This window comes from Mobula birostris, chromosome 29 (assembly GCF_030028105.1).
Source record: "Mobula birostris isolate sMobBir1 chromosome 29, sMobBir1.hap1, whole genome shotgun sequence".
In the NCBI taxonomy this organism is placed as follows: Eukaryota; Metazoa; Chordata; class Chondrichthyes; order Myliobatiformes; family Myliobatidae; genus Mobula; species Mobula birostris.
In genome coordinates this window covers 17923761-18045656 of record NC_092398.1, presented here as the reverse complement: position 1 = coordinate 18045656, position 121896 = coordinate 17923761, and the positions used below count along the sequence as shown (strand labels likewise).

Below are 121896 nucleotides of genomic sequence, written 5' to 3'. Positions count from 1 at the left end.
ATCAAGTTCCCTCTCAGTGGTAAATACCAAAAGAAGTATTCATTGAGGACCTCGCTCACTTCCACAGCCTCCAGGCACATCTTCCCACCTTTATCTCTAATCGGTCCTACCTTCACTCCTGTAATCCTTCTGTTCTTCACATAATTGAAGAATGCCTTGGGGTTTTCCTTTACCCTACACCCCAAAGCCTTTTCATGCCCCCTTCTTGCTCTTCTCAGCCCCTTCTTAAGCTCCCTTCTTGCTTCCCTATATTCCTCAATAGACCCATCTGATCCTTGCTTCCTAAACCGCATGTATGCTGCCATCTTCCACCTGACTAGATTTTCCACCTCACTTGTCACCCATGGTTCATTCACCCTACCATTCTTTATCTTCCTCACCGGGACAAATTTATCCCTAACATCCTGCAAGAGATCTCTAAACATCGACCACATGTCCATAGTACATTTCCCTGCAAAAACATCCTCCCAATTCACACCCGCAAGTTCTAGCCTTATAGCCTCATAATTTGCACTTCCCCAATTAAAAATGTTCCTGTACTCTCTGATTCTATTATTTTCCATGATTATGCTAAAGGCCAGGGAGTGGTGGTCACTGCCCCCCAGATGCTCACCCACTGAGAGATCTGAGACTTGATCCGGTTCATTACCTAGTACAAGATCTAGTATGGCACTCCCCCTAGTCGGCCTGTCCACATACTGTGACAGGAATCCGTCCTGGACGCACTTAACAAACTCTGCCCCATCTAAACCCTTGGAACTGATCAGGTGCCAGTCAATATTAGGGAAATTAAAGTTACCCATGATAACAACCCTGATATTTTTGCACCTTTCCAAAATCTGCCTCCCAATCTGCTCCTCTGTATCTCTACTGCTACCAGGGTTCCTATAGAATATCCCCAATAGAGTAACTGTTCTCTTCCTGTTCCTGACTTCCACCCATACTGACTCAAAAGAGGATCCTGCTACATTACCCACCCTTTCTGTAGCTGTAATAGTATCCCTGACCAGTAATGCCACTCCTGCTCCCCCTTTTCCGCCCTCTCCATCCCTTTTAAAGCACTGAAATCCAGGAGTATTGAGAATTCATTCCTGCCCTGGTGCCAGCCAAGTCTCTGTAATGCCCACTACATCATAATTCCATGTATGTATCCAAGCTCTCAGTTCATCACTTTTGTTCCTGATGCTTCTTGCATTGACGTACACACATTTCAGCCCTTCTACCTTACTACCTTTACACTCTTTATTCTGCTTCTCTTTCCTCAAAGCCTCTCTATATGTTAGATCTCGCTTTACTCCATGCACTTCTTTCACTGCTGTATCGCTCTGGGTCCCATCCCTCTTGCAAATTAGTTTAAACCCTCCCGAACTATGCTCGCAAACCTACCTGCAAGGATATTGCTCCCCCTCGAGTTCAGGTACAACCCATCCAATCTGTACCGTCCCACCTTCCCCAGAAGAGATCCCAATGATCCAAAAATCTAAAACCCTGATTTCTGCACCAATTCCTCAGCCACGCATTTCCTCCAATTCTTACCATGACTGTCACATAGTGCTGGCAGCAATCGTGAGAACTCCACCCTTGAGGTCCTGTTCTTCAGCCCTCTGCCTTGTTCCCGAAACTCACACTTCAGGACCTAATCCCACTTCCTGCCTATGTCGTTGGTCCCAACATGTATCACGATTTCTGGTTGCTTTCCTACTCGTACCAGGATGTCATGCACCCGGTCAGAGACATCCCGGACGCTGGCACCCGTGAGGCAACAAACCATGTGGGTGTTCTACTCACGTCCACAGAATCTCCTGTCTGCTCCCTTGACTAGAGAGTCTCCAATGACGACAGCTCTACTCTTCTCCGTCCCACGCTTCTGCACCACCGGGTCAGAGTCAGAGCCGGAGGCCCTGCCATCGTGACTCACACCTGGTCGGTCATCCCTGCCAACAGTATCCAGGACGGTAAACTTATTATTCATGGGAATGGCTACGGGGGTGCTCACCTTCGCTTTCCCCCTCTGATTATCACTCAACGACCTGCTTCCGACAGCCTAGGTGTGACTACCTCCCTGTAGCTCTCGTCTATGGCTGCCTCATTCTCCCTCATGAGCCGAAGGGCATCCAACTGCTGTTTCAGATTCCTTACACGGTCTTCCAGATGGCCCAGCCGTATGCACTTCTGGCAGATGTGACTCTGCGGGAGAGGGGAGTTCCCCAAGACTGCCACATCTCATATGAGAGGCACATCACTGTCTCAGGAGTCATTGTAAAGACTAACTGCGAGCAAGCTTGTCCTCCGCCTCTTCTTGTCGAAGCCTCTCCTGTCCAGTAGCAACCCTGCTTCTTCAACATTACCTGCCGCTCCACCGTTTCTTCCCCAGGATGGCCGAAAAGCCATCATTTCCGCCATCCAAATCATTGAGATCTCACGTACAAGGAAGTGGTCCAAACACTGACTTCTGTGGAACACCATAAGTCACTGGCAGCTAATCAGAAAAGGCTCCCTGTATTCCTACACTTTGTCTCTGTCATTCAGCTAATCCTCTATGCATGCCAGCGTATTTTCTGTAATAGATCAAAGATAGAAAATAAAACCACAATAATAGGGTCTTATTATATATCACTGAACATCTGGAATCGCATCTCCACCCATTATTGCTATGCACTGGGAACCTTTCCTCTTCCTTTTCATTCCACATGTCAATTCCACATGTGCAACTATCATGTCCACAGCTGCTATTTGACGTGCTGAGGTAATTGAAACTGTTTTCTCTAAAAGAAGGCTGTTGCTCGTCTTCAGTCAAAAACTTTTGAGCTACGAAAATTATGCATCATCATACATTTAAAAGGAATTCAAAAGGATCGCTGTATTCAACAACTTTTTTTACCGAGTGGGATATACAACGGAATCAGTCATTCATAATGCATAACAATGTTTCCTGAATTAGCACCCGAGTAATCTCGAATAACCTCATTGCCCTCCCCTACATGATGTCAGGGCAGACAGTCAGTTTCTTTCTCCAATCTTTGTGGGATTACCCAGCAGTCTTTTGCATATAAGAGTAACACGGGTAAATAAATACAATTGAAAATTGTTCTGTGAAAAGGAGGAGATTCTGAATTAGTTCTCTGAAGGATTCTGGAATGCTTACTAATAATAATGGTGTGTGTAGAATTTCAGTTTTTTTTATGGTGGCAAGCAATGTTATTCTTGAAGTGGGTGGTCAAATATTTAATGGAATATAGATGACTGGTAATTTAATTGTCTCCATTTAACTCGCCATTCCAAAATGAATTTTGTTTTATACAAGTGTCGCCGTAAATTTCTCTCTCCTTCACATCGAAAGGCGGCACGTTGCAGATGCCACTTGATATAAAATCTGTGGAATTCATTGCCTAGACGGCTGAGGAGACCAAATGTTTGAGTATATTTAAAACGTATGTGGCTGGGTCCCTAGTTCGTAGGAACGTTGATGATTACGGAAGGAAAGCATAAGGATGAGAGCTAAGGAGACATTAAAGTAAATATTGAGTCGGATAATGAATTGGCCATAATTAAGTGACTAAGTAAATTTTATAGGCCGAATAGCAAAATTCGGTTCCTATGTTTTATCGGTAATACATATGTCTCCGATCCGCGAGTGGAAATTGGATCACCTGCGAGACAGTCACGCGGTCACAAAGGGAAAGGATAATCTCTGGACAGATAATATCTGAAGGCTGAGCCCGATTCCATGTCATTGCGAGCTTGATAGACTCCAGGTCAAGGACTCTAGGGCATGCATGGTGGGTGGTGGGAATTCATATTTTGCAGGAGCAAGTGCCGGACGGGGAGGGTTGATATTTTTGCTATTTACTTGTACGTATGATGATGAAGGGGTGACTTTGGGCATCCAACGTTTTCTCTCAATAACTCTTTGTGTTTTTTTCTTATTTCGTGGATGTCTGCGAACAGTGTGTATTTCAGGCTGTATATTATATACATTCTGTGATATTAAACTGAACAACTGAAACATTGAACTATTGAACCAGTGAACCATTGATCGGTTTATCATTTTAAAAACTCAGCAAAGGTACATGAACAGTCCGAAAAATGGAAATTCAAATCATGCTAATGGAAAACGCTCCGTAATTTTTTTCAGTGAAGTCAAATGATAACAAATTATTTTCAAGTATTTGTAGCGTGCTCTTCTGCTATCCATCGTGTGCAGCATACTCCGGCTTTCATCAGCTATGCTTGCTTGCGTGAAGAGCTCGTTTATCAGGATTGTTAGTAGCATAAAATAAAAATAATCAAAGCAGTTGTGTGGAAGCATATCACTAGAAATTAAGCCTTGATGTTATTGAGTGAAAAAAAATGGTTGTTTACACCGCCTTTGTACAACTGCGGTTCACTTCTATGAATTTAAATAGCAATACCATTCCTTGTATGCTAATTATGAAACTTGTAGCTAGTCCCAGCATTCGGTGACTAAAATGAAGGTTCCTCATCTATGGCCTCTATATGGGTAACATCGTCAAGCAATCGCTCTCGGACGTAAATTCTGTATTCTGCGGATCAAAATAAAATGCAAACACATTAATTGAAACCTTTCATATCACTTAAATCGTGTCACAATTCAGATCTGCAGCAAAAATAGTCCTTCATGAAGGCGAATCTACTTAATTAATCTATAGATTGCGTACTGACAAGAGAGTTGCCACAGTGCTTTTATGAAACACACGTCGATAACACACACTGTAGAAGCGGAATTCAGCCATTCGGCCATCAAATCTTCCGCCATTCCGACATGGCTCATTTAATCGGCCTCCAAGCCAGTTCACCTGCCTTCTGCCCAAAATCTTTGATGCCTTTACTAATCAAAAATCAATCAACCCCCACTTTACATATACCCAATGGTTTGACTACCACCGCTGTCCGCGGCAATGAATTACACATATTCACATAACTAACTAAAGGAATTCCTTCTGATATCCGTTCTAAAGGGAGCTCCTTCATTTGTGAGGGTATGCACTATGTAATAAGTATTGTGGTTTTGGGGAAATTGAAACAGTAATACATCGGTTCCGGAATATAACACAGGACATCTGCTATGTAAAAGTAAGATTTAGCTGCTGCGATTTTATAAATATTGTCAGACTGCATTTGGAATATCGTGTGCAACTTTAGGCCCGATACGTAAAGCTGGATAACTCGTCCAGAAGAGGGTCCAGCGATACTAGCATGGATAAAGCATTGGTTGATTGACAAGAAGTAAAGTTTTGAATAAATTAGGGCTATTCAAGTTGGCCTCCGGTAAACAGTGGTGTTCCCCACGGGTCTCCGTTGGGACCCCTTCTTTTTTCGTTATACATCAATGACTTGGATGACGGAATTAAAGGTTTTGTGTCCAGTAGTCTCTTAAATCTCACTAGTGCATCTGCCTCCACCACTTCCTCAGGCTGCACATTCCTCTTACCAACCACTCTCTGAGTAAAACACCTTCCTCTAATATGCCCCTTGAACTTCTCACCCCTTACCTTAAAACCATGTCCTCTTGTATTGAGCAGTGGTGCCCTGGGGAAGAGGTGCTGGTTGTCCACTCTATCTATTCCTCTTTATATCTTGTATACCTCTATTATGTCTCCTCTCATTTTCCTTCTCTCCAAGGAGTAAAGCCCTAGCTCTCTTAATCTCTGATCATAATGCACACTCTCTAACCCAGGCAACATCCTGGTAAATCTCCTCTGTACCCTTTCCAATGCTTCCACATCCTTCCTATATTGAGGCGAACAGAACTGGACACAGTACTCCAAGTGTGGCCTAACAGGAGTTTTATAGAGCTGCATCATTACCCCGCGACTCTTAGACTCTGTCCCTCGACTTATGAAACCTAACATTCCATAAGCTTTCTTAACTACCCTATCTACCTGTGAGGCAACTTTCAGGGATCTGTGGACATGTACCCCCAGGTTCCTCTGCTCCTTCAAACTACCAAATATCCTGCCATTTACTTTGTACTCTGCCTCGGAGTTTCTTCTTCCGAAGTGCAGCACCATACACGTCTCCGGTCTGAACTTCATCTGCTACTTCTCATCCCACTTCTGCATCCTATCAATGCCTCTCTGCAATCTTCGACAATCCTCTACACTATCTACAACAACGCCAACCTTTGTGTCGTCTGCAAAGTTGCCAACCCACTCTTCTATCCCACATCCAAGTTGTTAATAATAATCACGAAAAGTAGAGGTCCCAGAACCGATCCTTGTGGGACACCACTAGTCACAACCCTCCAATCCGAATGTACTCCCTCCACCACTACCCACTGCCATCTGCAGGCAAGGCAATTCTGAATTCACCTGGCCAACCTTCCCGGAATCCCATACCTTTTGACTTTCTGAATAAGCCTACCGTGTGGACCCTTGTCAAATGCCTTACTAAAATCCATCTACATCACATCCACTGCACTACGCTCATCTATTTGCCTGGTCACCTCCTCAAAGAACTCTATCAAGCTTGTTAGACACGAACGGCCCTTCACAAAGCCATGCTGACTGTCCCTGATCAGACCATGATTCTCTAAATGCCGAGAGATCCTATCTCTAAGAATCTTTTCCAACAGCTTTCCCACCACAGACGTAATGCTCATCGGTCTATAATTACCCGGACCATCCCGACTATCGTTTTTAAACAAGGGGACAACATTCGCCTTCTACAATCCTCGGGAACCATTCCCGTGGACAAGGAGGACATAAATATCCTAGCCAGAGGCTCACCAATCTCTTCCCTCACCTCGTGGAGAAGCCTGGGGAATATTCCGTCAGGCCCCGGGGACTTATCCGTCCGAATGTATTTTAACAACTCTAACACCTCCTCTCCCTTCATATCAACATGCTCCAGAACATCAACCTCACTCAGATTGCCCTCACCGTCATCAAGTTCCCTCTTATTGGTGAATACCGAAGAGAAGTATTCATTGAGGACCTCGCTCATTTCCACAGCCTCCAGGCACATCTTCCTAATCTTTATCTCTAATTGGTCCTATCTTCACTCCTGTCCTCCTTTTGTTCTTCACATTATTGAAGAATGCCTTGGGGTTTTCTGTTGCCCTACTCGCCAAGGTCTCCTTATGCCCCCTTCTTGCTCTCCTCAGCCCCTTCTTAAGCTCCTTTTTTGCTACCCTATATTCCTCAATAGACCTATCTGATCCTTGCTTCCTAAACCTCATGTATGCTGCTTTCTTCCACCTGACTAGATTCTCCACCTCACTTTTCACCCATGGTTCCTTCACCCTACCATTCTTTACCTTCCTCACCGGGACAAATTTATCCCTAATATACTGCAAGAGATGCTTAAACATCGACCTCATGTCCATAGCAAATTTCCCTGCAAGAAAAACATCATCCCAATTCACACCAGCAAGTTCTAGCCTCATAATTTGTCCTTCCCCAATTAAAACATTTCCTGTCCTCTCTGATTCTATCCTTCTCCATGATAATGTTAAAGGCTAGGGAACGATGGTCACTGTCGCACAGATCCTCAGCCATTGAGAGATCTGTGACCTGATCCGGTTCGTTACCTATTATTGGATCAGGTATGGCATTTCACCCTATTCGGCCTGTCAACATACTGTGACAGGAATCCGTCCTGGACACACTTAACAAACTCGGCCCCGTCCAAGCCCTTGGAACTAATCAGGTGCCAATCAACATTAGGGAAGTTAAAGTACCCATGATAACAACTCTGTTATTTTTGCACCTTCCCAAAATCTGCCTCCCAATCTGCTCCTCGGTAACTCTGCTGCTTCCAGGGGGCCTACAGTGTACTCCTAATATAGTAACTGCTCCCTTCCTGTTCCTGATTTCCACACATACTGACTCAAAAGAGGATCCTGCTACATTACCCACCCTTTCTGTGGCTGTAATATCATCCCTGCCCAGTAATGCCACCCCTCCTCACCTTTTTACCGCCTCTCTATCCCTTTTAAAGCACTGAAATCCAGGAATATTGAGAATCCATTCTGTCCTGGTGCCAGCCAAGTCTCTGTAATGGCCACTACATCATAATTCCATGTATGTATCCAAGCTCTCAGTTCATCACTTTTGTTCCTGATGCTTCTTGCATTGAAATACACACACTTTAGCCATTCTACCTTTCTACCTTTACACCCGTTAATCTGTTTCTCTTTCCTCAAAGCCTCTTTATATGTTAGATCTGGTTTACTCCATGCACTATACTTGCAGTTCTTGCATGACATTTATCCTCCTCCACCTCACTATCTGCTCTAACACTCTGGTTCCACTTCCCCTGCAAATCTTGTTTAAACCCCCGAGCAGCACTAGCAAACTTTCCCGCAAGGATGTTAGTCCCCCTCCAGTTCAGGTGCAACCCGTCTATTTAGAACAGGTCCCATCTTCACTGGAACAAGGCCCAACATGAAGCCCTCCTTCCTTCACCAACTCCTTAGCCACGTATTTAGCTGCATTATCTTCCTATTTCGAGCCTCTATAGCACGCGGTACAGGTAGCAATGCTGAGATTGCAACCCTGGAGGCCCTGTCCTTCAACTTTACACCTAACTCCCTAAATTCTCTTTGCAGAACCTCCTCCTTATTCCTATCCACGTCATCGGTTCCTACATGGACCACGACATCTGGCTTCTCACCCTCCCTCGAGAAAACTGCGAACCTGATTGGAGATATCGCTGACCCTGGCACCAGGAAAGCAACATACCATCCGGGATTCTCGAACTTTTCCACAGAAACTCTTATGTGTCCCCATAGCTATCGAATCCCCTATCTCTACTGCTCTCATCTTTTCCTTCCTTCCCTTCTGAGCTGAGGGTCCAGTCTCGGTGCCAGAGAAGCACCCACTGCAATTTGTCCCTTGTAGGTCGTCCGCACCAACAGTTTCCAAAATGGTATACTTATTATTGATGAGAACGGCCACAGGTGTGCTCCGCTCATTCTGTCTATTCCTCTTCCTTCTTCTGACAGTCACCCAGTTACCTGTCTCCTGACTTTTAAACGTGACTATCTGCCTGTAACTCCTGTCTATTTCTGCCTCTGCCTCACGAAGGATCGGAAGTTCATCCAGCTCCAGCTTCAGTTCCCTAACTCTGTTTGTCAGGAGCTGCAGCTGGATGCACCTTTTACAGATGTAGTCATCAGCGACAATAGAGTGGATGTGGAGGGATGCTTCCCGTGGTGGGGAGTCCAACACTAGAGAACACAGCCTTAGAATGGGGGGATGTCCTCTTTGAGCGAAGATGAGGAAGAAATTATTCAGCCAGAGTGGTGAATCTGTGTAATTCCCTGCCACAGGCGGCTGTGGGGTACAGGTTATTATGGATATTTAAAACAGGGGTTTATATATTATAGATTAGACTGGCATGAAAGGATACGGTGAGAACACAGGAGGTTATTGTCGAGAGAAAATAGTGCAGGGTTCAGATTGGAAAGGGAGCTGGAAAAGGCACGTAATAAAGGTAATGACACAATTATAGTGGGAGACATCAATATGCAAGGGGATTGGGAAAATAATGTTGGTGTAGGCTCTCAAGAGAGGGAATTATTTGAATGCCTACGAGTTGGCAGCTTGGTCTTGAGCCTACTCGGAGAAAGGCTATATTAGATAGGGATTTCTGTAATAATCCAGATCTTATTCGGATGCTTAATGTAAAGGAACCCTTAAGAGGCAGTGACGATAAAATCATTGAACTCAGACTGTAATTTGAGAAGGAGAAGCATAAAGCACATGCATCAGTATCGAAATGGAATAAAGGAAATTGAAGAGGCATCAGATAGGAGCTTGCCCTGGTAGGTTTAGAGAATAGACAATAGACAATAGGTGCAGGAGTAGGCCATTCGGCCCTTCGATCCAGCACCGTCATTCACTGTGATCATGGTTGATCATTCACAATCAGTATCCAGTTCCTGTCTTATCCCCATAAACTTTGATTCCGCTATCTTTAAGAGCTCTATCCGTCTGTTTCTTGAAAGCATCCAGAGACTTGGCCTCCACAGTCTTCTGGGGCAGAGCATTCCATATATCCACCACTCGCTTGGTGAAAAAGTTTTTCCTCAACTCAGTTCTAAATGGCCTACCCCTTCTTCTTAAACTGTGGCCTCTGGTTCTGGACTCACCCATCAGCGGGAACACGTCTCCTGCCTCCAGCGTGTCCAATCCCTTAATAATCTTATATGTTTCAATAAGATCCTCTCGCAGCCTTCTAAATTCCAGAGTATACAAGCCCAGTCGCTCCAATCTTTCGACATATGACAGTCCCGTCATCCCGGGAATTAACCTCGTGAACCTACGCTGCACTCCTTCAATAGCAAGAATGTCCTTAATCAAATTTGGAGACCAAAACTGCACACAGTACTCCAGGTGTGGTCTCACCAGGGGCCTGTACAACTGCAGAAGGACCTCTTTGCTCTTATACTCAATTCCCCTTGTTATGAAGGCCAGCATGCCATTAGCTTTCTTCACAGCCTGCTGTACTTGCATGTTTGCTTTCAGTGACTGATGTACAAGAACACCTAGATTTCGTTGTACTTCACCTTTTCCTAACTTGACTCCATTTAGATAATAATCTGCCTTCCTGTTCTTACCACAAAAGTGGATAACCTCCCATTTATCCACATTAAACTACATCTGCCATGCATCTGCCCACTCGCCCAGCCCCTGTCCCAGTCACCCTGCATTCTCGTAACATCCTCCTCACATTTCACACTGCCACCCAGCTTTGTGTCATCTGCAAATTTTCTAATGTCATTTTTAATTCCCTCATCTAAATCATTAATATATATTGTAAACAGCTGCGGTCCCAGCACTGAACCCTGCGGTACCCCACTGACCACCGCCTGCTATCCCGAAAGAGACCCATTAATCGCTACTCTTTGTTTTCTGTCAGTCAGCCAACTTTCAATCCATGTCAGTACTCCGACCCCAATACCATGTGCCCTAATTTTGCCCACTAATCTCCTATGCTGCACTGTATCAAAGGCTTTCTGAAAGTTCAGGTACACTACATCTACTGGCTCTCCCTTGTCCATTTTCATAGTTACATCCTCAAAAAATTCCAGAAGGTTAGTCAAGCACGACTTCCCCTTCGTAAATCCTGTTACTGCCATCCAAATGTGTCGTAATTTCATCTTTTATAATTGACTCCAGCATCTTTCCCACCACTGACGTCAGGCTAACCGGTCTATAGTTCCCTGTTTTCTCTCTCCCTCCTTTCTTGAAAAGTGGGAGAACATTAGCCACCCTCCAATCCACAGGAACTGATCCTGAATCTATAGAACTTTGGAAAATGATTACCTATGCGTCCACGATTTCTAAAGCCACGTCCTTAAGTACCCTGGGATGCAGACCATCAGGTCCCGGGGACTTATCAGCCTTCAGGCCGAACAGTCTATCCAATAGCATTTCCTGCCTAATATAAATCGAATCGTCCAAATCCTAATATAAATCAGATCGTCGAAAACGACAATCTCGTAATGTCTGTGCAAGGGAATCCTAATATAAATCAGATCGTCGAAACAAACAAGCACGTAATTTCTATGCAAAAGAAAGAGTCCGTATTTAAGCAGCGTACTTTCAGAACGACAAATAAACTTTCTGTCGTGGGACAGGATATCATCGTGGATTCATGCAACAGACTTTAACAAAATGCAGACTTCCATAAAACATAGAACAGGATTCAGAAACTGTATTCTGTGCATTATGGAACGCCCCACCCTTAATGATTCAAGGTTGGAAAAATAAACCAGAATAATGTGAAATGTTATTCGTACCGCGTTTGTTACTGGAAGTGTTCGTCTTCCGGAAGTAATATACAGTAACCAAGAGAGCCAGCAACGCGATCAGAACAGCGAGGAACCAACCAATAACTGACTTGACGTTGGATGAGCCTGAAACGAGAGAATAGTAAATTTTGTTTTCGTTCTTGTAATAACTTTTTTTTTCAGAGATACAGCACGGATACAGCAATGGGCCGTGCCACCCAGCAACCCAGCTATTTAACCCAAGATGATTCACAGGGCTGCTTACAATGGCAAATTAACCTACTAACTGGTATGTCTTTGGTTTGTGAGAGAAAAGCAGAGCATGTTGTGGAAACCCAAGGATCATGGGGCGAATGTACACTTTTCTTACAAACGGCGTGGGAGCTGAACTCCGAAATCCGATACCCCAAGCTGTCAGAGCATCGCGCTACATGCTACGCTAGAGCTGAGCCCTAAAACTTTAAGACCAACACTTAGTTAAAAAACTAAAACGTAAATTATATGTGATAGCTTGATTTTAACTAACAAATACGTATGGTAGCTTTTTGAAGTGCTGCATTTTCTATGTTTATCAATGGGTTCGATATGTATATCAGTCAATTTACTGTATGTGTCCAGGAGTGTGGGCACGTGGCCAAGTGCTTAAGGCGTTCGACTATCGATCTGAAGGTCGTGGGTTCGAGCCCCAGCCGAGGCAGCGTGTTGTGTCCTTGAGCAAGGCACTTAATCACACAGTGCTCTGCGACGACATTGCTGCCAAGCTGTCTGGGTCCTAATGCCCTTCCCTTGGACAACATCAGTGTCGTGGAGAGGGGAGATTTACAGCATGGGCAACTGCCGGTCTTCCATACAACATTGCCCAGGCCTGCCCCCTGCAGAGTAACGACTTTCCAGGCGCAGATCCATGGTCTCGCAAGACTAACGGATGCCTTAATGTATCCAGGAATACAAACGCAGGAATACTTTATTTTATTTAATTAGCCGTCCAAGTCGTGGACAACATTTCAACTGAATCGATATTCTATTGTTGGTCGAGGAATATTGAGAAATCTGCATTAAAACAATTGGGTTGAGCAACTTCTGTCGGGAGAGAGTGGAGGAATTGCCATATTTCAGGTCAACGCCCTGCATCAGGACTAAGAGAAATTAGCAAGTATGAAGAGGGACTGAGGAGTCTTGAGGTAATTGATAGACTGTGGACGGGGAAGGTGTCAGAGTGGCAAGGTGTCAATAAGGATGATGGGCAGATCGAGCCAGATAGGAGAAAATGATGGGTTTGGTTTGGAGACATGATCATAAGAAGATAAAACGGCAAGGAAACCTATGCAATGCTAATATTTTAAATGACTAATTCCAAAGTATTCTATTTAAAAGAAAATATGTTTCTAATGTGAATTGGAAATGCATGTATAACTAATGTGTAAAATTCTCTACCGGTTTTCAGTTTGCTTTGAAGAGACGAAAGGTCCAAACATACAAACATGTACAACACAAATAATCTTTAAACATACATTTGTTGCCCCGTATCGTGTTTGTTTCTACATATTTCATGAATACTGACAATTAAAAATAGCAGAGCAATTTATTTATAGTGCATTCCGGTTTTGGGTCATTGGTTGATTGGTGCAGCCGCTTATTTGGGACAACCTTGAAAGAACAAAAACTTATCGAGGATATAGTTGGGATGTCCTTCAGTTATTTGGGACTCTGCGCTATCACTCTTTATTGATACAGGATAATGTTGTTGAGCAGTTTCCAACCAGCATCTCACATGTGCACTTGTTTTGGTTGTTAAGGATTACACCGTACTTAGAGCGAACAGTTTCAAAATACCAGCAGTTGCGTGTGCTTGTGTTCAAGCAGCAGTGAATTTGTTTTTCACTGGTACGAGAAAATCTGTAGATGCTTGAAATCCAAACAATACGGGTAAAATGCTGGAGAAACTCAGCAGACTAAGCGGCATCTTTAGAAAAGATTAAACAGTCGAAGTTCTGTGCTGAAACCCATCATCGGGACTGGGAAAAAAGATGAGAAGTTAGAACTTGAAATTGGGGGAGTGGTGGAAGAATTACAAGGCGGTAGGTGACGAGTGTAACAGGGAGAGGGGGAGTGGTAAAGTTAGGAGCTGGGAAATTGGTGAAAGAGATAAAAGGCTGGAAAAGAGGGTATCTGTAAGGAGAGGGTAGATATCCATGGAAGAAAAGAAAGGGGGCACCTTCACTATTGCCCATTCCAGTTTGCTTTTCCTACCTCCTTATCAACCCACCACCTCGCTCTGGTGCTCCTTCCCCTTCGTCGATAACTATTGGGAGCTAATACAGTTTTATACTGCTGTTAGTAGCATTGGTAATGTTCTAAATTGCTCTGTATTTCCTTCAAAAATACGTAATTTGTTACTCAGTTAAATGGTAGTTGTAGTGGCAAAAGCTAATCCAAAACCAAAGCAATTGCCGCCAGCCTGCGACCGATTCGAGCTTGTTATTCTTGAATGGCACACCCTTGACTCCAATGATTCATTGTTCCAAAGAGTCGAATTACTTATTTCGATCCTTTATTAGCAATTAGCAAACATGCAATCTTGAAGTGATATTAGGTTTCAGGGGTCAGCAAAGGTATGACCTCCGCCGGCCTCCAGCTACAAACTGCCAGAAAATAAGCATGAATAAATAATTTATTCCTTTCGCTTTGACCACGCCCCAAATAATAGCTACCATAATAGGTTTAATAAAGGCGCAACACGGGATACAAATCAATTAGAGTATAGGGGGCATGGGATCCAAGGGGACGTTGCTTTGTGTATGCAGTATTGGCTTGCCCACAGAAGGCAAACTGTGGTTGTAGACGGGTCATATTCTGCTTGGAGGTCGGTGACCAGTAGTGTGCCTCAGGGATCTATCCTGGGACCCCTTCTCTTCGTGATTTTTATAAATGACCTAGATGAGGAAGTGACGGATGGGTTAGTAAGTTTGCTGATGACACAAGGGTTGGAGTGTTGTGGATAGTGCGTAGAGCTGTCAGAGGTTACAGCAGGACATTGATAGGATGCAAAACTGAGCTGAGAAGTGACAGCTGGAGATCAACCCACATAAGCGTGGGGTGGTTCATTTTGGTAGGTCAGTATGATGGCAGAATATAGTATTAATGGTAAGACTGTTGGCAGTGTGAAGGATCAAAGGGATCTTTGGGTCCGAGTCCATAGGACACTCAAAGGTGCTGCGCATGTTGACTGTATCGTTAAGAAGGCTTACGGTGCATTAGCCTTCATCAATCGTGGGATTGAGTTTATGAGCCGAGAGATATTGCTACAGCTCTATAGGTCTGTACGTACAGCGGAGATGTCAGGGTAAGATTTTTTACGCAGAGTGGTGAGTGCGTGGTACATAGGGCTTAGAAAAATAGAGGGCTATGGGTAACCCTAGGTAATTTGTAAAGTAAGCACATGTTCGGCACAGCATGCTAGGCCGAAGGGCCTGTATTGTGTTATAATTTTTCTATGTTTCTATGTTTCTACACGGCCACTACCGTAATTTTGTCTCTCTTCATTCTTCTGTTATTCTTCATATGGAACTTCAGCTGAATAAGCTTAAATACACTGCTCCCGATGTGTGCCAATAAACCGGAATTCACCGTTTGTAGCAGCTCCTGTATTTTCAGTAAAGACCTAGCTTTTGCACAAATATTTAAAAGGTAATATTGCTTAGCTATTGATATAATGATAACTTTACGACGAGTTGCCTTGTTTTATAAATAAATACAGCTGTAGACTGCTTTTGTGGGTGGGCTAAACAGTTGACCTCTGTGAGTTCGCATCCGCTTCTCATCTAAGTCTGTTTCACGCGATTCCTTGAAACAGTGATGTGTCTTATTAAGTCGTAATATTTGCATTTCGAGCTTATATCTATGTTAGAACTTGATGTGAATATCCCCTATAAACTTCACTCAGAATGAGACTTGCTGCAAAACTTATGAAAAGCCGAGGTTTTGTTGAGGTAAATTCTGAGACAACAAATCAATGTATCACAAAAAGGGCTTTACGGTAGCCGAGTGGTTTGCACAACACTTAACAGTACCAGCGACTCGGGTTCAATCCCCACCGCTGCCGTAAAGGACTAGAATATAAAAACAAGGATGCAATGCGGAGGCTTTGTAAGGCATTGGTCGTTCCGCACTTGGAGCACTGTGAGCAGTTTTGGAGCTGTTATCTCAGAGAAGGTGTGATAGCATCGGAGATGGCCCAGATGAGGTACGCGGGAATGATTCTGGGAAGAAAGGGTTAATGAGCAAGGAGTGTTTGATAGCTCTGCTCCTGTACTCACTGGAATTTAGGAGAATGAGGGGGTTCTTATTGCACCCTAGATAGAATGGATGTGGACGGTATGTTTCATTTAGTGGGGGAATCGAGGACCAGGAGGTACAAACTCCAGTGAGTACACGCCGAGGACATAACAAAGACCCTTACAGATATTTCAATATTTTTGAATTGCAAACAGCACAACTTTTTTGCAGTACGGATAGCCGGGTTCAATTGCTCGTGGCCGCTTGGGTTTCCCTCTCACTGTCCAAAACCGTACCGGCTGATAGTTTAATTAGTCATAGTAAATTGTTCCGTGATTAGGCTGTGGAGAAATCAGCGGATTTCTGGTCGTTGAGGCCCGAAGGGCCGGAAGGGCCTGTTCCACACCTTATCCAACTATATCAATGAATAAAATTCATTCAGTTTTTTGTTCAAAATCATATAGCATCCTAGACTTCATAAACGGAGGCTAAGACTATCGTGGCAGGGAACTTCATGAAGCCTCATTCAAAGAATTGTGTTCAACTATTGTCTCTGCATTTGGGGAAGGAATAGAAGACACATGAAAATAATACCAGAATGAGGACTTTTTTGTTATCTGGATAGACTGGTAAACTTGCAGCTCTTCTAGAGACAATAGCAATTGCTTAATTAGTTGATGGGGACCTTTAAAATCCTGCAGGGTGTACGTACTGTGAAATTGCTCCTATTAAACAAGAAGTTAAGACCTTTCTTCTTTTTTTGCGGGTTGGGGTGTTGTCATAGAATGTAGCTGATTAACAAAGAAACCAAAGGTGAGGCGAATACTTCCAGAGTGTTTAGGCTATAATTTACAGGGAACAGTGCATACAGCTTCAATTATAGTTATCGGGAAGCGGCTGTATAAGAATTTGCAAGGCTGTGGGGGAGAGTTAAAGGAGAGAGACCAGCTAGTTCTTCTTGGAGCAACTGGGGTAAGCCAACTGACTTTCTTCTTTCTGTGGCTGTCTGTGGCATTTTAGCAGACCTCACTTTATAATTTTAAAGGATCATTTATTGCTTCTGAAATCCTATTTTATGGGTTCATTGACGTATCTTCAAGCTTATATTGGTGGAGATAAAAAGCAAGGTTCATAGAAACATAGATAACCTACAGCACAATCCAGACTTTTCGGCCCACAATGCCGTGCCGAACATGTACTTACTTTAGAAATTACCTAGGGTTACGCATAAACCCTACTTTTCTAAGCTCCGTGTACCTATCCAGGAGTATCTTAAAATACCCTATCGCATCTGCCTCCACCACTGATGCCGACAGCCCTTTCCACACAATCACTACTCTCTACGTAAAAAGCGTACTCTTGGCATCTCCTCTGTACCTACTTTCAAGCACCTTAAAACTGTGCACTCTCGTGTTAGCCATTTTAGCTCTGGAATAACGCTTCTGACTATCCGCACAATCAATGCCTCTCATCATGTTATACACCTCTATCAGGTCATCCTCTCATCCTTCCCCCGCTCCAAGGAGAAAACGCCGAATTCACTCAACCTATTCTCATAAGGCAGGCACCCCAATCCGGGCAACAGCCTTATAAATCTGCACTGCACCATTTTTATTGTGTCCACATCCTTCCTGCAGTTAGGTGACCAGTTCTGAGCGCAGTACTCGAATTAGAGTTTCACCAGGGTCCTATAAAGCTGTAACATTACCTCTCGGCTCTTACACTCAATCCCACGGTTGATGAGAGCCAATGCACCGAATCCCTTAGCCACAGAGTCAACTTGCGCAGCGGCTTTGTGTGTCCTCTGGATTCGGACCCCAAGATCCCTCTGATCCTCCTCTCTGCCAAGAGTCTGAGCACTAATACTATACTCTGCCATCATATTTGACCTACCAAAATGAACCATCTCACACTTATCTGGATTGAACTCCATCTGCCACTTCTAAGCTCAGTTTTGTATCCTATCGATGTCCCGCTGTAACCTCTGACAGCCCTCCACACTATCCACAACATACCCAGTCTTTGTATCATCAGCAAATTTACTAACCCATCCCTCCATTTCCTCATCCAGGTCATTTATAAATATCACGAAGAGAGGAGATCCCAGAACAGATCCCTGAGGCATACCCCTGGTCACCGACCTCCATGCAAAATATGAGGCATCTGCAAACACTCTTTGTCTTATGTAAGCAAGCCAATTCTGGATCGACAAAGCAAGATCCCCTTAGAATCCTTCCTGCTAGCCTTACAATATTCTAGATCTCTTTCATTACCTAGTTCTTCGAACTTTTCCTAAGTCTTTCTTTTCTTCTTCACTAGATTTTCAACAGCCTTTGTACACCAGGCTTCCTGTACCCTACCATCTTTTCCCTATCTCATTGGAACCTAGCTATGCAGAACACCACGCAAATATTCGTTGAACATTTGCCTTATTTCTGCAGTACATTTCCCTCAGAAACTCTGATCCAAATTTATACTTCCAAGTTCTTGCCTGATAGCTTCATGTTTCGCCTTACTCCAATTTAACGCTTTCCTAACTTGTCTGCTCCTGTCCTTCTCCAAAGCTATGGTAGAGTAGATAGAATTGTGATCACTATCTCAAAAATGCTCCCTCCTCGAGACACCTGACACCTGACCAGGTTCATTTCCCAATACCTGTAGGCTTATCTGCATATTGTACTGCCTCTCCTCTTGTAGGCTTATCTGCATATTGTATCAGGAAACCTTCCTGAACACACCTAACAAACTCCACCCTATCTACACCCCTTGTTCTAGGCAGATGCCAATCAATATTTGGGAAATTAAAATCTCCAACCATGGCAACAGTGTTAATATGACACTTTTCCGGAATCTGTCTCCCTATCTGCTCCTCGATGTTCCTGTTACTACTGGGCTGTCTATAAAACACACCCAGTAGTGTTATTGAACATTTCCTGTCTCTAACTTCCACCCACAGAGATTCAGTAGACAATCCCTCCATGACTTCCTCCTTTTCTGCAGCCGTTGCTCTATCTCTGATCAGTAGTGCCACGCCCTCACCTCTTTTGCTTCCCTCCCTGTCCTCCAGGAAACATCTAAAGCCTTTCACTCGAAGTAACCATTCCTGCTGCTGAGCCATTCAAGTCTCAGTAATGGCCGCAACCTCATAGCTCCAAGTAATGATCCATGCTATAAGCTCATCTGCTTTGGAAATGATGCTTCTTCCATTAAAATAGACACATCTCAAACCATTGGTTTAAGGGCATCATTTCCCTATCACCTGCCTATCCGCCCTCTCGCACAGCCTCCAAGTTTTCTCTGTTTGTTAGTCAATAGCCTCTTCCTCCGTCTCTTCAGTTCTGTTCCCACCTCCCAGCAATTCTGGTTTAAACTCTCCCCAATAGCAAATCTCCCTGCCAGGATATTGGTCCCCGTCGGATTCAAGTGCAACCCATCCTTTTTGTAGAAGTTACGCCTGCCCCAAAAGAGGTCCCAATGATCCAAAAATCTGAATCGCTGCCCCCTGCTTCAATCACTCCGCCATGCAATTATCCTCCACTTCACTCAATTCCTATACTCACTGTCGCGTGGCACAGGCAGTAATTCCGAGATTACTACCTTTGAAGTCCTGCTTCTCAACTTCGTTCCTAACTCCCTATAGTTTGTTTTCAGGACGTCCTCCCTTTTCCTACCTATTCATACAGCATGGAAAGAGACCACATGGTCCATTATGTCATGCTGACAGTGGAACATATATTTCTATCGTCCGGTACCAGTACATAGACTCTGGCCCTAATTCATTCAGGAACTCATCATGACGCTTACCAAATGGCAATTGTTGGCAATTTTTTTTCATTAATCTCCGACTGTGTACTCTGTGTACCAGCTACCTTCCGCATGGAAAGGCTCAACCTAGCCAATAATAATAAAGAGGATACCAAAAGCTTCTGAAGATAGATGAAGTGTAAAAGAGAAGCGGGAGTGGATATCAGACCCCTGGAAAACAACTTTGGCGGAGGAGTAACGGGGACAATCAAATGGCAGATGAACTAAATAGGTATTTTGCATCACTCTTCACTATGGAGGACACTAGTAGTATGATGGATGTTCTGGATATCCGCGGTCATGAAGCATGTGGCGTTACCATTGCGAGCGAGAAGGTCTTACCATTGCTAAGGACAATGAGAGGTCTGAAGGCAGGTAACACCAAATGGTGTACATCGCAGGATCCTGAATTAGGTGGTTGAATAGATTGTGGAGGCATTAGTAATGCTCCTTCAAGAATCACAAGATTCTGGAATGGTTCCAGTAGTCTGGAAAATAGTAGGTGTTTCTACATTCTTCAAGAAACGAGAGGGGCAGTAGAAAAAAAAATTAGGCCAGTGAGTTTCACCTCAGTGGTCAGAACGATGCTGGAGTCGATTGTTAAAGATGTGGTTTCGGAGTACCTGGAGGCACTTGGTAAAATAGGAGGTCGTCGGCATACTTTCCTGAAGGGAAAATCTTGCCTGACAGATCTGTTGGAATTCTTTGAAAAAAAGTAACAAGCAGGATAGACACAGGAGAATCGCTTGATGTTGTTTATTTGGATTTTCAGAAGCCCTTTGACAAGATGCCATACATGAGGCAGCGTAACAACGTAAGAACCCATGGTATGACAGAGAGGACTCTAGAATGGATAAAACAGTAGCTGACTAGCAGGGGTCAAGAGTGGGAATAAAGGGAGCCTTTTCTGGTTGGCTGCTGGTGACTAATGGTGTTCCACGGAGATCTGTGTTGGGACCGATGCTTTTCACTTTACATCTTAATAATTTGGACAATGCAATTGATCGTTTTGGTGCAAGGTTTGCAGACGATGCAAAAATAGATTGAAAGGCAGGTAGTTTTGGGGACGTAGAGTAGATACAGAAGGACAAAAAACAGATTGGCTGAATGGGGAAAGAAATGGTAGATACAATACAGCGTCAGGAATGGTATTGCCATGCACTTTGATAGAAGAAATCAAACGGTTGACTGTTTTCTGGGTAGAGAGAAAATACAAAGAAACTGAGACACAAAAGGATTTGGGAGTCCTTGTGGAGTATTTCCTAAAGATTAATTTACTGTTGGAGTCAGTGGTAAGGAAGTCAAATGCAATGTTAACACTCAATTCAAAAAGAATGGAATATAAAAGCAGAAGAGAATCAGGATATAATATTGAGAATTTATAAGGCAATGATGAGGCCTCAGCTGTACTATTGTGAACGGTTTGGGGCCCCTTATCTTAGAAAAGATGTGTTGAAACTGCACAATGTTCAAAGGAGGTTCACGAAAATTATTCCAGATTTGAATGGCTTTCATATGAAGGTAGTCTGATAGCTCTGGGCCTGTATTCACTAGTATTCAGAAGAATGAGGGGTGTCCTCGTTGAAATCTATAGAATGATGAAAGGCCGTGATAGAGATCATGTGGAGAGAACGGTTCCTATGGTGGAGAGCCTAAGACCTGAGAATACAACCTCAGAATAGAGGGGCGTGTTTTATCGAGAAAGTGAAGAAGAATTCATTTCACCAGGCAGTGGTGAATCGCTGGAACTTGTTGCCACAGGAAACTGTGGAGTCCAAGTCTGTATGTATATTCAAGGTAGAAATTGAGAGTTTCTTGATTGGTCAGGACATGAAAGGAAACAGTGAGAAGGCAGAAGACTGGAAATGAGTGTAAAATAGATCAGCCATAATGAAATAACAGAGCAGACGCGATGGGCCAAATAGCCTAATTTTGTTCCTTTATCTTATTGTCTTGTAGAACATTATTGTTTCCTCTATCAAATGTACGCTATCCTGGTGGACTCGGAACAGAAGTTGCCTTCTGTTCAGCAACTCAGAGTCATAAAGCCACATATACCACATGGTGTGGCATTTCGGCTCCTTCATGCAATCCCGACCTGCCTACAAATCCACAATAATCCCATTTTCTCACATTATGGCTGGAACCTTCTATGCCTAAATACGTTCTTAAACGTGGTCATCGTTTCTCAGTTCACTGCCTTTTCTCATTGCAAGCTCAACTATCCATCACACTGTGTATATAAAAGCTTTTTTATTCTGTGTGCTTTCAATCTAATAGCTATCACTTCAAATGTTGCTCTCGTCTTGATCCTCTATTCATCTCTTAATCGTGTCTGTCTCAATCGGGTGTCATCTCAGCTTCCTTCCCTAAAGGCATAGAGAATTACAGCACAGAATCAGACCCTTCGAATCATTTAGTCCGTGTCGAAGAATTTAAACTGATTACTCCCATCGAACTTCACCCGTGCCATAGTCCTCAATACCTCTGCAATCCACTTCGTACTCCAAACATCACTTTAACGCTTTGGACCAGTGGAAATGGTCCAGAAGGGTTATATGGAAACTATTATTACCACTTTTCTTAACAACTAATTCCATTACTTAGCCTAATAGGTTAGATTTACCACAGTACATAATTATCTATTTAAATGTTTATTTTCCTTTTATATCATCTCAATGTGTACTTAAGAATGTATTAATAATTGTAGTTTTATACATATAAAAAATGGTAAAGGTTATATGTGTGAAAAAAGTACCTGATATTTGTGAATTCCTTATCCAAATAAAAATAAAATTAAAAAAAAAAAAAAAAAGAAACTGGGCTCGCATGCACCACTTGTGCTGTCTGCTCATATCACACTCTCACTCCCCTCTGAAGCATTTTCTCTTCAGGGGCTCCCTAAACTCTTCACCATTCACCCTTAAATCATGAGCTCTGGTTGTAGTCACGCCCAGCCTCACCGGAAAAAAGCCTGTTTGCATTTACGTTATCTATACCTCTCATAATTTTGTATATATCTATCAAATATCCTCTCATCTTCTACATTCTACAGTCCTAACCAGTTTAATCTTTCCCTATAACTCAGGTCCCCAGAGCTGGCAACATCTTGCTTACTTTCTCTGGCCACTTACAATCTTACTTACATTTTTCCTGTAGGCAGTGACGAAAACAGCACGAAATACTCCAGATTAGGCCTCACGGTTTCTACAACTTCAACATAGCATTCAATCTCCTGTTCTCAATACATTCATTTATGGAGGACAACTTTCCAAAAGTTTTCTTTACAACCATATCTACTGCAGATACCACATTCAACGAATTATGGAGTTGTGTTCCCAGATCCTCTTGTTCTACCACACTCCTCAGTGCTCTACCGTTCACTGTGTAAGATTTACAGTGGGTGGTCTTACTGAAGTGCAACACCTTGCAGTTGTCCTCCAAGTACCTCGGGAGTTGCGTGGTCCGTATCATCGCCCTATTAACGTGATCAACCCTTATTTATTTTTTAGCTCCACCGATATTGCTTCAATAGACGAATTCTTCAGTCTGTCCTGATGGAGCTTTGCCGTGGCATTTTCCCTGAATGGTAACGTCACCGCTCCTCCTTTAACCCGTCTCACCCCATCACGTCTAAAACAACGGAACCCCAGAGTATTGAGCTGCCAATCATTCCCCTCCTGCAACCAAGACTCACTAATGGCTACAATAACAACGTTTTATCCATGCACTCAGCTCATCCACCTTACTTATGATATTTCTTGCATTGTACGTTACGCAGCTCAGGGCACTAGTCGCACCTTTTCATTCCTGACTTTGTCTGAGGTCTTACCAACATCTGTCTCCACAACATGTCTGCTAACTATTGTGGCTGTCTGGTTCCCATCCCTCTGCAACTCTAGTTTGCAAACGATTGATGCAAACAAAACTACTCTATCCAATCTCTCGCTATAAATAAAGTCCTGTATTCCAGCTGGCACCCTGGCGAATGTCCTCTGCATTTTCTCCCACGCAAAAATATCCTTCCTTTACTGCGGGAATCTGAGCTCAATAGTGCTTTGTTCGTGAATGGTGTGTACAATCTTAACACGAATAGTCTAGCGAACACACTCCTACATGATAGCTCCCCTATTTCATGCAAGTCTTTCAAAATATATTTTTCTATTTCTTTAGCTTGACATTCGACCAGTTTTATTCACTGAAGGTGGCTGCATATATATTGCTCTAATGTATTTGCATATGACTGATTAGAATTGAAATATAGAACAGTATAACAGTGGAACAGGTCGCTCAGCCCTCCATATTGTATAAGGCAAATTGATCAAACGATGCCTAGTTCAACTATTCACATCCGCCTGCTCATGGGCATTGTAACCCATTTTCTAAATATTCGCATGGTTTTCTAACTACCTTCGGAATACCTTCGTCGAATCTGTCTTCAGCACTAACCCTGACAAAGGATTCCAGACAGCCATCAAACTTTATGTAAAATAATTTGACCCACCCATTTTCTTGACCAATCTTCTCGCGTTAAATATGTGCCCACTGGCATTAGTCATTTCGTGTCATCTAGAATTATGCATTTCAACCCTGCGGAGAAAATACAGGCTACAGTCCCTACTGTAAATATGCCTATCATAATGTTATAAACTTCTGTCATGTCGCTTCTCATCCTCGACAATTCCGATGTTCCTATTTCATTCCACGCCTCAATGACGTACAGGATGCTATTTTGTATTAACTTCTCCGGACTAGGATGGAGGCATGAAAATTGTGAGTGGACCTTTTTGTTGAACAACAGGCTGCAGAACAGTAAACTGAGGATGAGAAAGATAGGAATGCTCTGGAGAATGGACATTGGTGAGAACGGTCTCTTTCTATGACTTGGGAAGTACGGTAGGCTGTGTATCTGTTGGAGAAGTTGATCTCAATAGCGATTTCAAACTAAGAAGGGTTGTTAGCTCCCGTATAAATACTGCGATCCAGATCTCCATTCGCTTTGCATGCTCCGTTGAAACCTATTCCATTTAAACACTGTAGAAGATCTCTTTGGCTAACACCAGACGTATTACAATGCTGTCTATGCTACCAGATTGGTTCAAATGGTGGTAGGGGTGTTGAACGAATTAAAGTAACAAACTGATGATAGATATTATGAAAGATACAAATCAGGTTGATGGGTTTAACTGACTGGGGTTCATTTAAGAAGAACAATGTGTAATTACTTTATTTGATTAAATGGATGTAACATTTCCAAACCGGGGGTAATGGAAGTCTTGTGATTTGTAATGGAATGGAAGGAGATAATTTCTCCATAGTGCGTACAATTTTCAGGGAGCTCCATTAATATTATACTGTACATCTACTTTTGTTGCATTTAACATATCCTTTCTAATAAGTCTGTCAGCTAAGCGTCCATTTTTTTCTATCAATTTACATGGTGTCAGGACGTACTCATCGAAGTCAAGTCTATCGAATTGCTGCCTTTCCAGTGAACAGCTAGCCTGACAGTAGAATGTCGACTGAATTTGGAGAAGTCAGCAAGCCAATGCGGATAACAAAGATAACTCGAAATATCCACGCAAGTCTCAAACGGAGTGAAACTCGAACGCTGATCGTAGAAGCTATGCAACGATGGAGCTGACGTGCAGTTTCGATGTCACAATATCAGCATATCAGATATAATACCCAGGGAAGTCAATGTATGCCGATTGAATTAGACAGTTCAGAGTGGATGACTTGAGTAATGGTAGTCGCATAGCTAGTATGGACAAATTAATCTAACCTGTCTTATTCTACTTGGAGATTCAAGTTAATTCTATATCATCCCATATTAGGTAAATCTCACTGCATCTGCTTACGGGTACAATAGACTGGTGACCTACCTCTTGCCAGTATCAGAGAGCTTCAAACGTTTGACTCACCTGGAACAGGTAATTGAACAGATTCAGTATACGTTGAGTTGAGCGGTCTTCCATTTACAACGACTTGGTACAAACAAACATAGCGAACTTCAACACCGTCTTCGGTCTCGTTCAAAGGGAAGGTCGACGTGGAATTCGACATTTGCATCTGCTGCACTTGCCTGGCACCGTTTTCCCTTAATTCTAGTAAATACATCGTACTGTTTCTCAAGATGTTTGTAACTGTGCAGTTTATAAGCTTCTGCCCTCCAATCGTCACTATGTCAATTTTCGGTTTTTGTAGAGCATCTGTAAAGGCGTACAACAGGTTAGGTGGTCGTTCATAGCGTGCATTGAAGATGTGTGTTTAGAATAATTGGAACTCGTTCAGTTTTCGGCTGCATATGCCGAAATGCTGGACGAACTCTAGAGGTCAGGTCACATTTATGAGAGGAAAAGGTCGAGTGCGTTCGTAAGTACTGAAGGCAGTAAACGGAAGCCAGAATTGGAATGAATGTTCGAAGGGGAAGAAATAAAAGCAGGTGATAGGTGAGCTCCATGTCAGATGGAAGGAAGGTAGGTGGGGCGGAGTAGAAAAGGGATTGATGTGAAAATCTGGGAAGGGATAGGTGGAATAAGTGATGGTCTGAAGAAAATTGTGATGGTAGAAAACTGTAGAACACGGAATGAAGGGGGACAAGAAAAAAATCAAGGTCATATTACAAGGGCGGAAGAAGGCAAGGGTAACACGCTTTTCCAACTTTCTGTTTGAATTTCCAGTCCAGGTAGTTCAATTTTACTCACTAATTTCTTTAGGTTCGATATTTTCAATCATATTCAGAAAACATAAGTTAATTGCCTCGGCTGACTCATCTGATTTATTCTAACAGTTATATCTGTCAGCGACCAATTAACCGACCAGCCTACGTCGTTGGAGTGTGGGAAGATGCCATGATACCTGTGGAAATCCATATAATCACAGGGGGAGCGTGCAGAATCCACAGAGTAGCAACGGGGTTTAAGTCGGAACTAGTATCGGTGAAGTTGTAAGGCAACTAGCAGTCTGATCTGTCTTCTCTATCATTTTCCCTTTCTTTCTCCTTTCGTTCTTACTTCCTTCCTTTGCTTCTCCTTTTTCGTTCCTTCTTTCATTCTTTTCGTATTTCCACATCTCTTTCTTTATCATTTTTGTTTTCTTGTGTTCTCTCTGACCCTACTTTTTGCAATTTATTTTCCATTCATCTTTCCTTTCTCCCTTTCTCATATCCTTTCTCCCTTCCTTATATCTTTTCTTTCATTACTTTGCCCTTTTCTTATCTCCATAGTTTATTTCCTCCTTCCTCATTCATTCCTTCTTTTTCACATTTGAGGCCCTCTATTTTATCTGAAGTTTTTTTTTTTTTACCTGCCTATTTGGACTACTTTATTTCGAGGCGCCCATAGAAAACATGTATCGTCTCCTCACCTGTAACGGCTATGTACACTGGAGTACTCAGCGAAGAATTGACTGTGGACCCCGCAACTTCATTTCGAAACATACAGGTGTAATTCCCCACGTCCTGTGCGGTTAGATTGACCACCTGAATAACGGCAGATTTATCACCTTCTCTGAGCTCTCGATGTGCCAGGTAAAAATCGTTCTTGTAAAAATCAACTCCTCGGGTTGAGTTGCGGTTCCCTATTATGCATTTAACCGTAACCGACTCTCCTTTCACAAATATGCTGAAATTTGGTTCCAATCTGATTGTTGGCTTTAGCCCTGAATAGAAATAAAAGAATGCTGATAACGTTAAACGAAAATTATTGTCAACATTCCTTCCTGTTTCTCCAGAGGACGCCTGCAGCCTAGCTCACAATGTTCATCATAATGAACAATGCTCTGTCCCTACACGCCTCACCTTTCACATAATCAAGGATGAAAATTCAATTCAAATGTGAAAAAGTTGTATTGTTTACAGGCTAACCTTCCCGCTGGGTAATCCCATTATGTCCTGACTCCCACCGACGAAGGGAATGTTCTTTCAGAATTTAATTTGATCCACAATTTCAATATAACCAAGTGCAATATCAGGAAAGAGGAGTGTGAACTTGCCAATATTGGGGAGAACGCGCATAGGAAACCGAAAGGTCTGAAGTTAACTAAGTCACCTGGACCACTTGATCTACTCAACAGGGTTTCCTAAGAGGTGGCTAAAGAGACTATATTTTTCAAGAGTCAATGAATTCGGGCATGTATCTAGAGGACTGGAAATTTGCAAATGTCGCTCAGTCTTCAAGACGAGAGAGAGGCAAAAGAAAGGAAACTATGGTCCAGTTAGTCTGAACTGATTGGTTGGGAAGGTGTTGGAGTCGATTGATAGGGATGTGGTTTCTGGGTACTTAGCAGAACATGAGGAAGTATGCCGTAGACAGTCTGGTTTCCTTAAGGGAAAATTTTCCCTGATACCTGTTGGAATTATTTGAAGAAATACCAAGCAGGATAGACAAAGACAGATGTGTAGGTGGAATTTCAGAAGGTCTTTGAGAAGGTGCTTAACAATGTAAGATCCTGTGTTATTAGAGGAAAGATACTATCATGGATAGAGCATTGTCTGATAGGCAGGATGCAAAGAGTGGGAATAATGGGAGCTTTTTCTGGTTGTCTTCCAGTGACTAGTGGTGTTCCACAGAAGTCTCTGTAGGGGCACGTCTTTTTACGTTATACGTCAATGATTTGGATGACGAAATTGGTGGCTTTTTGGTCAGGTTTGTGGAAGAGACGAACATGGGTGAAGGAGCATGTAGTTTTGAGGGAGCACGGAAGCTACAGAAGAACTTAGATAAAATCGGATAATATAAAAACACTAAGATCATGACGTGTGCAGTCCTTGAAAATCCATATGTTGTCGTATCAGTTCAGAGTTGGGGGAATGATTCAGGAACTTGATGACTGATGGGTAAAAACTGTCCCGCAATCTGGTGGTGTGGAGCCTAAATCCCCCATAAACAATGTTAAAGTTGTAGAAGCTGAACTCTTACAAATCCTAAATATATTTAGACTGTTATATGGATACGAAAGGATTGGATCGATACGCCCTGAAGGCGCAGAAACGAGGTTAGATCACAGAACCAATTTGTCGCTATGGACAAATTTGGTCGTAAATCGTATTTATGTGCTTCATAACTTCATGAGAAGCGTCTTTGAGATGGACTTACCAGAACAGATAGCACTTGCATCTTCTCCATGGTGGCAGTTATGCTGGCCCCAGAACCTGCTGCTGCAATGCCATAGGGCAGACTCATTCCCGCGACAGGCAACGTCATCTAACCATATGGGTCCTGGGCCCCTTCCAAAACGAGCGTGCGTCGGAGCCGAAATTGCATACCCACATCCCATGGCTCTGCAGATGACCTGGGCGTCGAGTAATCCCCAATGGTCGTCGCAGATAGTCCCCCACTCCTCACCGAAATAAATCTCGACCCTTCCGGCACAACGATTGCTGCCATTCACCAGACGCTGCTGCATATTTTCTGAATGAAACAAGTGACACACTACGTGATTACACCATCAAAGCGAAATGCAGCGAAATGCTCTGCAAATACTCGGCGCCTGCTTTCAAGAGCAGAACACGTAATGCAGGCGGCGTGAGACCAGCAGATATAGTAGAAGCGTTTGGTCTTTCGTACTGCCGCCATTTCATGGTGGCTGGTGTACTTTCTGTTACATGTTTTCAACACTATTCTCCCGCGTTCTCCCCATTAACCATACTCCCCCATTCAGTCAAGATATTATCAATCTGCGTTTAATATACCCAATCTGCGCAGCCATCTGTAGCAATACGTTTCACAAATTATTCATTCCTGAATATAATGATATCCCTCCCCATCTCAGTTAAAATGGGACGTCCCTTTTCTCTGAGTTTGTGCTCTAGAATCCTTTACTCTTCCAACGGAAAATTCCTCCCTAAGCCCACTTTATCCTACCTACGGAGGGTTTTACAGTTCATCAACAGGGGCAGAGTAATACGATTTACTGTTTAGAAGTAATGGCATTTATCTAATCTAATTGTCACGAGCTATAACTCTCTTTATCTATGTTCATTCTTTGATTCCATGTTGATTCTGAAAGATTCATTCTGTCCCTGTCACCACAGGCTCTGATTGAACGTGTCGATTTCCTGAAACGAGGTACCAGGGGAGGTGATGGCAGCAGATGAAATTTTTCTATGCAGTTCGAATTAGTATCATCGCTCACATAGATAGGGTGGCTAGAAGGAAAAGTTCCAGCGTCGAAATGTTCGATTCTCCAACGATATAACCTGGTACTGAGTCATTGCAAAAAAACAAGTGCGCACTTGGTTCCAAGACTCGGAAAAAATAATCAAAAATTGGTGGCATGGAGATCTTTTCGGTAGAATTTGAATTTTTTCTGGTCATGGTAAGAATATGGTTGATGTAGTCAACTTGGACTTCAGTAAATATTTCAAGTTTTGTACACACGGAACACCAAACTAAAAGGTTAGACGCCATTGAATTGCAGGCAATTTATCAAATTAGATCCCATATTGCCTTGGTGTCAGGAGGGGTAAAGGTTAAGGTCGTGACGCTTTCTGCACGACAGATATCGGTGTTGGGATGTTGAAGCCTGAACGTATGGATATGAAGGTCGGAAGTTTGTAGAGGATATGAGAAGTTCTGGTACTGTTGATTGTTAAGAGGGTCATATAATAGTAGTTCAAATGGGAAGCGGAGTCGAAGTCTAAACTCAGTTTTAAAACTTAAGTGATCTGACGGAATATATGAGGAATAATAAAATAAGATATAGACAATGTCTGCAGGTGACAAGAAAATACCGATGAAAAGGTGAAATTGGTCTGCATTCCTAAGGGTACTCAGTGAGAGTGGAGACAATGCCAGCATGAATTCCTGGCGGAGAGACCTACAACCAGGAGTCATTGAATAGATGTGTAGTGATGACGGGTTATCTAACAAATTTGAGAAAGGAATTAAAATATGCATGAATGTTTTAAGTGGGAATTTAGGCTATGCGACAAGTGCTGGACATTGAATTTATGTATCTAGGAATTTTGAGGAAATACTGAATATTTGTATGTGAATAAAATACAATTCTATGATTCTTCGACATTGGACATGAAAAATTACAGCACAGTTCACCCACAGTGTTAGTGCCGACCATGATATGAATCCACATTATTCCTATCTGCTTATACATTGTCATACCCCTCTCTTCTCTGCCTACTCCGGCGTCTGTATGAATTCTCCATTAAAATGCTGCTAACGCAACTGCTTTTCTCATCTCCAGTCTATCATCCCCGGTGTTCAAAGACTCCCTCAACTGATAACAGATTCAGGCTTATTATCACTACCACACACAGAAAACACTGGTTGGACGCAGCAGGCCAGGCAGCATCTATAGGAAGAAGGGCAGTCGACGCTTCTCGACCCGAAACGTCATTTGTGCTTCATCCTATAGATGCTGCCTGGCCTGCTGCGTACCACGAGCATTTTGTGTGTGCTGCTTGAATTTCCAGCATCTGCAGATTTTCTCGTGTTTGCGTTATTATCACTGCCAACTGGCCTTAATTATTATTTTGTAGCCGCATTACAACAGTGGAAAACATGTAAATCACTACACGTCATGGAACTAAGTAAATAGATGAATAGATAGGTAGATGGATAGACGCTTACACCATCCAACTAGAAGTCATGTCACTATGGGACTTAGGCTACATATTTTTGTGACCGTATGTTTTACTGCTGTCGTAATTATATGTGCCATATGTGACCTGTTCTGAGTGTGCTGTGAGTGCTGGTACTGTATTTTACACTTTGGCCTCAGAGGAACGTTGTTTCGTTTGGTTGTATTAATGTACAGTATATTGTTGAACAACAATTAATTTTGAAAATTAAAGCTAACGTGAGTTTTTTTTTTAATTCGGCAGCAGTACCTAACAGCTCCACAAGTCACTACTACAGGTCATAAAAAATAAATAGCGCAAAAAAAGACGGCAGTGTTTAGATATAACGGACGTTAAGAAGTATGTACAATATGTTGAAATATTACTGTGAAGTCTTTAGAGTTACTTTCACTTTTCGGAAGTCAAAAAAATTGTATGGTTTACTCATGATTTCGGGGCTGATCGTGAGTGGTTGAGGCTTGGAAATTGACTGGGCCCTGTTTTCATCATTCAGGTCTCTACACCTGGAAAAAGATTGATTCCCTAAAAGGGCATTTGATCTACCTTGTTCTCTACAAAACTAACGAATTATTTTTCTTCTAATCAAATAACGCTACTTAGATGTAACGTAACGGCCGGTAGATCACGCAATTTACGTCGGAGATCATAATAGTGTTTTGATAATGCAGAGCAAAATTTATATTGCTGTACATACCTGCAATGGATAGCGTAAGCGCGTCGCTGAGCTTCGAGTTGTAAGGTCGATTTCCCACACTGGTCTGGTACGAACAGAAATATTCGCCTTGGTCCGCCATGCTTGTATTCAAGATGGCAAACTCGGCATAGGCACCACGTAGTGTCACTCTGGTAATTGCCACTGTTTGTCCTTTATATAATTGAAAATCTCTCGGAGTGTATTGCTTTGGTGCAGTGCACACAATGGTGAGCTGCTGACCTTGAGGATAAACTGAAAACGGATTCTTCACTGATATGCTGGGTTTCTCGGTCACACCTGAAAGTTAACATAGAGGTGATTAATATCATTACCAACATAGTATTTGAAATAATCGTTGCACTTTCATAGAGGTATAGAGCACCGAACCTCACCTTGCTCCTCAGCTCAAGCCGGCCAGTTGTCTACGAAACTCTGCCTATATCGGTCTAACTTTTCTTACCCGTGTACCAGCCTAAATGTCCTTTAAGCGTTGCAGTTCTTCTTGTCTCTATTAACTCTAGAGGCCCTTTCCGAATGCACGACACAGTCCACGTGAAACTGTGTCCCTCCGATGCATTTTTCCCTCTTACCATGAACTTATACTCCCTAGTGTTAGCTTTTTGTAACTTGATAATATCCATCGTTTCCATGCTCCTCTTAATTTTATAAACCTCTATAGGGACACCACTATGTCTCCGATGTTGCAGGCAGAACAATCCCAGTCTCTCCAATCACTTCTACTGCTCAAGCTCTCCAGTCCCGGTAACATATTTGTCTGTTACCAGTTGTATCCTGTGTTCCATGACGACGTACCGATCTGTCTGTGTGGATGTCCTAGCCCTCCTGTAACTTACTGTATCCCAAATAGCTGCTGACAGTTTTGACTGCTTCAAATTAAGCTGCATGAATATACAGTAAGTAGCAATACAACGTAAAAGTAGAGGGATGTCGGGGTCGGGAAATTGAGAAAGAATATGTTACAGAGGTGCCGCGGAATTTGACAATGGGGGTGGAGGACGTGGACCTGATGAGTTAAATAATTTCTTTTCCTTTGCGACACATAAAGACGAACGTATGAAAGACGGGTCGATAGCGCTGTTTTATTTCAGTCCAGCTTTTTATATGTCGGATTAAAAGTCCCAGCAAAACCCGGGAAGAAATGTGATCTAAGTGACTGTAACTGTCAAAAGATTGTTGGTTTCAACATCTCAGAAGCTGGTGATCTCCTGGGATTTTCACGCACAGAGGTCTGTAATGTTTACAAAAAAAATTGTGTAAATCAAAAAAAACAGAAACAGTGAGCGGCAGTTCTGTAACTGAGGGTGGTCAGAGTAGAATGGCCATAGTGGTTCAATCACGCTTTACAACATTGGTGTGCAAAACAGTATCTTCAAACGCACAACATTTCGAACCTTGAAGTGGATGGGCCACCGCAGCAGAAGATCACAAGCATGCACACAGTTTGAAACTGTATTAGGTACAGGAGTTTCCTAATAATGTTGGCACTGGGAGTAACCCAGGACTTCCAGAATTAGCAACAACACTCTTAACACGTCGAATGAATATAGAAGGTCATTAAAAGAATGAGAAATTTCCACTTAGCTAACAACAAGGAAGCAGCTAAGCAGTCTCATATGCAGCACCTTGTCAAAGAACTTACTAAAATCTAAGTACACAACATCCACCGATTCTCCTTTGTCTGTCCTGCTTGCTACCTCCACAAAGAATTCCAAAAGAATTGTTAACATGTGAAAGCAGTAATAAAAATAATTTAACCAGATACTCACTTGATACAGATATCTTCACCCGATCGCTATGCGTTGACGAGTAGAGCCGGCTACCAGCTGAAACTTTGAACATGCAGGTAAAGAAGGACTCTTGAAAACTGGTTAGATTTTCAACGTTTAGTATCGCGTTGGAAGCTGCAGACGGCCCTACTGAGGCGATGGGCCCAGATTCGCCGACTTTGTAGAGGTAAAACGTTATGTCTGAGAACATGCTGGAGGCAGAACAGCGGAATTTCACGTCCTCACCGGGCACGAATTCGGTGGACACTCTCAGCACAGAAATAGACGGTCGCTGCAGTTCCTCTACATTGAAGAGAAATCAGTGATTTATCGATTCAATTAAGTCGCCAATCTCCATTTCGCCTAGTACTGCCCCCTGACGTATCAGTAACAGCAGTAGTTTAAGAAGTCGTAGTGAGACCACACTTACCCGCTTAATCAATTACTTTGACACGAATGAATATTGGACTATTGGCATGGCCCTGTTGTAAGTTCCCTTGTGTATGTTATTTCTTCGGGCAATGTTACCACACATACAATTTCGCTGTGCCTTAACATCTCTGCCATTAACTCCCGCTCATCAACCATCCTTTCAGTTCTGATTTACACTTGCACTTGTCTTAAACGGTACCTTGATATAAACTGTTGCTCCTACGTAGCAGAGTCTCTACAACAACCCTAATCCTCCAGGAGAGTATTTCCCGTGAATTTACAACCTTACAAGGATTCAGCTTGTTGTAAAATCTGAACGTAAATGACTCCGCTCTGGGATTGCGCGTCCTCACTTGATTATGTCTTAATTCTGAAAACTCATCCTTTATCGCTTGCTTGTCGTCAGTACATTAAAAGAACACCGGTTCTCATGTTTAACATTTCCTTATGTGGTTCTATCTCGGTATTCTCTTAGGAATTATCTTCCACTCTTGTGCAGTTGGAATTAGACGATCCTATAGAAATGCTGCTGTAATTTGTCATTTTTATCCCCGGTCTCTTAGAGAAAAATCCACGTTAATATATTCTCTTGACAATATTAAATTCGTGAGAGAAATATTTTGTTTTTATTTTCATTCCTGGTCTATTACTTACTGAGAAGTCGCTAACAGAATTGATCGTTATGCAGTCCGGTATTTTTCCACAGATTCATAGGGCAATTCAACACAGATACAGGCCGTCCTGCCAAACCAATCTTTGGACATCTTAGCGTACATCTAGCTAATGACCATTCCTGCTTTCCACCATATCCCTCTGAACTCCGGCCCATATCCACCTACACAACTGCTTCTTCATTGATACTATTGTACCTGTTTCAGCCACTATCTGCGGTAGCTTCTTCAATGCATTCACCACCTCTACGTGAAAAGTATCATGTCAGTTTCCTTTCAAATCTTTCCAGTCTCAACTTACATCAATGCTCCCTCGATTTATCCTCCCCCACCCTGGAGTAAATACTTCTATCATCGCTTTTATCTATGTACTACATAATTTTGAACACCTCTCTAACGTCGCCACTAATTCTCCGACCTGCCTAGGAAAAAAATATTCAGTCTAGCCATCCTCCCCCTCCAACTATGATAGCCCTATTAACATCCATTTAAATATTTTCGGCACCACGAGGAAACCTGAAGATGCTGGAAATTCAAGCAACACACTCAAAAAATGCTGGTGAACGCAGCAGGCCAGGCAGCATCTATAGGAAGAGGTGGAGTCGATGTTTCGGGCCGAGACCCTTCGTCATGACTAACTTAAAGAAGAGATAGTAAGAGATTTAGAAGTGGGAGGGGGAGGGGGAGATCTGAAATGATAGGAGAAGACAGGAGGGGGAGGGATGGAGCTAAGAGCTGCAAAGTTGATTGGCAAAGGGGATACGAGGCTGGAGAAGGGAGAGGATCATGGGACGGGAGGCCTAGGTAGAAAGAAAGGGGGAGGGAATTCCAGCGGATGGACAAGGAGTATAGTGAGGGAGACAGAGGGAGAAAAGAGAGAGAGAGAAATATTTTCGGCACTCTTGTTTATCCGCGTGTTTTCTATAACACCGTGACCAAAACTGTGCATAGTAATGCAGGTGTGGCTTCGCCAGTGTCAAATCTCAAGTCCTACACTCAATACCCTGACAGGAAAAGGCCAGTGTGCAAAACACAAGTTTCACCTCCGTGTATCTCCGTGACACCGCCCACAAGAGTGCATTTGGTTGATCGAGTATATGCCGCCTGTCCAGCAATCCTATCGCCTTCCGCTGTGTATTTTAGCATGATTCTCCACCCGGCGAAAAAACAATGCACTCCAGGGATACAAGGAGAATGGTTACAATTTCCACTAGAAGGTAGCAGAGCTAATAATCGATCCCAGGTCACTGGAGCTGAGAAGCGTTAATTAATTGAAACACCGCCCATCCTAAAGCGATCAACATATCCACGGGCTCCAAGGGTCTATCCGATAACTGCGAAAGGAAGCTAATTTACATACCTGTCACTGTCACAGACACTGGGTCACTCTTCGTTGAGTTGTATAGTTTTCCCGATCTTTTCAGCTGGTATGAGCAGGTATAGTTTCCGTCGTCCGCCTGAGTGACGTTAGAGACTGAAAACGTCACAGAGAAACCCGCCGCAGGCTTGGAAATCACCGGTTGGTTTCTGCCGACCTTCCACAGCAGGAATATTGCCCCCATGAAATTGGGAGAGGCCGTACATCGAACGCTAACGGATTCCCCGTGTGAATATTGGGTGGGCTCTCGGAACAACTGAATACTCGGTTTATTTGGTTTTTCTGCGGTATTTGCAACATTTCAAAAAATGAAAGGAACGAGATATAAGTAATCAAGAAACTATGTCAAATCAATACAGCTTTACAATACAACGGCATACGTACAATTTCCCCTGGTGCGCCGCGAGCAGAACTTTCTCAGCAAGCTAAATAATGTTTCGGTTCCATCACCAAGTTTACTTTTCTTGTATGTTTTTAAACCATTTTGAGCTCTTTATGACTCGATTTACTTTCCAATTTAAAAACGATGTGCTTAAGATTCTTCTTAAAAGGTGTTATTCTGGTGTCTTCGAATGTGTCCCGCCAAGAGAGAAATATTTAAGATTGGGATGTGTCTGAAGCCGTGTGTTTAGTTCAGGCATCGAACAGAAATTTTGCTTTTCTTAGGTCCTAAATGAAGGAATTCCTTCTAGTTTGTCATGAGCGCCTTGATTCAAAATTCTATGTAAATGAAGATCTCGTGGTTTTACTGCAAGACACTTAAAGCATGTTCAAGTGTAGGGTGTTTAGTATTGGAGTGCGACACTCTCTGTGTCCGACAGAGTGATCAGCAACACTGGGGCTCCACAGGGGACTGTCTTGTCTCCCTTTCTCTTCACCATTTACACCTCGGACTTCAACTATTGCACAGAGTCTGTCATCTTCAGAAGTTTTCGGATGACTCTGCCATAGTTGGATGCATCAGTAAGGGAGATGAGGCTGAGTACAGGGCTACGGTACGAAACTTTGTCACATGGTGTTAGCAGAATTATCTGCAGCTTAATGTGAAAAAGACTGAGGAGCTGGTTGTAGATCTGAGGAGAGCTAAGGTACCGGTGACCCCTGTTTCCATCCAGGGGGTCAGTGTGGACATGGTGGAGGTTTACCTGGGGACACGAATTGACAATAAACTGGACTGGTCAAAGAACCCTGAGGCTGTCTACAAGAAGGGTCAGAGCCGTCTCTATTTCCTGAGGAGACTGAGGTCCTTTAACATCTGTCGGACGATGCTGAAGATGTTCTACGAGACTGTGGTGGCCAGTGCTATCATGTTTAATGTTGTGTGCTGGGGCAGCAGGCTGAGGGTAGCAGACACCAATAGAATCAACAATCTCATTCGTAAGGCCAGTGATGTTGTGGGGATGGAACTGGACTCTTTCACGGTGGTGTCTGAAAACAGGATGCTGTCCAAGTTGCATGCCATCATGGAGAATGTCTCCCATCCACTACATAATGTACTGGGTGGGCACAGGAGTACGTTCAGCCAGAGACTCATTCCACCGAGATGCAACACAGAGCGGCTAGGGAAGTCATTCCTGCCTGTGGTCATCAAACTTTACAACTCCTCTCTTGGAGGGTTAGACACCCTGAGCCAATAAGCTGGTCCTGGACTTATTTCATAATTTACTGGCATAATTTGCATATTACTATTTAACTATTTATGGTTTTTTACTATTTATTATTTATGATGCAACTGTAACGAAAACCAATTTTCCCCGGGATCAATAAAGTATGACTATGACTATGAGAATTGAATTCCCTATAAGACCATTTCTGCTAATGTAACATGGTAATATAAACAACAGTAGTCACAATATTGCAACTAGCAGTTTGGTTGCCGCTTAGAGCGACAGAAGTTCAATCCCGACCAGCTGTACCATCTGTGTCGAATTCAACGTTCTACCTATGAACGCACGGTTAAAACTCTCTCATAATGCCTGGCTGTTTGTTCTCGTCTACAATGATAGCACCAGTGGTCAACATTGAAAGCGATTCATTCACAGAAGCACATATGTGCACTAACTTGCAATGAATGATTAGAAAGATTGGCCCCTGCTGATGCGAACTTGAGTTGTCACTTACCAATCACGGTAACCTTGAGTCTGTCGCTCACCGTGGAATTGTACCACTTCCCACTTCTCTGTAATTGGTACATGCAAGTATAGTATCCGGCCTGAGTCATATTTATATCTTCCACAGAGAAGGTAACATTCGCATACTCTGCGTCCGAAACCATGGAAAGCAACCATTCAGGTTCGCCGACTTTTTGTAGGTGAAACGTTCCCCCTTTAAGGTATGTAGGCGAAGCGCATTGAATTTTTACCGCCTCTCCTTGCGCAAAAACGTTGGATGGTCGTAAGAGATCAATTTCCGGACGCTGTGGATTATCTGGTACGAAGGGAAAATGAAGTATAAAACTGCATCTATATAAAGTTCCTTTGAGATATTGTGTGCGGTTCTCGCTGATTGCTTTACAGGAAAGATGTTGTGCTTTTGGAGCTGGTGCACCAAGACATTCACAAACATGCTGTCTGGATTGAGCAGTAGTATCTAAAAGGGGAGGTTAAACAAAGTATGATTCTTTTCTCTGCCACACAGGGAACTGCGGTGAGACCTGGTAAAATATTATGAGATTCACAGACAGGGTAGGTAGTCAGAGCCGATTTCTCGGGGTAGAAACGTAAAGTACTGGCGGGCATAGTGTTAAGACCAGATGGGAGAAGAATTAAAAGGAATTAGACGGGTATGTGTTTATCTTACACAGGAATTGGTAGGAGTCTGGATTATGCTGGCATTGGCGGAGTTGGAAGCAGCCGCATTTAAGAAATGCTTAGGCGGATGTGCTAACATGCATGGATGTGAACCAATGCAGGTAATCAGGTTTAGTTTAATCTGGCGTCATGGTCGAAACGGACAAGTGAGGCCTAAGAGTATATTCCTATGCTGTGCTACTCTATGTTTTATTGTGACTGGGACCGAATTCAGATCAAATATCACACACAAGATGCTGGAAAAGAGGATAGTCGATGTTTCAGAATGAGACCCTTCATCAGACTCTGGATGAAAGCCACATCCTGCTGCAAATTTCCTAATTACGTACATATTTAAGTTCAATTTAAAACTGTAGCGGCATCTGTTTCGAACACCTCCTGTGCAGCTCATTTCAGATATTAAGCTCTCTTCGACAAAAGAACAACCGGTCAGTTCTCCGACTCGCTGTAAAAAATGTGTTCCTCAGATCGTACTTTAATTCTTCGATTCTCTCCTTAAACATGTGCAGGCTTGGAACTCCCTCATCGGCCCTTCAAAAAAAAAAGACAGACTATCTGGCCTACATATGCCTCTTAGAGTGTGATAAACCATTGTACCTTGGAGCTTAAATGGCCACTTCGTGACAACGATATTCCCTTTGTTCAACCAAATGCCCCCTCCCAATATCTCTCCTGCTAACACTAGTTTGGCTTCTTTCTTTCACTGTCCCCAAGAAGGGTCTCTGAGAAGGAAACCTAAAGTTTCCTTTTTCATAGATGCCACCTAGTCTGCTGAATTCTATTTTTATTTTTATTATCCAGCACTTTCTGCTTTATTTCCAGATTTTCAGCATTCCTGTTGTCATATTTATCTCAAAGTATGAATCGTTCTGTACTTCGGCCTCTATGGGTCAGGCATCTATCACTGTACAAACCCTGGGGCAAACCAGCAAATCGCAGCAGGGCGACAGAACGCAGTGGCCACTTTATTAGGTATACCTGCTCGTTAATGCAAAAATATAATCATCCAATCAAGTAGCAGCAACTCAATCCCCAAAGAAATGCAGGCATAGTCAAGAGTTTCAGTTGTTGTTCAGACCAAACATCAGAATGGGGAAGAAATATGTCCTAATTATCATTGAACATGAAGTGATTGTAGGTGCCAGTCGGGGTGGTTCGATTATCTCAGAAGCTGCTGATCAGAATCAGAATCAGGATCAGAATCAGGTTTATTATCAACGGCATGCGACGTGAAATTTGTTAACTTAGCAGCAGCAATTCAATGCAATACATAATCCAGCAGAGAGAGAATAATAATAATAAATAACATGAAACATAATAAGAAATAAACAAGTAAATCAATTACGTAGATTGAATAGATTTTAAAATGTGCAAAAAAAGAAATACTGTATATTAAAACAGTGAAGTAGTGTCTAAAGCTTCACTGCCCATTTAGGAATCCAATGGCAGAGGGGAAGAAGCTGTTCCTGAATCACTGAGTGTGTGCCTTCAGGTATCTCCTACCTGATGGTAACAGTGAGAAAAGTGCATGGCCTGGGTGCTGGAGGTCCTTAATAATGGACGCTGCCTTTCTGAGACACCGCTCCCGAAAGATGTCCTGGGTACTTTGTAGGCTAGGGCCCAAAATGGAGCTGACGAGATTTACAAACTTCTGTAGTTTCTTTCAGGCCTATGCAGTAGTCCATCCATACCAGACAGTGATGCAGCCTGTCATAATGCTCTGCACGGTGCAACAATTAAAGTTTTTGAGTGTATTTGTTGGCAGACCAAATCTCTTCAAGCTCCTGATAAAGTACAGCCGCTGTCTTATCTTCTTTATAACTATGTGCATCGATATGTTGGGACCAGGATAAATCCTCAGAGATCTAGACACCCAGGACCTTGAAGATGCTCACTCTCTCTACTTCTGATCCCTCTATGAAGATTAGTATGTGCTCCTTCGTCTTACCCTTCCTGAAGTCCACAATCAGCTCTTTCGTCTTAATGACGTTGAGTGGCAGGTTGCTGCTGCGGCACCACTCCATCAGTTAGCAGTTCTCACTCCTGTACGCCCTCTCGTCACCACCTGAGATTCTACCAACAATGGTTGCATCGTCATAAAATTTATAGATGATATTTGAGCTATGCCTAGCCACGCAGTAATGTGTATACAGAGAGTAGAGCAGTGGGCTCGTCAGCGAGGAGGATGTGTTATCACCAATCCACACAGAATGTGGTCTTCCGGTTAGGAAGTCGAGGATACAATTGCAGAGGGAGGTACACAGGCCCAGGTTCTGCAACTTCTCAATCTGGATTGTGGGAATTATGGTATTAAATGCTGAGCTATACTCGATGAACAGCATCCTGACGCAGGTGTTTGTGTTGTCCAGGTGATCTAAAACCGTGTGGTGAGCCATTGAGATTGCATCTGCTATTGACCGATTGTGCTGATAAGCAAATTACAATGGGTCCAGGTCCTTGCTGAGGCAGGAGTTCAGTCTACTCATAACCAACATGTTGGTACCAACGACATAGGCAGGAAGAGGGATGAGGTCCTGAAGTGTGAGTTTCGAGAACTAGGCAGAAGGCTGAAGAACAGGACCTCAAGGGTGGCGTTCTCAGGACTGCTGCCAGTGCTACGTAACAGTGATGGTAAGAATTGGAGGAGATGGCAGTTGAATGCGTGGCTGAGGAGTTGGTGCAGGGAGCAGGGTTTTAGATTTTTGGATCATTGGGATCTTTTCTGGGGAAGGTGCGACCTGTACAGATTGGATGGGTTGCACCTGAACTCGAGGGGGAGCAATATCCTTGCAGGTAGGTTTGCTAGCATGGTTCGGGAGGGTTTGAACTAATTTGCAAGGAGGATGGAACCGGGCGCGAAAGAGCAGAGAAAGAAGTGCATGGAGTAAAGCCAGATCTAACATATAGAGAGGCTTTGAGGAAAGAGAAGCAGAATAAACGGTCTAAAGGTAGTAAGGTAGAAGGGGCTGAAGTACATGTACCTCAAAGCAAGAAGCATCAGGAACGAAGGTGATGAACTGAGAGCTTGGGTACATACATGGAATTATGATGTAGTGACCATTACAGAGACTTGACTGGGTTCAGGTCAGGAAAGGATGCTCAATATTCCTGGATTTCACTGCTTTAAAAGGGATAGAGGGCGGGGGGAGGGAATCAGGGGTGGCATTACTGGTCAGGGATACTATTACAGCTACAGAAAGGGTGGGTAACGCAGTAGGATCCTCTTTTGAGTCAGTATGGGTGGAAGTCAGGAACAGGAAGGGAGCAGTTACTCTATTGGGGGTATTCTATAGGCCCCCTGGCAGCAGCAGAGATACAGAGGAGCAGATTGGGAGACAGATTTTAGAAAGGTGCAAAAATAACAGGGTTGTTATCATGGGTTACTTTAACTTCCCTAATATTGATTAGCACCTGATTAGTTCCAAGGGCTAAGATGTGGCAGAGTTTGCAAAGTGTGTCCAGGACGGATTCCTGTCACAGTATGTGGTCAGGCCGACCAGGGGGAATGCCATACTAGATCTAGTACTAGGTAATGAACCGGATCAGGTCACAGATCTTTCAGTGGGTGAGCATCTGGGGGGCAGTAACCACCGCTCCCTGGCCTTTAGCAATTTCATAGAAAAGATAGAAACAGAGAGGACAGAAAAGTTTTTAATTGGGGAAGGGCAGATTATGAGGCTATAACGCTAGAACCTGCAGGTGTGAATTGGGATGATGTTTTTGCAGGGAAATGTGCTATGGACATGTGGTCGATGTTTATGGAGATCTCTTGCAGGATGTTAGGGATAAATTTGTCCCGGTGAGGAAGATAAAGAATGGTAGGGTGAAGGAACCATGGGTGACAAGTGAGGTGGAAAATCTAGTCAAGTGGAAGAAGGCAGCATACATGAGGTTTAGGAAGCAAGGATCAGATGGGTCTGTTGAGGATTATAGGGAAGCAAGAAAGGAGCTTAAAAAGGGGCTGAGAAGAGCATGAAGGGGGCATGAGAAGGCCTTGGCGAGAAGGGTAAAGGAAACCCCCAAGGCATTCTTCAATTATGTGAAGAACAAAAGGATGACAGGAGTGAAGGTAGGACCGATTAGAGATAAAGATGGGAAGATGCGCCTGGAGGCTGTGGAAGTGATTGAGATCCTCAATGAATATTTCTCTTCGGTATTCACCAATGAGAGGGAACTTGATGATGGTGAGGACAATATGAGTGAGGTTGATGTTCTGGAGCACGTTGATATTAAGGGAGAGGAGATGTTGGAGTTGTTAAAATACATTAGGACGGATAAGTCCCCGGGGCCTGACAGAATATTCCCCAGGCTGCTCCATGAGGCGAAGGAACAGATTGCAGAGCCTCTGGCTAGGATCTTTATGTCCTCGTTGCCAACGGGAATAGTATCGGAGGATTGGAGGGAGGTGAATGTTGTTCCCTTGTTCAAAAAGGTAGTAGGGATAGTCCGAGTAATTATAGACCACTGAGCATTACGTCTGTAGTGGGAAAGCTGTTGGAAAAGATTCTTAGAGATAGGATCTATGGGCATTTAGAGAATCATGGTCTGATCAGAGACATTCAGCATCGCTTTGTGAAGCGTAGACCGTGTCTAACAAGCCTGATTGAGTTCTTTGAGGAGGTGACCAGGCATATAGATGAGGGTAGTGCAGTGGATGTGATCTATTTGGATTTTAGTAATGCATTTGACTGGGTTTCACACGGTAGGCTTATTCAGAAAGTCAGAGGGCATGGGATCCAGAGAAGTTTGGCCAGGTGGATTCAGAATTGGTTTGCCTGCCGAAGGCAGAGGTTCGTGGTGGAGGGAGTACATTCGGATTGGAGTATTGTGACTAGTGGTGTCCCACAAGGAACTGTTCTGGGACATCTACTTTTCGTGATTTTTATTAACGACCTGGATGTGTTGGTAGAAGGGTGGGTTGGCAAGTTTGAAGACGGCACAAAGGTTAGTTGTGTTGTAGGTAGTGTAGAGGATTGTCGAAGATTGCAGGGAGACATTGATAGGATGCAGAAGTGTGCTGAGAAGTGGCAAATGGAGTTCAACCTTGAGAAATGTGAGGTGGTACACTTTGGAAATACAAACTCCAAGGCAGAGTACAAAGTAAATGGCACGATACTTGCTAGTATGGATGAGCAGAGGGATCTGGGGGTATATGTCCCTGAAAGTTGCCTCTCAGGTAGATAGGATAGTTAAGAAAGCTTATGGGGTGTTATCTTTGATAAGTCGAGGGATAGAGTTTGAGAGTCGCGATGTAATGATGCAGCTCTATAAAACTCTGGTTGGGCCATACTTGGAGTACTGTGTCCAGTTCTAGTCGCTTCACTATAGGAAGGATGTGGAAGCATTGGAAAGGGTACACAGGAGATTTACCGGGATGCTGCCTGGTTTAGAGAGTATGCATTATGGTCAGAGATTAACGGAGCTAGAACTTTACTCTTTAGAGAGAAGGAGGATGAGAGGAGACATGATAGAGGTGTACAAGATAATAAGAGGAATAGATAGAGTGGATAGCCAGCGCCTCTTCCCCAGTGTACCACTGCTCAATACAGGAGGACATGGCTTTAAGGTAAGGGGTGGGAAGTTCAAGGGGCATTTTAGAGGAAGGTTTATTTTACTCAAGGAGTGGTCGGTGCGTGGAATGCACTGCCTGAGTCAGTGGTGGAGGTAGATACACTCGTGACGTTTAAGAGACTACTAAACAGGTATATGGAGGAATTTAAGGTGGGAGATTATATGAGAGGCAGGGTTTGAGGGTCGGCACAACTTTGTGGGCCGAAATGCCTGTAATGTGCTGTACTATTCTATGTTCTATGTTCTATGTTCAACCTCTCAAAGCATTTCGTCACTGTCGATGTGAGTACTACCGGGCGATAGTCATTAAGGCAGCCCACATTAATCTTCTTTGGCACTGGTATAACTGTTGCCTTTTTGATGCAAGTAGGAAATTCTGCCCGTAGCAGTGAGTGGTTGAAAATGTCCTTGCATACTCCCGCTAGTTGGATGGAACAGGTTTTCAGACCCTTATCGGGTACTCCATTGAGACCTTCTGCCTTGCTGGGGTTCACTCCCTTTAAAGACAGTCTTGCATCGGCCACTGAGACGGAGATCACAGGTTCCTCAGGTGCAACAGGGATCTTCGCAATTGTAGTTGTGTTCTCCTTTCAAAGCGTGCATAGAAGGTTTTGAGTTCATCTGGTAGTGAGGCATCGCTGCCATTCATACTATTGGATTTCGCTTTGTAGGAATTAATGTCTTGCAGACGCTGGCGGAGTTGTCGTGCGTCTGATATCGCCTCCAACCTCATTCGAAATTGTCTCATCAGCCTTGAAATTGCCCGCCGCAAATCATACCTGGTTTTCTGGTACAGACCTGGGCTGCCAGACATGAATGCCACAGATCTAGCCTTCAGCAGACGACGTACTTCCTGGTTCATACACGGCTTTTGGTTTGGGAATATACGATAAGTCTTTGATTCACATAGGCTTTAATGAAGTCGATAACAACTGCAGCATACTCAGCCAAATTCAAAGATAAATCCCTGAATACAGTCCAGCCCACCGATTCAAAGCAGTCCTCTCGGCACTCCTGTGCTTCGCTTGTCCCAACCTTCTTGGTCCTCACTGCTGGTGCTGCTGTCTTCGGACTCTGCCTATACTCGGGAGTAGAAGTACAGCTAGGTGATCAGACTTCCCGAAGTGAGGGCGTGGAATAGCACGGTTGGATGGTGGTGTAGCAATGGTCCAGTGTGTTGTTTTCTATGGTATTGCAAGTAATCTGTTGACGGTAACAGCTTAGTGACTTTTTTTTCAGACCAGCCTTGTTAAAACCTCCCAAAACGATGGTGAAGGCGTTAGGGTGCGCTGCTTCGTGCATGTTGATCTCATTTCTCACAGCATCTAAAGCCTGATTGACATTGGCCTGAGGTGAAATGTAAACTGCTACCAGAATGACCCCAGAGAACTCCCCTAGTAGGTAAAAAGGACGATACTTTACTGATAGATATTCACTGCTAGGTCTCCTACAATTTTCCCGCTCAAAGGTTTTAGAGTTTACAGAGATCGGTGCAAAGTTAAAAAAAAAAACAGTGATCGGCAATTCTGTGAGCAAAAGCGCCTTGCTAATGAGAGAACTTAGAGGAGAATGACCAGGCTAGTCAAGCTCTCAGGAAGGCCAATCTAACTTAAATAAGCAATCGTTACAACAGTGCGTGCAGTGGAGCATCTCTCATCTATCCAATCTTGAAGTGGATGGGCTACAGCAGAAGACCGTGAACATACACTCAGTGGCTACCTTATTTGCAACAGGCGGTACCTAATAAAACGGCCAATGACTTTATATTCCCACTTGGACATGTCCAGAAGACGACTGAATCTCCGCCGCTTGACAGTGTCTATCAAGGTGTAAGACATGTATTCATATAAAATTGCTTACTCCTCCCCGTCCATGTGTCACTTAATGTTCTAGTTGTTCAAGCCACCTCCGCATTTTTCTGCAAACAATAGGAATTCTGCAGCTGCTGGAAATTCAAGCAACACACATCAAAGTTGCTGGTGAACGCAGCAGGTCAGGCAGCATCTCTAGGAAGAGGTACAGTCGACGTTTCAGGCCGATACCCCTCGTCAGGACTAACTGAAGGAAGAGTTAGTAAGAGATCTCTTACTAACTCTTCCTTCAGTTAGTCTTGACGAGGGGTCTCGGTCTGAAACGTCGACTGTACCTTTTCCTAGAGATGCTGCCTGACCTGCTGCGTTCACCAGCAACTTTGATGTGTGTTGCTCCGCATTTTTCTGGGTTTGTTCTACATAAGAACCACGTTTTTCGTCAGCGAGGTCTCCGAATCTTTCCGCTCTCCCCTTAGACTAACACCACCCACACCCTGATTCTGTAAACCTGATGTAAAAAAAAGTGCTTAGTGCATTCACCCTCAAGGTTTTATACACCAATAAATGGCATCTCCTCAGCTTTCTACGCTCTCACTATTTGTTCTGGCCTGCACCAAGGAAAATCGCGTGAGTGGCCGTTATTCATTCTCTCCAATCACTTTCTGCAGTATGGGGGTCTGCACACCTTTCGAAGCTCCTCACGGCTGAGCCAACCCTCGACCTTTGCATCTGGGGTTGGAACTTGGAGCGAGGGTGTCCTATAAGTACAGTAATAAGTAAGTAATTTGGAAAGTCCCTTATGAGTATTTTGAATGGCTGAATGCCAAATTAGATCATCGTGTGATAACTTAGTCTATAACTTGCTAGTATGGACTCCTATCCATAGTTTCAAACACAGGGGCGTCTCCTGCCACCCAGATATTTAGGAAACCAGTTCACGCGAATGATATCTAAAACTGGCCAATGAATTCCTGGAAAGTTCAGTGAAATTAACATTGCAATTCTCACCAATACCGTTCCAAGATTTTCCACGAATTCAATCCAAATGTTAAAAAAAAAATTAAGATTTTCAGTTATCTTCAAACCTTTGTATGTTTTGGACTTGACACGTATGCGCCATAATTACCTGAACAAAAAACACCAGCATCGTTTTGCTCACGACAAATTCTAGGATTGATCGATTGCACCGGACACGACCACAGATATGACTCCGATCCGGTGCAGCGCACTTGATCGAATATAATTGGCCCACTCCCTTCTCCAAAATGGCCAGCGTCGGCGACTGACCGGCTGAATCCACATCCAAGCTGTTGGCAAACAACATTTGCGTCGAGGATGTCCCAACCCGAAGCACAGATAGCTCCCCACGAGCTGTTGAAGTAAACTTCCACTCTCCCAGAACATGAATTGGGTCCACCAACCAGACGAAGTTTCGCATTTTCTGTGAAAAAGAGTTCAAATAAAAACTCTCTGAATAAACTTTGGCAGTTGCTGTTGGCCGGACCTCAGAACTATACAGTTTCCCCATGACAATTTCCATTGTAATTAGATAGAAGTTTTTAAGATTATAAGAGAGATAGACAGAGGAAACAATGGTTATATTTGCCAACAGTCGGAATGTCTATTACGAAATTGCATGCATTTTAAGTTCAGAGGAGATTTGCAGGCAAAGATTGCTTTCTTTTTATACAGTCTGTAAGTCGAAGAAAGGAATACTAGGTTTCGTACTGGAGGCAAATACATTAGAGGATTTCAAGAGGATCGGCAGGTACATGAACATGTTTAGAATGGGGGGATATGTGCATTGTGTGGCCAGAAGGGATTGACAGAGTTAGACGTTTAATTGTTAGCTTAATTGGTTCCAGACAGAGTCGTGGTTCGAATGGCTTATTCGAGGGATATACTGTTACATAGAAACATAGAAAAATTACAGCACAATACCGGTCCTTCGGCCCACCATGCTTGCCGAACAATACCTGTACTTACTTGAGAAATTACCTAAGGTTACCCATAGTCCTCTATTTTTTTTAAGTTGTACCTATCCAGGAGTCTCTTAAAAGTGTTACAAGGAGGCGGCTGGAGCGACTGGAGGCGGACCCAAGTGCAGGACACAGGCAGGTCGACAGACTTGGACTTGACTTGGGACTCGAAACCAGGACCTGGACTTGACTTGGACTCGGACAAGGCGCCGGGACTCTCACTTGAACTCGGACAAGGAGCCAGGACTCGGACTCCGACAAGGTTCCGGGTCTCCCACTTGGACTCGGACACGGAGCCGGGACTCCCACTTGGACTCGGACAAGGAGACTGTACTTGGATTTGGACTCGGACACGGAACAACAGATCAACGACAGTCCATTCGACCAGCGGCAAACTGCCTGCCGACACAGCTGGATACGAGACGACGAAATCCAAACCACGACAGTCCATTCAAATCTTGGCTTGGAGTAGTGGCAACGGCCAGCAAATCTCAGCTGGACATGGAAACGGCAGAATTCGTACCTTTTGCTCGGAGTGGCGACAAATGGCCGGCAACTCAGCTGGACATGAAAACGACCGATTCCACAAAGCACCCCGGGCACCGAAGCCACTTAGAGTCCCCAATGAACGGGGACCCGAATCGGGTACGACTGCACTTGCTCAGGTGACGGTCCAGCACCGAGTAGCTGTAAGCGGGTGCTTTCATGCTGCCGGCTCAGATGGGAAACAGGTGCCTTAATCAAGGTACTCGATGGAGCACGGGGAAAAGATGATAACTTGAATGAGGAGCAATAGACCGGACCATGAGGAACAGACCCTATCGTATCGGCATCTACCACCATCGCCGGCAGTCCATTCCACGCACTCAACACTCTTTGCATAAAAAAACATACCCCTGACATCCCCTCTGTACCTACTTCCCAGCACCTTAAAACAGTGCCCTCCCGTGATAGCAATTTCTGCCCTGGGAAGAAGCCTCTGACTATTCACAAGATTAATGTCTCTCTTCATCTTATACACCTCTATCAAGTCGCCTCTCACATTCCGTTGCTCCAAGGAAAAAAGGCCAAGTTCACTCAACCTGCTCTCGGAAGGCATGCTCCCCAATCCAGGCAACAGCCTTGTAAATCTCCTCTGCACCCTTTCTACAGTTTCCACATCCTTCCTGTAGTGAGGTGACCAGAAATGAGCAGAGTACGCGAATTTGGGTCTGAACAGGGTCCTATATAGCTGTAATATTACCTCCCGGCTCTTAAACTCAACCCACGGTTGATGAAGGCCAATGCATCTCATGCCTTCTTAACCACAGAGTCAACCTGCGCAGCAACTTTGAGTGTCCTATGGACCTTGACCCCAAGATCCTTCTGATCCTCCGCTCTGCCAAGAGTCTTACTATTAATACTATATTCCGCCATCATATTTGACCTACCAAAATGAACCACCTCACACTTATCTGGGTTGAACTACATCTGCCACTTCTGAGCCCAGTTTTCCATCCTATCGATGTCCCGCTGTAAGGTCTGACAGCCCACCACACTAAACAGAACACCCCCTAGCCATTGTGTCATCAGCAAATTTACTAACCCATCCTTCCATTTCCTCATCCAATTCACTTATAAAAATAATGTTCTATCTGTTGTTTTCTAATCTATTCTCGCATATAAGCCCAGAGGGTTAAGTTGGAATGATCAATGATTGAGCAGGTCAGTGAAATACGTGAGGAATACGGAGCGTGTGGGAGAAATGCATGTGGACGCAAGGCCAACGTGCAAGCTCCAAACCGCTCTGCCATGGATGTTGCCTTGCGGTTTTTTGAGCGGGAATTGGAACGGAAAATTCATTTGGTTATCGTATATACCAGCTACGATTTTACTAAACTCCGGGACCATCATTTAAGAAGCACTTGGATAGGTACATAGTGGGACTGATACGTGCACTTGGGATTCGATGGGCGGATGCCATGATCTGCACAGACTCGATGAACTAAAGATCCCGTATTCGTGCTCTATTGCTCTGTCAAAGAGGAACATGAACAGGCAGGCAATATAATGACATAGACCAAGTGCAGGTGGATGTGATTGCATTCGATTCACATTATGTCTGCGCGGGTGTCATTGACCAAAGATCTGTTTTTTGTGCCCTACTGCTTCGTGTTATGTGATCTAAAAACATATAAGTCAATGATGGTTGTATCGTTAATAAATATTTAAAATTCCTCCGGAAAAAATCAAACAGAAAGAATCTTGGAAAAATATCTATGTTCATAGATTAATCAGTCGAGTGGCATATGTGAATACTTCTTTTCCGTGATGAAAACATTTAACACTTGCAGCGTAAAGACTATCGGTTCTGGACAACATTGAGGGTCACGTGTTCTCTTTCTGTGGTGCACTGCTCGAGGTCAAATGTCCTCTACAGAATGCGCATCTTATCATCCTTTGATCAGAGTGTTTCATTTTCATATTTCCTACTCTAAGATATAATTGATGAGTCGATATTGTTTTAAGGATTAACATTGGCAAGGACCTGATAGTAGTCATGAAATGTGTAGACCAAAAAGTCTGCTTCAGAGTTGCAAGACTGATGACTCTCTGACCCTATAATTCTTTCCCACCTGCTCCCCAGATGCATCTGAAGACAACTCGTATTGCTCGACTAAAATATTCAGCCTCTTCTACATCACCCACAGTAGCAGCCGTGAACGAAATGAAAGGAAGAAAACTTGCAAAGAGATACTTAGATACACTGATGACAAAGAAGCCAATGCAATTCTGAAACAGGATGGGGAGGGGAATTGAGCTGCATTGCCAGTATGCCTTACCCATAACGGTAATCTCCCTTGGTGTGCTGTTCGCGGACTGGAAGACGATCTCTGACACTTCTATTTGATAGTTACACCAATAGGTACCTTCATGGGTCTTGTTAACATTGGAGATATTAAAAGTCACCACATTAAGTCTGTCGGTAATCTGCCTGGACAGGATCGGAGCTTCTTCTCCCTTCTTGTAGAGAAATGCTTTGACATCTTTATAGAGATAGTGAACGCTGCATACAAGCTCAATGGTGTCGCCTTTGAAGAAAACACCATTTTCCCTTACGGTAAAGTTCGGTTGTGGCGGTTCCGCTGTAAATTGAAGAATTAAAAATTAGTTTACCAGAGAAAAACAAAATCAACGGCAGTGCCGGTAATAAAACATAAAACAACCCATAGGCCTGTTCCTCTCTATGGCAAGTACAGAGTTGCAAACGCGGATTTTGACACGAAGAGCTCGTTCTACCCTGTCTAGCCATTCTTGACTCTACGAATCAAACATAGTTATTATAAGATCTTGACACGATTTAAGGCCGCGAATGTGGCGAAACGGGAGGGTGCTGCAGATGCATTCGATTTCAAATGAAAGGTGTACGCAATTCTTTTAATAGCATATTAAACAATGCGGTCAAGAAAACAAACCGCAGATAATGCTGAAGGCACTCAGCCGGTCAGGCCCGAAACATCGACTCTTTGTTCCTTTTTATTGATGTTTTCTGACCTGATGAATTCGTCCGGCATGATGTGCGTGTTACTTGGGTGATCTATGGGCGTCATTCCTATATTGGGGGGGGGGGGCATGACTGAGCAAATCTGCAATATAACTTTCCGACTCTCAACTTCAATGATTTAAATACACGCACCTCACGGCGTTTCCTCAAAGCGCAATCACCCTGGGAAGATTCTTTCGCTCAGCTGTAGACTTGCACCTCAATATCCCCCTGCAGATCAACTCTAAGCGTCTTGTCCCTACGCATTCATTCCCCAAAGTGCAACACTTCATATTTTGCTGGATTGGGTTTAATTTCCCATTTTGCATCCCATATGCGCAACAGATATACATACTGCTCTAGCTTTGTCAATATTTTGCAATATTCCCAACAAAGTCATTCATTGTATCGTCTCATAACTCACGTACTCGTCCATCTACGTTTTCATCCAGGTCACAGTGACAGGTCACCGTGGATTCTTCCCATCTTAGTTTTCTTGATGAGATTCCCATAAAGGACCATACGAAATGACTTACTAAAATCCATATAGACAACAGTCACAGCTCCACCTTCATCAGTTGCCTCCCCCACCATGTCCACAAAAATAAATGAGGCAGTAAGACAGGATTTGCCCACACGAAGCTATTTTAGTTTGCCCACGATTTATTAAATTCTCATTTATTTTAATCCATAGAATCCTGTCCGGTAGCATCCTTAGCAGTGTTATCGGACTCACTGGTCTATAGTTTCCAGGTTTATCTCTATTTCCCTTCCAGAATAATTGAACAATATTAACTACTCGCTAGTTCTCCCGGGCTGGGACACGTAGCTAAATAGACACGAAAATCTTTGTCAAATCCCCACGTATCTCAACATTTGCCTGTTTCAAAACTCCTGTGATATATCCCATCTGGCTCTAGGAACTTATGGAAACCACTTCTATCTCTTTCTCAATTTCAAAGTACCCTAGTATATTAGAACTTTCCAAATGGATCCCCCTGTCCTCTGCATTTTTCTCCTTGACTAAGCATCCATATTATTTCGGAACTCATGCATGTCGTCCACCTACAAGCACGGTTCCTTAATTAGCTGCTGTGTTCAGACGCTCTCCCTAATTATTGGCTTGTTCTTGAATGCCATAGTGATCACTTTTAAGAATGTTTATGTTTCCTATGCTCTTGAGTTTCATCTTAGTTTCTTAATAATCCTCAAGAGCTTCGTTACCTGGTACCTTCCAAAACCTTCAATACGTTTCCCTTTTCATGGACAAAATTCTCGATGCATCTTGTCATCCACGGTTCTGCTGCCTTGCCACCATTGCCCTTCCTTACTGGAAAATACTTGTGAACTATTCCGTGCAATTGGTCTTTAAACACCCTTTACATGTGTATTTGCCCAAAGAAAAGGCTATTCCTAATTAATATTTGCTAATTCCTAGTTGATGCTCCAGTAATTGGCACTACTCTAATTTAATACTATCAAGCAAGGCCCATATATATCCTTATCTATAATCGTTCAACGAGATAAGCCTAAGGATATCGCTAAGAAATGCACGAGGCACTGTGGGCGATAGCGTTTAATCTGGGCAACCGTGATGTGTTGCATGCTGGGAGGTCAGTTCCAGTAAGCCTTTGTCATTCGAGAACAGTGCTACTGCCCTGGAAGTTTCTATGGGTACCCTCTGCAGACGCGCGCGAATCCTCTGGACATTCTACTGTCCTCCTATATGACAACCTCATGTAGTTCTGTGCTCTAATTAGTCCCTAGTGTATAGGTGAGTGATAGAATCTGAACGGAGTTGATGTGGTAGTGTGGAAATGAAACAGGATAATGTAGCATAATTCCACAGTTAATGACGGCGTGAAATCGGGAGGGTGGGGGGTTGGGGAAGTACCTGTTTATTCTTTGTGTTAAATGAATGCATGACCTAATCGCACTTCCAAGGTTTACGTAGATTTACATATTACGCTACGAAGCGAAATCATTCCGCCCATTATATACATACAGAGACCTGTTTATTAGATACAACAGTACATCTGCTCGTGAATGCAAACGCCTATCCAGCCAATCAATGGCAACAACGCAATGCATAAAAAAACATGCAGTCATGGTCACCACGTTCTGTTCATTTCAGTCCAAGCTTCAAAATGGGGGAGGAATATGATCTTAGGGACTTTGACAGTAGAATGATTGTTAGTGCCAAATGGGGTTGTTAGAGTATCTGAGAAACTGCTGATCTGGAATGTTCAGGTATAACAGTCTCTAGTGCTTGCAGAGAATGGAGCGAAAATCAAAAGGCATAAGCAGCAGACAAGGTCAGGATTGGCCTTCAAGTCTGAAGTCGTGAAGTGGATATACTCTTTAAAACACCGTTACTGTGCGTCGATCACCGCAAGATACCATTCTAACTGAGGCAATATATGTGGAGTCTTACCTAAACAGGCGACACTTGCGCTTCCCGCTCTTCCGCAGGTAATGCCTTTACTCCATGCTCTTGCCGGACAAACCCATAGATGTTTTTCGGCGCCACCACACCTCACAACATTCATGAATATAGGTTCAGTGACTTCACCAACATACGTATTCGTTTTTTTGTTGGGAAATCCGCAGCCCAGTTGCCGGCAGACTACCTGCGCATCTATAATATCCCAATTGTCGGCACAAACTGAACCCCATGTGTCGTTATGATAGACCTGGACTTTGCCCGAACAGTCGTTTTCACCATCAATCAATCGTATCCGTACGTCGTCTGTAAAGAAAATCACAACCACAAGTCACACTGGCGAATTAAATAATTATATTGTGCTGTAGCCATAAAGATTGGTCTGCAGCCAAAAGGTCGGATAATCATGAGTCTACTGTAACTTCCCACGTGTGGGCACGTGGCCAAGTGGTTAAGGCACTGGACTAGCTACCTGAAGGTCGAGAGTTCGAGCTCCAGCACTTAATTACAGATTGCTCTGCGACGACACCGGTGCCAAGCTATATGGGTCCCAATGCCCTTCCCTTTGGTGTCGTGGAGAGGGGAGACTTGCAGCATGGGCAACTGCTGGTCTTCCATACAACCTTGCCCAGGCCTGTGCCCCGGAGAGTGAAGACTTTCCAGGCGCAGGTCCATGGTCTCGCAAGACTAACGGATGCCTTTACTTTACTTTACTCTAACTTCCAGTTCTCGGTTTAATTTTGTATGTAATATCCAATATTTGCCCATTTCAGTGGTTAGTAATCTGTAGGGTACAAGACTATGTCATGATGTTCGTCAAACCGACGCGATAAGGCTGTTCCTGAAAACAACCATTCTCCATAACCACACCACACCACGTTCTATCTTCTTCTCAGTGAAAATTGCTCTATTTGATTCATTGATGCATCGAGAACTGACAATGAATATCACAGAGCCGTCGGTAAATAAGTGTATTTGCAATACAACAGGAAAATGAGAGAAGAAGTAGAATAATTGGCCTTTGATGTCTGTCTCGCCATGCAATATGATTAAGGCTAACCTGCCCCGGTCTCAAATCCTTTAAAGCGTTACTTTCTTGTGTTGCTCGGGTTCCTGACCGTTCAAATAACATATATTCCCATATTAAATATCCAAATAATGCAGCTTTCAGATTGATCTGGACTTACAGAATTTTAGAGATTCGCCACCTACTGGGACAGACTCCTACGCCTCTCAATTTCAAATGAAAGCCACATTATTTTGTGAGAATATTCTCTCGTTCAATGCTCTCCACCGAGGAAAACGCTGTAACCTTTGTCTAGTCATGACCCACTAAGGTCACAGATGTTTCATGAAGATTATCTTCCGCCTTCCAAACTTCAAATAACTCAACTCATCTTTCTCACTTTGGATCCCATTGCCCAATCAATAGACAATAGGTGCAGGAGTAGGCCATTCGGTCCTTCGAGCCAGCACCGCCATTCACTGTGATCATGGCTGATCATCCACTATCAGTATCCAGTTCCTGCCTTATCCCCATAACCTTTGATTTCACTATCTTTAAGAGCTCTATCCATCTCTTATTTGAAAGCATCCAGAGACTTGGCCTCCACTGCCTTCTGGGGCAGAACATTCCATATATCCACCACTCTCTAGGTGAAAAAGTTTTTCCTCAACTCCGTTCTAAATGGCCTACCCCAAATTCTTAAACTGTGGCCTCTGGCTCTGGACTCACCCATCGGCGGGAGCATACTTCCTGCTTCAAGCGTGTCCAATCCCTTAATAATCTTATATGTTTCAATAAGATCCCCTCTCAGCCTTCTAAATTCCAGAGTATACAAGCCCAGTCGCTCCAATCTTTCGACATATGACAGTCCCACCATACCGGGAATTAACCTTGTGAACCTACGCTGCACTCCCTCAATAACAAAAATGTCCTTCCTCAAACTTGGAGACTAAAACTGCACACAGTACTCCAGGTGTGGTCTCACCAGGGGCCTGTACAGCTGCAGAAGGACCTCTTTTCTCTTATACTCAATTCCCCTTGTTATGAAGGCTAGTATGCCATTTGCTTTCTTCACTGCCTCCTGTACTTGCATGCTTGCTTTCAGTGACTGATGTACAAGAACACCTGTATCTCGCCGTGCTTCCCCTTTTCCTAACTTGACTCCATTTAGATAATAATCTGTCTTCCCGTTCTTTCCACCAAAGTGGATAACCTCACATTTATCCACATTAAACTGCATCTGCCATGCATCTGCCCGCTCACCCAGCCTGACCAAGTCACCCGGCATTCTCATAACATCCTCCTCACATTTCACACTGCCACCCAGCTTTGTGTCATCGGCACTTGCTCTTGCTAGTCACCTCTATCGCCCTAGGAGTTAACTGATGGCTCTCCTCCGGATTTGTTTCCAATAAATTTTCTTAAGGAAGGAAAAGGCAATTTTAGCTTTCATATCAAAAACACTAGAATATAAAAGCAAAGGTATAAAGCTGGGGCATTATAAGATATTGGTCAGACCTCATTAGGAGTATTGAGGGTATTGAAATCTATTCAATATTGAAGGTGGAGGTGGAGGTGATATTCCCTATAGTGGGGAAAGCTAGAACCAGAGGGCACAGCCTCAGAATGGGAGGACGTCACTTTAGAACAGAGACGAGGAGGAATTTCTTTAGCCAGCTGAGGGTGAACCTGTGGAAGTGATTGCCACAGAGGGCTGTGGAAGACAAGTGACTAGGTATATTTAAAGTGGAGGTTGATAGGTTCTTAATAAATAAGGATGTCAAGGGGAATGGGAAGAAGGATGGAGCGTAGGTTGGAGAGGGATAATAAATCAGCCACGATGGAATGGCGGAGGAGATTCAAGGGGAGGGGGGGGAGCTAGTTCTCCTCATGTACCTTATGATCTTCTGTTCTTAAAAACGTGAAGTAAAATCGTTCATGACATTCGAAGCGTAACCTGGATAAAACCACGTACATTGTAACAATGCGTCCTGGGGTCGAACTGAAACCCTTTTGCAAGAGATGTGAAACTGTTATTTACACCACTTCTTAATTCCGGAAAGTGTTTCTCCTTGGCGGTTCCTTTGCGGTCATTTCACAAAGGCATATAAGGGCACACGACTCATTTGCAAATGTTTCTGTTTTAATACTCGGCTACCTCTTGATTCCTCCTATGACTACACACGCCTTTACTTTTTCGAATTCAATCCATTTTTGAAAATACATCATTCAGTCACGAAACCTACTTATAACTGTCGTTGAAGTTCCTCATCTCGACACACAAGGACAATTCGTTATTCTCACTGTCGAATACTCTACAACTGCATTAACGGAGCAAACGCTTTTCTGGGAAAGAAATTAACGCTAACATGAGGAAATCTGCAGATGCTGGAATTTCAAGCAACACACATAAAAGTTGCTGGTGAATGCAGAAGGCCAGGCAGCATCAACGCAGCAGGCTTCAACTTTTATGTGTGTTGCAAGAAATTAACGCTTTTGGGATGAAATACTGAATTCAGAGGGTCACGAGGGAATGAAGATGCTGGCATCTGAACCCACAAACAATCTGCTGGATGGTCCCATCTACCCTGAGATTAATTTCCTTGCGGGTCTTCAGAGCAGAATAACGAAATACAAATAGACTGGAAAACTACACACAAACCTAATGGATAAAGATCCGGCCGTGGTAACAGATCGAAGCTCTGCATTATGTTTGAGACTGGATGGCCACTATAAAAAAGAGAGGGGAAGTAGTAAGGCATATATCGGAGGTCACCCCTGCTCATTCCACCTATCAAATGGGACCCCTGCCACACTATTCCATCTCTCCCTTTAATACTGACCGTCTCTCCTTTCCACTCTCAATCCTGACGCATGTGTTCCACCCGGAACGTCGACAATTCAGGGACCCCACATTGACTTATTTACTTATTCATTATTTGAAGCCCTCCGCTGGTCGGGCTCGATGATGTATGTTGCTACCCAGCTGACTCGATGATACGCAAGTTAGGGCAGTACGGTATTGAGGACAAGATGTTGCACATGTGGCAGGCTTCCCCTGCCCATGCAACTGATGAACCCAAAGGAACGCCAGAGACCAATACAGTTTGGCGCCAATGCCGTCGCAGGAAATTCCAGTCAGTGCTGAACTCCACTTAGGACTGCCTTACTGACTCTATCTGCGGATTTTTACTCGGGATCTTTCTCGCAGATTTCCTCGTGAACGGATATATTCACAAGGCAGCGGACGTTTAAGCTCAGTTTTCCTTCTCCTAAATGAGCTGTCAACCGCGGATGACGAGCCCTATCTGTCCTAAGCGATTGATTTTAAGGTACCGGTAGCCCGACGTTTACCGCCTCTCTTATCAGTAGAAGTAGGTCCATAGGGCTTAGTAGTTAAGCCATACGTAAAGGCCAGGAGTTGGAATTAGTTGTCAGAAACTATTTTCGAGGCAAAATACTGATAGCATTTAATAGATATTAGCAGCTTATCCCCACTATCACCCCAGCAACAACAACCATAAGGGACTGAAAATAATAACAACAACAATAATAATAATAATAATTTTCTCAGCTCAAGCTGGTACTGACATAGAGAAGCACGCTAATTCATCAATTGCTATGAACTTGCGGAATATCCTAATGGTGTTTAGTATTTTGTGGTTTTCTGGAGATTTCCATAAATAATAATGTCTCGGTCTACTCATTAAATAGTATCGTTCACAGACTTTGGGATGATGCCAGTTGTAGATACTAATGTTTGGACAATGCATATACTGTTCATGTACCTCATTGTTTCAAGTTCTTCTTTTATTCAACATGTTTCTGGAGTTTCCACTTATTGATTTCCTTTGGTTATGTGTGTTTGGAATGGCTATATCTTCTAACGACCTTTTCTTTGGCTTGTTTATCCCATAATATCATATCTGACCGCTTATTATCGGTTCTCCTACTCGAAATAATGCGTTGGTCGTAATATCACTTATAGGACTGTAACTCTAATACTGGATCAGGCTTGTATTTATGCTAACAAATGTTCACTTTTTATGAGTTTGTACTTTAAATCAAGATTTTGTTAAATGATGTTTGCCGCTTGATTATGCCTGTGTAAGTAATCAGATTGAATTAAGATGTTGCAGGATTCTGCAATGTGTTAGATTGTTTCTAGCTTCTCTTGGCATTTCTGCATTATCGTTTCGAATTTCTTTGTCTTTTATTGTGTATTTTGGTATTTTTGTGTGTGATCCGCACTGTCCTGTATTGCCATAAGGAAACCTTCTGTGTCTGGAAAGAAATCTGTGACTCTGAGCCAGGAGTTCGTCGGTTCCAGGTCAACATCTAGTCTGCTGAGATCGTGCTGGTGTCTTCCATGGAGGATAATGTTGTCCCATTATTGAGCTTTTTTCTTCAATAGTGATAATTTCTTCGTTTTTCTGGGTTGTGCATTCATTTAAGCTTAATGTGGTGCATGTCTTATCAGAATTGAAAATGTTCGTATCTAGTGCTGAATCCTATTTTCGTTGATGAAAATGTAATCTTGGATGTTTTTCAGACTATAGTGTTATTTTTTACAACTATGATTTCTCTTCCTCCTTCTGTCCTACGTAGTGTCTATCAAAGTGCGTTCAAGCCTACTGTGCATAGCCTTTCCTAAAATTTGTCATTGCAGTTCTATTTTTCTTTACAAATTTTCCAGATCACTTTCTGACCAAGATATCATGCCAAAAGTGTACCTTAATATGGGTGTAGCGAAAGTGTTTAGGGCCCTTGTTGTATCTTTACTACTGAGCTCTGCTTGACAGATTTTTTTAAACCTTGAACTAGATTCTGTCGAACATTTTCGCTTTATCACACAACGATCTACTTTCTTTGCTTATTGATGTACGAGATACATAAATGTTTCATATTCATACACCGGTTGCGGTTCTGTTGGCATTCTATTACTTCTATTATTATTTTTTTTTCTCAGCTCAGGCTGGCAAAACCTAAGGTATGGACGTAACCAAGCATGCCCATTTGTCAATTGCTAGAAACTTTCGAACTATTCTAGTGGTGTGGTTTTCTGAAGATTTAGATAGACATTAGTTGTTTAATGCTATTGTGTAATGCCTTTGGGATGACACCAGTTGTAAATATTACTATCCAGACAATATATACTTTGTTCATGCTCCAACGTCTTTCAATGTGCTCTTTTAATTCAGCATTATTTCTTGCGTTTTTCACCTATTCAGTAAGTTATGTGTGTTTTGAATGGCTCTATCTATTAAATAAGTTGGTCTTGCTTGTTCATCCTAGAAACATAGAAACATAGAAAATCTACAGCACAATACAGGGCCTTTGGCCCACAAAGTTGTACCGAACATGTCCCTACCTTAGAAATTACTAGCGTTACCCACAGCCCTCTATTTTTCTAAGCTCCATGTACCTAGCCAAAGGCCTCTTAAAAGCCTCTGACGTATCCGCCTCCACCACGGCTTCCGGTAGCCTATTCCACACACTCAATAGACAATAGACAACATACAATAGACAATAGGTGCAGGAGTAGGCCATTCAGCCCTTCGAACCAGCACCACCATTCACTGTGATCACGGCTGATTATCCACAATAAGTACCTTTTTCCTGCCTTCTCCCCATATCCCTTCACACCGCTATCTTTAAGAGCTCTATTTAACTCTTTTTTGAAAGAATCCAGAGAATTGGCCTCCACTGCCTTCTGAGGCAGAGCATTCCACTCACCATTCTCTGCGTAGAAAACCTGCCCCTGACATCGCCCCTGTACCTACTCCCAAGCACTTTAAAATTGTGCCCTCTTGTGGCAGCCATTTCAGCCCTGCAAGCAGAGCAGAGAAGGAGATGTCTTCCTTTTTTAAAGAAAGAGGCTTCCCTTCCTCCACCATCTACTCTTCACCGCGTCTGCTCTCAGGATGAGGTTTTTCATTCCAGGACGGAGATGTCTTCCTTTTTTAAAGAAAGGGGCTTCCCTTCCTCCACCATCTACTCTGCCGCATCTGCTCTTAGGATGAGGCTTTTCATTCCAGGACAAAGGAGATGTCTTCCTTTTTTTAAAGAAAGGGGCTTCCCTCTCTCCACCATCTACGCATATCTCCCAATTCACGCACATCTGCTCTCACCCCATCCTCCCACCACCTCAGTAGGGATAGGGTTCCCCTTGTCCTCACCTACCACCCCACCAGCCTCTAGGTCCAACATATAATTCTCCGTAACTTCCACCACCTCCAACAGGATCCCACCACCAAGCACATCTTTCCCAACCCCTCCCTTTCTGCTTTCCGCAGGGATCACTCCCTACGTGACTCCCTAGTTCATTCGGCCCCCTCCCATCCCTTTCCACCGATCTCCCGCCTGGCACTTCACCTTGTAAGCGGAACAAGTGCTACACCCGCCCTTACACTTCCTCCCTCATCACCATTCAGGTCCCCAGACAGTCCTTCCAGGTGAGAAGATACTTCACCTGTGAGTCGGCTGGAGTGATATATTGCGTCCGGAGCTCCCGGTGCGGCCTTCTATATATTGGTGAGACCCAACGCAGACTGCAGACCAGTTCACTGAACACCTACGCTCTGTCCGCCAGAGAAAGCGGGATCTCCCAGTGGCCACACAGTCTAGTTCCACGTCCCATTCCCATTCTGATGTGTCAATCCATGGTCTCCTCTACGGTCAAGATGAAGCCACACTCAGCTTGGAGGAACAATAGCTTATATTCCGTCTGGGTACCCTCCAACATGATGGCATGAACATTGATTTCTGCAGCTTCCTTTAATGCCCCTCCTCCCCTTCTTAGCCCCATCTTTTATTTATTTATTTATTCCCTCTCTCTCTCCCCCCCCCCTCTCTCTCTCTCTCTGTCCCTCTTACAATAACTCATTGCATGCTGTCCATCTTCCTTTGGTTCTCCCCTCCCTCTTTCTTTCTCCCTACGCCTTCCGTCCCGTTATCCTCTCCCTTCGCCAGCCTTGTATCCCTTTTGCCAACCAACTTTCCATCTGTTAGCTTTATCCCTCCCCCTCCTGTCTTCTCCTACCATTTCGGATCTCCCCTCCCCCTCCCACTTTCAAATCTCTTACTATCTCTTCTTTCAGTTAGTCCTGACGAAGGGTCTCGGGCGAAACGTCGACTGTACTTCATCCTATAGATGCTCCGTTCCACCAGCATTTTGTGTGTGTTGCTCAGTATTCCTTTGTTCACCAGCACATCAAGCGCCTATCAACCATTGCCTTAAATAAACCAATGAGATGGATACCACAGCCGCCTGTAGCAAAAACAATCCGCAGATTCACCACCCTCTGGATGAACAAATGTTCCTTATCTGCATTCTAAATCGACGTCGCTCTGTTATGATGCTCTGCCCTCTGTTCTTAAATTCTTTCGCCATAGGAAACATCCACTGCCTTCCTCCTATCTTTGTATCGTCCACACACTTTCCAACAAAGCCATCAATTCGGTCATCTAAGTAATTGATATATAACATTTAATGGATCTGTCCCAACACAGACGGCCTATGAAATATTAAGTCACTGGCACAGTGAACCAGGAGGAGCTACATTTATTCCCACTCTTTGCATCGTGCCCATCAGTTAATCTTCTATCCTTCTAGAGTCTTTCCTATAACACCATGGGCTCTTATCCTGTTAAGCAAGCTCATGTCAAGGGCCTTCTGGAAATTCAAGTACATAATAGCCACCGATTCTCCTTTGTCTATCCTGCCTGTTATTTCTTCAAAGAATACCAACAGATTTGTCAGGCAATATTTTCTATTACAGAAGCCATACTGACTTCGGCCGACTTTATCATGTCCCTCTATGTACTCCGAAACCAGATCGCTAAGAATCTACTCCAACATCATCTCAACTACTAAGGTCAGACCAACTGGCCGATAATTTCCTTTTTTCTGCCTTTCGCCTTTGTGGAGGAGTGGAGTGATATTTGCAATGTTGCACTCCTCCGGTACCATGCCGGAATAACACTAATGACTTCACGATACCTTATCTATCTTTTTCAAAATCCTGGGGTGTACACCATCTGGTCCTGGTGACCTAGTTACTTCAGACCTTTTAATTTCCTAAACACCCTGTCTTTATTAATGGCAATTTCACTCACTTCTGCCCCCTGATGCTCTCGAACTTCTGGCACACAGTTTGTGTCTTCCACAGTTAAAACTGAAGCAAATTGGTTACTCAGTTCGTCAGTCATTTTCCTGTACCCCATTACTACCTCTCCAGCATCACTTTCCTGTGGTCCGATATCTAATCTCGTCTCTCTTTTGCACTTTATTTATCTGAAAAAAAAAAGTTCTGGTACTCTCTTTGATATCATTGGCTAGCTTAACTTCGCTTTCCATCTTTTCCTTCTTTGTGCGTTCTCAGTTCCCATCCGCTGGTTTTTAAAGGCTTCCCAAACCTCTAAAATCCCACTACTTTTGCTGTATTATATATTTGAATTTTATATCGGCCTTGACTGCTCTTATCGCCATGGCTGCATCATCATGCCTTTAAGCATTTAATTTTCCTTGGGTTTCGTCTGTCCTGTGCTTTCCGAATTGCACCCAGAAAGTCCAACCCTTGTCATCCCTGCTAGTGTTTCCTTCCAATCAATTTTTCCAGCTCCTCTCCTATGTCCCTCTAATTCCCCTAACTCCACTGTAATACTGGTACATCTGACTTTAGCTTCTCCTTCTCAAATTTCGGGATGAATTATGTCATATTATGATTACTGCTCTGAATGTGTTTATTTACATTAAGCTTTCTAATCAATTCCGGTTCGTTCCACAGCACCCAATCCAGAATACCTAATCCTCTGGTGTGCTCTTCCACAAGCTGCTCCAAAAAGCCACATCGCAAGCATTCCATAAACTGCCCTTCCTGGGATCCACCACTAACTTGACTTTCACAATCTATCTGTGTATTGAAATCCCTCTTGACTATCGTTTGATCTTTTGTCACCTCTTTCTGATGACTTGATTTTGGTTTTCCCCAACTGAGCAGCCCCGCCCCCTCTGACTACACGCCTGTCCGTTTGATACAATATGTATCACTGGACTTCAAGCTACGAGCGATAATCTTTTTTTTTCAGCCACGGTTCATGCATGCCTATCTGTAACTGTGCTACAAGTTCGTCGTCATCTTTCATATTCCGTATACTACGTGCATTTATATACAACACCTTCAGTCCTATAGTCATTATCCTTTTTGGTTTTGCCCCCATTTACATTACAACTCATCCCGTTTACTGCAATTTTACCCAACCATCAGTCTTTCCTTACTAGCAATCTCACTTCACACCATCTCTGTTTGTAAGCCAACTAACCCACCTCAGCCCTCTCAGTCCGATTCCCACTTTCCTGCCAAATTCGTTTAAAGCCTACCGAACAACTCTAGCAAAGCTAGTTCAGGTGTAACGCTTGCCATTTGCACAGGTCGTATCTTTGCATTCTCAAAAACTCGTCTCTATTCCTCTAATTAGTCTTTTATTGATAACATTGTAGTTCTTTATTCTATTGTGAGTGTCTTCAAGAAAATAAATTTCCGTGTAGTATATGATAACATGTAAGTGCTTTGATAATAAAATTATACTACTTTATTATGTTATAACAATTTTCTTGAGCAATCGATGTTGATTGGATACTATGTTTAGGATATTGTTGTCAATTAAAGTCTTAACATCTCACCAATTACTTCAACTGTTATGTCCGTGCTGCGGGTCGAGTTGAAGAGTCGTCCTGAGATCTCTGCCTGGTATTCGCAAGAGTAGTGCCCTTCCTCTGATTTAGTGATATCCGGAATTTGGAAGCTGACTCTGGGCGTCCGATAGGAGGCAATTTGGGACCTGATGAAATTGTCTTCTCCGTGTTTGTACAGGTAGAACCGGTTTCCTGTGAAGTAATACGGCCCTTCACACGTAATCTCAAGAAGCTGTCCTTTCATCAGCACGTTGGACTGCACGATCAATCTTATCTGTGGGCTCACCAGATGGTCTAAAGAAGGATTAAAGAACATCAAACTGTATTACTTAGTTGGAAACTAGACAGGTTAGAAAATGTAACCGAGGTAATGGGAATCAAGGTTGTGCTCACTGACATAACGAAAGAAAATTAGTTCAAATCTTCAGAGTTTGTGCATTAAACGCATCCGATTGAAAGCACATTCAGTGGCCACTTTATTACTTCAGTACACTTACTCGTTGATGAAGATATCCAATCGACTAATCATGTGGCAGCAACTCAATATATAAAAGCATGCAGACATGGTTACAAGATTCAGTTGCTGTTCACACCAACCAGCAAATTAGGAACGAAATGTGATCTAAGTGACTTTGACTGTGGAATAGTTGTCGGTACTAAACAGGGTGTTTACGGTATCTCAAAAAATGCTGGTCTCTTACGATTTTCATGCGTTATATTCTCTAGAGTTTACAGAGACTGGTGCAATAACAAAAAACAACTAAAACAACCAAGGAGCATCAGTTCTGTGGGCGAAAACTTTTTTTATGTAAATGAGAGAGATTAGAGAAGAAACGCATCGAACCGTTAAGTGGTCATTGGAGAGCAGCAGAAGACCATGTCCATGCACTCAGTGTACAAATTAACGTGGCCACTAAGTACAGAATCGTACAGTGAAGAATATGAAAGTATGTTCTTTGACCTATGCCGAGCAATTTTCTCACATAAGCTGGACCCTGTGCCTGCATTTGATCCATATAGCTTTAAAAATTCCATATCCTTGCATTTATCCAAACGATTTTTCATTCCATTCTTTTATCCGCACCAGCTACTTCCTCCGGTAGCTCGTCAAGCTGTGTGTAGAAATTGCTCCCCAAAACTCCTTTAAGTCTCGCCCTTTTTAATCTTCCCCTCTAACCTTGAATGTATGTCTTATAAATTTACGTTCCACTTCCCCGGCGAAATGATTACATTCATTATTTACGTGCAGAATACCTACAGCCTCCTATATTCAATTCCTCGAGCATAAAAGTAGGCATGCAATAAACCTTTTAACAGACGAAGTAGTGGTAAAGGTATGGCTGGGCTCACCTTTGACAACAATAGTGACCTTGTCACTTTTCTCCGACTTGTAGGCCCTCCCAGAAAGTTCAACGTCATAGCTACAGGTGTAGTTCCCTTCATGTCCAGCGTTGACATTCGAGAACATAAATGCAGCTGAATTTCCTCTCGAGGAAGGGGCTTTCGATGCAATGTGCATGTTCTGATAGTTCTTGAACAGATAAAACACTGCAGTAGTGTAAAAGCCATAAGAGGAGCAGTGAATAATTACATCCTCTCCTTTGACAAAGATATCGGGAGATCTGTTGATTGATATTCTGGGTTTCGGTGGTTTATCTGAAAGAGAAATTAAGACTGTGTTATGTATGCGCGGGTCAGGAACAACAACGGAGTAGTACAATTAAACTTCTGCAAGGAGACACATTTCCCAGCATCTGCTAGACAGCATTTATTACCCTCAAAATAGACCTAACACGTCGAGTACTCGAAACATCTAAAAAGGTTCTATAGATGTACAGTAAAATGTAGCTATTGCAGCAGTTAAGAAACACGGTGAGCACTTTGACCACTTTTCAATAAAAGGCTTTGTTTTCCCCCCAATGCATTTTCTCAGCAAAATTGTGCATAACATATGTCGGAATATAAGGCTTCTTGTGAACGCTGCTAAATTGACTCGTGTTTGTGATGCCGCCGTAAATACGCACTTCTTTTGTTGTGCAGATGAGGTCTGCTGTGTTCCTCTAGCATTTTGTGTGAGTTGTTCACGATATTCACCATTTGCAGATCATCCCGTGTTCCTGATAAACTAGGTTTTGACTGGGACGGGTTCCTTCTTATGGGTAACCAGTTGCATAGAAAAAGAATCAAGTCTAAATGGGATTTTTAATGACTAAAAGGCTCCATTCCAGTTAGTAGCCTATGAACTCATTCTAGTTGGGAGCCAGGTGCTTCCCAACGCATAACGACCTGGACAACAAAAATGCTCCCAATAAAACACAGCCATTCTTTATATAATTGTACCGTAAACTGAATCCCTCGCCTTTGCATCTTGGAACTCTTTGTCGGCAATCGCCTCTGACACCATACTTGATATTTTCCTTTTCTATATATCTCAAATACCAGCAGCAATCCTGCTCATCTTAACAATTTGTTGATACCATTTGTGGACAAACAACTGGGCTTCATTTATCCTGCATTTGAGCAACTCGAAATGTAGCTTTCACTTTCAAGTTCTTTACAGTTCTTCTGTGGGGAGGAGGGAAACTTTTCGATGCTTAACTCTGGTACAAGAAGAGAGAAATGCCAACAATACTTTGGACAGGAAATTCAATAAAAGAAATTGTCGATATGCATGTGGAGTAGTGGTCATGTGGTTCTTCATCATCAGCTGCAGTTCTTCTCGTGCCCTGAAGTCAACATCAATTAGCCATTGGTTGCAGAAGGAGAAGCACTGACAGCTCAGTATTCCGGGGTTGTTTTCTAAGTGGCGAAAGAGAGGGGGGGCGGAATTAAAGGAAGAGGGGTGGCGTTACTAGTAAGGGAAAATGTCACGATATTGCTCGGTCAGAACAGACTGGATAATTCGTCTCGTGAGGCGTTCCAGATGGAACTGCGGAAAATGAAAGGAATTACCACGTTAATGGGATATATTACAGAGCATCCGACAGTCCAAGGGAGTTAGAGGAATACATTTGTCGAGAGATCGCAGGCTGTTGCAAGCAACATAAGGTTGTTATAGTAGACGATTTCAACTTTCCACATATTAACCGGGATATTAACTCTAATATTGTAAAAGAACTAGATGGAGCAGAGTGTATAAAACTTGTTCAGGAACTTTTCCTGAATCAGTACACACGAGAGAGTGTGTGATATTTAATCTGCTAATAGGAAATTAGGCAGAGTAAGTTATAGAAATATGTGTAAGGAAAGATTTTGCATCGTGTGATCACAATGCTATTAGCTTTAAAGTAAATATGAAAGAATGTAGGTCTAGTCCTCGGAGTGAGAATCTAAATTGGATAACGGTCAATAGCAGACAACTTGAAGGATAATCCTAAAGGATTCTACAGATATGTTAAAAGCAAAAGGATTGCAAGAAACAAAATCGCTTCTCTGAAAGATCAGGATGAAATCCATGCATGCAGCTCAAATTAGACAGGGGAGATCTTAAAGAACATTTTTTTCATCTGTCTTTATTCAGGAGACTTACACAGAATCCGAAGAAATGAGACAAATCGGCATCAATTTCATGAACCCTATTCAGATAACAGAGAAGGAGATGCTTGCTGTCTTGAGGCAAAGTAGGGTGGATAAATCTCCATGGCCTTATAAGGTGTTCTCTCGGACCCTGTTGGAGGTAAGTGCAGAAATTACCCGGGCACTACCGGAGATGTTGAAATTATCATTGGCGACAAATGAGGTAAGGGAGGATTGGAGGATAGGCAAAGTCTTTCCGCTGTTTACCAAAGTCTCGAAAAGTAAGCGAGAATGTTATAGGAAGGTGAACCTGACATTAGCAGTGGAAGGTTTATTGGATTGTATGCTAAGGGGCGGATATATGCGTATTTAGATATGATTAGCGACTGATTAGGGATAGTCAGCATGGCTTTGTGGGTTGTAGGCCGTTTCTAACCAATCTTATAGAGGTTTTCGAGGAAGTTGCCGGAAGATTGATGAAGACAAGGCGGTGGATGGTGTCTAAATGGACTTTAGCAAGGACTTTGACAAGGTCACGAATGGAAGATTGGACAAGAAGTTTCAGTCGCTCGGCATTCAAGAGTAGGTAGGTAAATGAGATTAGACATTAGTGGAAGAACCCAGACAGTGGGTGGCAGATGATTGCCTCACTGACTTGCGTCCTGTCATTAGAGAAATGCAGTCGGATTCGGGCTGGGTCCGTCGTTGTGTGTTCAATCATCTGGATGATAATGCAGTTCATGGGATCCGCAAATTTGCGTTTGACGCTAAGATTGGGGGTTTAGTGGAGAGCGAAGAAATCTATCTAGAAACATAGGCTGAAAGGAGGAAGATTGAATTTAATGCAGACAAGTGTGAGGTGTTGTTTCTCGCTAGCACCTCGATAGGTCTCACACAGTGAATGGTAGGTCACTGAAGAGAGCTGTGGAATGAAGGGATCTGAGAATACGGGTTGATAATTTACTGAAAGTGACCTCACAAGTAGATATCGCCGTAAATGAATGTATTAGCACATTGGCCTTCATAAATCACAGTACTGAGTTTAGGAGATGGGATATTAAGTTGAAGCTGTGTAAGGCGTGAGCGAAGCATACTTCGTAGCATTGTGTGGCGTTCTCGCCACCTACGTAAAAGAAAGTTATAAATAAGGTTGAAGGAGTAGTGAGAAAGTTTGCAAGGATATTGCGGGACTGGATGACCTGAGTTATAAGGAAAGATTGAGTAGGTTACTATTTATTCTTTGGTACGAAGAAGGCTGAGGTGATATTTGATAGACGTATACAAAATTATGGGAGGTAGAGATAGGGTAAGTGCAAGCGCGCTTTCCACTGGTTTAAGGGTGAGTGGAGAAGCGTTTAACGAGAGCATGAGGGAACCTTCTGCACTTGGAATGCTGTGAGAGTGTGGAACGAGCTACCGGAGCAAGTGCTGGATGCGAGCTCGATTTCAAAGTCGAAGAAGACTTTGGTTAGTTACATAAATGTTACGGTTATTGAGACCGATGCTCCTGTTGCAGGTCGATGGGAGCAGGAGGTTTAAATTCTTCGGCACCGACTAGATGCGCCAAGGCGCTGTACTTTTCTCTGACTCTGTGACTCTGTCAAGGGGAGTTGAAGTTGACCACAACCCGTTCCTGCAATAGCCGTGTAAACAATAGGGATGTAGAAGGGAGTCAAGTTACGGAATCCTGCAAAAATGTGTACTTTCTAAACCCATAAAAAACTCATATGTGATGGAAATCTCAACACTTGTATGAATGCATGAGGCTCCTACAACATGCAATGGGCTTCAAAATGGCACTGATTCTGTCTATGAGATAGTGGGGTTTCTTTTCTCCTGATTCTTCGTGTATCCACAAAACTTACGGTTTTGTAAGTTGAATGGTCTATGTAACTTGCCTCGAATGTGAAGGCATGCTGTGAAATCTAGGAGGAGAGGGAGACGATTTGAGGAATATAAAATCATTTAATGTCCGATTATTCGAAATTAATGGTTGACGTAGTCTTGGGAGATGCATGCTTTTCTCCGTAATGTGGAGCTCCCATGACTGTCCTCAACACTTTCTACGGTAGACCATTCAGTAAATTCCTACTGCATCCATTCCTCGAGAATCTGCTCAACATTTTTTTGTAATTCCCAGTTTTCGAAACTGCGAATGCATTGCAGTGTACTCCATAGTCAAAGAATTATATTTTCCCCTTGTGTGGCACGGCGTTGCCACTTGGAAATTTATCGCTGCGCCTGCATCATCAACATTGGGTCTACATCAAGGAAATGCACATTAATCAACATTGCAAGAGCACTTTTGCCAGAAGGATAGCATCGGTTCTGGAAGTCAGCTCACTGCGAAATGTTTCACGCAGATCTTTTGGGATGAGTAAGGGCCGCTGGGATTCACAGGTCCCAAAGAAATCGAATTCCGGATATTAGGTAAATAAATAAGTGTGTTTCGGAAAATACAGTTGACATATATGCATGAAATTTACAAATTACAATGCGTTTCGTAGATGTATAAGGTAGATGGATGTATAGATAGATGAACAAATATACACAGATAGATAAAAACTTAGATACACTGATTAGATAGATAGTCGGAGAAATTGGCATTGATTGATATTTAGATGAACTAAGAAAGATATTTGTGGAATAATAGATGAATTGACAGACGGATTGCTGGTCGGCTGGATGGCCTGTTGGGTGGATGGGACTATAAACGGATAGCGGATGGACTGATGTTTGGTTTGAAGATTTGATGCATAAATGGATGAAGGAAGGAATAATCCGCGGTTCTATGAATGCATGTTCGGGCATTTCGACAAATGTATGCCAGGTTGGATGGGTTAGGAAAGACCAGGTTACAGACTGATAGATTTCTAACATAGTTTCTACGGATATTTGCATGACTGACCTTGGATGCAGACTGCTCCAGCGTCCTCTCTGTGATTACAGTTATGTCTCCCCAGCGGGTGCGTCGTGCATTCTCCTAAAGAATCTTCGGACCCGATGCATTTCACATCATCTAGCCAGATGCTCTGTGAACCTTGTCCAAACTTTGCAGATCCATGTGCTTCTCCAGCGAAGCCGCAATTTAGTTGCCGGCAAACGACGACAACATCCGCAAGATCCCAGTAGTCATCGCAAATTGTTCCCCATGTGTTGTTGTGGAGTACTTCCACTCTACCAGAGCAGGGAGTGCTTCCATTCACCAGTCTGATCATCAGAACATCTAATGAGAAATTTGAACAATGTTAAGTACTTTTTGCCCGATGTGTTGGGCCTAAATAAGAGGAGCAATACTTACATAAGACCATAAACCCATAAGATATAGGGGAAAAATGCTGCGCCATTTTATCATGTCTGTTCCATTCCCCTCTCATCCCCAATTTCATGCCATGATTTATCAAGAATCTATCAAACTCTGCCTTAAATATAGTCAATGACAGTCCTCACAGCCGCCTGCAGGAACAAATTCCACAGATTCGCTGCTCTCTCACTAAAGAAATTCCTCATCATCTCATTTTTAAAAGGACACCACTCTACTCTGAAGTTATGTCCTCTGATCTTAGACTTACACCCCAAAGGAAACATCCTCTCCAATTCTACTCTACTGGGCCTTTACACATTCGATAGGTTTCAATGAGATTTACACCGTTGCGTGATAAATAAACCCCTTGAAGAACTTAACTGGTAGGGAATCGTATCTAGAGGCAAAAGACTAGTTGTCCTTTGAGGTTGAGACACTGGAGGAGAGGAACCATGGACTGGCAAATAAATTGGACCTGGAGAGAGAGACCGGTCGACGATATGTATAAAGATAACAGGAGATAAATTAGCCCGTAGACCAAAGTAAATGAGTAGATGCTGAACTGTAGAGTTCGAATATGGTGAGGTACTAAAAAACACGATGGCACGTTAAAAACCAGGTGAGGTGTGGATATGAAAGGTAAACCGAATAAGAATAAATATGAACCTCAGCTTCAAGGGTCAATGTGACATCACCGTGTGATGGACAGAGGGACCAGATGCGATAGAGTCACCAGTCCGGACAACGGGGGGTTTTGGGGATGAGAAAGGCGAAGTATGAGGAAATGAAGCTGGTTGCAAATGCGCACTCGGAGAGTACGTTACCTAAAACTGGTATATATAGTGTTATTGGGTTGCGTGCAACGAAGGTGGTAAGGCACTCTCAGACCTGATATGAGATCTCGATTTTTCCTTTAGCTGCACAGGGCACATTTGATCATCTGAGCTCTTTCAATTGTTTGGCTGTTTCTTCTTGAACCAAATACTTGCAGTGGCATATGCTTCTGTTTATTTCTCCTGGGTCGTTCTCAAATTGACATTATATCAAAGGCGAATCCAACATGAGTGACGATCACATTTCTCATTCACCTTGCAGTTGCGTGCAGCAAATTTTGCCAGAAAGAGCGTTTTATGAAGTATTTGGTGTCCACCTTCTGTGGCATTAACAGAAGGCATTTCCTATAAATTTTCTGTTCCACACTTCAAAGTTATTCATCAAACGTATTAATTTGAAGGAAGCTGATGATAGAAAATTCATCTAATCTCCAATCATGAATTGAGAATAAGACTGAAACTGTAAATGCTAGGATTCTTAAGTAAGTAAAATTTCCTCCCCAAATAAAACGTATCCTGGAAAATGTATGTAATTTGCGCCCCTTTCGGACCCTCATTTGAACATTAAGATAGTTTATTCTGTTTTATTTTATCTTACTTCCAGTCCTGAGGAAGGATTTCTACTTACATCGTTAACTGAGTTTCTCTTTCAACAAAAGATTTTTTTTTCTTTTTGTGAGTTATGACGTATTTATGGATTTGTACCATCATAGATTAAAGTGGTCTAAGCGGTCTAAAGAGCAAGGTGGTGGCCACTCAGAAACAGTTATTATAAACTAGAAAACTCTTTTCGGTACTGATGGAAATATAACTTAATAAACTGCCTTTATTTCAACGATCGGAGGTGTCAATAAAAGCATTGAAGTAGAAATTTTGGAAGGACAGGCTTTGGACAGTTGATAAAAAAAATAACGGAGATGAAGCAACAACCAGCGAGAAAGGTGAAGAAAGGGTAAATGGCGGGGCGGGGGAGACATATGGAAACAGGGAAACAAAACAGAGAAACAAGCGAATGAGAATGAAAGCGGAAGGAAGAAAGGAAGGGTAGGGGCGGGACTGGAAGAATGAATTGAATATGGAAGGAAGCAATAAAGGGAAGGAAGTAGGTTAAGGAGGGTATAGTAAAAGGATCAGTGATGGAGGATGGGATTGCGTGAGGGAATAATGCATGAATGAGGAGCGGGAATGACGCAACGAATCAAGAGGCGCGTGGAAATGCAGGAAAGTGAAATCGGAAAAAGCGGACGCAGAAATGAAGGAAGGATAAATAGATTAGAAGATAGATATGCAGACAGAGATGGCAGATAGAGGGAAGAAGAAAAGACAGAAAGAAAGAAAGAAAGAAAGAGAAGGAAAGAAAGAAAGATAGAAAGAAAGAAAGAAGGGAGGAAGGAAGAAAAGATGAAAAGACAGAATTAAAGAAAGAAGGAAGGAAAGAAGAAATATAGGTAATGGTGTGGACGACTTTATGAACAACCGTTGATATAACATACTCACATTCAGGAAGATTTAATTTCATTTGTTCACGGAAACCGTATGTGTGAAAACTCTGAGCTAAATTATTGGGGAAGTACTCATCTTTAGAAGTAGTAGTGCACCCTTGTTTTATAGTTTTCTGCAAAATGTTCCCTTCCCAGTACCAAAGCTGGATGCACTTTGCTTTGAAAATGTGCCTTTGATCTTATGTGCAAGTATAATATATTTACAAATATTTCGTAATGTTGCTGAAGACAAACCTGCAGATGTCAATCCTTTGTCCACACTGAGAGCAGCTGCAGGAAATGAAATTGAACAATTATTAACGTATTGGAGGTTACTTTTATACATAACTTAATATCTGCCATTAGAGGATAAGGAACAAATTCTGGGTAGGGAGGACGGAGATAATGCTCATGTATGATGAACTGATTACAGAAAACCGGAATCAGAATCGAAATCCGTTTGGCGACGTGCAGTTCATTGCTGTGCAGCGGCAGTACCCTGCAAAGACATAAACGTCTATGTATTCATAATAAACAAATAAATAAAATTAAATGCAGCGAAAACGATTAATAATTTTCTAGACCCATGCTGCCAATTACAAAGGTAAAAGAACATACACGCACAGTGGGTGACATAACCCCGCCCTATCTCCACACCACCTGTGTCCATTAGCCATCACTTGACTTTCACTGCCAACCCTTCCTCGCCCTCAGCTCTTTATATTGGCTAGCCTTTCTAACCCTCACTCTCTATGCGGGTTCATGACGTTAAACGTCAACTGTTCTGATGCCTCCGCAGCTGCGGCCCAAAACAATGGCACTGTATTTTTGTTTGTAATGCATATGTTACGTAGTTACTACCCTCACTCTAGTACAGATAAGATGTTTTGAAAGATTTTTTTTTTTTTGTGGAGACTGAATGTTGGGCCAAGACATTTGAAATCATCCATTTAAATATTTCAAGTTACGAATTAAAAATGCGAAAGGAACTCGGCAGTTCAAGCACCATCTATGGAGCGGAATAAACAGCCGACGGTTCGAGCACAGTCCCTTCGTAGACTCTACAGTACATGGATGTTGTCTGAATGCTGAGTTGTTCCAGTATTCTGTGTATGTTACTCCGTAGCTCGCATACTATACAACTTTTAGAAGCAGTCTTGCATTAACAGAGAGAACATACAATAAATGAGCCATCGCGCAGTAATATCGTTCTATCTCTGGTGGTAGACTGCCTCTCCCATGATGAACTATTTTCCCGGAAACACTCAGAATTGAACGGTACGGTAGCCTTGCAGTTTGAGTAACTGGGTTCAATTTATGCCGCTCTCTGTAAGGAGTTTGCCCGTTCTCCCGAGACCACGTGATTCTGGGAGCTCCTGTTTCCCCCCTCATTCCATAGATGTACTAGTAGTAAATTAATCCGGGTGTTCCGGTTTCCTCCCACATCCCAAAAAAAACATACAGGTTAGTAGGATAATTGGCCACATGGACGTAATTGGACGTCGTAGGCCGGAAAATGTCTGTTGCCATGTTGTATCTCCAAATAAAGACACCTCTGTGTGACTCCCAAAAAATCGGCATATTTACCACAGGTATATCCTTGATGATTTTTATTATAATTATACACACCAAACGTCAGCAACACCATCCATATCATCTTCGAATGACCTCGCCTAGTGCACAGCGATGAAAAAGGGCCGTTCCTTTCTGGTGGCGGTTTGCAATCTGAAAAAGAGAGCATAATGTAACGCAGAGGTGCTGCGGTTCTGCTCAGTATTTTGCCGGCTTAGTTTTGAATAAAGAGATCAACATTCACCGAGTAACTCCATCGCACGAATCCAGTCAAATATATCTGTGAACAAAGATATCCAGGCACGAAACCTAAGGTTGTTTGTGGGTAGGGGGGAATTTTCTAAACGTTCCTGCTAAAGTAAAAGGCAAAGCAGATGGGAGCTGGAAAACATGAATATCAAGGGATAATAGAACTCTCGTCAAGACAAAGAAAGCTCCAGGTCAGATACCGGCAGTTAGGATCAAAAGTATCACTACAGTTATGCAGAGAATACTCAGGAAGGAACTAGGAGGACCGGAGACGGGCACTCTAGAGCTCTCGCAGAGAATTTTGAGAAGGAACCTAATAAAACAATTCAAGTTTGTCGAGCCTCTTTTTGTAGTACATGACCTCTAAACCAGACAATATTACGGTATACCTCATATGCTCCCCACCCCGCCTCCCCAAGCCTCAACATCCTTCCTGTAACAGAGAAAGTAGAGTTCAAAGCAATGCTTCAGATGCGACGTCAATGGAGTTTTATAAACATACAATTACTGACCCTTAAACCTAATGTTTAACTAATAAATTAAATCACACCATGCTTGTGTCCACAATGCACTTGTCGGAATTAAATTATATCTACCAACATTTTCGTAGACATTTTCGGCCGTAAGTGCAGGTTCTCCTCTGGTCCTACGCAAGCATCTTCGCTATCTACAATACACCACTGTTCGTGCAATCTTCAAACTTCAACCAATATTTTCTACATTCAGATCAAAGACGTTATATGCATATATTGGGATGGTTGGAGACAGATCAATTTAGCAAGATAAAATTCCCCTGCGAAAAGCCACGGTAGTATTTCCTGGCCAGCTTCTGCCTTTCTAAATATACTTCTTCCAATTGAAGTTGACAGAAAGGCCGCAGGCAATCCGTGCTCAGGCCGCGGATATTTACCCTGATGACATATCGCTGCACTGCTAGATCCAGTTGAGACCAAATTATCAGCTTCTTTCATGACACAACATTGGTTGGTCTCATCAACAACTATGATGGTTTGGTGTACGGCGAGGAGGAAGAGCGGATGGTAGAATGGTGCATGCACAACAACTTAAGTCTCAGCATGCACAAGACCAAAGAATTCAATGTGGATCTAAGGAAGGTAGAGGCTCTTCACTCCTCACTGCACATACACGGCACCTCTGTGGAGTGAGTTAATAGCACCAGGTTTTTGTGACAGCACATAATGGACGATCTCACCTAGAGAGAGTGAGGCAAGTGCGAACAACATGCCCCACCCCAACTCCTCCTATTTTAAGAAATCTTCACAGGAGCACCATACAGAGTGTCTTGAACAACTGCATTGTTATCTCGTACGGTAGCTACAAGGCATCTGAACGAAAGTCCGACAAAGGATTGCGAGAACTTCCGAGAGGATCATCGGGGTCCTACTTCCATTCTTCAGAGTATTTTTCAGGAAGGCTACGTACGCAGAGCCCTGAGCATTGACAGTGATTCCCAACCCCCCCCCCAACCCACGTCATTCCAACCATCTCCTACCGTCGGGCAGGACATAACGTGACATTAGGACAAGAACAATTAAGATGGAAAACAGCTTCCTCCCCAGGCCATAAGACTACTGATCTCCCTACCATCACACACACCTCATCACTTATGAAGATCCAGGAACGTTATACTGTTTATTTATTAACTTGTATCGTACGTGTATTATTTGTTAGTTTATTTGTGGTTATGTTCCTTTATGTATTATGTATGAGATATATGTACTGTGTTGTTCACTTTGTTCTGGCGGAAAGTTGTCTGGTTTGGCGGTAAAGATATGTTCAATGGAATAACAAAAGCTTGACCACACGGTTGAACTTGAAAAACTGTTCCGTCGGGTAGACTTCAAAATCCCCCTTAGTAGTGAAGTAATGCCGTGCTTTGGAGTGAAGGTAGAATCGATTAGAGATAAAGGTGGTAAGATGTGCCTGGAAGCTGTGGAAGTGAGCGAGGTACTCAATGAATACTTATCTTCGGTATTCACCAATGAGAGGGAACTCGATGACGGTCAGGACAATATGTGCGATGTTCTGGAGCATGTTGATATTAAGGGAGAGGAGGTGTTGGAGTTGTTAAAACACATTAGGGCCGATAAGTCCGCGGAGACTGACGGAATATCCCCAGGCTGCTCCACGAGGCGAGCGAAGAGATTGCTGAGCCTCTGGCTAGTATCTTCATCTCCGGAGGACTGGAGGGAGGCGAATGGTGACCCTTTGTTCAAAAAAGGTAGTAGGGATAGTCCGGGTAATTATAAACCAGTGAGTCTTACGTCTGTGGTGGGAAAACTGATGGAAAAGATTCTTAGAGATAGGATCTATGGGCATTTAGAGAATCATGGTCTGATCAGGGACAGTCAGCATGGCTTTGTGAAGGGCAGATCGTGTCTAACAAGCCTGATAGAGTTCTTTTAAGGAGGTGACCAGGTATATAGATGACGCTAGTGCAGTGGATCTGATCTACATGGATTTTAGTAAGGTATTTGACAAGATTCCACACGATAGGCTTATTCAGAAAATCAGAGGGCATGGGATCCAGGGATGTTTGGCCAGGCGGATTTAGAATTGGCTTGCCTGCAGAAGGCAGAGGGTGGTGGTGGAGGGAGTACATTCCGATTGGACGGTTGTGACTAGTGGTGTCCCACAAGGATCTGTTCTGGGACCTCTACTTTTCGTGATTTTTATTAACGACCTGGATGTGGGGGTCGAAGGGTGGATTAGCAAGTTTTCAGACGACACAAAGGTTGCTGGTGTTATAAATAGTGTAGAGGATTGTCGAAGATACTTTATACTTTACTCTTTATACTTTATTAACGCCAAACAATTGATACTACAACGTACAATCATCACAGCGATATTTGATACTTCGCTTCCCGCTCCCTGGATTACAAATATCAGTATTAAAAATAGTAAAAATTAGTAAATATTAAAAATTTAAATTATAAATAATAAATAGAAAATAGAAAAATGGAAAGTAAGGTAATGTAAAAAAAAACGAGAGACAGGTCCGGATATTTGAAGGGTACGGCCCAGATCCGGGTCAGGATCCGTTCAGCAGCCTTATCACAGTTGGAAAGAAGCTGTTTCCAAATCTGGCCGTACAAGTCTTCAAGCTCCTGAACCTTGTCCCGGGAGGGAAGAGGGGCGAAAAGTGTGTTGGCTGAGTGGGTCGTTTCCTTGATTATCCTGGCAGCACTGCTCCGACAGCGTGCGGTGTAAAGTGAGTCCGAGGACGGAAGATTGGTTTGTGTGATGTGCTGCGCCGTGTTCACAATCTTCTGAAGCTTCTTTCGGTTTGGAGAGGACAACATCCATACCAGGTTGTGATTGCCCTAGAAGAATGATTTCTATGGTGCATCTATAAAAATTAGTGAGAGTTTTAGGGGACAGGCCAAATTTCTTTAGTTTTCTCAGGAAGTAAAGGCGCTGGTGGGCCTTCTTGGCAGTGAACTCTGTTTGGTTGGACCAAGTCAGGTCATTTGTGATATTGACCCCGAGGAACTTAAAGCTTTTGACCTGTTCCACTTGCGCACCATCGATGGAAATTGGGTCGTGCGGTCCACTACTCCTTCTGAAGTCAACAACCAATTCCTTCGTCTTGCTGACGTTGAGGGATAAGTTATTGTCTTCGCACCATGCCACCAGGTTCTTAATTTCCTCTCTGTACTCAATCTCATCATTACCCGAGATACGGCCTACAATTGTTGTGTCATCAGCAAACTTATATATTGCGTTTGATAGAAACTTGGCTACACAATCGTGGGTGTACAGTGAGCACAGCAGGGGGCTGAGTACACAGACTTGTGGGGCACCGATGCTCAGAGTGATTGTGAAGGAGAACTTATCCCCTATTTGTACAGCCTGGGTCCTGTCTGTGAGGAAGTTGAAGATCCAGCTGCAGATCTGAGTGCTCAGGCCCAGGTTCTGGAGCTTGGGAATCAGTTTATTTGGAATGATGGTATTAAAGGCAGAGCTGCAGTCAATTGTAGATTGCAGAGAGACATTGATAGGATGCAAAAGTGGGCTGAGAAGTGGAAGATGGAGTTCAACCCGGAGAAGTATGAGGTGGTACACTTTGGAAGGACAAACTCCAAGGCAGAGTATAAAGTAAATGGCAGGATACTTGGTAGTGTGGAGGAGCAGAGGGATCTGGGGGTACATGTCCACAGATCCCTGAGAGTTGCCTCACAGGTAGATAGGATAGTTAAGAAAGCTTCTGGGGTGTTAGCTTTCATAAGTCGAGGAATAGAGTTTAAGCGTCGCGAGGTAATGATGCAGATCTATAAAACTCTGGTTAGGCCACGCTTGAAGTACTGTGTCCAGTTCTGGTCGCCTCACTATATGAAGGATGTGGAAGCATTGGAAAGGGTACAGAGAAGATTTCCCAGGATGCCTCCTGGTGTAGAGAGTATGGATTATGATCAGAGATTAAGGGAGCTAAGGCTTTACTCTTTGGAGAGAAGGAGAATGAGTGTAGACATGATAGAGGTGTACAAGGTATTAAGAGGAATAGATAGAGTGGATAGCCAGCTCCTCTTCCCCAGGGCACCATTGCTCAATACAAGAGGACATGGCTTTAAGGTAAGGGGTGAAAAGTTCAAGAGGGATATTAGAGGAAGGTTTTTTACTCAGAGTGGTTGGTGCGTGGAATAAACTGCCTGAGTCAGTGGTGGAGGCAGATACACTAGTGAAATTTAAGAGACTACTAGACAGGTATATGGAGGAATTTAAGGTGGGGGTTATATGGGAGGCAGGATTTGAGCGTCGGCACAACATTGTGGGCCAAAGGGCCTGTACTGTGCTGTACTATTCTATGTTTATGTTTTCGTCTCGATAACTCTCTGATTTATTTTTTTTTCTTGCTGTCGTCTTACTGGAAAACTAACAGTCATCTCATGCTTAAGCAGAAGTAGCCGGAGAAATATAGGAAGAAGATGGTAACCACTCAGGGCTAGGATTCGTCAGGAGTCGCTGGAGAGCTGAAGTAATATAACTGTTGTCCCTGTCTTTCCCTTAAGAAGGATTATAAATTGCGTTCGTATTTACGTTTCACGAGGTAATTTTAATGCTTGAATACGTGAAGATCATAAGAAAAGTGAAGTAAAGCACTATCGTTAATACACTACAAAGGCAATGCCAAGCAAAGCATTTCGGCTGGTAACAATACAGTAAGTCCATAGTGCAATCGATTAATTGCACATCAACCTTCGAATTACATTGCGACAGAAAAAGCTTGGCAAGCATTTTAAAGGCATATACAAAACATTAAGATTCTCCGATAAGTAGCGATGGAGGTGGACATGTAACCTAGAAAAGAAGTGCAAAATGGGCGGGTGTTTAGGTTTGGAATTCTCTGTTTTAATGAAAGGTGGGCGTAGATTCAACAGGGAATCAAGAGATATAACAAATGTTTCAAAGGAGAAAGTAAGAAGGAGACCAAAGTCTGGAAATAAAATTTGGAGTGTGCTCCTCTGTGTCTTATCATCCCACCATGTATCATTATAAAAACTGAAGAGCGAGCTGAGTCATCGATTATCCAAAAAACTAATGGCGAAATCCACTTTGCCTTGTTTGTTTTGAAGACGCCACTATCGATCTTAGTAAACATCAAGGACTGTGAGCTGACAGTAACTGGAACGGTGAGAAGGCGCCCACAACTAGCACCCCCCCCCCCCATCACATTATTTCTGAGAAATGTCAGTGTTTCCACTCCTATTTCTAGTCTGTTTACTAAGGACACTGCTGGGTGACGTTAATGCTGTGAAAGCTCGAAAGAATAATCATTCACTAAATATGCTGATATTTAAGGGCCCAAGTGGGGCTTACGAAAATGATCCTAGTAATGAAAGGATTAACGTATGAGGAGAGTTTGATGTTTCAGGGACTGCACTCGCTGGAGTTCATAAATATGAGTGGCAATCTCTTTGAAACCTACCGACCATTGAAAGGGATAGATAGGGTGACCATGGCGAAGATGCTTCCTATAGTGAGGGGGTCTAGGATCAGAGAGCGCAGCCTTAGAATAGAACAACGTCCCTTTAGAACAGAGATGAGAAGGAATTTATCTCGCAGGGGATGAAAAGTCTGTGACGTTTGTTGCCACAGAAGTCTGTAGAAGCCAAATTATTGGGTCTATTTAAACCAAAGATAAATCGGTTTTTTGATTAGTTAATCCGTCAAAGGATATGGGGAGAAGGCAGGGGAATGTGGTTAGGAGAGATAATAAATCAACCATGGTGGAATGGCGGAACAATCTCAATGGGCCGAATTGCTTTATTCTACTCTTAGACTACAGAACATGCAATTTTGCGGAACAGGATCAGGCCTTTCTGTCCATAATGTTCTGTCGAAATAATTGAATTATTAAACAAATTCCCAACTAATCTAATCCCTTCGGCTTTGATAGGCACATGACTATGCAGTAAATGGCGGTATATACTACCATTTACATCACAGCCATATATATGCTTACCTAAGAACCTCTTGAGTGCTTCTGTCGTATTTGCCGCCAGGGCCATCATAGGCAGCGCATTCTAGATGCCCGCCACTCTCTTTGTGCAATAGAAACTTGTCCCGCAAGTTGTAATTCGAATTTACCCCTTTAACTCTCAATGTATGCCCTCTAGAATTAGATATGTCAACCTAGGAAAAAGATACCGGCCATCTTCTCTACCTCTCTTATCATTTTAAAAATCCCTGCCACGACTCAACTCAGCCTCGGACGCTCCGGAGAAACAACACAAGTTTGTCTAAACTATCTTTGTCCTCATGCCCTCTCATCCAGGCACTATCCTAATGAACGTCTTCTGCACACTCTCCAAAGCGTGCCCACACTTCCTCCAATGAGGTGACTAAATCTGAATGCAATTCTCCAACCGCGGCCTGAGTAGAGTTTTACAAACTTCCTGACTGTTCAGCTTAATGCCTTACCTAATAAAGGCGAGCATACCGTACCCTTATTTACCCTCTTCGCATGTGTTAATTGAGGTACGGCCCTGCATCTATAAAAGGCAAGCTGGATAATAACGTGCTGCTAAGTTCAGTGCCGGTGCTACTGCAATGTTGCATTCAGTTTTGGTCGCCCTGTTATAGGAAGAATGTCGAGACACTGGCCGGTGTGCAGAGGCGGTTCACCAGGATGTGTCATGGTCCGGTCCGTGAAGTCCGTATTCCGGTTTACGATCCGGTCCAGCGATCCTTGATCCAGGTTTTCCTGCCTACCTTGTTTCTGTTCCTATTAAGCACTAATTAAGGCAGCTGATGCCTGTTGGGGCTGGCTTCATAAGTACCTCCAGAGACCAGGGCGTGGCTGCTGTATTGTTCTTGTCCTTGTTCCTTCTATCCCTTGCTCTGCCTTCTGTTTCCTCGCCTGAAGCCCTGCCCTGCCCTGCCTTGTCTTGCCGGTAACTCTCGCCTCATCTCGCCTGCAGTCTTGTCCTGGAGCCACCCTGTACCTAGCTCCCTTCCTGTTCCTTGCCTCCGCCCAGGTAAGCCAGGCCGTCTTGCCGTTACCTGGGGTTGGTTCTGTCCCTTCCTGTCCCTTGCCACTGTCGGGTAGTGATCCGCGCACTGCCCAGAAGGAGTCTGCCAAGCCTCGCCTCAAGTCTCCTGCCTCCTAGCCTCCAACCTCGCTCGCCTCAAGTCTGCTGCCTCCAGCCTCCAGCCTCACCTCGCCTTGTGTCCTGCCTCCAGCCTCCAGCCTCGCCTCGTCTCCTGCCTCCAGCCTCCAACCTCGCCTCGCCTCGTCTCCTACCTCCAGACCCCAGCCTCGCCTCGCCTCGTCTCAAGCCTCCAGCCTCCTGCCAAGCCTCAAGCCTGAAGACTCCATCCTCTAGCCTCTAGCCTCTTGCCAAGCCAAGCCAAGTCTCTAGCCTCCAGCCTCTTGCCAAGCCAAGTCTCTAGCCTCTAGCCTCTTGCCAAGCCAAGCCAAGTCTCTAGCCTGTAGCCTCAAGCCTGAAGACTCCAGCCTCCTGCCTCCTGCCAAGCCAAGTCTCTAGTCTCTAGCCTCTAGCCTCAAGCCTGAAGATCCCAGCCTAGTCCTGCCTGCCTGCCAAGCCTTGTCCTTGCCTAGTTCTGGCGTCCGAGCCAGAGGCAAGACCCAGGTACCGGGTCCTTGTCCAGTCTCCGGCTGGGAGTCCAAGCCCGGGCTCCTACCTCTCTTGTCCAGTCCTGTTCCAGGTTCCTGGTTTTCCTGTCCATGTCCTTGCCATCGCCCTGTATCCTAGTCCTGTCCCTAGTACTTCAGTGTCTGCGTCTTGCACTTGGGTCCGTTCCCAGCCACCGCTGGATGACAGGATATTGCCTCGCTTCGAAGGTGTGATCTACAAAGAGTGGTTGGAAAAGCCTGGGTTGTTTCCTCTGGAATGGTGATGTCTGGAGGAAAACTTGATAGAAGTTTATGAGATTATCAGGAACATAAAAGGGTAGATGGGCAGATATTTTCCCCAAAGTACAACCATAAGGTTTTAGAGGACATGCTTTGAAGGTGAGGGGGCCGTTGTGCAAAAGAGATACAAAGAGCAAGTATTTTACACAGATAACGGTAGATTCTTGAAATGGGATATAAGAGGGAGTGAAGGAAACGGGTACCATGGAGGGGTTGTAGAGTCTGTTAGATAGACGCAGACATAAAGAAAGACTGGAGGAATATTTATTATGTACAGACAGAGGAAACTGATTTAATTCGCGTCATTTTCGCCGCACACATTACGGAGTGAGCGGGCTTGCCACTGGTACTATATAATATTTTATTATGACATAGCGGTCAACCTGGACATCTTGGCTGGGCTTCATAAAATTCCCATCATCCTGAATATGCTCTCTCTCTCTCTCTCTCTCTCTCTCTCTCTCTCTCTCTCACACACACACACACACACACACACACACACACACACACACGTGCGCGCGCGCACGTCCCCCCTGAAAAAAAAGTCTTTCAAGCAATTGCCCGTTTATTCTCCTCCGATTCCTGAGACACCACCCGCGCAGTGGATAATCCAACTGCTAAGCTTTAACTCAGCAGTTCGTCTCTGGTGCCTCGCGAGAAAATCAAATGATAAACCGCTATCTCGTGTAAACAGCACAGAGACACGGTCCAAAGGGGCAGTAATAAAAAAAAGTAACCGTTCAATATGAACATGAATGTCAATATGAGCCACTGCATTCACCACATCATTCTTTGCATTTTCCGGCAATCAACGCTGACCCGATCTTGCAGCTGCCTTAAAAAGGATAGAGATCCTCTCGTCCTTACCTACTACCCCATGAGTCTCGGAATCCAATGCATCATTCTCCGCAACTATATCCATGTTCAGCCGGATTCTCGCACCAAATACATCTTTACGTTCCCCACTCCTCCGTGATAGCCTTGTCAATTCGTCCTTCTCACGAACCTCCCTGGCAGATATCCCTGCAAGCCACAGAAATGCTGCACTTGCTATTCACTTTCCTCTCTTACTTACATTCAGAGCCCCAAACTGTCTTTCCAGGTGAGGCAACGCTTCTTCTGCTAATCGGTTGGGGTCGTCTATTGCATCTGGTGTTCCCAGTGCGGTCTCCTCTACATTGGTGAGACCCGACGTTAATGGTGGGACTACTTTGGCGAGCACCTCCGCTCCATCCAGCAAAAGCGGAATTTCCCAATGGCTAACATTTTATTTCCTATCCCCAATCCTGTTACGACATGTCGGTCCATACCTCCTTTTTACCTCGATGAGGCCACTCTTAGGGTGGAGGATCAACACTTCATATTCTATCTAGGTAGCCTCCGACCTGATGGTATGAACATCGATTTTACCTTCCGGTAACTCTTTCCTCCCCCATCCACCTTCCATTATTCCCCGCTCTATCCTCTTACCTCTTCTCTCACCTGTCTATCACCTCATCCTGGAAACCCTCTTTCTTCCATTTCTCCGATGATCCACTCTCCTCTCTTAGCATATTCCTTCTTCTCTATTCCTATACCTTTGCTACCCATATAGCTTCGGCAATCACCTTCTAGATAGTCTTAATTCTCTCCCCTCCACCACCTTTATTATTCTGGAGCCTTCCTCCTTCATTTTCAGTGCTGAAGAAAGGTCTCAGCTAAACGTTAACTCTCTATTCATTTCCATAGCTGCTGCTGATCTTACGTTTGTGTTCTTCTGGATTTTCAGCATCTGCAGATTCTCCTGTATTTGCGACCATATTGAATACTTTGCATAAGTAAAAGTGAATTCGGCGTAAAGGATGTGTTTCCCCCACATTTGCGGATATATTCGACACTGCAAAATGCTTATTAAATATGTACACTTTACAAGGGTAATACAGAAGTTTTAATAAACAATGTACGGAGGTGTTTTCAAATCTCTTACTAACTCTTCCTTCAGTTAGCCCTGACGAAGGGTCTCGGCCTGAAACGTCGACACTACCTCTTACTAGAGATGCTGCCTGGCCTGCTGCGTTCACCAGCAACTTTGATTGGTGTTGCACGGAGGTGTTCATTTAATTGCAGAAAATGTTTCGATGTTTCAGCAGTAGCCCTATTTATGCAATACATTTTTTCATGGATGCTACGTCATCCTAAAATACTGTAAAATACTGTTTCTGTTATTAGTAACTCGTATTATGAACTATTCGCGCTGAATTTCTCTGAAAGGCGTGTTATATTCAAATGTTTGAATTCAGCCGCGACCTAGTAGTTAGTGGGATTAAACCAACACTTTTTTGGTGTTTTTCTAGGAAAAATGAATCTTTATTCTATAAGTAGTTACGTTCACGCATTTAACTGCAAGTGGATACTGCCTATAAGAAACTCACCTGCACTGTCACCTTCTTCTGGCAACGAGCGACTTTGCCAAAGCGTCCGTCATCCGAAAATGATCGCACACAATTGTATAAATTAGTATCAGTATCAATTAAAGAACTACGATTGAATTACTTTCAAAATAATAACAGAAAAGAAATGCTGAAAGTTACTAACCCTTAAGTAACAGATTTCAGAGGCCGTTTCAAAATGACGCTATGTAAACAGAGCTGCGCTGTTCAAAGTGGGCGGCTCTGTGCTTTGTGAATCCCAGGAGGAACCCGGATGCTGGTAACTCGGAACTGATATCAATAGGAACCGAAATAAAACCCGCTGATATATATATATATTGGATCAATGCATACATGCAGACATTCATTGATACATAGATGCATCTGTATATCTCTATTTATCTCTATATCTATATATAAATATATCAAATACCCTATCCACCTCTGTCTATATCTGCAACTATTCTATATCATGTTCTTTGCTTTGCCAGCCTTCTAAGCTATCCATAACGCATATGCATAAATGTGTACATATATTTTCATCTATATATACATATACACTATATATATAAGCAAGTTTCTCTCCTTCTCTCTCAATCTGCCTATCTCTCCAGATCATGGGTTCCCAACCTGGGATCGAACGATCTATCTATTAATGGTAACGCTTCATAACGTAAAAAATATTGAAAGCCCCTGATCTGGATAGATAGATAAGCAGATAGACAGTCAGACCTCCTGCCAAAAGAAGACACTTCATCCCAGCGACCACTGCCCTCTGCCTTCTCTTTCACCACTCACCCCACCTTTCACCATAATTCTCCACCAGATAATCTACACACGGGATTCACTTTCCTGTTCTGCTTATTCCTGTAAAAGGACCTCGTTTCCCCAAAGGGAGAAGAAAAGGATGTTTGAATCTTTTAAGGCAGAGAAAGTTGATGAACAAAGAGAGGAATTCGGTTGGTGATTAGCAAGCGTGAGCTATTCTGGTTGCGCACTTTTCAATGTAAGCGGGGGAACGGTTTCCAACTTCGTATGCAACTTCCAAAGTACACATAACTGTACCCTCGGTGCTTGAAGTAAAGGACTTTAATCAGTCCTGTGTGATAGTGCTGTTTATTGACCACAAAACGACGGCTGAAAAAGTAAACAGCGGCGCGCTCTGAAGAGGCTAAACCCATGCCTGGCCCCATTTCGACCTTCATGACGATGAGTTGCAGAGCAGAGTAATGTTTAAGAGGTAACTTGAGCAATGCTCTAATTGAGCGTCAGCAGATCCAGTTAAGAAAGGAAGCAGGGTGTAGTTGGGAGTAATGGTGTGACTGATTCACGAATCGAATAATAACTCTTAAACCTGGCCACTGCCTTTCCTCTCGACCTCCATACGTGAAGGAAGCGTACACCACACGCCCCTTATTGGTCATCGAATCAAACAGGATCTGTCTTTTTGAAATGCCGATATATTGACATCCGATTCCAAGTGTCTATCACACGTTTTCTCCCCTTTCCTGCTTTATTCTCTTCACTCAATACTCCTTTATGTCTCTCTACCTTATCCTCACACAGGGCTAAATTGTGGCTAAATTGGAGTACTGCGTGCAGCTTTGGTCACCTACCTACAGAAAGGATGTAAGAAAGATTTCAAGAGTACCGAAAACTATTTCAATCTCTGGCGACATTTAATTGAGGTATACAAAATTGGGATGGCGGTATGGAGATGCGTTTCCACCAAAGGAGGTGGAAGATGCCCCTTCCCTCCACAAGCTTGCAGGCCGCCATTGGGCAAGATGTATCACCTGCTTAGCCACTCGATCACGGTCACTTGAAGCAATGGGAACAGGTGGATGGTGGCTCGAGCAGCTGGTGTATTTCACAAGTTCTTGTTATGCGACCACTGAAAACAGGCAGACAATCTCTGAAGAGTATTGATAATGGATAGAGTCAACCGTCTTGCCAAGAGAATGCCCAGAAGAAAGCAAAGGCAAACCAGATCCATGATCGCCTACGCCATACGACACGGAAATAATGATAATGATGGTGCAAAGTTATGGAGGATATAGATAGGGAAAATGCGAGCAGTCTTTTTCCAAAGAGGTTGGGTTAGAATACAAATACAGGTAATGAGTTATGGACAAAATGCTTAAGGGAAACATGAGGGGAATCTCCTTCACTTAGACAGTGAAAGTGAAAGTGTGGAAGTGTGGAACGAGCTGGCAGTGTAAGTAAACACAAACACAACCTACCAGCCTTCTCCTTCCCACCCTCCCCGCACCTTCTATATAGGGCCTCTGCCCCTTCCCCCTACAGTCCTGACGAAGGGTTCCGGGCCGAAACGTCGACTCATCGTATCCACGGATGCTGCCCGACCTGCTGAGTTCCTCCAGCGTGTTGTGAGTATTGCACTGGGAGTGTAAGTGTTGGATTCCATCACTGGCTGCATCAACTTCTCTGTGGACACTCCAATATCATTAAGGACTGTTCACCGCTTCACTAAAAACAAACCATGGGTCGCCAGTGATCTAAAGGCTCTTCTCAAACGCCTTTGGATCAAGGGACAGGGAGGATCTGAATTGTGCAGCGGGAACTAAAGGAGAAGATCAAAGTGGCTACAGAGGAATACAAGAGAGAGATGGAGAACACGGCTGGGCAGAATAGCACGCGGGAGGTGTGGAAAGGCATGAAAAACATCATTGGGTTCGGTCAGCCCAGCGTAGAGCCCCGGAATGCAGACGTGAATAAGCGAATGAATTAAATCAATTCTTCATTGGGTTTGACCGTTGCAGTCCTGTTCTTACCCCCTCAGCACACCAGTCTAGGTTCCGAAGCACCCAATGCGCCCTCAGCACCAACATTTTCCCTCCTCCCTCCTCCCCACTCCGTTCAACACGTGGATGAACAACACAGGCTACCACTGACTACATCTCCTCCTTGCCCTGCAGCTACCATCCACGTTTCCACATGCTAACTGCTAACGTCCCGAACTTCACCTTACCCCAGCCCCCATCTTCCAACAACTCCCAAGTCATCATGAACTCAGTTTCACTTCTGAGCAGGTGAGAAGGGCTCTGGAAAAGCTCAGACACGGCAAAACATTCAGGTCGGATGGTGTGAACCCCAAGGCTCTGAAGGAGTGTGCTCAGCAGCTGTGTGCACTTCTCCAGCGTATTTTCAATCTTAATCAGCTTCGACAGGTCTTAACTGCGTGAAAAACATCACATGGTCCCAATACCGAAGAAGGACAAACTGAAAGTCTTCAATGACCACTGTCCTGTGGCCCTGGCCTCACACATCATGAAGACCCAACATAGACTGCTCCTGGCTCACCTTTGACCCATGGACAGATCAGCCGTCGATTCCTTGCAGTTCGCCTTCCAAAAGCATATTGGAGTCGATGATGCTGTCATCTACCTGCTGAACAGAGCCTGCTCCCATTTGGATAAGTGGGGTAGGGCTATGAGAATCATGTTTTTTGATTTCGCAAGTGCATTCAAAACCAAACAGCCCTCATTGCTGGAGGAAAAGCTCCGTTCAGTACAGGCTGACATTTCCATTGTATCCTGGATAATGGACGACCTGACTGACAGACCACTGTTTGTGACTGCTTCAGAGCTATGTGTCAGACATGGCTATAAGCAGCACTGGCGCGCCACAGGAGACTGCATTGGCTGTCTTCCTATTAACCCTGTATACCTCGAACTTCAGATATACCACTGAGTCACTCAGCAATAGTTAGGAGTATAACAAGAGGCTGGGAGGATGAATTCAGGGCCTAGGTGGAGGAACTTGTCAAATCGTGCTAGATGAATCATCTTCAGCTCAACATCAGTAAGAGAAAAGAGATAGTTATGGACTTTAGGAAGTCTACGCCTTCACTACTGCCTGTTACTATTGATGGTGAGGAGGTGGATGTGGTGAGGACATACAGGTATCTGGGGATGCACCTGGATGTCAGGTTTCAGTGGGGCGCTAGCACAGAGGCTGTATACAAGAAGGGCCAGAGTCGCCTCTGCTTGCTGAGGAGACTAAGGTCCTTTGGAGTATTCAGACCTCTCCATGACATGTTCTACCACTCTGTTGTCGCCCGTACAATCTTCTATGCGATGGTGTACAGGGGCAATACCATCAATATGGATGATGCCAACAGGCTGAATTATCTCATTAGAAAAGCTGGGTCTGTTATTGGATTCAAACTGGAGGCTGTATTAGAACAAAGGAACCTATGAAATATCTTGCCAATTCTGGGCAATGCTTCTTTCCCTCTGCTTGCCACTTTGGCTGAACTGGGGAGCACTTTTAGTAATGGACGAAGACAACTGCTCTGCTCCAAAGAGCGTAAATTGAGGTCATGCTTACCTTTGGTCATTAGGCTCTATAATGAGTCAACCTGTAGCCGGGGGAGTGCTCCCTTCCTGTTAGACTGTTTGTGGTAACTTTTTTTTATTATTCTTTATTACTTATCTTCTAATTTGTACATCTGTGGTAGTTTCCTTTGGGATTAATCTATCTACACTATTTAACTATCTACATGGACCTCAACAAGGCATTTGGCATGGTACTGCAATGGAAGTTAGTCAAGAAGGTTCAGTCGCTTGGCATTCAAGATGAGGCAATACATTAGATTGGACATTGGCTTTGCGGAAGAAGCTAGAGAGTGGTAGTCGATGGCTGACTCACTGACTGGAAGTCTCTGCCCAGTGGAGTGCCGCCAAAGTGGCTGCTGGGTCCGTTGTGCTATTATATTAACACTCTAGATGTTAATGTAGTTGTCCCGATCACCGAATCGGAGAATGACAGCAAGATTTGGGGTGTAGTTGACAGCGAGGAAGGCCGCGAGATCTGGACCAGATGCAACTATGGGTTGAAAAATGACAGATGGACTTTAATGCGGACAAGTACGGCGTGTTGCACTTCGGTAGGCCCAATCAGGATATGCCGTACACAGTGAACGGCAGGGCACAGAGGAGTGCGGTAGGACAAAGGAATATGAGAATCAGGTCCATAATTCGTTGACAGTGGCGTCAGTGGTCGTAAAGAAACCCTTTGCGACATTGGCCTTCATAAATCAATGTGCTGAATAAAAGAGATGGGGTGTTTGTTGGAGTTTTTAAGACATTGGTAAGGTCTACCTTGGAGTATGGTGTGCAGTTTTGTCCGGGTATAAACAGGAAAGGTATAAAAAAGGTTGTGAGATCACTGAGAAATTTTACAAGCATATTGCCGGATGTGGAGGACTTGTTGTATAAGGAAGGACTGAATAGTTTACAACTGTATTCCTCAGAACGTAGAATATTGAGAAGTAATATGATACATGTATCCAAAATTCTGAGGGGTATTGATAGGATAAATGCAAGCAGACGTTTTCCACCGAAGATGGGTGGGAATACAACGAGAGGTCATAGGTTAATGGTGAAGGATGAAATGTTTAAGGGAACCTGAGGGGAAACTCCTTGAAGTAGAGGGTCGTGAGAATGTGCAACAAGCGGCCAGCATTAAGTGGTGCATGCGAGCTCGATTTCAACTTTTAAGAGAAGCTTGGATAGGTAAATGAATGGTAGACGTATGTTCGGCTATGGTCCCAGTGCAGGTCGTTAGGAATATGCAGTTTAAATGGTTCGACACCGATTAGATGGGTCGATGGGCCTGTTTCTGCACTGTTCTCCTCCCTGTCAAAATTTTCTCCATATTCGTTTCAACATCTATTATTGTGGGTGAATTTTCCTGCTTGTTATGAAGCAACGCTCTATTATTTGGACTGTTAAGTCAATATTTGTCGCTATTACCCGTGTAATGGGGATTGTGTAATCTCCGTGTCTTCTTCGTTATTGTTCAAATACACAATCATTTTCTTGTTTTCGTGTCTTTACTGCTCTGCCAGCTTTGTACAGTGCAGATCAGAGGGTGAGGATAAGGAATGGCTTTCGATTCTGTCTACGTTGAGAAGTACCCAACAATCTTGGTTCATTTTCACTGGAAAGTTTGAGGCTGAAAGTTCAACCAATTCCTATCCATAAAATTATAAATGGCAACAACATTGCACATAATCATTCTGTTCCCTCTTGGTGATAATTATAAATATTGAAGAGATTAGTTTGTGTTGGGGAAGGGAGCGGAAGTTCAAAGGAGGCATACTTGGCACTTTTTTGCGCAGCGTGTACAACTTTGCCTGGAATGCAATGCCAGGAAATGTTATAAAAGCAGATACTATAGCAGCATACAGAAGACAATTAGAGCGGCACATGAACTTGGAGATGTAAACACCATTCAGGTAGATGTGCAGATTACATTGGTATAATTGGTAGAGGCATAGTGGGCTGAATAATCTGTTCCATAAGATATTGCTGTATCTTCTAAATATTGGGTTAGGTCGATTTTATGTATCTCGTTCTGTGTACTGGCAATTATTGCCCTTTTTCTGAGACGTGGACCTCATATTTGTTTACATTTCTGTAATTCGAGGAGCGCTCAGGCTGGATAATTCGAGATATTTTAGGCACAGAACGATAAAATCGAGAATTGGGCGCGATTGTAAACGGCCACAAAAGATGAGCAAAGGATCAGCTGTGGCCATATTGAATGCTGGGCAGGCCTGAGTGAATAGGTCTGGGTGTATAATATGTGCATTCTTCTTCGTGTCGTTTCAGATAAGGGACAAAGCTGAAATCCAAGGGCTCCCACGTAATCACAGGGAGAATGCATAAAGCTGACATGCAAAAATTTAGAAGGCAGAGCCGCTGGGTCGTGAGTTAGCAGCGCGAAATGCTCGCCATGGTAACATACAAATGCAGGGAAACAACGAATAAAATTCAAGACCATGGATTATTTCGCTGATACCTTAAAACAACTACAGATTGTGAAATCAGCATGTCATGTAGATGTATCTGCAGCCAATAGCAATGCCGTATCTATCCCATCCATAGGCATGAATTGCAGCAGATGGCGTCGCTTTTCACTTGTCATGTGTTTAGAGCCTTAAGCTCTGTTGATCAAACAGGGATTAAGAGAAAATTCTTGATTGCATGCCATGTGCTTGCACGAACAACTTAAGTCCGGCGAACAACCCTAGATGCTCAGTTACAGAGGAAAATAGTGGACTGGAGACGAGATGGAAGCAATTTACCAAGAATAAAACATCGGACACTAGATAAAGTAATTGACCAAGATGTTGCAATTAGGACGAAAGATTGGGCCAAAAGGTAGGTGGTGTGAAGCTTTCCAGTGCGGCCCGCTGCGTAGGCACACTAACCATAACCATACCTTCACTATACTGAAGCAACAGATTGTGTTGTCTACAAAACGGACTGCACGGATCGATAAACAACACCGTCAAAATCTGCCATTTCTACCACTGAGAAGACGAAGCGGTAACGTAGCGATTAGCATAAAGCTATTTCAGCACCAGCAACACAAGTTCCATTCCCACTGCTGTCTGTAAGGAGTCTGCCCTGTGACGTCGTGGTTTTCTTCCGACTGCTGTGGTTTTCACCCTCATTCCAGAGTCGTGCGTAACTGTAGACTAAATGGTCACATGTGTGTAATTGGGTTGGAAGGGCTTGTTACAATGCTGCATTTCTGAATAAAAATAAAACAAATAAGCCTATAATATGTTGGAAACACCGCCATCTAGAAATTACACTGTATACACATACCATCCTTACTTCTAAATATATTCCCCTTCCTTCCCTGCGGCAATATCTAATTTTAAAATCTCTCCCTAACCACTTTGCTCTCATATAAAAAAAACAAAGCCTTTTTAAATCTCCCTTGATATTTTCCCTTTCTCACCAGAAAGGTATGCCCTCGAGTATTTGAGATTTCTACCTTGGGAATAACTATCCAGCATATATAACATGGCACCACATGCTGTCTATGTAGATACTGCGTGTTCTCACTGTCACCGTGTGGGTTTCTTCCGAGTTCGGGCATCTCTCTGCCAGCTACTACTCAAGATGCTCAAGTGATACAAACTTCCAAAATAAATTGATTATCAAAACACGTAAATATCTCCATAAACTACCCTGACATTCGTTTTCTTGCAGGCATGGGTGTATTGTCCTTGACAGTGAGTCCACTAGTGTGGAGACAGTTTAGTGTGGTGGTGAGTGACGTTATCCATGCCTGTTCATCAGATTGATGGCTGAAAGGTGATATCTGTTCCTCAACCAATGTGCATGGGCCCTAAAGCTTTTGCACCTCTTTCCCGACAGCAACAGCGAGAGAAGAGCACCGTCTGGATGGTGGATTCCTAGATAATGGATACGCGCCTCGTAGATGTGCCTATCTTAAGTAGGCGTTGACAAATGGTTCAGAAAATTAAGAAGGCATAAGTTGAGTGGAAGAAAATTGAAAAGGGTTCCTTGAGGTAATTTTCTATTCAAAATGCGTTCAGTTAGCGGCGAATCAGATTCCATCATTACTTTAAAGAAATTTTTTCAATGGTTACTTGAGCACGGCAGATACATCCCAAAGGAGATGAAATTTTCTCAAGGTAGTATGCCACAACCATAACTGACGCAGGAAGTCAAAGCCAGCAGAAAAGCAAGGCATGACATAGAGCAAACATTAGTGGGAATTTGGGGGATTTGGAAGCTTTTAAAACCAAGAGAAGACGGTTTAAAAAGCCTTAAGGAGCGAAAAGATAAAATAGAATGCTAGTCAATGATATCAATAAGAACAACATAACATGACACTCAAAGCTGCTACGGAGGTTGACTCTGTGGTTGAGGTGGCATACGGGGCATTAGCCTTCATCAATCGTGGGACGTAATTTTGCAGCTATATAGGACCCTGGTCAGACCCCACTTGGAGTACTGTGCTCAGTACTAGTCGATTCACTATAGGAAGGACGTGGAAACCATAGAAAGGGTGCAGAGGAGATTTACAAGGATGTTTCCTGGATTGGGGAGCATGCCTTATGAGAATAGGTTAAGTGAACACGGCTTTTTCTCCTTGGACCGACGGAGGATGAGAGGTGAATTGATAGAGGTGTAAAAGATAATAGAGGCATTGATCGTGTGGATAGACGGAGGCTTTTCCCCAGGGTTGAAATGGCTAGCACAAGAGGGCATAGTTTTAAGGTGCTTGGAAGTAAGTACAGAGAAGATGTCGGGGTAAGTTTTTTACGCAGGGAGTGATGAGTGCGTGGAATGGGCTGCCGGCAGAGGTGGTAGAGGCGGAAACTATAGGGTCTTTTAAGAGACTCCTGGATGGCTACATGGAGCTTAGGAAAATAGAGGGCTATGGATAAAATTCTAAGATAGGGATGTGTTCGGCACAGCTTCGTGGGCAGAAGGGCCTGTATTGTGCTGTATGTTTTCTATGCTTCTATGTATTTTTATATATATAAAGAGTAATAGAGAGGTGAGAGTAGATATTGCAACGCTGGAAATGATTTCGGACAGGTAGCAAACTACGGCAAGGAAATGGCGGAGGAACTGAATAAATATTTTGCATTTGTCTTCTCTGTGGAAGGCACTAGCAGTATGCCGGATGTTTGATAGTGTACGGAGACAGAAGTGAGTGCAGTTACTATTACAATGGTGACTATTCTTGGGAGGCTGAAAGGTCTGAAGATAGATGCGGCACCTGGACCAGATGGATTACGTTTGAGGGTTCTGAAAGATGTAGCTGAAGAGATTGTGGACATATTAGTTATGCTCATTCAGGAATCAGTAGATTCTTTCATGGTTCTGAAGGACTGGGAAGTTGCATATGTTACTCAACTCTTCATGAAGGGAAGGTGGCAGAAGAAAGGCCAGTTAGGTCAGTTAGCCTCACCTCAGTAGTTGGAAAGATGTTGGACTCCATTATTAAGGATGAGGTTTCGGGATACTTAAAGACATAATAAAATGGGTCAAATTCAATATAGTTTTCTGTGGGAAAATCTTGGCAGACAAAACTGTTCAATTCTCTGAGGAAATAACAAGCAGGCTCGACAAAGGAGAATCGGTGGATGTTGTATATTTGGATTTTGACATGTGCCATATTTGGGCCAAGTTCAGCAGGTTTCGAGCCCATGGTACTGAGGAAAGATATCAAAAGGCATAGTGCATTGGCTAATTGGCAGAAGGCAGAAATTGGGAATAAAGTGGACTTTTTCTGGTTGGCTACGGGTGACTAATACAGTTCTGCAGAGGTCAGTATAGGGACAGCTTCATTTCACGTGATATATCAATGATTTGGATGACGGAATTGTGAATTGCGCAAGATTCTCTGAAAGTTAAATTGCCGGTTGAGTCGGTGGTGAGGAAGGCAAATGTAATGTTGCAATTCATTCCCAGAGGCTAGACGATAAAAACAAAGGTTCAAAGGTTCAATTTAATGTCAGAGAAGTGTACTCAATATACATCCTGAATTTTTTTTTCGCAAAACATCGACGAAAACAGAGAAGTACCCCGAAGAATGAACGACAGTTTAACTTGAGAACCCCAAAGTCCCCCCACTCCCACCCCCAACTCCGCGCGTAAGCGGTGGCCAGCGATAATCCCCCTCTTCTCCGCCCCCCCCCCCAACCCCACCGGCAAAACAAAAAGCACACCCTCTACCGAGTACAAGCGTGAACTAAGCGATAGTGATAACCTTGCAGTTACCCCAAAGACTATCGCAATTCATCTGGCATTCGGCAACCCACGGGTTCTCTCTCTCTCTCCCTAATAAGGGAGAGGGAGGTGTCCCCCATTTTTACATCGAGCGGGAGACATAACAGCAACCCGCTGGTTTCCCACGTTAAAAAGCCCCTTTCGGCGCTTTTTGCACGAGTTCTGTGCCCGAAGATCGCGAAGATCTCGGGTCCTGGGGCCAACACCGAAAAATTTTCCGGCCTCCCCAACGACACACGAGTCTCGTGCCGTGACACCGACCATAGATCCGCCCGTCTCCAGAGATTTTAGGCTTCCGAACACTAGGTCGCCTCTCAGGCCCAACCCTTGGCGTGCCGAACATCGGCCGGTCCTGAAACCCCGAGAACTGGTCTGATTACCGCAAAGAACCGAAGTCAGCGTGCAATTCCAGGTCAGCGTCTTCAAAAGAACCCTGAAAGGGAAAAATAAAGATATTAAAGATGGAAATAGAGCGGTTTCCGAAGATGCAAATAAAGGAGTGGCTGTTTAGCGTCATCATCACTCGGCCTCCATCTTCCGTGGGATGTAATAGAACATAGAACATAGAATAGTACAGCACATTACAGGCCCTTCGGCCCACAATGTTGTGCCGACCCTCAAACCCTACCTCTCATATAACCCCCCACCTTAAATTCCTCCATATACCTGTCTAGTAGTCTCTTAAATTTCACTAGTGTATCTGCCTCCACCACTGACTCGGGCAGTGCATTCCACGCACCAACCACTCTCTGAGTAAAAAAACTTCCTCTAATATCCCCCTTGAACCTCCCACCCTTTACCTTCAAGCCATATCCTCCTGTATTGAACAGTGATGCCCTGGGGAAGAGGCGCTGGCTATCCACTCTATCTATTCCTCATATTATCTTGTACACCTCTATCATGTCTCCTCTCATACTCCTTCTCTCCAAAGAGTAAATCCCTAGCTCCTTTAATCTCTGATCATAATGCATACTTTCTAAACCAGGCAGCATCCTGGTAAATCTCCTCTGTACCCTTTCCAATGCTTCCACATCCTTCCTATAGTGAGGTGACCAGAACTGGACACAGTACTCCTAGTGTGGCCTAACCAGAGTTTTATAGAGCTGCATCATTACATCGCGACTCTTAAACTCTATCCCTTGACTTATGAAAGCTAACACCCATAGCGTTCTTAACCACGCCATCTACCCGTGAGAAAACTGTCAGGGATCTGTGGACATGTACCCCCAGATCCCTCCGCTCCACCACACTACCAAATACCCCGCCATTTACTTTGTACTCTGCCTTGAAGTTTGTCCTTGCAAAGTGTACCACCTCACACTTCTCCGGGTTGAACTCCGTCTGCCACTTCTCAGCCCACTTCTGCATGTTATCAATGTCTCTCTGCAATCTTCGACAATCCTCTACACTATCTACAACACTAGCAACCTTTGAGTCGTCTGCTAACTTGCCAACCCACCCTTCGACCCCCACATCCAGGTCGTTAACAAATATCACGAAAAGTAGAGGTCCCAGATTAGATCCTTGTGGGACACCACTAGTCACAGTCCTCCAATCTGAATGTACTCCCTCCACCACCACCCTCTGCCTTCTGCAGGCAAGCCAATTCTGAATTCACCTGCCCAAACTTCCCTGGATCCCATGCCTTCTGACTTTCTGCATAAGCCTACCGTGTGGAACCCTGTCAAATGCCTTACTAAAATCCATATAGATCACATCCACTGCACTACCATCATCTATATGCCTGGTCACCTCCTCAAAGAACTCTATCAGGCTTGTTAGACACGATCTGCCCTTCACAAAGCCATGCTGACTGTCCCTGATCAGACCATGATTCTCTAAATGCCCATAAATCCTATCTCTAAGAATCTTTTCCAACAGCTTTCCCACCACAGACGTAAGGCTCACTGGTCTATAATTACCCGCGCCAACCCTACTACTTCTTTTGAACAAGGGGACAACATTCGCCTCCCTCCAATCCTCCGGCACCATTCCCATGGACAACCTGAAGACCCTGATGGCAGTTATTTATAGGCCTCCAAACAGCTGCAGGGATGTGGACTACAAATTACAACTGGAAATAGAAAAGGCTTGTCAGAAGGGCAGTGTTATGATAATTGTGGAGGATTTTAACATGCGAGTAGATTGGAAAAATCAGGTCGGCACTGGATCTCAAGAGAGAGAATTTGTAGAATGTCTGCGAGATGGCTTTTTAGAACAGCTTGTTGTTGAGCCCACTAGGAGATCGGCTGTACTGGATTGGGTATTGTGTAATGAACCGGAGGTGATTGGAGAGATTGAGGTGAAGGAACCCTTAGGAGGCAGTGATCATAACATGCTTGAGTTCACTGTGAAATTAGAAAAAGAGAAGCCGAAATCTGATGTGTCGGTGTTTCAGTGGAGTAAAGGAAATTACAGTGGCATGAGAGAGGAACTGGCCAAAGTTGACTGGAAAGAGACACTGGCGGGAAAGACGGCAGAGCAGCAGTGGCTGGAGTTTATGCGAAAAATGAGGAATGTGCAAGACAGGTATTTTCCAAAAAAGAAGAAATTTTCGAGTGGAAAAAGGATGCAACCAAGGTTGACAAGAGAAGTCAAAGCCAAAGTTAAAGCAAAGGAGAGGGCATACAAGGAAGCAAAAATTAGTGTGAAGACAGAGGATTGGGAAGTTTTTAAAACCGTACAAAAGGAAACCAAGAAGGACATTAAGACAGAAAAGATTAACTATGAAAGGAAACTAGCAAATAATATCAAAGAGGATACTAAAAGCTTTTTCAAGTATATAAAGAGTAAAAGACAGGTGAGAGTAGATATAGGACCGATAGAAAATGATACTGGAGAAATTGTAATGGGAGATGAGGAGATGGCAGAGGAACTGAACAAGTATTTTGCATCAGTCTTCACTGAGGAAGACAGCAGGATACCGGACACTCAAGGGTGGCAGGGAAGAGAAGTGTGTGCAGTCACAATTACGACAGAGAAAGTACTCAGGAAGCTGAATAGGCTAAAGGTCGATAAATCTCCTGGACCAGATGGAATGCATCCTCGTGTTCTGAAGGAAGTAGCTGTGGAGATTGCGCAGGCATTAGCGATGATCTTTCAAAAGTCGATAGATTCTGGCATGGTTCCGGAAGACTGGAAGATTGCAAATGTCACTCCGCTATTTAAGAAGGGGTCAAGGTAGCAAAAAGGAAATTATAGACCTGTTAGCTTGACGTCGGTGGTTGGGAAGTTGTTGGAGTCGATTGTCAGGGATGAGGTTACAGAGTACCTGGAGGCATATGACAGGATAGGCAGAACTCAGCATGGATTCCTTAAAGGAAAATCTTGCCTGACAAACCTATTACAATTTTTTGAGGAAATTACAATTAAGCTAGACAGGGGAGATGCAATGGATGTTGTATATTTGGATTTTCAGAAGGCGTTTGACAAGGTGCCACACATGAGGTTACTTAACAAGATAAGAGCCCATGGAATTACGGGAAAGTTACATACGTGGATAGAGCGATTGCTGATTGGCAGGAAACAGAGAGTGGGAATAAAGGGATCCTAGTGGCTGCCGGTTACCAGTGGTGTTCCACAGGGATCAGTGTTGGGGCCGCTTCTTTTTACATTGTACATCAACGATCTGGATTATGGAATAGATGGCTTTGTGGCTAAGTTTGCTGACGATACGAAGATAGGTGGAGGGGCCGGTAGTGCTGAGGAAACGGAGAGTCTGCAGAGAGACTTGGATAGATTGGAAGAATGGGCAGAGAAGTGGCAAATGAAGTACAATGTTGGAAACTGTATGGTTATGCACTTTGGCAGAAAAAATAAACGGGCAGACTATTATTTAAATGGGGAAAGAATTCAAAGTTCTGAGATGCAACGGGACTTGGGAGTCCTCGTACAGGATTCCCTTAAAGTTAACCTCCAGGTTGAGTCAGTAGTGAAGAAGGCGAATGCAATGTTGGCATTCATTTCTAGAGAAATAGAGTATAGGAGCAGAGATGTGATGTTGAGGCTCTATAAGGCGCTGGTGAGACCTCACTTGGAGTACTGTGGGCAGTTTTGGTCTCCTTATTTAAGAAAGGATGTGCTGACGTTGGAGAGGGTACAGAGAAGAATCACGAGAATGATTCCGGGAATGAGAGGGTTAACATATGAGGAACGTTTGTCCGCTCTTGGACTGTATTCCTTGGAGTTTAGAAGAATGAGGGGAGACCTCATAGAAACATTTCGAATGTTAAAAGGCATGGACAGAGTGGATGTGGCAAAGTTGTTTCCCATGATGGGGGAGTCTAGTACGAGAGGGCATGACTTCAGGATTGAAGGGCGCCCTTTCAGAACAGAAATGCGAAGAAATTTTTTCAGTCAGAGGGTGGTGAATCTATGGAATTTGTTGCCACGGGCAGCAGTGGAGGCCAAGTCATTGGGCGTATTTAAGGCAGAGATTGATAGGTATCTGAGTAGCCAGGGCATCAAAAGTTATGGTGAGAAGGCGGGGCAGTGGAACTAAATAGGATAAAATGGATCAGCTCATGATAAAATGGAGGAGCAGACTCGATGGGCCGAATGGCCTACTTCTGCTCCTTTGTCTTATGGTCTTATGGTCTTATGGTCTTATGGACAACGAGGACATAAAGATCCTAGCCAGAGGTTCAGCAATCTCTTCCCTCTCCTTGTGGAGCAGCCTGGGGAATATTACGTCAAGCCCCGGGGACTTATCCGTCCTAATGTCTTTAACAACCCTAACACCTCCTCTCCCTTAATAACAACATGCTCCAGAACATCAACCTCACTCATATTGTCCTCACCATCAACAAGTTCCCTCTCATTGGTGAATACCGAAGAGAAGTATTCATTGAGGACCTCGCTCACTTCCACAGCCTCCAGGCACATCTTCCCACCTTTATCTCTAATCGGTCCTACCTTCACTTCTGTCATCTTTTTTTTCACATAATTGAAGAATGCTGAGGTCTTAAAAGGATGTAACGGTGAGGCGTCACTTGGCGTATTGTAAACTGTTTTGGGCCCTTTATCTAATATATTTTAATGCATTTATAATGTTTCCGAAAACAAAGATCAAGGCAATACTGATACCCCATCTCCCTTCAGATATTAGCTCTTTTTTAAGTTACTGAGTCCTTCGGAGGCGACTCGGCCAAAGGCCCGACTGTTTATACTTTTCCATTGGTGCTGTCGGTCCTGCTAGCATTTTGTGCACGTTGTTCTGGATTTCCAGCATCTGCGTAATATCTTGTGTTTATCATCTAGGTAAGTTCATCTATTGGAGTGTTTTAGAAGGCAATGGGTCAAACGCAGGCAGACCGAACTAGCTCGCTGGGCAACACAGGCAGGATGGACGAGTTGGGCCGAACGGCCTGCTTCTGAGTTGCATGACCCTATGTGCCAAAAGAAAAGCTTTCGTTTTACTTGCCTTTGTAATAGATCATAAGGAACAGTTAGTACCTCAAGGGAGTAAAAGGGGGGAAGAAATTTGGTGCTGCTCGCCGTATTATGGGAAGAATATGCATGGTTTAGTGAGGGTGCAGAGGAGATTTCTCCGAGATGCTGCCTGGATTAGAGAAGAGATGTCTTATGAGGAGATGTTGGGCAAACCAGGCTTTTTTCTTTGGAGCGAACAAGAATGCGAGTTGACGATAGCGATCTACAAGATAATAAGAGGCTTGGATCGAATGAATCGTCAGAGACTTTTTCCCAAGGCGGCAGCTTCTAATCTGAATGGATATAATTGTAGAGGGGAGTCAGGTAGCTTTTTTTATGCAGAGTGATATGTCCATCGAAAGGCCTGCCAGGTGTGCTGATAGAGTCTGATACATTGGGGATACATAAAGACTATTAGATAGGGTTTAGATAAATAGAAGGTTATGACTGAGGAAAGGGTTAGACAGACCTTGGAACAGGTTAAAAGGTCGGAAATGCACCGTGGACCGAAGGGCCTATATTGTTCTGAGTTGTTCTATACCGATAACAGAATTCAGTTTATATTGTATGGAGAAATATAACCCTCACACTCCTCCTTTACACTTCCCTCCTCTATTACCAGCACTGGAGAGCTTGAGTTATAAGAGGCTGGATAGGCTGGGACTGTCCGTGGAGCGAAGAAGATAGAGCGGTGATCTTTATAAAACGATGAGGGGTATAAATAAGGTGGGTACTCACACATTCTTTTTCGCTCCGGGGTAAAGGAGTGTAAAACTAGAGATTCACAGTGAGTCAGCGGAATTTAAAGCGTGCAGAGGGCAAATGTTCCATACAGAGGGAAGTGGGTTTATGGAACAAGCTGCCAGTGGAAGTGCCAGAGGCGGGTACAATTATTGCATTTAACACGCACTTGGACTGGTATATGGATATGAAAGTTATAAAGGAATAGGGGACAAACGTGGGTAAGTGGTACTATCTCAGGTAGACAACTTGGGCCGAACCTCCTGGTTCCAAGATGTATGACCCTATGCCTTTGCCCGCTGCCCTGGGAAGAGGACTGACCATCTAGCTTATCTGTGCCCCTCGCGATTTTACAAGCCTGCCAACATTCACCCTCCCCTATGGTTCTCCAAATCCAGTCCAGTCTAGCCTCTGCACTCAGTGGCCACTTTATTAGGTACACCTTTACACCAACCGTCAATGCAAATATCTAATCAGCCAAACACGTTGGAGCAACTCAATGCATACAAGCATTCAGGCATGCCTAGCAGTTTCAGTTACTGTTCGGAACAAATATTAGAATGGAAAGAAGTGCCTTCTAAGTCACTATGAGCGTGGAATGATTGTTGGCGCATGAAGGGGTGGTTTGAGTATCTTAAAGAATGTTGATCTCTTGGGATATTCATGCTAAACAGTCTCTAGACTTCACCGAGAATGTTGCGACAAAAGAAAACAAAAGTAAAGCTCCAGTGTGCGGCAGTTTTGTGGATTTCAACGATTTGTTAATGACAGCCGTCAGAGGGGAATGGCCAGACAGGTTCAAGCTGACAGGAAAAGAACAGTAGCTCTGTTGCGTACGTGGCCTGATTACACAACAATGCTATTAATGAAAACACTGGAGACGGGGGCTAAGTTTCATGGTATTTTACTGGCAGAATACGAACTCGGCACACACGTACAGATCAATACGCGCCTAATAGCGCATGCTCAATGGGCACCTAATATCGCATTCAGCGACGTGTTACTAAAACATAAAGTAGTCCCTTATTATACTGTAGGTTGTACGGTACAGTCCTCCTCTTTTACTTTAATAGTGTAACAACTGTTTTTTTTTTAACTGGGGCACCATTTTAATCAAATATGTTTACCCTTAACATACAAACGCCTACCATTGGTTTACTTAGTAACTTAATAATATCAAATTATAACAAGCCTTTTTTTTCTACTTTTGGTCTAAGACCCATTTATAGCTCAAATCTCTGAGGGGGTCTTCTCTGCCTCTCCGGTTAACGTCTGTCAATAAACTTGCTTGTTTTAATACAGATTTCATGGAAAGTTGACCTCTGAGCAGAGGGAGCTAAGAAGATATGCGCCTCCAACATGCTAAGAGATCTAGGCAGCATATCGCCTCCGTATAATGAAGACTCCCCTGTGCAGCTGTCCTAGATATATACGTATCTTTGTGCTATCACTTGTCTTCCTTACCCATATCTCATTTGTTCCAACTGAGCTAATTACACAGTCAATCTTAGTACTCTCCTTAGATTCCAAATAGATAGCCTGATCTTTATGATGCCGTCTCTTATCGTAATATAAATTTCCATCTTCTATTCGTGCTTCATACCTTTGTGCTGGTGATTCAGCAGGAGTGCTGGGAAGATGCTCAGGAGAAGATGGATATGCTGATCTTTTCGGAGATTTAAGCTCATTGAGAGTTCACAGATCTTCCATTATATGTTCATCTGTTAGCACTAATTTAACTGCGCAGGTGCGGGTTTTGTCCTTTGTCTGCAATTGGAACAGGGTCATTAGGTCTCCTCCTTAGCTTCCTAGTCATTATTGTCTCTACCTCCATAGAATCTCCTGGGAGTTCCATTGCTAGCCTTTCATTCTCAATCATCTTTTTCTTTTCTTCTAACTCAATCTTTTCATCTTCAAATCCCTTCACTGCTGCTTTCTTCTCTTTAATATAATGCGTTTCTACTTGTTCTGTCTCCAGTTGCAGAAAAAGCTCTGCATTTCGTATTCTTTCCTTGTATTGTTGATCTAGTTTCTTCATCCTTTTCTGATACTCCTGCAAAGTGCCTTCTTGTAACTGCTGTAGCTGTCTTTTAAGAGATGTCAATTTCTTCTGGTACATCTGCTCTTTTACTTCCAGGTAGTCTTCATCATCCTGCTTATTGGCAATATCTGTCTCCTTTGCATCCGCTGTATCTTCATCCGAGTCACAGCCACGGATACTGAGTTCGTCCTCATTGTCGACGCTGTCTAGCTCCTTCTCGTCAGTGTAATAGTTGGCAATGGGTGAGAGGAGAGCTGTGGATATCTTCCGCGCCGAGCTGACCTCCTTTGTTGACACATCTAATTCCTTGATGATACGCCAATTCAACCGGATTTTCCTGAGCCATTCACGTCCTAGTAATGGTGGTCCTCCATTTTTCAGTACATAGAGGTTCAGCTGTTGTGTTTTGTCTCCGTAGGTCACTGTCACTTTAATTTTACCTTTGGGGCGCCCTTTCTGTCCTGTGTAAGTCTTCAGCAGTAGTTTAGTTCGTTTCAGAGGTATGTGAGAAAACAGTCGTTTGTAGTCGTGTACAGAGATCACTGTTAAAGCTGAGCCTGGGTCCAACTCCATTTTCAGTTTCACGCCTGCCATTTGTGAATTGATCCTTATTACTCTTCGATCATCTGTCTCTTTCATGCTGTGAGGTTGCAGACAAGACAATCCATTTTCGTCTGAGTCATTTTCATCAGAACTGCCTTCTTCCATTTTGTGTACATTGTTGTTTTCCTTTCTGGGGTTTCTTGTTTCTCTGTGTTTTGTCCTTTTTCTGCTGTTTACTAGTTTTGCATACTCTGCCAGTGTGGCCCTGTTTGCCACAGTTTCTGCACTTTTTCTCTTTGAACCAATAGTCGTCAGGGTCATGTAACATGTTCCCATAACGGTAACGTTGTTCACTAGCTTTGCATACTCTGTCAGTGTGACCCTGTTTGCTACAGTTTCTGCATTCCTTGTCTTTAAACCAAAGTCACCAGGGTCATGTGACATGTTCCCACAACGGTAACATTTCTTTCCTTCATTTCTGTTCAATGACATTTTATTCGTAGCATATTTCAGAGATTTTTGTTGTATCTCTGAAGCACCCAGTGCTGTTATTTCCGTTGATATTGCAGTTTTCAGTGCCTTCTCTAATGTAAGGTCTTTTTCACCCAAGAGCTTCTTCTGTGTGGTTTCACAGTGCATGCCACACATTAACCTGTCCCTCAATGCGTCCGAAAGACCAGCTCCAAATTGACAATGTTCTGATAACTTGCGCAATTCAGCACAATATTCAGAAATGCTTTCGTTTTTGCTCTGATTCCGTTTGTGAAATTTAAATCTTTCAGCAATGACCAGTGGTTTGGGGTTTAACTGCTGTTGGAGAGTGTCTACTATTTGCTTGAACGCTTTGTCAGCTGGATTTTCAGGAGCTAACAAGCTCCGTAGCAGCCCGTATGTTTTTGCTCCCTTAATACTGAGTAAGACGCTGACTTTCTTTTCATCATTAACACCGTTAGCCTCACAATATAACTCCACTCTCTCGATGTAAGTTGCCCAGTCTTCAGTGCCGCTATCAAATGCTGTAATGGTTCCAATCATCGCCATCTTTGTTATGTTAATTTAACTACGTTTTCCCCATGTTTTCTTTTTGACTCACGTGTCCTTTTTGCTAGCGACACGAGCAAGCTCCGTCTAGATGTGTGTGTCGCTCCCTTTTATCTCACTTCTGGGGCAGGCAGACCCTCAGCCCCTTGGGGTCTGCGCCGGCTCTAGTCTCGCCTGGACGTGCTGCGGCTCCGATTGTGTCTCTTGGTCTCCCCGGCTGTGCTCCCGTTTCCTTTCGGACTCGCGGCCCCGCTCTGCCTCCTTCTCCCGCTTCTTGGCTCGTTCCTTGCCCTCTTCCTCCGAGTGTCGTTATCAACTAAAAACCGGGCGTTCCGATAACCTCGTCACCAATTTGTTGTGTATGTGGCCTGGTTACACAACAATGCTATTAATAAAAATGCTGGAGAAGAGAGTTAAGTTTCGTGGTTTTTTTAATGGCTGAATCCGAACTCGGCTACAGATCAATACGCGCCTAATAGCGCATGCTCAATATGCGCCTCATAGCACATTCAGCGACGTGTTACTAGAACATAAAGTAGTCCCTTATTATACTGTAGGCTCTACGGTATAAACTCAGATCACCAAGAATTACAACGGTGGTTTGCAGAAGTGCATCTCTGAACACTTCCATGAATCATATACACGAGAATACCTGCAGATTCTGGAAATTCAAAGCAACACACACACAATGCTGAAGGAACTCAGCAGCTCAGGCAGCGTCTTTGTAAATAAAAAACAGATCACATTTCCTGCCGAGACCCTCCTTCGGGACTGAATCCTTCCTGCATCCTCCCTAGTTTATTTGAATCCCTCTTGGGCGACAAGCGCTCCACATAATGCTCTCAAGTACAGTCTCACAGAGAATCGACAAACACTACAGGTATATAGGCTGCATCCATGTCCGTGCCGATACATCTTTCACTTAATCTCTTTTTACTCTCCCTGTGTTACCATAAAATTTCCCCCCACACTTACGCGATAGGCAACTTCTGATTTACCCATGGTTATCAGACGATCTTTGGAGGATAGCCCCACGTGGTTACGGGCTCTATCCTGAGCGCATGTTATTGATGTAATTACGAAGAAGGCACGACAGCGGCCACCCTTCGAGAAGAGTTTGAAAAGACCTGGCCCGTCACTAATGACTTCAGCAAATTTTCTACAGATGTTTTCTGGAGAGGGAGAGCAATCTAACTGATTGTATCGCTGTCTGGTGAAGGTACCACTGCACAGGATTAGAAAAAGCTACAGAAAAATTGTAAATTCAGGCAGCTTCATTGTGCGCAGTAGCCTCCTCAGCACTGAGGACGCCAAAAGGTGATACCTCAAAAATGCTACATCCATCACTAAGGACCCGCATCGTGCCCTAGGACACGCCCTCTTCCCATTGCTGCCATCCAGAAAGAGATACAGACACCTGAAGACACGCGCTCATCGTTTTAAGAACGCCTTCTTCCTTTCCCCCACCAGATTTCTGACTGGACAATTAAACCATGTACACAAACTCACTATTTTTTTAGTTCCATGTATAATATCATAATTTGCAGCTTGCTGTATTTTTCTTGCACTGTACTCCTGCGGTAAACAACAGATTTCATGACATGTGCAAGTGATATTAAATCTGATTCTGAGTGTCCAAACTTCCTCTCACTCGAATACACACACATCAAAGGTCCAGATTGAACCCTGTGTCAGCGAAGCCACGAGACAGCCATTTTGCCAGTCGTCAATGTAAGTGAGTTCTCACATTACAATTGAATATAGTCCCCAAGTCGAGTAAATGTGGGTCGCAAGGGAGCTTCTTTTTCTCACGGTAATAGTGTGTGTAAAACCAATTTTCACTACTCTCCATGCATGAAATAGAGCAGTACTGCACAGGAACAGACCCTTTGGCCCACCCTTATCTGGCGACACATCGTAGACAGGATGGTCAAGGATGGGGCAGCATGAGTTGTCGTCTTGCAACTTTTGGTGAGACCACGTTTAATTTGTTATAAAGCAAACAAAGGTAAAGTACAGGAAATTTTGGCAGAACTAACTAGCTAGTATTAAACGCATCATCAAACTGGTGAAGGTGCAGAAGAGATTTATGAGGCTGCCTAGACGAGAATTACGTTGGAGGTAGGCCGCCATGGATTTGTATTCCCTGGAGGATGAACGGTGATGTCTGATCCAATCTTCCACTCTGCCCCAATCTCTTGCCTTCTTCCCGCATCCACTCATGTGCTGCCTAATCAACAATCTGTCAACTTCTGCCTTTAATATACATAAATATTTGGCTCATACAGCTGTCTGTGGCAACTGTTTCCACAGATCTTCCACTTTCAGGCTCTCCTCCTGATCTTCGTTCTAAAAGGACGCCCCTCTATTCTGAGTCTGTGTCCTCTGGTCAGAGTCTCCCACCATAGGAATCATCTACTCCATATCCACTCTATTCCTCTTGAAATTAATGTCAACGTTGCATTTTGCCTTCTTTACCACAGACTAAACCTGTAAACTAACCTTCTGGAGTCTTGCCCGAGGTCTCCTAAGTCTCACTGCACCTCTGAATTTTGAACCGTCTTCCCACTTAGATAATAGTCCACATTGTTGTTTCTTTTATCAAAATGCATTACCATGCGTTTCCCAACATTGTATTCCATCTGCCACATTTATTGCCCATCATTCCAATTTGTCTACGTCCTGCTGCAATCGCATTGCTTCCTCAGCACTACCTACCCCTTCAACTGACTTCGTATCATACGCAAACTTTGCCAAAAGTCATCAATTCCAGTATCTAAGTCATTGACAAACAATGTGAAAAACAGCGGTCCCAATACTGAGCCCTGAGGAACATCTCTAGTCACCGGCAGCAAACCAGACAAGTCTCCCCTTATATTCCCGCTTGCTGCCTCCTGCCTGTCAGCTATTCCGCTATCTTTGCCAGTATTTTCCTGCAACGCCATAGTATTTTATCTTGTTAAGCAGCCTAGTGTGCAGCATTTTATCAAATGCCTTCTGAAAATCCAAGTAAATGGCGTCAACTGCTTCTCCTTTGTACACCCTGCTTGTTACTTTCTCGAAGAACTCTAACAGATTTGTCAGACAAGATTTCCCTTGACGGAAACCATGCTGACTTTGACTTATTCTATCATTAGTCTCCAAGTACCTCGAAACTTCATCCTTAGTAATAGACTCTAATACTTTCCCAACCACCGAGGCTAGGCTAACTGGTATGTAATTTCCTTTTTCTTTTGCCTTCCTCCCTTGTTAAAGAATAGAGTGACATTTGCAATATTCCAGTCCTTCCGGACCATGCGAGAATCAAGTGGTTCTTGAACGATCATGACCAATACATTTTTTATCTCTTCCGCAACCTTTCTCAGGACTTAAGCTTAATCCTTGGACATTAAGCCATGATGTGATGCCTGCAGCATCAAACCTGCCAATCTGCAACTGTGCTGCAAATTCCGTATACTGCACGCATTCGAATATAACACCTTCAGTCCCATACTCACCCTTTTCGATTTTGACGCACCATTCTCAACCTTTTGATTTCAAACGTGGTCTGAGGTCTTAACAACACCTGCCTGCACAACCTTTCCGCTATTCTGGCACGATTGTTCCATTCCCTTGCAACATTTGTTTAAACGCCACCGTGCCATGTTAACAAATCTTCCCGCTGAGATATTAGTACTCCTCCGTCCCTGCTGTAAAGGTCCCACCTTCCCTGGAACACCGCTCAATGATCTAGAAATCTTATGCCCACCCTCCTACACCAAATCCTTAGTCAGGTATTAAACTGCGTAATCTTCTCAGTTTTAACTTCACTATCATGTGGCATGGGTAGCAATACTGAGATCACAATCCTGGAGGTCATACCCTTTAACTGAACACCTAGCTTCCCAAACAGGACTCGACACTGTTCTTATCCACGTCATTGGTACCAATATGGACCAGGACTTCTGGCTGTTCACTGTCCCATTTAAGAATGCTGAGGGCTCGATCTGCGATGTCCAGGACCCTGGCACCCGGGAGGCAACATACCATCTGCGAATCTCGCCCTCGCCCACAGAACCTCCTAACAAGGGAAACGAATCCCTTCTGGATCGCAGAGGCAGTCTCGGTGCCACAGACCCGACCATTGTGACTTTCCTGTGTTAGTTTATTCCCCACCTAACGCCTCCCGCCCCCAAACCATCACCCCACCCCCCAAACCCCGCCTGTATCCAAAGTAGCGTACCTGTTGTTGAGGCGGATAACCATAGGGGTACTCTGCACTGGCTCCTTAACACCTTTCACCTCGCTGACTGTCACCCAGATTTCTGCGTCCTGCACCGTGGATGGGGTTACCTCTCTATAAGTCCTATCTGTCATCTTTCAGTCTCCCGAATGATTCAGAGTTCATCCAGTTTCAGCTCCAACTCCTTAATAGTTTATCAAAAACACACATCAAAATTGCTGGTGAACGCAGCAGGCCAGGCAGCATCTATAGGAAGAGGTACAGTCGGCGATTCAGGCCGAGACCCTTCGTCAGTCCTGTTGCAGAATTCCTGTTGTTTTAGTTTATCAGAAGCTGCCGCTGTATGCACTTCTCTCAGTTGCAATGGTCAGAGATACTAGCGGTCTCCCTTCCTTCCCAAATCCCACAACATAAGCATTGCACTATCCTGCTTGACGTCTCTGATATCCTAGCTGACCAGATATAAGGAAGAGAAGGTAAATTTTAGAGGTTTTCTTACCTTTACTTTCTCTCCTCAAACCTCACCTCGCTGAAGCCACGAAAAGTTAAAGCCTCGAACACGATTCTGACTAGGTCCAGTCAGACGACGGCTGCTGCGATGGTGGACTGAGCATTTACCCCTGTCTTCCTTTGACTGGCTCTTAATAATCAATCCCAAATGCCGATTGGACGCTTATCATGTCAAAGCTCTATTCCGCTGCTGCGAACCTCTCCTGCCCTTTAGCCTCGGACAGCGGGATTAATTGAAGCCCACTCCTCTCCAAACCTCCGATGACCGGAGTGGCCGCTAGTCATAGGTCAAACGGAAACAAGTAAGCCAAGCGGGAGAGCGATTTGGCTGTAAAGGACCAGTTGGACCGAAAGGCCTGTTCTCTTACATTCTAACTGTATGACTTGTGAGTCTCACTGATTCAAAGAAAGAGATAGAAGAGAGACAGCCTATCTTTGCAGACAAGAAAAAGTCTGTCATCGGAGCTAATAATTAGAGACACAGTTTCCCAAGAGAGGAAAGCCCCAGAAACCTATCACAATCAATTTGTGACGAAATACTGGAGTGTTGGATGCGTGAACGTGGTGGACTATTGATGGTGCCACTCTGAAAATGATCTCGAAAGTAAAAAGTACCGCAAAAGAGTCAGTAAAAGTGGGAAGTACGGAAGATTACATCTAATATATGCCAGTGCCATTGGTCTGCTTAACCAGAGAGAGGGAATATGCATTACGGAACAATTATATATATGTTAGTAGGTCAGGTCTATTCAACCAGCGAGATAGAGTAAAGACTGTATCAGAAGCGTGTTTGTTCTCACTGATATTCGCGATGAAACGCATTACTATGTGGCAGTAGTAAAGTGGAGGACATAAAAGTAGCTATAACTTACAAATAAATCGATAGATAGATAGATAGATAGATAGATAGATAGATAGCGCGAAAGACGAATAGTCAGGTTAGTGTTCATGGGTTCATGGACCATTCAGTAATCTGATGATGGAGGGAAAGAAACTGTTTCTGAAAAGTTTAGTGTAGTTCTTCAGGATCCTGTATTTGCTCCCTGACGGACGTAATGAAAAGGAAGCATGTCCCGGGTGATGAGGGGCTTTAATAATTAATGCTGCCTTCTTGAGACATTCCCTTTAGACGATGCTGTCTGGGAGGAAGGTTGTGCCTGCGATGACGTTGGCTGAGCCTACAACTTGCTGCAGCTGTCGATCTTGTAAATTGGAGCTTCCCTACTATGTCATGGTTCAGATATTCAGAATGTGCTCTGCGGTCTATCTATGGAAAATTGCTGATTGACCATTATATATAATATCTGCGAGTGGGTAGGTTTGTTTACCCAGGGAGAAGTATTTCAGACTGAACAAGAGTCACATACATTTTATCTATCTGTGCGCCAGTTCCGTGTAAACAGGGAGAGAGGATACAGACTGCGGCATACTTATATATGATACCTGTAAGTGGGACTGCTCTGAAAACTGGGAAGAGTGTTAATTATATATAATATCATTTAGTGGAATAGGTCTGTTTAACCAGGGAAAGAGAATAAGGACTGAGGGTCAATCATATACAATGTCTGTCAGAAGGACTGGTCTGTGTGACCGAGGAGAAGGAATGGAGAATGAGGAACCGTTTCAAATTTTTAAAGCGCACTTATTATCAAAGTATACAACCCTGAGATTTGGCGATGATAGTCTATCCGTGACCATGATTATTCTTGGCAAATTTTTCTAAAGAAGTGGTTTGCTATTGCCTGCTTCTGGGCCGTGATCTCAGTCATTATCAATACTCTACAGAGACTATCTGCCTGATATCAGTGGTCTCATAACCAGGAATTATGATATGCAGCAGTTAATCATACGGCCATCCTCCACATGCTCCCAGGGCTTCACAAGACTCTGAGCGGGGGAGGAGAAACATGTACTACAACCTGCCCAAGGATAACTTGTAGGCTAGCGGAGGAAAGAGGTACCTCACATCTCCGTATCTCCACTCCACCTCCCAAAATATACACCATGGAACCAATTTAGTATTATAAAAAAACATCAACCACCAAAGCGCGAAAAAAGAACAAATCGCGCAAACAACATTAACTGAGCAAGTAACACACAGAATATTAAACATAAGATCGCACAGTCCCCGTGTCAGTTCAGTCTAGCGCTGTGTCAATGACTGTACCACAAAGCCGTTTCTGCGAGAAGCACTTAATCATATCGGTCAAATACTAAAACAAGCAGAGCAACCAGAAACACGTAGAGCATGAACCGCAGAGTGAAAAGCTTCGGACGTTGCTCATTTGAGTGGAATCCCGGTCGGATGCTGTGAAGATCGACTATCCACTTCTGTGCAGAATCTAGATTAGCAATGCAGTGTATACCAGAGTTGTATATTAATTTTTCATATAGAACTCGTTACTTCCTCATGCTCCCTGAGGCGAATGGAGTATAGTATTAACAGGAGGCGCTGTCTCCGGAAGGCAGTATCCAACAGCAAGAATTCCCACCGTCAGTCACTGTCATCTTCTCACTGAGCAACAGGTACAAAGCCTGAACTCTCTACGCTACTAGGTTCAAAGCAGTTACCTTTCTTCAAACATTCTGTCTTGAACCAACCGGCACGATCCTAATCACTAGAGTCCATTAACCTTCTTATCTTTTTAATCACTTCTGTCTTTTTTATGTTCGTGGTGTTCTTTCTGTAAAAATGTGTTTAATTCATACATAATCGATTGTGCTTCGTTACTGATCCTGCTGCAAGTAGGCTTTCATTACACCTGTGCAATGACAATAAGCTGAAATTTGACATCCCAATGTATTACTAATGTCCGAGAACATCAGTGAAAACTTACCCAGTTAGTTAAGGTAACACTGCTCGTGCGATATTGCTCTACGTTACGCTGCGCCTGTCTTCTTCGTAAAATGGTTTTGGGTCAGATAACGATGCTCATAATTTTATATGTCAATTATGGAAAAAAAAAACAGAAAACGATAGCATGATATCTTACTGTTATTTAAAAAAGACTGGGATTAAACCGTAGATGCATAAAATCACGATTGTTATAGTATTCTGCAGCAATTGCAACAAATCAGAAAATTATAAAGAAGATGGTCAGCAATATAGTTTATTTTCAAATCATTATTTATTGGAATCAATTAGCAGCGAAACAGGTCCTATCCTCACTGAGAATTAACCGTCCATTTATTATGCAGTCATCCTGAATTAATCCAAATTCTTCACATATACTTATCTTTATCGAAGATGCTGCCAATCGCCTTGTCAATTAAAGCAATTTACAGTTGCACTTAACCTAGCACCCGTGCATTCTTGTGATTAGGATCAAACTGGGGGACACGGGCAAACTCCAAGCGATCACAAAGAAAACGAGAGAACGCCACAAAACCAACGCCTAAGATCAGAAATGAATCTGGCTCTTTAGCAATGTAAAGTATCTGCCTCACCCGAGCACGTCCATGTATTTATATTCGCCGGAGTGTTCCGCGTTTCGTGCACGATATAAAGAATAAGGCTAAAGATCGAAATCTCGTGGCACTGTTATGGCTTGTGAGTCGCTGTGAGCTTACGTGACGAATTCACACGATACTTGCAATTAGTAAATTTAGTTCCCTGTGCATTTCCCGCTGTATACGGCGATTTTGAACTTTTCAGTGTCATTGCAGGCGGGAATCATTTTCCTGTCATGGTCCAGAGTCTCGGAATCGTTGTACAGGTATATTATCATTCCTGGTTACTCAATGGGGCCTTGCATGTGAATGTGATATTATCCATATGTAGGAATATTTTACTCCGTCGTAGTAGCAGCAGTTCCGGTTTCGCTGAATAGTCAGTGTTAAAGCAACAGGAAACACCTTGTTTTTATACATGTCATGAAACAATGGGATGGCTAGATACAGCCCAGGACCAATAACCCGGATTTATAGACACACAACACCATTCTATCGTTCTTCCACCGACTCCCAGCGGGAAAACACACGACATCAACAGTTTTTAGGTAGAAACTTCCAAACTCATCAACTCTTCCAGCTAAAGTAATGTGGAAAGCACAATAATCGGAGCGGCACCAGCTGGAAATTGCTCTCCAAGCCGCACACCATCTTGACTTGAAAATACACTCAGTGGTCATGTCATCAGAAACCCCTTTTTCGTAATCTGCTGCTGTGGTCCATCGGCTTCAAGGTTCGACGTGCTACGGGTTCAGGGATACTTTTCTGCACACCACTGTTGTATCTCAGGGTTACTTGACTTGCCTTCCTGGCAGTTTGGAAGAGTGTGACCATTCTCCTCTAACCTCTCTACTTAGCAAGATCTTTTCACCCAAAGAACTGCACTCTCGATTTTTTGCGCCGTTTTCTCCAATTGCAAGACAGCGTTAGAAACCACAGCACAATACAGGCCCATCGGACCACAATACTGTGCCGAACATGTGGTTACTTTCGGAATTACTTAGGGTTACCCACAACCCTCGATTTTTCTTAAGTTCCATGTACCTATCCAGGAATCTGTTAAAACACCCTATCGTATCCGCCTTCGCCACTGTCGCCGGCAGCCCATTCCGCGCACACACAGCTCTCTGCGTTAAAAAAAAATCCCTTACATCTCCTCTGTACCTACCTTCAAGCACTTTAAAACTGTGCCCTCCCCTGTTAGCCATTTCAGCCCTCTGGAAATGTGTCATCATCTAATACACCTTTATCAGGGCATCTCTGATTCTCCGTCGCTCCAAGAAAAAAAGGCCAAGTTCACTCAAGCTATTCTCAGAAGGCATGCTCCCCAATCCAGTCAACATACTTGTAAATCTCCTCTGCACCCTTTCTATAATTTCGACATCTTTCCTGTAGTGAGGTGACCAGAACTGAGCACAGTACTCCAAGTGGGAGCTGACCAGGGTCTTAGATAGCTGTAACATTACCTCTCGGCTCTTGAACTCAGTCCCACGGTTGATGAAGGCCAATGCACCGTATGCCTTCTTAACGACACTGTCAGCCTGAGCAGCAGCTTTCAGTGTCCCAAGCTCCTTCTGATCCTCCACACTGCCAAGAGACTTGCCATTAGTACTATATTCCACCTGCCACTACTCAGCCCATTTTTACATCCTATCGATGTCCTGTTGTAATCCCTGACAGCCCACCACACTATCCGAAACACTCCCAACCCTTTTTTTATCAGCAGACTTACTAACCCATCCCTCCACTTCCTCATCCAGGTTAATCCTCAATAACTTATCGCGTCCCCATTGATGATGCGAAGATCATTGCCAGAGGCACAGCAATCTCCTCCTTCGCCTGCCACGGTAGCCTAGGGTATACCTTGTCCGGTCCCGGTGACTTATCCAATTTGATGCTTTGCAAAATCTCCAGAATATCCTCTTTCTTTATGTCTATATGCTCTAGCTTTTCAGTCCGCTCTAAGTCATCCCTACAATCTCCAAGGTCCTTTTTCCATAGTGAATACTAAGCAAAGAATTCATTAAGTACCTCTGTTATCCCCTCCGGTGCCATACACACTTTGCCACTGTCGCACTTGATTGGTCCTATTCTCTCACATCTTATCCTCTTGCTCTTCACATACTTGAAGAATGTCTTGGGGTTTTCCTTAATCTTGGTCGCCAAGGTCTTCTTTTGGCCGCTTCTGGATCTCCTAATTTCGTTCTTAAGCTCCTTCCTCCCAGGCTTATAATTTTCTAGATCTCTATAATTACCTGCTTCTTTGAAATTTTCTAAGGTTTTCTTTTTTTCTTGACTGGATTTTCAACAGCCTTTGTACAATATGGTTTCTGTACCCTACCATCCCTTCCCTGCCTTATTTGAACGTACCTATGCAGAATGCCACGCAAATATCCCCTGAACTGGTGGCCGGTAGCATAGTGGCATCAGCGTCGGACTTTAGAGCGAAGTTCGAATCCAGCCGGTCCCTTGCACGCTTTCCATCCGTGCTGGGTTGAGCGTCGAGCTAGCAACTTGGCCTCGTAAAAATAAGAAAGCCGGCTAAAAAAAAAAACGCCGTCACGACGGCATCCCGATGACTCCACTTGGAGTTAAGGGCTTCTTCATTTGCCACATTTCCGCCGTACATTTCCCTGAGAACATCTGTTCCCAATTTATATTTCCAAGCTCTTTCCTGATAGCTTCATATTTTCCCTTACTCCAATTAAACGTTTTCCTAACCTGTCCCTCTCCAGTGCTATGGTACAAGAGATAAAATTGTGATCACTATCTCCAAAATGCTCTCCCACTGAGAGACCTTCTCCTCTTGTAGGTTTATCGACATATTGTGTCAGGAAACCTTTCTGCACACACAAACTCCACCCCATCTAATCCCCTTACTTTAGGGAGATGCCAATCAATATTGAGGAATTTAAAATCAACCTTCACGTCAGCCCTATTATTATTGCATCACAGTTGTGCGTAAACATCACAGATTATCAGTTTCTGAGATTCTTGGAGCAATCCGTCTGACACCAACAAATATTCCAAGGTCTCAGTCACTGAGATCATATTTTTCCCCATTCTCATGTTTAGTCTAAACAATGGAACCTCTTGACTGCATGCGTTTATTCACTGAGCTGCTGCCTCATCATTTGCATTCACGAGCAGGTGTACCGCTGTAGCTAATAAAGTGACCTCTAAGTCATTCCTTTGCTGCCGCTTGGTTAATAATCATAAAAACCCCGCAGTAAGAACAGCATTCAAATCCCACAACCCTACAATGAGAAGCTTAGATTTTTCTGAACTTTCACTTGCCGTTGCTGTTCTAAGACGACCACAAACTTGGGGTAGGGTTTGGAGGCTTGCGTGCCTCAATGATCTGGAGAACTATGTTGTCTGGAGTCAGAGCCCAGTGTTTTGGCTCCTGGTAGGGTCACCCATGTCAAACAGGTCAAAGGGTAAGGGCCAGGCTAAGAGTGTTCCACAGGTCCTCCAGGTTCGGAGGCTCAGTTCAGTGTTAACAACCCTGACTGATCAAACAAAATTGTTATGGAAACAGCAAGACAATACTACCCTGAATACAAGCGGCGTAACAGGCAGTAAAGAACTTATCCATGCTGACTCGGTATCTTTTTCAAGAAACATAAAACAACATAGCACAGGAACTGAACCTTCAACCTTCAATGATGTGTGCATTTAATTAAGATAATGATACCTAATCTCTTCTGGCTACAAATGACCCATATCCCTCCATTCTCTGAGTAGTTATATGCCTATCTAACACCCTAGCAAACACGTCTATTTTGGAACTCTGGTCCTAATAGCATTGCTGGTATACCGACAACATGAGGACTGCAGAGGTTCAAGAAGGCAGAAAACTATCATATTAAAGGCAACTATCGATGTTACTAAGGACGATTATAAGTGTTGGCTGAACCCTCGAAGCTCACAGACCTCAATGAATACTGAAAGAAATCCGCCATTCATATCAGGCGCATCCAAATTAGTTTCCTTCCTGCTCTCAGGCCTTATTTCCGTCCTTTCTTAATTCCACATCTCTTTAAGCTCGCCCAAAATACAGCAAACAAGCCGTTCTGTACACAGACTTTTTTTATTAATTTGTGCTTTTCAAGCTGATTTACCATTTGATTATTAACATAGAACATAGTGCAGTACAGCACAGACTGGCCCTTCGGCGTACAACGTTACTCCTAACTAAATTGTTAACCAAATGTCTACTGAATTAATTCCTTCTGTCAACACCACGTCCATCCCTAGTTACGCTTGAGCAGTCAGTAGATGGCTACCTTTTTTGAACTACCTGAGTTGGGGGAACATGCAGGAATATTCAGGAGAGAATTACACCATAGGAGCATGAAACATAGGAGCAGAATTGGGACGTTACGGCCATCTTTAAATGCTGATTTGTTATCCCTCTCAACCCCATTCTCCTGCCTCCTCGTGTATTCTTTGACCCCTCTTACTAATCAAAAACCTATCAACCTTTGCTCTAAATATACCAGATGACCTAGACTCCAAGCCGTCTGTGAACACAGATTTACCACCCTCATTTCTGAATTCCTCCTCATTTCTGATCTTCTACTCAGAAGTTGTGCCCTCTCGTTCTAGACTCCCCCCTCTCCACGCCCACTCTATCTTGGCCTTTTAATGTGCGATTGGTGTAATTGAAATCCACCCCCGAGCCGGTATTCTTCCGAACTCCAGCCAGTACCTCTTTGGCATTCTGACCCAGTGCAACTCTATTACCCAGGTCGGTAAAAAAAAAAATACCAAGAGAAATGAACTCTCGGGATAAATAAAGTCCGTCCCTGGAAAAGATCGAAGAGTTATAAAAATACAGAAGAACAAGAGAACAAAAGGTCCAATGGGATCGCTCGCGTTGTGGAAAGTAATGCTCTGCATTTTGAGATGGTTTAATGCTTGATAGTACGACAAGGGAGCAAGAAAAGAAGGCGGAGGGACGACACGGCTGGTAAGAAAGTTCTAAAGAATTCTCTGAAAAACCCAGCTGAGCGTCAGGAATATGTTGGGAAAATATATTCGGAAAGAGTATCGCGTTTGAACATTAGTCAGTCACGCAACGGTTTGTCTGGTTTAGATGCGAGGAGATCTGGTTTCAATGGACGATCAGAAAAGGTGAATAGAAGAACCGTTTAGCAAAACTTTACCATGATGGAACCCCTATATTCCTGAGAGCGCTGGTAACAAATGAACACAGGTGCGGAGGAACGGCACCTGTAGAGACAGAAACAAGATTTTAGATATAGGATTTTCAACAAAAGGTCGGTCCCTCGATAGAGCGACGCCGCGAGTCGAATTATTTTCAAAAAAAAAAAGGACCCCGTGACAAGCGCTAATCGGAAATGCACCTTAAATAATAATAGTAGCTGCATAACCCGTGCCAGTCAAAATAAACAAGATTAAACAGAAAGCACAACGGCTTAACAACTCCACATAAAACAACGATTAACAAATACGGGTACTCTAGAAACCCCGAGCTTAACGACCTACAGCTCAGCCCAAAGGCAGGCAGAGCTCATGACAGTACCTCTGTCTTTAAGGCCGACACCTGACGGCCAAGAGAGCGCTGGGGAATCTGAGATGGAGAAGGTAACTTGAGACAGGCCTGATGCTCTCGAAGCCGAGCCCGTAAACTCAGAAACAATGCATAGAAATCGGAAACATTGTAATCCATGGAATACCTAGCAAACCTTGTCAACCTAGAGAGAACCCGTGATCGATATCTCAAGTACCTCGGAACGAGAAGTCGAGAAAGTCGAACCGTAACGTCTAATTCTCCGAACGTAGCCTTGGGATAAGCGCCAACAATAGAAGGCACACTTGGCTCCAGCCGACCGATGTCAAAACGCTGCTGAATTTTCGCTTTGTCCATTGATGTGAGGGTGCTTCTCTTATGGTGTGCGCTAACAGACACTAAACCCAGGTGCGGAGGAACGACAGACTAGCATATAGAGACAGAAACAGGAGTTCATACATAACAATTCCAATAGAACTTCGGTCGCTCAAACGAGCGACACCTCGAGATGAATCATTCCCAACTCAAGAACCCAGCCATAAGGGGTAATCGGGAGTCCGCTTTAAATAATCACAGTATGCTCAAAATCCATGCGAGTCAAAATAAACTTGACAAGATTAAATGGAAAGCACAAGGGCTTAACCATTCTAGATAATATAGCAATTCACTACTGCAGGTGCTTTAGAAACTTCGGAACCCAACGCTCTATGGCTTGCCGCACAGCACCTGGGCATTATGATAGTTTCCTATCCGAGGGCGATTCAGCTGCTCCGCCAGAC

General features: G+C 43.6%; 1 protein-coding gene across 2 annotated transcripts; it reads right to left on the bottom strand.

Annotated features, from left to right (window-relative positions):
- Window positions 1–4016: 4016 nt before the first annotated feature.
- Window positions 4017–87094, bottom strand: LOC140190026 (scavenger receptor cysteine-rich domain-containing protein DMBT1-like). Of its 2 annotated transcripts, none has more exons than XM_072246426.1 (18): window positions 87009–87094; window positions 76008–76103; window positions 74634–74669; window positions 71669–71986; window positions 66595–66900; window positions 65233–65538; window positions 54533–54847; window positions 51398–51700; window positions 47723–48037; window positions 38526–38831; window positions 36387–36686; window positions 33924–34226; window positions 32137–32433; window positions 28939–29253; window positions 27209–27502; window positions 25765–26052; window positions 11771–11887; window positions 4017–4544 (listed from the first exon to the last, which is right to left on the bottom strand). In XM_072246426.1, exons 2-18 carry the CDS (start codon window positions 76033–76035, stop codon window positions 4465–4467), a joined length of 4227 nt encoding a protein of 1408 aa, XP_072102527.1. In that variant the 5' UTR covers window positions 76036–76103; window positions 87009–87094; the 3' UTR covers window positions 4017–4464. The 2 variants fall into 2 exon arrangements, with proteins under 2 accessions (XP_072102527.1, XP_072102526.1); XM_072246425.1 differs by lacking the exon at window positions 87009–87094 and adding an exon at window positions 85465–85664.
- Window positions 87095–121896: the final 34802 nt, after the last annotated feature.

Coding starts and splice junctions, on each gene's coding strand:
- LOC140190026 (XM_072246425.1), bottom strand. CDS start 85,519: ATGGATATAGTTGCGGAGAATGATGCATTGGATTCCGAGACTCATGGG. Junction 74,670..76,007: donor GATGGTGTTGCTGACGTTTG/GTGTGTATAATT, acceptor CATTTCCTGCAG/CTGCTCTCAGTGTGGACAAA. Junction 38,832..47,722: donor TGCTGGTGTTTTTTGTTCAG/GTAATTATGGCG, acceptor CCTTCGTACCAG/ATAATCCACAGCGTCCGGAA.